This window comes from Cynocephalus volans, chromosome 10, assembly GCF_027409185.1.
Source record: "Cynocephalus volans isolate mCynVol1 chromosome 10, mCynVol1.pri, whole genome shotgun sequence".
Lineage (NCBI taxonomy): Eukaryota > Metazoa > Chordata > Mammalia > Dermoptera > Cynocephalidae > Cynocephalus > Cynocephalus volans.
The window spans coordinates 50,467,681-50,594,792 of record NC_084469.1 but is presented as its reverse complement, the minus strand read 5'-3'; the positions used below and the strand labels follow the sequence as shown (position 1 = coordinate 50,594,792).

At 41.5% G+C, this 127,112-nt stretch overlaps 2 protein-coding genes across 2 annotated transcripts; both read right to left on the bottom strand.

The window, feature by feature from the left end:
• Nucleotides 1–6,517: 6,517 nt before the first annotated feature.
• SULT2A1 (sulfotransferase family 2A member 1) lies at nucleotides 6,518–62,853 on the bottom strand. The gene is made up of 6 exons (XM_063112701.1): nucleotides 62,718–62,853; nucleotides 39,244–39,452; nucleotides 37,171–37,297; nucleotides 20,660–20,754; nucleotides 19,053–19,230; nucleotides 6,518–6,630 (listed from the first exon to the last, which is right to left on the bottom strand). The coding sequence occupies exons 1-6, from the start codon at nucleotides 62,851–62,853 to the stop codon at nucleotides 6,518–6,520; spliced, it is 858 nt and encodes a 285-aa protein (XP_062968771.1).
• Nucleotides 62,854–114,280: 51,427 nt separating this feature from the next.
• On the bottom strand, nucleotides 114,281–120,082 carry LOC134387376 (binder of sperm protein homolog 2-like). The gene is made up of 5 exons (XM_063109862.1): nucleotides 120,078–120,082; nucleotides 119,913–119,983; nucleotides 117,812–117,844; nucleotides 114,671–114,811; nucleotides 114,281–114,432 (listed from the first exon to the last, which is right to left on the bottom strand). The coding sequence occupies exons 1-5, from the start codon at nucleotides 120,080–120,082 to the stop codon at nucleotides 114,281–114,283; spliced, it is 402 nt and encodes a 133-aa protein (XP_062965932.1).
• Nucleotides 120,083–127,112: the final 7,030 nt, after the last annotated feature.

Here is a 127,112-nt window from a genome sequence, read left to right as displayed (position 1 = left end):
TAGGCAGATGCATCTGACTGGCTGAGTCTTGGTCACCAGAACTGCTGTGGCAGCAGCAAAAATGCAAATATGGTATTTTTGGGTTTGTACAGAGTGAGACAGCAGCAGCTTCACCAAGACTCATGATGAATGATGCCTAGTCAGGAGAATGGCAGTCACTGTCTTCCAGGTTGGGTGGAACTGGAAGCAGTATTTTTTTTTTTTTTTTTTTGGTGACTGGTTGGTAAGTGGATCTGAATCCTTGACCTTGGTGTCATCAGCGCCACACTCTAGCCAAGTGAATCAACTGGCCACCTGGAAGCAGATTTTTTTGGCTGAAGAGGTGTGGTTAACAATGTTTTGTTGGAACTGAGAAAAAGTTGGTAGTGGTTTTGTGGTCAGAGGGCACTTTGGCTGTATTTGGGTAACTTTTTGCAGTTGCTGGATGTGAGAACTACATTGAATTCAGAGTGGTTGGAGGCTAAAATGAAAATGGGAAAATCATTGAGAGCTGAGTAAATTTGGGGAGTGTATTAGTTTGTTAGGGCTGTGCATTTGTCAGCATTGTGACACATAAAGTTAACCATCACAGGCTGCTGCCATAACAAAGTACCACACATAGACTGGGTGGCTTAAACAACAGAAATTAATTTTCTCAAAATTCTTGAGTCTAGAAGTACAAGATGAAGGTGTTAGCATGGTTGGTTTCTTCTGTGTCCTTTGTCCTTGGCTTGTAGATGGCTGTCTTCTCCCTGTATCTTTACATGGTATTTCCTCTGAATGTGTCTGTGTTCTAATCTCCTCTTCTTATGAGGACTCCAGTCATATTGGATTAGGTTCTATCCTAATGACCTCATTTTAACTCAGTGACCTCTTTAAAGGCCCTATCTCCAAATACAGTTTCATTACAGGTACTGGAGGTTGGAACTTCAAATATGAATTGTGGGGGGACACAATTCAACCCATAACAGGTAGCCACCTCTGCTTCCACTTCATGGCAGAGTACCAGTAATATGTATGAGAAAGACCAGTGTGGGTCAGGTATGTGGGTAATGTGGGCAAATTCCTTTATCTCTTCTCTTGCTCCTGTTCTGTTGGATTTCCCATCATCACTTCTCTCCAGTGATTCTAGCAACAAATGTCAACAGATTTTCTTCCTTCCACCCTCCACCTCCAGACTGAATCACTCATAGGTTTCTGAAAATTTTTTTCCAAACATTTCTGAATGTAAGTGCTGTCCTTTATTCCCAATGTCACATTCTTAAGTAGAACCATGGCTTCCTTTCTTTGCCTATTGCAATAGCCCACACAAACTGTTCATACTGCCTCTGGTCTAGCTCTCATTTAAAATAGTCCCTAGGGCAGAGCAAGATGGCCAACTAGAAAGAGACATTGCTCTTCTCTCCCACAGGGAATGCATCAGATGTGCAGCTAAACTTGGACAAGAAAAATGAAAGGAGAGAGCAGGAACATTGAAGGAGCATGGAGATGATGGTGAGTGTGGAAACTCAGGATAGTCACAAAGAGAAAGGAAGAAAATTCTTGGCTATCACCACCCCATCCTCCAAACCAGAGCAGTGGAGATTCAGTGACTCTCAACAAATTAGGAAAGTATCTCAACACAATAAAAGCTATGCGTGACAAACCCACCTCCAATATCATCCTAAATGGGGACAAGCTGAAAGCTTTTGCTTTAAAAACAGGAACAATCAAGCATGCCCACTCTCACCACTCCTATTTAACATAGTATAAGAGGTACTAGCCAGAGCAATTAGGTAAGAGAAGGAAATAAAGGGCATCCAAATTGGAAAAGACAAAGTCGAATTGCACCTGTTTGCAGATAACATGATCCTATATAGAGAAAAACCTAAAGACTATACCAAAAAATTCTTATAGCTGATAAAGGAATTCAGTAAAGTTGGAGGATACAAAATCAATATACAAAAATCGGTAGCATTTTTATACTCCAACAAATTAGAAGAAAAAGAAATCAAGAAAGCAAGCCCATTTACAATAGTCACCCCCTCCCAAAATACTTAGGAGTAAGTTTAACCAATGAGGTGAAAGCTCTGTACATTGTGAACTAGAAATCACTGCTGAAAGAAATTAGAGAACACCAAAAGATGGAAAGACATTTCATATTCATGGACTGGAAGAATTAACATTCTGAAAATGTCCATTCTACCTAGAGTGTTTTAAAGATTCAATGCAATCCCCACTAAGATATCAATGACATTCTTCACAGAAATAGAAGAAACAACTGTAATATTCATATGGAACAACAAATGCCCCTGAATAGCCAAAGCACTCCTGGGTGGGGGCAAGCCAGAGACATTATACTACCTGACTTCAAATTATACTACAAAACTATAGTAACCAAAACAGTATGGTACTGGCATAAAAACAGACCAATGAAAGGGCCGGCCCATGGCTCACTCGGGAGAATGTGGTGCTGAGAACACCAAGGCCCCGGGTTCGGATACTATATAGGGATGGCTGGTTCGCTCACTGGGTGAGCGTGGTGCTAACAACACCAAGTCAAGGGTTAAGAACCCCTTACCGGTCATCTTTAAACAAACAAACAAACAAAGAAACAAGAAAACAGACCAATGGAAAAGAATGGAGAACCCAGAAATCAATCTACATACTTACAGCCAACTGATCTTCAACAAAGGCACCAAGAACATACATTGGGGAAAAGACTGCCTCTTCAATAAATGGTACTGAGAAAACTGGACATCCATATGTAGAGGAATAAAACTAGACCTACACATCTCGCCATATACCAAAATCAACTCAAAATGGATTAAAGACTTAAATATAAGGCCCCAAACTATAAAACTCCTAGAAGAAAACACACGAGAAACACTTCAGGATGTAGGAGTGGGCAAAGACCTTGTGAATAAGACGTGAAAAGCATGGGCAACAAAAGACGAATAAGCAAATGGTATTATATCAAATTAAAAACTGCTGAAGAGCAAAGGGAAGAATCAACAGAGCAGAAAGACAACCTACGGGATGTGAGATAATATTTGCAAACTATACATCTGACAGGGAATTAATATCCAGAATATACAAGGAAATAAAAAAATTTAATAGTAAAAAACCAAATAAAATGGATAAAGGAACTGAATAGACAGTTCTCAAAGGAAGACATACAAATGGCCAACACGTACATGAAAAAATGCTCAACCTCACTATCATCAGAGAAATGCAAATCAAAACCACATTGAGATACCATTGCACCCCAATTAGACTGGTTATTATAAAAAAGACAGAGAATAACAAATACTGGTAGGATGTGGAGAAAGGAGAACCCTTCTACACTGTTCGCAGGACTGTACATTAGTACAGTCATGATGGAAAACAGCATGGAGGTTTCTCAGACAACTACAGATAGAACTGCCATGTGATCCAAGCAATCCCACTGCTGGGTATATATCCAAAGGAATGGAAATCATCATGTTGAAGGGACACCTGCACTCCCATGTTTACTGCAGCTCTATTTACAATAGCCAAGATATGGAACCAACCTAAATGCCTGTAACAGATGACTGAACAAAGAAAATGTGGCGGATATACAGGATGGAATACTCCTCAGCCATAAAAAAGAATGAAATTCTGCCATTTGCAGCAGCATGGATGAGCTTGGGGAAAATCATGTTAAGTGAAATAAGCCAGGGACAGGAAGAGAAATACCACGTGTCCTCAGTCATAAGTGGGAGCTAAAAAAGAACCAAAGAAAGGAAGAAAGAACTCACAATCACAACAGTACACTGAACTTTCAGTAGGAGAACAGAACTGTGGTTACCAGAGGTGGGAAAAGGGGAGGGGGACAGGGGTCAGTGAGAAATTGGTAGATGGACACAAGGAATGATTACTTTTTGTAATGATGAATATGCTAATTATGCTGATTTGATCATCACACAATGTACACAGGTATTGATCTTCAACTCTGTAACCCACAAATATGTATAATCAATTATTTTTCAATAAAAAAAAGAAAAAAATAGTCCCTATACTGTGAGACAAAACTCAGATGTGCTGAGGGTTCTATTACTTACAATTCTTAAAAAATTTTATAATATTAATATTATGTTTAATTGATAAATCATAACTGTATAAGTTTATGGGGTATAATGTGGTATTTTGACAAAATTCCTCAGCTCCTTCTCACTAGCATGGCAAACAAGGTCCTTCCTCCAATCCTCCAACTCTCCAGTGCACTTGCTTTCACTCATGTATCCGTATGAGAAGATGTTAAACCCCTACATGACACATCAGAATGAAAGAAAAATCTGTGAGTTAAAGATATACACACACGAAGTAAAAATTAAATACTTATGGGAAAAAATGTAGGAGAATATCTCTATTAGTCCGTTTCTGTTGCTTATGACAAAATACCTGGGACTGGGTCATTTGTAAGTAAGTGAAATTTACTGCGTAAGTTTCAGAGGCCAGGAAGTCCAAAGTCAGGGAATACATCTAGTGAGAGTTTTCTTTGGTGGTGGCTTTACAGCCATGCAGGGGTCGCATATGGCAGAAAACGGCGGAGCAGTGTTGTGAGGCGCCTCCCGCAAGAAATGCACTTACAGGCCACTCGTGCAGAAAAGGGCAGTTTATTCCCTCCAGCTGGCCAGCGTCCATCTCCGAAGGGGCGACCAAGGAAGAGCGGCCTTGGGCTTTGGTCTTGTGGGGTTTTTAAAGACAAAAACTACATCCCGTCGGCACACGGGTTTGTCCAGGTGCACAGAGCAAGCTAGGGAGCTAGGTCACAGAGGCCAAGAAGGAGCCATTTGAGCAACCACGCATACAAGTTTTCCTTGTGTATGGTTCCTGTTCCCATGTAATAGTTCACTGTGTATGGCTCCTGTTTCTATGCAATTGTTTTTTGTTTCAATGAAAAGGTCAACGGTTTCTCATGCAGAAGGGGGGGATAGTCTGCAGGTCAGACAGAGGGCAAAATGGAGTTACTTAGATTAAGCAAGCAATTCTACAGAAGCAGACAGCGTACGTTATGAGGGTGTAGGGAGCTCTATTTCAGCAGAGAGAGAGATGGTTCCTCATGCACTCTCCTTTAAAAGCCCTCAGAACCATGCCCCTGATCACCATTATTAATCTATTCACTATGGCACGGTCCTACAATCTAATCGCCTCTTCATAGGCCCCACCTTTCAATTACTGTAATAGGACTTCCCACTCTTAGCAGTTACAGTGTGGATTAAGCCTCAGTGAGGTTGGGGGAGGGAATCCATCTACAGCAATACCTTTGAAACATGGGTATTGAGAAATTCTTCCTGATCACATAATAAAAAATATTGGATGCCAGTGACACAAACCTTTTTACTGTACTTCTAATAGAAAATATAAGTGAATGAAAAGAGAAGCAACAAAGAAAATGCATTTTCAACGCATAAAACTGATAAGGATTAATAACCAGTAATTATTAAAAATGTACTAAAAATATTAACTCGTTTTGCATATTACATAATAGCTAGATAAGAGGCTTTTGAATGTTTTTGCCGCAAAGAAATGATAAATGTGTGAGGTGATGGATATGTTAGCTACCCTGACCTGATCATTATACAACATATATGTATTAAAATTTTAGTTTGTACCTCATAATTATGTACAGTTACATGTCAATTAAAATAAATAAGTAAAAATTAAAAATGTACCAAAATTAAATGGCACAGCAGAAAAATGGGCACATATATAAATGTACAGTTGGTAGAAGAAGAATACCAAATATTTCATAAACATTTAAAAAGTTGTTGAGGCCACTAGTTATCTGGGAAATGCAAATTCGGACAAAAATGAGATATTTTATGCTCATAAAATCGCAAAATATAATCAAATGCCTGAAAATACTAATATTTGGAAGGAGTTAGAGCAAGTGAAATTATTTTGCCTTGTGGATGGGAGTATAAATTGGTATGAAACTATTCAAGAAAAATTTGGTAACTCCTAATCAAGATCAAGATGAGTGAACTATCAAGTTCACTTCTAGATGGACATCCTGGAAAAACTCCTCTTTGTTTACATCCTGTCCACCAAAGTAGTGCTTTAAATAGGGGGAAATTGGATGGGAAGAAACCCAAAGTCATTCACAGGAGAACGGGTCACTAAATTATGTCATAAGTCTCAATACTAAATACTAAACTAGTCTATGTTCATCAGCATGGGTGATACCCAGATACAAAATGCTGAGTAGAAATGTATGTCGATGAGTGCATTGCACTATATGCCATTTATACAAGTTTTAAAAGCCTCCATAAATAATGTTTATTGTCTAGTCAAACACCACAGAGAATAAAACTAGGACAAAGAATAAAACTAGGACAAAGAAATGACAAAGATTTGAGGTGATGAATACCCTGTTAATTTTTAATAAGCAAGTAGTCAAAGATGCAAAGAGTTGATTGTTCAAGGCTCCAAAATGCAATAATGGGTTATATGCAATGATCTTCCGTCATGCACATGTGCCAGGTCAGGAGAACAAATCAGTATCCATATAAGATTCAGAATTTTTTGAACATTATTCCCATGGGAACAGCTCTTGAGGAAGATCTGCCATCTTCTCCTGGAATATTTTATCAAAGGCTTCAGCTTGGGCCACTGTCAAGACATTTTTCCAGTCCCCACAGATGCCTGGAAAACATGAAATAGAGACTCAGATCAGACCTAGACACAGATCTTAAGACCTTAACAATCTCTTCCTTGGTCTATTTCTACCATCTGCCTTGATATAGACATTGTGGCTAGTATTGCAAAATGACCAATGATTCATGGGTGGGCTCTTACACGGCCTGGCAGTCATACCCATTTACACTCTTCCCTGCTTGGATACAACTTCCATCCTTCCCTTTCCCAACACATCCCATGTGCAATTCATCAACAATGATGCTGGCTCTCTCTCCTGATACACCCAGGATGTAGCCATTTCTCACCACCTGTGTCTCTACCACCTTGGCCCAAGCCGACATCATTTCTCACCTAGATTACTATAATAGACTTGAAGCTGGTCTCGCTGCTTTTTATTGCTCTTGTTTATAAGTTACTCTCAGTGTGGCTGCCATCTCGATCCCTTGAGCAGCTAAGCCAGATCAGGCCACTTCTTTGCTCAAGTTCTCCAAGAACTTTGGGTTTCACTTAGTGAAAGTGCTTATATGGTCTCCTGGCTCCAGGAATTCAGGCCCTGTCGTTTCTCTCACTCCTATGATGACCCGTTTGCTCACTCCACCCCATCACACTGGGTCTTCTGACTCAGCCTCAGACATGCCAAGCATCCCCACTACTCAGACTATCTGCATTTCATGTTTCTTCTCCCTGCAATGTCTTTCTCTCAGATATATCCATGTCTTGCCTGTTTGCCTCTTCCAGATCTTTACTCCTATGAAAACTTCTCAGTGAGGCTCTCTCTCATCAACCAATGTAGAACTGCAAACCCCCATTCTCACTGTGTTTTACTTATAACACCTATCGTGTATGACATGCCCTATATATTTCCTTTTCTGTGTATATATATGGCGTGTATCCTTTATACATTTACAAGTTTTAGAATGCCAAAGACAGTGTTTCAGAGTGACGGACATATAGTATCTACTCAGTAAATAGTCACTGAAGGAACAAATAAAAGAATGAGAAATGCACTAATATTATCTCCATTTTACTGATGAGGGGGAAAGAAAAAGGTCTGGATGGATTACACAGTTAGAAAGTGAGGAGAGAAATTTGAAGGCAAAGATTTTGACACCAGAATTTATACTCTTAATTACATAAACATATTATGTTTTACATATCACAGAAATCAATATTTACATGCTATATAAATATATTAATTAAATAGATAGATATATAGAATAATATATAATTATATATAAATTAATAATATATTATATAAATGTAAATTATATGCTCTTAACTTATATAAATATACATAATATATGAGAATGTCTAATATGTAATTGGTGCCCTGTAAACATCCGCTGTTACTCCCATGTTCATCATTATCTTCGTGACTAGAACAACTTTTATTACTGATTTCTTCTGCTCACGTACTTGCCTTTTGGTAAGCAAGACAGAGCTTGTGAGGTGCCAGAATCTCTACACATCCAGCATGGCTGTCCACTATGAAACATCAGTCCAGATGACAGAATCCAATATTTTATGCAGATGTCTAGAGTTCTAATTCCTACCTATTCAAAATTCTACAGATCTTTCAGGTGTAAATTTCTGTTTATGTTTCTCCTTGTTCCTTGTCTTTTTCTGTGTTTTTTAAAAGATGACTGGTGAGGGGATCTTAGCCCTTGACTTGGTGTTGTCAGCACCACGCTCTCCCGAGTGAGCCACGGGCCGGCCCTGTTCCTTGTCTTTTAGAAATCTCCCCAGACTCTTGCGTATCAGTTTGCTAGGGCTGCCATAACAAGGTACCATAGGCTGGGTGGCTTAAACAACAGAAATTAATTTTCTCCCAGTTCTGGAGGCTGGAAGTCTGAGATCAAGGTGTCAGCAGGCTTGTTTTCTTCTGAAGGTTGCCAGGGAAGGATCTGTTCTAGGTCTTCTTCCTGTGTCTTCACATTGTCTTCCTTCTGTGTGTCTTCAAATTTCCTCTTCTTACAAGGACACCAGTCATATTGGATTGTGGCCAGCCTTAATGACCTCATTTTAACATAACTTTACCTCTGTAAAGACCCTGTCCCCAAATACAGTCACATTCTGAGGTATTTGAATGGGGGCTAGGACTTCAACATATGAATTCTAGGGGGACACAATTCAGTCCATAACATCTTGTTTATGAAGACACCTTTAAAAAAAATCCTGTCAAACACTAATATGTTAATGATGGCTGAGAGTGAACAAAGACTTCCTTATTCTAAGTTCCTTGTTACTTCCAGATACTGAAGCCCAAATGTGCCAGTCGGGCCGGCCCGTGGCTCACTCGGGAGAGTGCGGTGCTGATGACACCAAGGCCGTGGGTTCGGATCCCATATAGGGATGGCCGGTTGCTCACTGGCTGAGCGTGGTGCTGACAACACCAAGTCAAGGGTTAAGATCCCCTTACCGGTCATCTTTAAAAAAAAAAAAAGAAAAAAAAAAAAAAAAACAAATGTGCCAGTGGCACCAAGTTTTGAGTAATGTTCATTAAGGTCACCGTCCTAGCGCAGACATCGTCAATGCTTCTGATATTCTGATCCACAATACATTTTGGTATGTTGTAATCGGATGGGGGAAGCGTCGGCATCACTTGTTAGTATACTTCAAGCCAAATTAATATGTTATATTTTTATTAATTTTTCTTTCTGTTCATTTAAAAAAAGTCATAGAATGCCTTTTCTGTGCCAGGCACTCTTCTCTAGAATAAAAATGGTCAAGGATAATAATGACCACAATCGGTTAGAAAAAAGCTATTACATTTTTTTTCTCAAGACCAGATACATCGCTGGGTGGATGATCTCAACAGACAGGCTTCCCTAAGCACAGCTGGTATGTGCAGTCTCGGAAGGGCAATAAAAGGCATTTTGTGTGTCTCCTTGGCAGAAAAGGGCCTCAAAGACCATGAAAGTAGTAGGTCAGAACAGCCCTTGGCTAAGACCAGTCAGCATTTATTTTTTTTTTTTTTTTTTTTTTTTTTTTTTTTTTTTATTTTTATTTTTTATTTATTTTTTAAATTTATTTATTTATTTTTTTTTAATTTTATTTTGTCGATATACATTGTAGCTGATTAATGCTCCCCATCACCAAAACCTCCCTCCCTTCTCCCTCCCCCCCTCCCCCCAACCATGTCCTTTCTGTTTGTTTGTTGTATCAACTTCAAATAATTGTGGTTGTTATATCTTCTTCCCCCCCCCCCCCCCCGGTTTGTGTGTGTATGTGTGTATGTGTGTGTGTGAATTTATATATTAATTTTTAGCTCCCACCAATAAGTGAGAACATGTGGTATTTCTCTTTCTGTGCCTGACTTGTTTCACTTAATATAATTCTCTCGAGGTCCATCCATGTTGTTGCAAATGGCAATATTTCATTCGTTTTTATAGCTGAGTAGTATTCCATTGTGTAGATGTACCACATTTTCCGTATCCACTCATCTGATGATGGGCATTTGGGCTGGTTCCAACTCTTGGCTATTGTAAAGAGTGCTGCGATAAACATTGGGGAACAGGTATACCTTCGACTTGATGATTTCCATTCCTCTGGGTATATTCCCAACAGTGGGATGGCTGGGTCATATGGTAGATCTATCTGCAATTGTTTAAGGAACCTCCATACCATTTTCCATAGAGGCTGCACCATTTTGCAGTCCCACCAACAATGTATGAGAGTTCCTTTTTCTCCGCAGCCTCGCCAGCATTTATCGTTCATAGTCTTTTGGATTTTAGCCATCCTAACTGGGGTTAGATGGTATCTCAATGTGGTTTTGATTTGCATTTCCCGGATGCTGAGTGATGTTGAGCATTTTTTCATATGTCTGCTGGCCATTTGGATATCTTCCTTAGAGAAATGCCTACTTAGCTCTTTTGCCCATTTTTTAATTGGGTTGCTTGTTTTCTTCTTGTAAAGTTGTTTGAGTTCCTTATATATTCTGGATATTAATCCTTTGTCAGATGTATATTTTGCAAATATTTTCTCCCACTCTGTTGGTTGTCTTTTAACTCTTTTAATTGTTTCTTTTGCTGTGCAGAAGCTTTTTAGTTTGATATAATCCCATTTGTTTATTTTTCCTTTGGTTGCCCGTGCTTTTGGGGTCGTATTCATGAAGTCTGTGCCCAGTCCTATTTCCTGAAGTGTTTCCCCTATGTTTTCTTTAAGAAGTTTTATTGTCTCAGGGTGTATATTTAAATCCTTAATCCATTTTGAGTTGATTTTAGTATACGGTGAGAGGTATGGATCTAGTTTCATTCTCCTGCATATCGATATCCAGTTATCCCAGCACCACTTGCTGAAGAGGCAGTCCCTTCCCCAGTGAATAGGCTTGGTGCCTTTGTCAAAGATCAGATGGCAGTAAGTGTGTGGGTTGATTTCTGGATTCTCTATTCTATTCCATTGGTCAGTGTGTCTGTTTTTATGCCAGTACCATACTGTTTTGGTTATTATAGCTTTGTAGTATAGCTTAAAGTCAGGTAGTGTTATGCCTCCAGCTTTATTTTTTTTGCTGAGCATTGCTTTGGCTATTCGTGGTCTTTTATTGTTCCATATAAATGTCTGGAGAGTTTTTTCCATTTCTGGGAAAAATGTCTTTGGAATTTTGATGGGGATTGCATTGAATTTGTATATCACTTTGGGTAGTATGGACATTTTCACTATGTTGATTCTTCCAATCCAAGAGCATGGAATATCTTTCCATCTTCTTGTATCCTCTCTAATTTCTCTCAGCAGTGGTTTGTAGTTCTCATTATAGAGATTTTTTACCTCCTTGGTTAACTCAATTCCTAAGTATTTTATTTTTTTGGTGGCTATTGTAAATGGGCAGGCTTTCTTGATTTCTCCTTCTGCATGTTCACTATTGGAGAAAAGAAATGCTACTGATTTTTGTGTGTTGATTTTGTATCCTGCTACTGTGCTGAAATCATTTATCAATTCCAAGAGTTTTTTTGTAGAGGTTTTAGGCTGTTCGATATATAGGATCATGTCATCTGCAAACAGGGACAGTTTGACTTCATCTTTTCCAATCTGGATGCCCTTTATTTCCTTCTCTTCTCTGATTGCTCTGGCTAGTACTTCCAACACTATGTTGAATAGGAGTGGTGAGAGTGGGCATCCTTGTCTAGTGCCTGTTCTTAAAGGAAAAGCTTTCAGCTTTTCCCCATTCAGGATGATATTGGCAGTGGGTTTGTCATATATGGCTTTAATTATGTTGAGATACTTTCCCTCTATACCTAACTTATAGAGGGTCTTTGTCATGAATGAGTGCTGAACTTTATCAAATGCTTTTTCAGCATCTATAGAGATGATCATATGGTCCTTGTGTTTGAGTTTATTAATATGGTGTATCACATTTATTGATTTGCGTATGTTGAACCAACCTTGCATCCCTGGGATGAATCCCACTTGATCGTGATGAATAATTTTTCGTATGTGTTGCTGTATTCTGTTTGCTAGTATTTTAGTGAGGATTTTTGCATCTATATTCATCAAGGATATCGGCCTGTAGTTTTCTTTTTTGGTTATATCTTTACCTGGTTTTGGTATCAGGATGATGTTTGCTTCATAGAATGAGTTTGGGAGATTTGCGTCCGTTTCAATCTTTTGGAATAGTTTGTAAAGAATCGGTGTCAATTCCTGTTTGAATGTTTGGTAAAATTCTGCTGTGAATCCATCTGGTCCTGGGCTTTTCTTTGTTGGGAGCCTTCTGATAACAGCTTCAATCTCCTTTATTGTTATTGGTCTGTTCAAATTTTCTACGTCTTCACGGTTCAGTTTTGGGAGCTTGTGTGTGTCCAGAAATTTATCCATTTCCTCCAGATTTTCAAATTTGTTGGCGTATAGTTGTTTATAGTAGTCTCGAATGATTCCTTGTATTTCAGATGAATCAGTTGTAATATCGCCTTTTTCATTTCTAATTTTTGTTATTTGAGTCTTCTCTCTTCTTTTTTTTGTTAGCCATGCTAATGGTTTGTCAATTTTATTTATCTTTTCAAAAAACCAACTTTTTGATTCGTTGATCTTATGAATTGTTTTTTGGTTTTCAATTTCATTCAGTTCTGCTCTGATCTTAATGATTTCTCTCCGTCTGCTAACTTTAGGATTGGATTGTTCTTGTTTTTCTAGTTCTTTAAGGTGAAGTGTTAGGTTGTTCACTTGCCATCTTTCCATTCTTCTGAAGTGAGCATTTAATGCAATAAATTTTCCCCTCAATACTGCTTTTGCAGTATCCCACAGGTTTTGGTATGATGTATCATTGTTTTCATTAGTTTCAATAAACTTTTTGATTTCCTGCTTGATTTCTTCTTGGACCCATATGTCATTAAGTAGAATGCTGTTTAATTTCCATGTGTTTGTATAGTTTCCTGAGTTTCGCTTGTTATTAATTTCTAGTTTTAATCCATTGTGGTCTGAGAAGATACATGGGATAATTCCAATTTTTTTGAATTTATTGAGACTTGATTTGTGACCTAATATGTGATCTATCTTGGAGAATGATCCATGTGCTGATGAGAAGAATGAATATTCTGAGGTTGTTGGGTGGAATGTTCTGTAGATATCTGCCAATTCCAATTGGTCTAGAGTCTTGTTTAGATCTTGTGTTTCTCTACTGATTCTTTGCCTAGATGATCTGTCTAATATTGACAGTGGAGTGTTCAGGTCCCCTGCTATTATGGTATTAGTGTCTATTTCCTTCTTTAGGTCTAATAGAGTTTGTTTTATAAATCTGGCTGCTCCAACATTGGGTGCGTACATATTTATGATTGTTATGTCTTCTTGATGGATCAGTCCTTTTATCATTAAGTAGTGTCCCTCATTGTCTCTTTTTATGGTTTTTAGTTTAAAGTCTATTTTGTCAGATATAAGAATAGCCACTCCAGCTCGTTTTTCTTTTCTGTTTGCATGGTAAATCTTTTTCCATCCTTTCACTCTTAGTCTGTGTGAATCTTTATGGGTGAGGTGGGTCTCTTGTAGGCAGCATATAGTTGGGTCCTGCTTTTTGATCCAGTCAGCCAGTCTGTGTCTTTTAATTGGGGAATTTAAGCCTTTAACATTAAGAGTTGTTATTGAAAGGTGTTGATTTATTCTTAGCATTTTATTGGTTGTTTGGTTGTCTTAGGTGTCTTTTGTTCCTTGCTTTCTGATTTACTGTTTGGTTTCTTTGTTTGTTGGTTCCTTAGGTTGTAGATAGTGTTTTTGTTAGCTTGTTTTCTCTTCATGAATGCCATTTTTATTGTACTAGCGGGTTTAGATTTTTCTTAGGTTTTTATGGCAGTGGTAGTTATTTTTCAGGAACCAAACCCAGTACTCCCTTGAGGATTTCTTGTAAGGGTGGTCTTGTGGTAGTGAACTCCCGCAGTTTTTGTTTGTCTGAGAAATATACTATTTGCCCCTCATTTCGGAAGGATAGCCTTGCAGGGTAGAGTATTCTTGGTTGGCAATCTTTGTCTTTTAGTATTTTGAAAATATCATCCCATTCCTTTCTAGCTTTTAGGGTTTGTGATGAAAAGTCTGATGTTAACCTGATTGGGGCTCCCTTATAGGTGATTTGACGCTTCTCTCTTGCAGCTTTTAAGATTCTCTCTTTGTCTCTGAGTTTTGCCAATTTGACTATGACATGTCTTGGAGAAGGCCTTTTTGGGTTGAATACGTTTGGAGATCGTTGAGCTTCCTGGATCTGAAGATCTGTGATTTTTCCTATACCTGGGAAGTTTTCTGCCACTATTTTGTTGAATATGTTTTCAATGGAATCTCCATTTTCCTCCCCTTCTGGAATACCCATGACTCGGATATTTGAGCGCTTGAGGTTGTCTGATATCTCTCTCAGATTTTCTTCCATGTTCTTGATTCTTTTTTCTTTCTTTTTGTCTGCTTGTGTTATTTCAAACAGCCCATCTTCAAGTTCAGAGGTTCTCTCTTCAACTTCGACAAGCCTGCTGGTTAAACTCTCCGTTGTGTTTTTTATTTCGCTGAATAACTTCTTCAGTTCAGCAAGTTCTGCTACATTTTTTTTCAGGACATTGATTTCCTTGTATATTTCCTCTTTCAGATCCTGTATACTTTTCCTCATTTCATCATGATGTCTAGCTGAGTTTTCTTGTATCTCATTCAGTTTCTTTAGAATTATCACTCGAAATTCCTTGTCAGTTATTTCAAGGGCTTCTTGTTCTATAGGATCTAGAGTATGAGATTTATTAACTTTTGGTGGTGTACTTTCTTGATTTTTTGTATTTCTGGTGTCTTTTTTTTGGTGTTTATTCATTGTGGCAGGGGGTTTCACAGTCCACCGGTTTAAGACTAATGACTAACTAGGATGTTGCTGTTGTTGCCAATTTGGTATGGCTCCCGCCGTGACTGCTCAGTTGGCCTCTAGTGTCTTGTGTGTGTGGTTGCCTCGGGTCTTGGGCTTCTCCGGGGATCCACCTTTCTGGTCAGCTTGTACTCTGCTGGGCTGGTGGATCACGTACCACAGGGTGTGTGATCTCTGTTGAGCTTTCACTTTCTGTACAGGACTTCTCCCCGTTCCGTGTGCTCTGGCCCAGGCTGTTAGATCGTGCAGTGGCGACCCCACCGGGTGTGTGGTTTCTGTCGAGTCTCCGCCTCCCTGGCCGCACGTCTCCCCCCTCTGTGCACAGTGTGCTGGGTTGGGGCGTGTCTTCTGCACCCCTCGTCTATCAGCTGGGACTTCAAGACCCTGCTCAGCACCGCCTCGCCCAGGAAGTCTACCAGGTTTCTGCTAGGCACAGACGACCGGTCTCTCTGGGTGCCTTTGTAGCACTGTGTAGATCTTTCTCGGGTCTTGTTCACCTTTGTATCCCCCCGGTATAAACCGAGTCTAGTGCCCGCCTGCAGCCTGCTCTCCGGCAGGTTCAACCGGACCTGGGAACTCTCCTACCACACTATTCCCAACCAGAAATTCGTTAGGCTTTTTTCCAAACTGGTGGTCGCAGAGATGGTATCTGCCTCCCAGTAACAGGAAGTTTACCGGGGCCGGAGTCCAGGGTGTGGTGGAGTGACAGTCGGCCCGCCCGTACTTCCTAGCCCTCCCAAAACTGGTCGGGACGCCCCACACCCCCAGCCCTGCCAGAGAACCGTGGAGGGAGTGGGAGAGGAAGCCGGCCCGCAGGGTCCGGAAAGCCCTGCGCCAGGCCAAGCAAATGGGCTCAGTGATGGCCGAGCAGGGCGGAGCTGCCCGCACCTGGGAAAATGGAGGCAGCACCGGGGCAGTGAGTGGCCTGGTGGTGCAGTCGGGGAGCCGCGTGGGCAACCACCCCCCGAACACAGCTGTGCCAGGGATCACTCACAGTGCTGTGCCAAGTCGGGCGCTCGCTCTGTCTCTGGTTTGTTGCCTTCCGTGTTCTCGGCGCTGCCGCCTCGGGCTGTTCAGTCGCGGCGCCGCTCGGGCGCTCCCAGGAGTCTTCTTTAATGCCGGCCTGAAACCTCGAATCTTGAATAGGGCAGCTGGCCGCCTTCAGTGCGGCCCCAGCCTCCGGGATCCTGGCTGCATCCACAGCAGCCCTGGCGCCGTGTTCCCTGTTTCAAGACTCACTTTTGCAGCTAAGACCAGTCAGCATTTAATACAGCATTTCAGTACTTCATGATTTATATAATCAATAATCTAATTATAATTGATATAATTAATTTTAAAGTTATTCTTGAACCTGTATGTACCTTCCAGATGAAAGAAAGGGCACAGATCTAGCCTGGGAATAGAGAGGATATTGTCCCTTTTCATATTTTTCTTTTCTATTTTAAAAATTGCAACCCGTCTATCCACTCAGTCTACTCTGTTCTAGCACATTGAAATAGGGAAGCAAACTGCCTATAAGTTTAGCCTCTAGCATCAGAGACCTGGTCTTCAAAGGGATTTGTGGCTTCTTAATTTTGTCTGGTATCACACTTTTCTGTGGAAAATAATGCCCCGTGAGATTGTTGTGATAATTTAATTACAAACTACATGTGAAGTCAGATGTAATTCCGTAATTATTAACTATCATTATTAACTATCACACTGTAATTATTAACTATCATTTCATTATTCTATCTCTTCCTCTTGGCTGTCTGTACCATATAATAAATCCCGTGAGTAACTGGATGAGGCTGAAAATCCAATGAGGTCGCCTTCTGGAGGAGTCATTCTAGACAAGAGGAAATCATGGGTGTTCTCATGGATTATGCACCAAATTCTATTGCATCCACTCTGTCTTGTTTCTGCCAAACATCAGGGTTGTTAGTTTCCATTTCCCTTCTCTTTTAAGCAAACTTACTTTGTTCTTTTAGCCATTTCACACAAGCCTTACACGTAAATATAACATTTTTATCTCTGCCAAACCCTGATGCATAAAAGGAAACCCAAGAATGGACAATTTCTCACACGAGGTGTTTTTTTTTTTTTTTTACTTCTTATTTAGTAAAGTGTCAAAGGTCAGTATTTCTTGGGGGTCTTTAAAAAGAATATAACAGCACAAATTTATTTTCTCACAGTCTGGAGGCTAGAAGCCTGAGATCAAGGTGTTGGCAGCGTTGGTTTCGTCTGGAGCCTTCTCTCCACAGTGTGTAGATGGTCACCTTTACACGGTCTTCCCTCTGCGTGTGCACATGTCTGTGCCCAAATTTACTCTTCTTATAAGGCCACCAGTCATATTGAATTAGGGTCCACCTTATAAACCTCATTTGGACTTAACTACCTTTATTTGAAAACCATATTTTCAAGTATGATTACATTCTGAGGTACTGTAGGCTAGAACTTTAATATATGAATTTTGGTGGGGACAAAATTTAGCCCACAATGCTTCACCTTCTGCACCCCAAATCCATAGTCTTTTCACATGCAAAATACATGCACCCCATCCTGACGGCCCAAAGGTCTTAACCTATTCCAGCACCAACTCTAGGTCCAAAATCTCATCTAAATATCACCTAAGTCAGGCATAGGTGAGACTCGATGTATGTTTCATCCTGAGGCAAAATTCTTCTCCAGCTGCAAACCTATGAAACCAGATAAGTTGTCTATTTCCAAAATACAATGGCGGGGCAGGAGTAGGACAGATATTCCAGTTCTAAAAGATAGAAATCAGAAAGGAGTTGAATGTTCCCAACACAAAGAGGCGACAAATGTCTGAGGTGATAGATAGGCTAAGCACCCTGATAAGATCATTGCACAGAGTATGAATGTACCCAAATATCATATTGTACTCCATAAATATATGCAATTTTCATGGGTCAATTAAGAAAAAAATAAAAGAAACAATAATAGTAAAAAAGAAATAGGAGAATAATGGTTCCTAGAGGCAGGGAAGGAGAGGGGGAGGTGCATCAGGGACAGACTGGTGGACTGGTAGGAAGTGACTAAGTTACAGTCAGATAGAAAGGATAAGTCCTGGTGCTCCAGGGTGACAATAGCTCACAAGATTGTAATGTATATGTCAAGATAGTCAAAGAAGTGGATCTTGAAAGGGGAAACCACAAAGAAATGATAAATGTTTAGGTGACAGATATGGTAACTATTCTGACTGGACCATCATACAACATATGCATGTGTTGAAACAGCAAACTGTATCCTGTAAACATGTACTATGAAAAATTAAATAAATTAAGGAGAGAAAGAAATGGGAAAGAAGAAGGGAGTCATGAGTCCCAAGCAATCCAAAACCTAGCAAGGCAAATTTCGTTAGATTTTTAAGGCTCGAGTATAATCTTAGTCTCAGTTCTCTGTCCTCCTGGCCCACTGGGGCAGCAGAGGCTCTGAGCTGCTAGAGGTCTTTTGAAGCATTTAATTTTTTTCTTCCATGGGTCACCATCCCAGATACATTTGAACAACAGAATTTTGGAAAAATGCGTTCTTTAACTCCATGCATTAGACATTTTCATTGGTCTTGAGCCCAAAAGTATAAACACGATTAATCTTTTCAACACAGGGGACCTTACAATGTCTGACAGCAAAGTCCTTCTCTCTGTTTTCTAGTTCAGCCATCCCTTTACACATTTCTTTCTTCAGGATAGTTCCCTATGCCAACTCACCAGTGGGGTTGGCCCTGAAATGACCCTCCTAAATTCTGTCCTCCTTTCTCAAGTCAATCACAGCTTGCAAGTCTGGCAGGAGTAGCTGCTTAACCTGGTTGCTGTTTGTAGATGGATACCTGTCTATCCCTGCCCCCCATGACAAATTCTGAGAGACAGTCTGAACGACCTCACAAAAGTCAGGTGACCGTTCCTGGCCTAATCAACTTCCTCCAAATGCCTGCAGCCCACGTCAGTACCATGCAAAGAGACTCCCTAGCAATGGCATGTGAGAAGTTCTCTGAGTGGTGAGCAATTAAAGTTGATAAATTCAAACACAACTTCATCTCAATTGTTAGCACCCTATGGTAAGCACAAGAATGGCCTCCACGTGTTCTGGTAGATTTGGAAACAAGAGCATTTCCTTTTACCTTTCCTCATGAGTGATGGAATGCTGACGAAAACAGAGTCACGCAGGAGAGAAAGATTGGACATATTGTTGTCTTTCATGGCCTGGAAGGTGCTATTCTTGAGGACTAAGTCCAGCTCTTCTGGTTCTAACTTCTTGCCCAGGAATTGACAGATCTTCTCTACAGTGCTTCTTGTGTCCTAAAAGAAGGAAAAACAAGAGAGAGGATATGAGAGAGACAACAGAGAAAAGGAGACGAGAAGGATGGAACTGCAGAATGAGGAGGAGGAGAGGGGAGAAGAGAACACACAGGAGCCAGAAGTGACCGAGCAGAAGGCAGCCAGGAGAAGAAAGAAAAGAGGTCGAGGAGAGAGAGCACAAAGGATGGAAAAGATTCATGGCTAAACATGGAGTTCCCACTGTGGCTTTTTAGCATATCCTAACAGTGAAAGGCAGGGCCTGGGGTTTCTAAAGAAACTTTTAGAAAAGCTTCTAGACAATGATCAGGATTAAGCAAGGAGAGGTTCAAGGAGAACTCGACAAAACTTTAAGGGTTGATTCAAATCCTGTCTGTGCTATCGAATGATAGTTTCCCATAACTAACATTTTAATAACACATACGGTATTACAATATCTTATATATTGTCAGTAATTAGTACTTGGTGCTTAATCCTGGGAGATTATAATCTGAAAATGTATTTTTATAACCAGAAAGATTTTGCTTCATCATAGACCTTTGTCTTAGAAATATAACACTTTAAAATGCTTTTTAATTTCATGAGTCCCAGTTACTAACAAGACATACAACTGGGGAAATAACTAAAATAAAAGTTCATTGTGTGATACAAAAGGAAAATTACAGGAAGCTACGGGAGCATGTACCTGAGGTAACTAAACTAGTCACAAAGGGCCTCCTGGTAAGAAATAGAATTTATGCTGAGGTCATAGATGATTGGATGGAAGTAGGCAGGGGAAGGTGATAGGAAGTGATGTTTTTCAGGCAGAAGCAAAAGCCTGTGTTTATGCTACTTTTTCTTTTCTCTAAGATGCCACTAATAGGTCAAGTTCCCTCTTCAATGGTCTGATCACCCAGACTGGGTTTGAGCCTCATTTAACAGCTTTTTCTGTCCAACACCGGCCACTTCATTACTTGGCCTCTGAGAATATTTGCACAGATTGATTTCACGCCTTCACTTCTCTCCTGTCACTCAAGCTGAGATGTCAGTCAGTCGGACATGTCTCCGGAACTGAGCTGTCTCTACCCAGCTCCATTTTCTTCCCCAGTTCCCTCCCATCGCTAGGTTATCAGCAGCGTCACATGTACACAGGGATTTTTACAACCACCAGTGTGGGCATAAGCCATTGTATTCCTCCTCAATGCATGGAAAAAACCTTTTAGATGTTGGAAGATGGAATAAAGAAAAATGTGAAGAAAGAGCATGAAACTTGGGAAGGGTCAATCAGAAGTAGAGCGATAAAGACCAAGGAGCTAACCTCACTCTTAATGACTCTCCACGGGGCTAACCTTTGGCTGAGAAGGTGGAAGAGACACAGAGGAACGGAGGAAGTTAGAGGAGATGAACATGGTGGTGAGAGGCTGTGTGCACCGACTGTAAGAACAATTGTTACCTTGCTCATTGCTTCATAACTTAGCATCAGGAAGTTTCCCTTCTCTCTCATTGGTATCCAGCCACGAACATGGTCAAACCATGATCCATATACCACTGCACAGCAGGGAGGCAGAAACAGTGACAGATTACAAACTCTTCCCACTCAGCTCGATTGAGGTATAATTGATGAATAAAACTCATGTGTATTTACAGTGTCAACATGATGCTTTGATAGATGTATTCATTGTAAAATGATGAAATCAAGCTAATTAACACATTCCTGGCCTCACATACTTATCATCTTTTTGGTGGTGAGAGCATTTAAGATCTACTCTCTTAGCAGTTTTTGGGTACATAGTACACTGTTATTGACTATAGCCACCATGCTGTACAATAGATCTCCAGAACTTATTCATCTTATCTACCAGAGACTTTGTACCCTTTGACCAATATTTCCCTATCCTGCTCTTCACCTCCTACTCCTGTCAACCTTCATTCTACTCTCTGCTTCTATGAGTTCACCTTTTTGTTATAAGAGAACTGGTATAAGTTATACTTTATGAATAAATAAAGTGAATCCAGAAGAAAGAAACAACGCCAACCTCTGCCTCCCCCCCTTAAATTCAGATTTAAGCAGGTAAATCTGAATAAGTATTGGTTAGAAGAATCAATGGTTGTGTTATATTTATTTCGAGGACATTTAAAAGCATATTTAAATAGTACACTAGGCCAGGGCTGGCACCCTACAACCTGGAAGCCAAATCCAGACTGCTGCCTATTTTTGTGAATAAGATTTTACTAGAGCACAGTCATACCTGTGTGTTTACATGGTGCCCATGGAAGCTTTCATAGCTGTAGAGTTGAGCAGTTGCAACATAAAGCCAAAAATATTTACTCTTTGGTCCTTACAGATAGTTTGCTAACTCCCGCACTAGACAATAGTAACTTATAAGATGAGAGGAGTGACTGGAATTAAAGTGTTCTAAGATAGTTTATATTTGGGAAAAGGGTAAGCAGAATAGTATCATAAATTATTGAGGCAAGTGTTCTTGTTAAAGAATTAGGTTATCCAGGAGCAAATATAAAAAATATGGTTTCCAAAAATAATACAAGAAAAGAAAATGCATAAATTTTAATCAAGAAGAAACTAGGAAAGGTAATAGAGTAGGAATGAAAAACATAGTAAAATATAGAACATAGCACAGCATAGAAAAAGTAAATCCACCTATATCAGTAATCAAAATAAATGTAAATAGACAAAACTTTTCAATTAACAACCCAAGGATTTTCTATTGGAGAAAATATCTGTCCCTATGCTAAATATGAATGACACGTGTAAATATAACTGTAGGAAAAGATTCATAAAAAAAGAATATCATTCCATATGCAGGAGAATGAAACTAGATCCATACCTCTCACTGTATACTAAAATCAACTCAAAATGGATTAAGGATTTAAATATACACCCTGAAACAATAAAACTTCTTAAAGAAAACATAGGAGAAACACTTCAGGAAATAGGACTGGACACAGACTTCATGAATACGACCCCCAAAGCACGGGCAACCAAAGGAAAAATAAACAAATGGGATTGTATCAAACTAAAAAGCTTCTGCACAGCAAAAGAAACAATTAACAGAGTTAAAAGACAACCAACAGAGTGGGAGAAAATATTTGCAAAATATACATCTGACAAAGGATTAATATCCAGAATATATAAGGAACTCAAACAACTTTACAAGAAAAAAACAAGCAACCCAATTAAAAAATGGGCAAAAGAGCTAAGTAGGCATTTCTCTAAGGAAGATATACAAATGGCCAACAGACATATGAAAAAATGCTCAACATCACTCAGCATCCGGGAAATGCAAATCAAAACTACACTGAGATACCATCTCACCCCAGTTAGGATGGCTAAAATCCAAAAGACTCTGAACGATAAATGCTGGCGAGGTTGCGGAGAAAAAGGAACTCTCATATATTGTTGGTGGGACTGCAAAATGGTGCAGCCTCTATGGAAAATGGTATGGAGGTTCCTCAAACAATTGCAGGTAGATCTACCATATGACCCAGCTATCCCACTGCTGGGAATATACCCAGAGGAATGGAAATCATCAAGTCGAAGGTATACCTGTTCCCCAATGTTCATCGCAGCACTCTTTACAATAGCCAAGAGTTGGAACCAGCCCAAATGTCCATCATCACATGAGTGGAAACGGAAAATGTGGTACATCTACACAATGGAATACTACTCAGCTATAAAAAGGAATGAAATACTGCCATTTGCAACAACATGGATGGACCTCGAGAGAATTATATTAAGTGAAACAAGTCAGGCACAGAAAGAGAAATACCACATGTTCTCACTTATTGGTGGGAGCTAAAAATTAATATATAAATTCACACACACACACACACACACACACACACAAAACCGGGGGGGGGGGGAAGAAGATATAACAACCACAATTACTTGAAGTTGATACAACAAGCAAACAGAAAGGACATTGTTGGGGGGAGGGGGGGAGGGAGAAGGGAGGGAGGTTTTGGTGATGGGGAGCAATAATCAGCCACAATGTATATCGACAAAATAAAATTAAAAAAAAAAAAAAAAAGAATATCATGGGGCTTCCAGCCAAGATGGTGGAATAGATGGTCCCCAGTGTCACCCTCTCCCACAAGTCTACCAATTTACAGCTATTAAAAAGCAATGACAGCCCAACTGGGACCATTAGAGCTCAGGGAAATAAGAAGAGAGACCTACGGTGTGCATGAAGGCAGGAGAAGCCACGATGAGAGAAAGAAAGGACCACTCCCACCATTTGGAGCCATGACTGCTTTAAGGCTGGAGCTGGTGAGCACATGAAGCAAGAGCCGGCAAAAGCCACAGCTGTGCCCTTTGTATGAAGTTGCTTTGGGGTGGCAGGGGAGAAGAGGGCCTTGGTGGCCCCCAGGCCAGCAAGACCACCAACAGGGTTCCCGTGGACCCACATAGGAGGGAGGAGCCACAGACTACTGAGAAAAGGAGCCACTAAGAGTCTGGTGAGTCATCTTAATGGACTGGTGCATGGCCTGTCCTATGGGAAGTGTTTGGAGTGCAGGTGATAGGAAGACAGGCCACCGGGGGAACACCGGGGCATAGCATGGACAGCTGATCTGCCCTCCAATCAGTGCAGGACCATTCAGTGTAGATGGTCAGTAATATAGAACTGCAGGGGGTGCAGCTTGCTAAACTCATGCCCAGACCAGAGTTTCCACATAATCCAGGTGTACCAGACCTCATGAGACCCAGAAGTGCTTATGAGGTCAACAATTAAAACCTGAGCTGCACAAAAAGCCTTCCCTAGAGAATTCGCAGCAAAGCAGCAATTCAGCTCAACCACAGGGCTCAAGTGCTGGTTCCTTTGCGAAGTTTCCCCATTTTAGAAGTAAACAAAGGACACAAATTAGTTCCAGTGCAGAGTTTAAGTGGTGGGAACAGCAAAGAATCCAACACAGAACAGAAAGAAAAAGCAAAATACCCACAGATCAGAGACAAAGTTTGATATTAACTGGTAAAGGTTCAACACCCCCAAAGAACACCTGTAAAACCTAGAAGGACTGGAAGCCCCCTGGTTCCCAAGCTGAGGAGAAAGGAGGGCTGTGGACCTTAGCCAAGCCCCTCTGACAGCTGCACCTAGCCCACCCACGACCACCAGGCTGCTGCTGGAAGTTCTCTAGGCTCCTGAGTTGGGAAGGTGGGGGGGCTAAGAGCCTTAGCCATGCCCCCCCGACATCTGCAACCAGCCCAACAATGAATACCTAGCTGCCACTAGAAATACCCTGGGCTCCCAAGCTGGGGTGGTGAGGGGCTGAGGGCTTCAGCCACACCCCCTTGACATCTGCATCCAGTCCAGCAATGACCACGCTGCTGATGGAGGCCCTCTGGTCTCCCCTACCAGAATGAGGGGAAAGCCATGGGTCTTGGCTCTGTCCTCCCTCCTTCCTCCTCCTCACACCCTATTTCCTTCCTCCTTTCTCTCCCTGCCTCCCCCCGCAACTGCTCTGCAATGTCTTAAAATGTAAAAAGTAATAATATTAATAAATAAATTAAAAGAAAGAATATGATTTATAAATATAAATATTTATATGTATGAGTATATATAAAATTAGGAAAATGATAATTCATAGGAAAGCTGGCATACCAATATTAACATCAGATATAATAAGCTTATAACAAATAAAAATAATTATTAGTGATAAAGATGATTAGAATATACATTAATAAATAAAACAAAATACCAAGAAGAAATAACAATTCTAATCATGCATGCATCTAACAACATAGTCCTAATATACAAAGCCAAAATTTACATAATTGAACAGAAAATGAATAGTCCACATTATGATAGAAAATGTTTACTCATATTTTGCAGTGATGAAGAAATCAAGAAGATGAAAATATAATAAGGACACAGATAATTTGACTAACAAAATTTAAAAGCTGAGCCTAATGACATATGTAGAACTCTGCATATAATAACTACACAACAATCAACTACAAAAATGGACCATGTAGTGTAAATATAATAAGCCTCATTAAATACCATGATTAAAAACAATACCATACATACTACATATTCTGATTAAAATGTAGTAAATTTATACACCAAAAACAATATAGCTTAAGAATTTATGGTCAGTAGGAAAAACATTTAAATAACTCATTGTTCTAGAATAAATAACAGTGGAATTTTTAAAAAGTTTAAAATTTAATAATTACGAAAAGGTTAAATATGAAAACTTGTGAAGTGTGGTTAGATCAATATAGCTGTAATTGCTTAAATTAAAAAATAATAAAGACAAAAAATTTGCGATTTAAGTATCTGACTTTAGAAGATAGAAAATCTACAAAAGCATGTAACTAACAAAGGAAGATGAGGGAAGAAAATAATGACGGAAGAGCAGAAACTAATTAAGTTGAAAACAAAGAAATGAAAAATTTTTTATTGAAACAAAATTGATTAGATATATCTGTGGGGTACAGAGTTGAATATCAATATCTGTGTACAATATGTGATCAGATCAGGATAATTAGCATACTTTTTTATTCTTATGAAAGGTAAGCATTCTTTGTGATTCTTATCCAATTTCTTGCTACTTCCCTCACCCCATTCCCACCTCTAATACCACAGTTCTGTTCACTCCTTTTGAAAGCTCCAAGTATTATTGTAATTGTTCATTTTCTTTCTTTTTTTCCTTCCTTCCTTCCTTCCTTCCTTCCTTCCTTCCTTCCTTCCTTCCTTCCTTCCTTCCTTCCTTCCTTCCTTCCTTCCTTCCTTCCTTCCTCTCTTTATTTCTTTTTAATTTATTTATTTTTCAGTTCCAACTAGTGAGGACATGAGGTATTTCTCTTTCTGTGTCTGGCTTATTTCACTTAACATAATTTTCTCCAAGCTTGTTCATGTTGTTGTGAATGGCAGAATTTCATTCTTTTTTACAGCTAAGTAGTATTCCATTATGTATCCATACCACATTTTCCTTATTCAGCCATCTGTTGGTGGACATTTAGGTTGGTTCCATATCTTGGCTATTGTAAACTGAGCTGCAGTAAACATGGGAGTGCAGGTGTCCCTTCGACATGGTGATTTCCATTCCTTTGGGAATATACCCAGTAGCGGGATTGCTGGATCATGTGGTAGTTCTATCTGTAGTTGTTTGAGAAACGTCCATACTGTTTTCCATAATGGCTGTATTAATTTACAGTCCCACCAACAGTGTAGAAGTGTTCCCCTTTCTCTGCATCTTCACCAGCGTTTGTTATTCTCTGTCTTTTTTGATAATAACCAGTCTAACTGGGGTGTGATGATATCTCAATGTGGTTTTGATATTCATTTCTCTCATGACTAGTGATATCGAGCATTTTTCATGTATGTGTTGGCCGGCCATTTGTATGTCTTCTTTGAGAAATGGCTATTCAGCTCCTTTACAGAAATGGAAAAAAAATTGCCACTAATAGACAAACTTAATTTTCTGTAAACATTGGAATTACCCAAACTGGCTCATAAATAAGAGTGGAGCATGTGTAAAGCTATAGCCATGAAGGTACTAGAACTAGTGCTTCAATATCTTCAGCCCATAACAGCCATAAAATACAATTTACATCTTTTTATATTGCATGTCCCTTACCCATTATTGTAGCTATTATTGTTTTTAGTAGTTTTGTCTTTTAACCTTCATACTAAAAATATGTGACTAATGTGCCACCGTTACAGTATGACAGTATTATGAATTTGACTGCATGTTTACTTTTTTTTTTGGTGGCTGTCAAATACAGGGATCTGAACCCATGACCACACTCTAACCAAGTGAGCTAACCAGCCAGCCCCTGCATATTTTCTTTTCCAGTGAGTTTTACACTTTTATATGTTTTTATGGTACTAATTAGCATCCTTTTCTTCAGCTTGAAAAATTCTCTTTAATATTTTTGTAAGACATGTTTGGTGGTGATAAGCTCCCTCAGTTTTTTTTTTTTTTTTTTTTTTTAAAGATGACCGGTAAGGGGATCTGAACCCTTGACTTGGTGTTGTCAGCACCACGCTCTCCCAAGTGAGCGAACCGGCCATCGCTATACAGGGATCTGAACCCGTGGCCTTGCTGCCGTGAGTCAAGGGTCGGCCCAGAATAAAGATACAATTATAGGTGGAACACCTCACTCATCCGTCCAGTTGGGCAGAAATAGCTAAGGAAAAGAGACTAGGTAAATTATTTTTCTGTTGAACCTCAATAGACTTAACGGACAAACAACTGTAAATATGGAAAGAGAGAGAGAAAGAGATCGAGAAAAACCAACTGTGGGCATAAAATTGGTACATGCAGCTGTACAGAATCAAACAGAGAAAAAGCCTATAAAGCTGTTGAAAGAATTTCACTGTCAAAGAAAACCTGTGACTAGATTCAAAGAGACTGTGGCTATCTGTGACTTACAATCACCCTTCGTACCTAACCCTTCTCAGGAAGGACTAAGAAAACTACTTATTCCTCAAGAAGGACTTTTCCTCAATGCCTCTTACAGATGTGACAAAGGATGAACTGAGTCTTCCAGAGTGCGGAGCCAGGAGTCACCAAGAACAATAGACTGGGAATCTCCTCCCAGGGAACAGAAGTGAGGCTTATTGGAGGAGCATTTCCCACCCTCAGTATAGGGGTCCTCACAATGGTGAAACTTCTTTATGTGTGCTATGCTTCTTTTCTCTTGCTGCTTTCAGGATTCTTTCTTTGTGTTTAATTTCTGGAAGTTTAATATCATATTTCTTGGTATAGTCTTGTTTGGACTGAATTTGACTAGAGACCTTTGAGCTTCCTCTACCAGAATATTTATATCTTTCTTCAGATTTGGAAAGTTTGCTATTATTTTATTAAGTTTTGTGGCCCTTTGTTTACCTCCTTTCTCATTCTTTAATTACTATATTTAGAGTATTTGCTCTTTTGATGTTGTCCCATACATCCCCTCAGCTGTATTTTTTCCTTTTTTTCTCCTCTGTCTGTATATTTTCAAATAGCCTGTCTTTGAGTTCGCATATTTTTTTCTTCTCTTTGATCAGTTATGCTACTGCATTTTTCATTCACTCATTGAATTTTTCAGCTTGAAAGTTTGCTTGTTTGTATGTTTTTAAATGATTTCAATCTCTGTTAAATATCTAGTTTTGGTAGTTTATTGTTTTCCTGTTTTTGTTGAAATTTTTTGTATTTTCTGGAAGTTCACTAAGCTTCCATAAAACAATTATTTTGAATTCTTTGCCTGGCAGTTCATACATTTCCATTTCTTTAGGGTCGGTTACTAGTGCTTTATTTTGTTCCTTTGGTGATGTCATGTTTCCCTGATTGTTCTTGATCCTTATGGCTATATGTTGGTACATATGCATTTGAAGATGTAGGGACTTGCATTGGTAATGAGAGTGTTGCAAGCTTCAGGTAAGCAAGTGGCCTTGTCACTACAGACTCCTTAGCTCATTGGGAGAGGAAATATGTTCAGAGTAGGAGATCCTCAAAGTCCTTGTTATTGTGAGTGATCCAAAGCTCTGTTCTAAGGCCCAGGATCCAGAGCAGAGACCACTGTTGCTTGGGTTTAAGGACAATATTTATGGGAACTTAAATTTCCAAGGTTTCTTCATCTACATGGGGAAAGGGATTTGGATTGACTCTCTATAGGGCTGCAGATACCTCAGGATATTTGTGGTAGTAGATAACAGTAAAGATTTTGGTGTTGGTGGTTCTTGACTGAATAATAAAGAGGCTTGTGCTTGCTTGAGTTTTAAGGCACAGATAGGCAAGAAATTGGGATAGTGGTGAGGTTTACAGGATATGTCTTCATCATCCACTACTATTGATTGGATTTTCCAAGATTCTTTGTGACACCTGAAGCACAATTCAGATTTCTTTATATGCCAAGTAGCAACATAAAATATAGAATTGAAGGGACAGCCCATGGCTCACTTGGGAGAGTGTGTTGCTGATAACACCAAGGCCATGAGTTTGGATCCCTATATATGGATGGCCAGTTAGCTCACTTGGGAGAGCGTGGTGCTGACAACACCAGGTCAAGGGTTAAGATCCCCTTACTGGTCATCTTTAAAAATAAACAGAATAGATGAAGGTAGTGTCCTCTTTGTACTTCCATTATATGGTTTCACTGTTGCCCTTTTTCTGAAAGAGTAACCTGAAGCAAGGCTGGAGATAGGGCTGAAGAGTTCAGCTAGGATACAACTGTAGGTTTTGAAGATTGGACTTTTTATTGAGGGCAAATTATACAGGGATGGTTGTAAAGAGAAAATGAACTGTTTAATATAGGACAGATGATTGCAACATAGCCTGGAAGGACTAAAAAACATGCAGGTGAGTTTATTATGTTAATTTAGGTGAGAAATAATGGTGGGTATGATTAATAAAAAGCCAATGGAGGTGATGATAAATGGATATTCATTATTTGAAAAAGGTGTATTGAATGCTTACTATGTGGCAAGAACCATTCTAGGAACTGGGGTCCAAGAATAAACAACCCAAGGAACTTAGATTTTACTGTGGATACACATACCTGTTTTTGATAAGTACTAGGGAAAAACAAAAGGTAAAGTGATAGAGATGGGGAGGGATGCTATTTTACATAGTGTTGAAAAGGAAGACTTCCCTAAATACAGCAACATTTTGGCAGAGACCAAAATGAAGATATTAACCATGGCTGTGAAACTTGATTAACAATTAGATAAAGGAAAGTGTTGAGGGGAATGGGAGAGTGGATGGGAAAAAGAGGAAGCTTGTGAAATGTCAGAATCATGCTAGCCCTTGGGAGAGGGGTCATTTATTGAGTAAGATAAATGAGCAGTATGAGCAGTTTGGGCTATGCAGGTGATGGAGTTTGGATGTGTTGTCCCCTCCAAAACTCATGTGGAAATTTCATCTCCAATGTGGCAGTGCTGGAAACTGATTGAGTCATGGGGGTGGATCCCTTATGAATGGATTAATGCACTCCCTGGTGGAGGGGGGAGTAATGAGTGAGTTCTCGCTCTATTAGTTCCCATGAGAGCTTGTTGTTTATAGGACCCTAGCAACTCCTCTCTCTCTCTCTTGCTTCCTCTCACCATGTGATCTGCTTGTACCTACTGCTGGCTGCCTGCCACTTTCTGCCATGAGTAGAAGCAGCCTGAGGCCCAGGCCTGACGCAACTGTCCCAGAATTGTAAGCCAAATAAACCTCTTTTCCTTATAAATTACCCAATCTCAGGTAATTCTGTTATAGCAACACAAAACAGACTAAAACAGAAAATTGGTACCAGGAGTGGGGTGTTGATAAACGATAACTGAAAATGTGGATGCAGCTTTGGTACTGAATAATGGGCAAAGGATGTAGGAATTTGGAGGACTTAGAAGAAGAGAAAGACAAGGGAAAGTTTGGAATGTCTTAGAGAAATATGTGGTGGCGAGCAGAATGCTGATAGAAATGTGGATAGTAAAGGCCACACAGATGATGAGGTATCAGATAGAAGTGAGGAACTTATTGGGAATTGTACAAAAGATCACACTTGGTACATGATAGCATAGCAAGGAACCTGGCTACATTGTGTCCATGCCCTTGGACTTTGTGGAAGTTGGAACTTAAGGGTTGTGAACCAGAGCATTTGCCAGAGAAATTTCTAAGCAGCAAAGTATTAAGGAAGCTGCATGGTTACTTTTAAGAGCCTACTCTGAGTTATGGTGGCAAAATCATGATGTAAAGCCAGAATTTAAAAGGGAATCAGAGCGTAAAGTTTTGGAAAATTTGCAGCCTGGCTATGCAGTAAAGAAGCAGAGAGCTGGTGAACAATGCAAGGGTGAAGCAGATAAACTGGTTGCCAAAGACATTATCTTGGCAGTGAGGCAGCCAGATGCTAATAGTGGAGAAAATGAGAGGAAAGCCCTGCAGGAATTTGACAAGCCTGGAAGGGTGCTCCACCCATCACAGACCCCGAGGCCTAGAAGGACTGAGTTATCCTGGAGGACAGACCTGGGGCACAGCTGCACTCAGCATCCTGCTCCCTGTGTCCCAGCTGCTCTGGCTGGAGCAGCCCCAAGTGTGGTTTGTGCAGCAGCCCTGGAGAGTAGAAGCCTGAAACCTCAGTGGCATCCATGTTGTGTTCAGTCTGCAGGCCGGCAGGACGCGAGAGCAGTGGAGGTGTGGCAGCCTCCACCCAGATTCCAGAGGATGTATGGAAAAGCCTGGGGGCCCAGGCAGAGACCTGCTGCAGGGGCAGAGCCATTGCTGAGGCCATCTACTAGAGCAATGCCAAGCAGGAATGTGGGGTCAGAGCCCCCACAGGGAGCCCCCACCAGGGAAATGTCTAGTAGAGCCAAGGCAGCGGGGCTGCTGCCAGGACCCCAGAACTGCAGGGCCACTGGCAATGTGCAACGCAGGCCTGGAAAAGCTGCAGGCAACAGTGCAGCTCACTGGGCTGTGCCTGGTTGAGCTGTGGAAGTGAGGCTGCCTAAAACTTTGGAGGCCCAGATGCCCAATTGTGCCCAGGATACAGCGCTTTGAGTCAAAGAAGATTATTTTGGAGCTTTAAAACATAATGTCTGCCCTGCTGGATTTTGGACTTGTTTGGGGCCTGTTTTTCCTTTCTTCTGGCCTATTCTTCCCTTTTGGAATGGGAATGTTTACCCAATGCCTGTTCCACCATTGTATCTTGGCAGTAGATAAATTTGGTTTTGACTTTTACAGGTTCACAGCTGGAAGGACTTTTGCTTTTGGTCTCAGATCAGACTTCAGACTTTTAAGGTGGTGCTGGAGCAAGCTAAGACTTTTGGGACTGTTGGGATAGAATGATTTGTATTTTGTATGTGAGAGTGGCATGAGTTTAGGGGGGCCAGGGGCAGAATGATGGAGTTTGGATGTGTTGTCTCCTCCAAAACTCATGTGGAAATTTCATCTCCAATGTGGCAGTGCTGGAAACTGATTGAGTCATGGGGGTGGATCCCTTATGAATGGATTAATGCTCTCCCTGGTGGAGGCGGGAGTAATGAGTGAGTTCTCACTCTATTAGTTCCCATGAGAGCTTGTTGTTTATAGGACCCTAGCAACTCCTCTCTCTCTCTCTTGCTTCCTCTCACCATGTGATCTGCTTGTATCTACTGCCGGCTGCCTGCCACTTTCTGCCATGAGTAGAAGCAGCCTGAGGCCCATGCCAGATGCAACTGTCCCAGAATCATAAGCCAAATAAACCTCTTTTCCTTATAAATTACCCAGTCTCAGGTAATTCTGTTATAGCAACACAAAACAGACTAAAATAGTGGGAAAGTTTGAATTTTTAACATATTGAATTTGAAGTATCCATGGCTTTCTCCAGTGAAGATGTGCATAGGCTGCTAGAGCTTGGGATGCATATCACAGCATAGAGATGGGATTTACCATATAGTTTTGATGAAAATTGCAAAAATGATAACACATGACAAAGCCCAGCAGCTCTGCATAATTAAAAGTATAGGGATCCTGGAGTCATGCAAACACTTTTTGAGACAGGAATAGAGGATTAAGGGAGTTTTGGAAGGAGGCATCTGAAAAAAATATGGTAGAAGATCAGGATTGTGTTGTCCAGGAAGCTGATGAAAAGCTGACTTTATATAATGATAAGGGGATCTATCCACCAAGAAGACATAATAATCATAAATATGTATGTTCCCAACATTTGTGTGCCCAGATACATAAAGCAAACTTTATTATACCTAAATAGAGAGAGAGAGAGAGACCTCAATATAGTAGTAGCTGGGGACCTGACTATCACTCCCTCAGCATTGGACAGATCATCTAAGCAACAAACCAATAGAGAAATGTAGGATTTAAACTACACTTTAGACCAATTGAATTTGGTAGATATATCTAGAACATTTCACCCAACAACTAGAGAATATACATTCTTCTCATCAGCACATGGAACATTCTCCAAGATAGAGCACATAGTAGGTCACAAATCAAGTCTGAAGAAATTAAAAAATTGAAACTATTTCATGCATCTTCTCAGACCACAATGGATTAAAACTAGAAATCAATAACAAATGAAACTTTGGCAACCATACAATACATGGAAATTAATGCTTCTGAGTGACATATGGGTCAAAGAAGAAATCACATAGGAAATCAAAGAATTTCTTAAAACTAATGATAATAATGACACATCATACCAAAACCTAGGAAATCCTGCAAAAGCAGTATTAAGAAGAATATTTATTGCAATAAATGCTTAATCAAAAGAATAGAAGGACTTCAAATAAACAACCTGGCACTATATCTCAAAGATTGAGAAAAACAAGAACAATCCAGTCCCAAAGTTAGTAGACAGAAAGAAATAATTAAAATCAGAGCAGAACTAAATGAAATAGAGACTAAAAACACAATACAAAAGATCAATGAAATAAAAGTTATTATTATTTTTTTTAAATAATAAACTGAACCCATGGCCTTCGTGTTATCAGCACTGCACTTTCCCAAGTGAGCCACGGGCCAGCCCTAAAAAGTTGTTTTTAGGAGAAGATAAACAAAATAGACAAACCATTAGCCAGACTAAAAAAAAGAAGACTGAGTCCCAAATAATGAAAATCAGAAATAGAAAAGGAGACATTACAACTGATACCACAGAAATACAAAGAATCATTATAGCATACTATGAACAACTATATGCTAACAAATTTGAAAATATGGAGCAAAGAGACAAATTTCTGGATGCATAGAAACTACTAAGACTAAACCAAGAAGAAATGGAAAAACTGAACAGACCAACAATGTGCAATAAGATTAAACAGTAATCAGAACTCTTCCAACAAAGAAAAGCCCAGGACTGGATGGCTTCACTGCTGAATTCTACCAAACCATTAAAGAGAAATTAATACCAATTCTTTCCAAACTATTCCAAAAAACTGAAACTGAGGCCATTCTCCTAAACTCATTCTATGAGGCCACCATCTCCCTGATACCAAAACCAGACAAAGAGACAACAAAAAAAGAAAGCTACCGGCCAATATCCTTGACAAACATAGATGCAAAAATTCTCGACAAAATACTAGCAAATAGAATACAGCAACACATCAAAAAGATTATTCATAGGGCCAGCCCATGGCTCACTCGGGAGAGTGCAGTGCTGATAGCACCAAGGCCACGGGTTCGGATCCTATATTGGGATGACTGGTTGGCTCACTGGCCGAGTGTGGTGCTGACAACATCAAGCTAGTGGTTAAGATCCCCTTACCAATCATCTTAAAAAAAAAAAAAGATTATTCATGAGGATCAAGTGGGATTCATTTTAGGGACAAAAGGATGGTTCAACATATGCAGATCAATAAATGTGATACACCACATCAACAAAATCAAGGACAAAAACTACATGATCATCTCAATAGATACAGAAAAAGCATTTGAGAAAATCCAGCATCCCTTTATGATAAAGTCTCCTGACAAATTAGGCATAGAAGGAAGGTATCTCAACACCATAAAAACCATATATGACTAACCCACTAGCAACATTATCCTGAATGGGGAAAAGCTAAAAACTTTTCCTTCAAGAACAGGAACAAGACAAGGATGCCCACTCTCACCACTCCTATTTAACATAGTATTGGATGTACTTGCCAGAGCATTTAGACAAGAGAAAGAAATAAAGGCATCCAAATAGGAAAAGATGAAGTCAAATTGTCTCTGTTTGCAGATGACATGGTTCTTTATATAGATAACCTGAGAGACTCTATTGAAAAACTCTTAGAGCTGATAAAAGAATTCAGTAAAGTTGCAGGATACAAAATCAATATACAAAAATCAGCAGCATTTTTATACTACAACAACAAACTAGTAGAAAAAGAAATCAAGAAAGCTAGCTGATTTACATTAGTCACACACACACACAAACCTGGAAATAAATTTAACCAAGGAGGTGGAAGGTCTCTACAATAAGAACTACAAGTCATTGCTGAAAGAAATTAAAGAGGACACAAAATGATGGGAAGACATTCTATGATCTTGGATTGGAAGAATCAACATAGTGAAGATGTCCATACTACCAAAAGCTATCTACAGATTCAATGCAATCCCCATCAAAATAGCAATGACATTCTTCAGAGAAACAGAACAAAACAATCCTAACACTCATATGGAACAACAAAAGACCCCAAATAGTCAAAGCAATCCTGAGTGACAAACAAACAAACAAAAAAGCCAGAGGCATCAAACTTCCTGATTTCAAACTGTATTACAAAACTATAGTAACCAAAACAGCATGGTACTGGCATAAAAACAGACATATGGCCCAATGGAACAGAATGGAGAACCCAGAATCAACCTACATATTTACAGTCAACTGATCGTCAACAAGGGCACCAAAAACATACCATGGGGAGCCTCTTCAAAAAATCGTACTGGGAAAACTGGATATCCATATGTAGAAGAACTAACCTAGATCAGTACCTCTTGCCATACACCAAAATAAACTCAAAATGGATTAAAGACTTAAATATAAGACCTGAAACTATAAAACTCCTTGAAGAAAACATAGGGAAAACACTTCAGGATGTGGGGCTGAGCAAAGACTTTATGAGTAAGACTCCAAAAGTACAGACAACAAAATAAAAAATAGCAAATGGGATTATATCAAACTAAAAAGCTTTGTACAGCAAAGGAAAGTCAACAGAGTAAAAAGACAACCTACAGAATGGGAGAAAATATTTGCAAACTACGCATCCAATGAGGGATTAATATTCAGAATATATAAGGAACTCAAACAACTTTACAGTAAAATAACAAATAATCCAATTAAAAATGGGCAAAGGAGCTGAATAGACATTTCTCAAAGGAGGACATATGAATGGCCAATAGGTACATGCAAAAATGCTCAGCATCACTAATCAGAGAAATGCAAATCAAAACCCCTTTGAGATATCATCTCACCCCAGTTAATCTGGCTATTATCAAAAAGTCAGAGAATAACAAATGCTGGTGAGGATGCAGAGAAAGGGAAACACTTGTGCACTTTTGGTGGGACTGTAAATTAGTACAGCCATTATAGAGAATAGTATGGAGTTTCCTTAAATGACTGCAGATAGAACTACCATATGATCCAGTAATCCCTCTGCTGGGTATATACCCAAAGGAATGGAAATCTTTGTGTTGAAGGGAAACAGCAGTCTCATGTTTATCACAGCTCTATTTACAATAGCCAAGCTGTGGAACCAACCTAAATGTCCATTGATGGATAACTGGATAAGGAAAATGTGGTATACATGCACAATGGAATACTACTCAGCTGTAAAAAAGAATGAAATTCTGCCATTCATAGCAACATGGATGAGCCTGGAGAAAATTATGATAAGTGAAACAAGCCAGGTACAGTAAGAGAAATACAGCATGTCCTCACTCCTAAGTGGGAGCTGAACTTGTAAATAAGAAAAAAATATGTATATGTATATATAGAGAGAACAATCACAATAATACATTGAACTCTTAGAGGGCGAGAACAGAACTGTGGTTACTAGAGGTGGAAAGAGGGAGAGGAGGCAGCGAGGGAGGGAGTTTCATAAGAAACTGGTTAACTGACACAAAGAACGATTACGTATCGTAACGATGAATAAGCCAACAATCCTGATTTGACCATCACACATTGTACACAACTATTGATAGTCAACTTCATACCACACAGACATATATAATAAATAAATAAATAAATAAATAAATAAATAAAAAGAAAAGCCGACTTTCAGAAAACCACAAATTAGGAGAGTGTGGAGGAGAATACGAATTGTCTGTGTTAGTTCTAGAGACTCTAGAGACTCAGAAAACAGTTAGGGTAGTTTATCATGGGGCAAGCTGAGGGGCTGGGTAGAGTTCTATTGCTGTGTAAGAAAGCAGGTGGACTTAGCAGATCTGGGTGTCAGTGCTGGTAAAGCCTTATACCCATGGGTTGATGAGATGGAGAGATGTAAGGTTGCAAGTCTGATGAAGGACTCTGAGCATTCCCCAGCTCCCGTATTTTACAAGACTCACCATTTCCTTGGAGGAAGCATTCAAAATATTGTGGCAGTGACTTTGGCTTCTCAATAAAAAACTTTGAATTCAAGAAAAAATAACCAGACACAAGAATATCTCTGGGATTTCTGATGAGATAAATCACCTTAAGTGGAAAAATGGGAGAATGAAAAATCAATACAGCTGTTTCCCATCCATTTTGATCTTCATAAAAGTGAGGAAAAAGTCAATCCTCTAAAATGACTGTTAAATATCAATGGATTCTTTTAATAAATTAGCTACCATATGCATTTTCAAACATAAATTTTAAAGTTCCTGTGTACAAGTCACTGTGCTAGGAATATAACAATGGAAGAGGAAAGCATTGCCCCTTCCTCTGGGATATTATAATCTGCTCACTATGGGAAGCAACTGTAAGGTTTTAAAAGATGAGTGGCATTACACTTGTGCACTATAGTTAAAAGATTGTGGTTAGGTAGGAAGAATAAGTTCTGGTGCTCTAGGGTGACAATAGCTAAGAATATTCTATTGTATGTTTCAAGATAGCCATAAAAGAGGATCTTGAGTGTTATAAGCACAAAGAAATGGTAAATGTTAGGTGAGAGATATGCTAACTATTCTGACTAGATTATTGTACAATATATGCATGTGTTGAAACAACAAACTGTACCCATAAATATGTACAATGAAGAAAAATTCAAAAAATAAGGATTACTAACAGGGGAATGGATTAACATCAAAAAATAAGGATTACTAACAGGGGAATGGATTAACAAACTATGTTTATATTCATAGATACATAGCAGTATAAGAGAGTACTTCAAAAAGTTCATAGAAAAGTGGAATTAAAAGACAGTACAAATCTTTCCATGATTCTTTTGAAGTTCCCTCTTATATCCACACATACACCCAAGACCATGGATGAATCTCACAAGCATTACATTGAGTGAAAGAAGCCAGACATCGCAGAGTTCATACCGCATGAGTTCATTAGTATGAACTTCTAGAACAAGCAAAATCAATCTATCATTATAAGTCAGGTGAGTGTTTACGTCTGTGGGTGGGCGTTAATTGGGAAGGGCTGTGAGTGAACTTTCTGGGGGAATGGAAATATTCTAAATCTGGATCTAGATGATGGTTGCCCAGTTGTGTAAATATGTAAATATTCATCAAACTAATACTTAAGATTAGTGCACATGCACACACATGCAAGATCACTTGGTATTTGAACATCTGAATTTTACTTTATATTCTGCATGAAGTGTTTTCATGACATTATTCTAGGCCTTGTCTCTTTCTAGGCCCCAGTTTCCCCTGCCAGGGATTTACCAAACACCAATAAGACACATGTAAATAGGTGCACTGTAACATCATTGTGCTGCTATGCATTGTGAAATTTCCAAGAGAGGAGAATTTTATTTTAAGTTTCTCAATTTACTTTAAGAGTAAAACATTAAAAAACTTACACAAACCAATAAACACTTTCCAGGAAGGCATGCTTCTAAAAACGGTCTGAGATATGCTAGATCCTGGATATCCTTGGTCCCTTCTAGTGATCATCTATCAGCCATATGGAGATAATCTCAACAGACAGCTATGTATGGTAAGACACAGTGGTTGGAAAAGCCAGCCATGACATCAGAGCAATCACCCTGGATTTAGGTCTCAATTTATGAATGGGATTCTTCCCATATGGGCAACTCTGTGTCTGGTGCTTCTACCTTAGTGGCAGGAGGCGTTTATTGAATTAAGATTGGCCAATTATTTTTTAGAGCAACAACAAGAGGGTTTACCTAGTACATAATACAGTTATAAATTCTGGTCGGGCTTAAAACATGGTTTTGCAAGATTCTGGCATTATCATTTCAGTTTGCCCCAGGTTATATCTGGCTAGGGTGGAATGGTCTGCAACCTTGTACCCAAGTATGGCTCATGGAGCGGACACATCAACATCACCTAATGCAGAATCTCAGTCCCCCACTCCAGACCTACTGAATGAGAAGGCATTTCAGCAAGATCTCCAGGTGATTTCTATGCACATTAAAGTTTGAAAAGCCTTGATCAAACATGTCTTAACCATTATGTACTGACCTTGGCCTTGGAACCGACGATAGACTTGGGGAAGAGATGGAAAGGGAGATGGGAGCTGAAGAGGCGCGGGTCCTCCTTATTATCTATAAGTGTACGTGCACGCACAGTCTCTATCCAGGGTGAGCGTTCCCAGCTGGGCACAGATTGGATCCACTTGGGATCCCCATTGGAGAGAATCAGGCATAGAATCTCAACCAACCAGTTTGTTCCTGAATAAAGAAGGAAAAATAATGGACAATTCTTTAAATCTGACTTTTAAAAAAATTGTGGTAAAATACACAAAACATAAAAGTACCATTTCAACAAGCTTTAAGCATACAGTCCAGTAGTGTTAAGTATATTCCCACTGTTGCTCAACAATCTCCAAAAAGGTTTCATCTCGCAAAACTGAAACTGTGTACCTGTTAAACAACTTCAATTTACTCCTCCCTCCAGCCCCTGACAACCACCTCTCTATTTTCGATATCTATGAATTTGACTACCCTAGATACCTCATATAAGTGGAATCATACAGCGTGTCCTTTTGTGACTGGCTTACTTCATTTAGCATAACGTCCTCACGGTTCATCTATGTTGTAGCATGCATCATCATTTTCTTCCTTTTTAAGTCTAAATAACATTCCACTGTATCTATTTATCTCGTTTTCTTCATCCATTCATTTGTCAATGGATATTTTGGTTGCTTCTACCTTTCAGTTACTGTGAATAATTCTGCTATGAACATGGGTGTACAAATATCTCTTTGAGACCCTGCTTTCAATTCTTTTGGCTATATGCCCAGAAGTGGAATTGCTAAATCATGTGGCAATTTGGCAATTTTATTCTTAATTTTTTGAGAAACCATCCTACTGTTTTCCATAGTGACTACACCATTTTGCATTCCTTCTAACAGCACACAAGGATTCCATTTTTTCCGCATCCTTGCCAACACTTGTTATTTTCTGTTTTTTTTTCGTAGTAGCCATTCTGATGGGTATGCGGTGATATCTCATTGTGGTTTTGATTCACATTTCCTTAATGACTAGTGATGTTGAGCATATTTTCATGTGCTTGTTGGACATTTGCATATCTTCTTTGTATAAATGTCTATTCAAGTCCTTTGCCCATACTAAAATTGAGTCATTTTATTGTTGTTGAGCTATAGGAATTCTTTACATACTATGGATATTAACCCCTTATCAGATGTATGAAAATATTTTCCCGCAGTCTGTAGGTTGCCTTTTTATTTAAAAAATTTTTTTCAGATAAATATTATATTTTATTTAAAATGCCAATGAACATTTTCATCAGAAACTAGAAAAGTGATTCTACAAACAAAGATAGAAAGTAGAAGACTAAACTCTTAAAAAACGTTTTTCTTTATTATGGGGCATGTAAGAAGACATAAGCCTAATAGTATCTCATTTAAGGCACAAAATTAATAATTTAAAGCTCTGGTATTGACAACTTATGTAACTATTTATAAATGGGTAAAAGGAGGTCATGAACCAATCATCAGTTTCTTTTTTATTATTATTTATGTAAAAAAACTCTCATACATTGTTGGTGGGACTGCAAAATGGTGCAGCCTCTATGGAAAATGGTATGGAGGTTCCTTAAACAATTGCAAATAGATCTACCATACGACCCAGCCATCCCACTGTTGGGAATATACCCAGAGGAATGGAAATCATCAAATCGAAGGTATACCTGTTCCCCAATGTTCATCGCAGCACTCTTTACAATAGCCAAGAGTTGGAACCAGCCCAAATGTCCATCATCAGATGAGTGGATACGGAAAATGTGGTACATCTACACAATGGAATACTACTCAGCTATAAAAACGAATGAAATACTGCCATTTGCAACAACATGGATGGACCTCGAGAGAATTATATTAAGTGAAACAAGTCAGGCACAGAAAGAGAAATACCACATGTTCTCACTTATTGGAGGGAGCTAAAAATTAATATATAAATTCACACACACACATACACACACACACACAAACCGGGGGTGGGGAAGAAGATATAACAACCACAATTATTTGAAGTTGATACAACAAGCAAACAGAAAGGACATTGTTGGGGGGAGGGGGGGAGGGAGAAGGGAGGGAGGTTTTGGTGATGGGGAGCAATAATCAGCTACAATGTATATCGACATAATAAAATTAAAAAAAAAAAAAAACATTGTGTACCTAGATTTTATACTATTACCCACTTTATGAAAGAAATAGTTTTGAGTTTCTGTCTAGCTCTCTCTTTTATTTTATTATATTCTAATTAATTTATATTTATTTTATTGAAAAATAATATATTAAATATATTTGTGGGGTGCTGAGTTGACTATCAATACCTGTGTACAATGTGTGATGATCAAACCAGGATAGTGAGCATGTTCATCATGATAAAATGTAATCGTTCCTTGTGTCTGGTAGCAGGTTTCTTGCTAACCCCCTCTACCTCCCCGTCCCCCGCAGGATTATTTCCGTACCTTTGGGTATACATTCAGTAGTGGGACTGCCAGATAACATGGTAGTGTTCTATCTCCATTTAAAGAAGCCTCCATCCACTTTTCCATAGTGGCTGCACTAATTTACAGTCCCACCGACCGTGTTTAAGGGAACCCCTCTCTCCACATCCTCGCCAGCATTTGTTATTCTCTGTCTTTTTGATAACAGCCAGTCTAACTGGGGTGCGATGATATCTCAAAGTGGTTTTGATTTGCACTTCCCTGATGACTGTGCTGTTGAGCAGTTTTTCATGTACCTGTTGGCCATTTGTATATCTTTTGGTGAGAACTATTGGCTTCTTTGCCCATTTTAAAAATAGGATTATTTGATTTTTTTTATTGGTTATGAACTTTCATGAAATACAAAGCTGATCGTCACCCCTTGGGCCCAAGATGTGAAGGCTGGATTCATGCTGGTAGCATACCCGTTACCACGAGTAGCATTTGTACCCTGCGCCCCTCACCAATTAGCCCCTAGCTTCCTCCCTTCCCCCTTTCCCACTCATACATGGAAACCAAAAACGAGCAGGAGTAGCTGTTCTTATATCAGACAAAATAGGCTTTAAACCGTAAAACATAAAAAGAGACAGAAAAGGCCACTATACAAGGATTATTTGATTTTTACTGTTAAATTGTTTGAGTTCCTTGTATAGTGTGACTATTAATTCCTTGTCCGATACACACTTTGCAAATGTTTTTACCCATTCTGTAGGTTGTCTTTTCACTCTGCTGATTGTTTCCTTTGCTGTACAGAAGATTTTTAGTTTGATATAATCCCATTTGTTGATTTTTCCTTTTGTTGCCTGTGCTTTTGGGGTCTTATTTATAAAGTCTGCCCAGTCCTACATCCTGAAGTGTTTCCCGTATGTTTTCTTCTAGGAGTTTTATGGTTTCAGGTCTTATGTTTAAGTCTTTAATCCATTTTGAGCTGGTTTTGGTATAGGGTGAGATGTGTGGGTTTAGTTTTATTCCTCTACACATGGATCTCCAGTTTTCTCAGCAACATTTATTGAAGAGACTGTTCTTTCCACAATGTATGTTCTTGGTGCCTTTGTCAAAGATCAGTTGGCTGTAAGTATGTGGGTTGATTTCTAGGTTCTCTATTATGTTCCATTGGTTCATGTGTCTGATTTTATGCCAGTACCATGCTGTTTCGGTTACTACAGCTTTGTGGTATAATTTGAAGTCAGGTAGTGTAGTGCCTCTGGCTTTATTTTTATCTTTTGCTCAAGATTGCTTTGGCTACTCAGGGGTTTTTGTTGTTCCATATGAATGATAGGATTGTTGTTTCTATTTCTGTGAAGAATATCATGGGTATTGTGATGGGGATTGCATTGAATCTATAGATTGCTCTGGGAAGTATGGACATATTCATAACATTATTTCTTCCAATCCATGAATGGGGAATGTCTTTCCATCTTTTGATGTCCTCTTTAATTTCTTTCAGCTGTGTTTTGTAGTTCTCATTTTAGAGATTTTTTGCCTCCTTAGTTAAATTTATTTTTAGGCATTTTATTCTTTTGGTAGCTATTGTAAATTGGCTAGCTTTCTTGATTTATTTTTTTGCTTGTTCATTGTCAGTGTATAAAAATGCTACTGATTTTGGTGTATTGATTTTGTATCCTGCAAAGTTATTGAACTTGTTTATCAGCTCTAGGAGTTTCTTTGTAGAGTTTTTAGGGTTTTCTATATATAGGATCATGTCATCTGCAAACAGGGACAATGTGAATTTGTCTTTTCCAGTTTGGATTCCCTTTATTTCTTTCTCTTGCCTGATTGCTCTAGCTAATACTTTCAAGACTATGTTGAATAGGAGTGGTGAGAGCAGGCATCCTTATCTTGTTTCTGTTCTTAAAGGAAAAGTTTTTAGCCTTTCCCCATTCAAAACGATGTTGGTAGTAGGTTTGTCATAAATGGCTTTTATAGTGTGTAGATACTTTCCTCCTATACCTAATTTGTTAAGAGTCTTTATCATGAAGGGATGTCAAATTTTGTCAAATGCCTTTTCTGTGTCTATCAAGATAATCATAGCTTTTGTCCTTGATTTTGTTGATGTGCTGTATCACATTTATTGATCTGTGCATGTTGAACCATCCTTGCATCACTGGGATGAATCCCACTTGATCATGGAATATAATATTTTTGATGTCCTCTTGTATTGTTTGATAATAACTTATTCAGGATTTTTGCATCTGTATTCATCAAGGATAATGGCCTGTAGCTTTTTGTCTGTGTCTTTGTCTCATTTTGGTATCAGGGTGATACCAGTCTCATAGAATTAGTTTGGGAGAATTGCCTCTGTTTCAATTTTTTGGAATAATTTGAAAAGGATTGGTATTACTTTTTCTTGAAAGGTTTGGTAGAATTCAGCAGTGAAGCCATCTGGTCCCAGGTTTTTCTTTGTTAGGAGACTGCTGATTACCCCTTTAATCTCATTGCTTGTTATTGGTGTTCAGGTTTTCTGTATCTTCTTGGTTCAGTCTTGGTAGTTTCTATGTGTCCAGAAATCAATCTCTTTCCTCCAGGTTTTAAAATTTGTTGGTGTAGTTGTTCATAGTAATCTCCAATGATTCTTTGTATTTCTGTGGTATACGTTGTGTCTTCTGTTTAATTTCTGTTTTTTGTTACTTGGGTCTGCTCTCTTCTTTTTTTAGTCTGGCCAATGGCTTGTCATTTTTATCTTCTCAAAAAACCAACTTTTTGTTTTGTTGATCTTTTGGATTATTCTTTTGGTCTTTATTTCATTTAGTTCTGCTCTGATCTTAATTATTTCTTTCCATCTACTAATTTCAGGATTAAGCTGTTCTTGTTTTTCTAGTTCTTTGAGGTATAATGTTAGGTTGTTTATTTGAAGTCTTTCTATTCTTTTGATGTAGGCATTTATTGCAATAAAATTCCTTCTTACTACTGTTTTTGTAGTGTCCCATACATTTTGGTAAGTTGTGCTTGTATTTTTATTTGTTTCAAGAAATTTTTTGATTTCCTGCTTTATTTCTTCTTTGACCCATTGGCTGTTCAGGAGCATGTTGTTTATTTTCCATGTATTTGTATAGTTTTGTAAGTTTTGTTTGTTGTTAATTTCTAATTTTATTCCATTGTGGTCTGAAAATATACTTGACATGATTTCAATCTTTTAAAATTTGTTGAGACTTACTTTGTAGTCTAAGATGTGGCCTATCCTGGAGAATGATCCATGTGCTGATGAGAAGAATGTATTTTCTGTTGGATGAAATGCTCAGTATATGTCTGTCAGGTCCATTTGGTTAAAAGTGCTGTTTAAATCCAATATTTCTCTGCTAAATTTTTGTCTAGATGATCTTTCCAATAGTGAGAGTGGTGTGTTAAAGTCCCCAACTATTACTGTGTTGGGGTCTATCTCTCCCTTTAGATCTAATAACAGTTATTTTTTGTATCTGGGAGTTCCAATGTTGGGTGTATATATATTTGTGATTGTTGTATCTTCTTGCTGCATTGATCATTTTATCATTATATAATGCTCTTCCTGGTTTCTTTTACAGTTCTTGGTTTGAAGTCTATTTTATCTGATATAAGTCTGGCAACTCCTGCTCATCTTTGTTTCCATTTGAATGGAATGTCTTTTTCCATCTCTTCACTATTAGTCTGCATGTGTCTCTGTTGGTGAAGTGAGTTTCTTACAGGCAGCATATAGTTGTGTCTAGTTCTTTAATCCATTCAGCCATTCTATATCTATATTCAATGCATTTACATTTAGCGTTATTATTGAAAGGTATTGCCTTGTTCCTTCCATTTTATTAATTTCTTTATGGTTGTTTAATATATATTTTATTTCTTTCTTTCCCTTTTAATGTTTATATTTGCTGTTGGTTGTTTTTTAAAGATAAGATACATTTTCCTTTTCTCATTTGCGTATCTATTCTACTAGCAGTTTTTATTCATTCTTATGTATTTATGGTGATATGTATCACTCTTTTGATTCCAGATGTAGGACTCCATAAGGATTTGTTGACGGGCTGATCTTGTGGTTGTGAGTTCCCACAGTTTTTGTTTGTCTGGGAAAAATACTATTTCTCCTTCATTTTTGAAGGAAAGCTTTGTTGGCTGTAGTATTCTTGGTTGGCAGCTTTTTTCTTTTAGCACTTTGAATATGTCATCCCACTCTCTCCTGGCCTATAGGATTTCTGTTAAGAAGTCTACTGTTACTCTGATGGGAATTCCCTTATTCGTGATTTGATGATTTTCTCTTGCTGTTTTTAGAATTTTCTCTTTGTCTTTGACTTTTGACAATTTGACATGTCTTGGGGAATCTTTTTGGGTTGAATCTATGTGGGGATCTTTGAGCCTCTTGGTTCTGTAAGACCATATCTCTCCCAGTACTTGGGGAGCTTTCAGCTATTATATCATTAAATAGGCTTTCAATGCCTTTTCTTTTCTCTTCCCCTTCCAGTACACCCATAATATGGATGTTTCTGCACTTAAGGTTATCAGAAAGATCTTGTATGTTTTCTTCATTTTTAAAAAATTGCTTTTTCTTTGTTTTAACTGTGTTAATTCAAAAAACCTGTCTTCTAGTTCCGAAGTTCTTTCTTCCACTTGTTCTAACCTGCTGCTTATGTTCTTGGTTGTAATTTTTATTTCATTGAATGAATTCTTTAGTTCCAGGATTTCTGCTTAGTTCTTTTTTACTGTTTCTGTGTCTTTGTTGGATTTCTCATACATGTTTTGGATTTTCTTTTTTATTTCATTGTGACTTCGATTTTTTCATCCATCATACAAGTTTCCTTAGTACTGCCTTTTGGGATCCCTCTTCAGGCAATCCATCAATTTCTTGTTGTTTGGGGTCTGGTGTTAGAGAATTGTAGTCTTCTTTTGGGGGAGTCATGTTTCCCTGTTTTTTCACGCTTCCTGTATCTCTGCATTGACATCCAGGCATCTGGTGGTGCAGTCACTTCTTTTAATACTAGGAGTGGTTTTTGAAGTGAGAGAACCTTTCCTGTAGAAGTTGTTCTACACTGACAGTTGGGTTGGGTATTTTAAGTGAATGTGGTAGTGCAGCCTTCTTGCAACTTCTCCAACTGTATTCAATCTTGAGGTTGTCTGTGGCTGCCTTTGTGGCTTAAGTGGTGAGGCCCTTGGCAGTTTCTTGTTGCTGTGGGTTTCTCGTTGGGGTGGATGATCTGCTGTGGGTCAGTGAGCAGGTGTATACTGGTGCGGCAGGTCCTGGTTGCTGGATCATCTTTTGAGCCTGGAGCAAGCTTGCATGGATGCTGCAGGACCCAGTGGATCTCTAGAGGCATGCTGTGGGGAGGAAAAGCTACTACCCAAACAACCGTTGGTCCAGGAGTAGATGTACACAGGTGACGCAGGGCTTGGCAGTTCTGCAGGTGGCTGTCTGATCAGCTGTTGAGCTTGGTGCAAGCCTACAAAGGTGCAGCTGAGCCCAACATCTCTGTTGAGGCCTGCCTTGCGGTGCCAAAACCCCTGCCCAGTCCACTGTTGGTCTGGGAGCAGGTATATACTGGCAAAACAGTTCGTGACAGCTCTGTAGAGGGCCACTCTCTGGCTCTGTGGAGGGCAGCAGGGGGAAGAGGGGCTACTGCTTTGCTGACCATTGGCACTGGCACCCATGGGCTCAGCAGGTCCATGGGTTGTATAGGGTGGTTAAATGTGGGCAAGGGGAATAACCACTTACTGGTGGTATCCCTTCCCACCTGGTTTACCTGCCCTTCTGGGGGGGAGGGGTGGGAGAGTTGTGTGGGCTCTGATGCCAGGGTCTTGGTCCCTCTGTCTGGCGTAGCCTCCAGGTAGCTGTGGTTGTGGTCCTGCTGGTGCCCTACTAAGGGTCACAGGTGGAGGTGTGGCTACTCCTGGACTGGCTGTGGGCCAGTGCAGGCACCTGTGGGTTCAGTGGGTCTGCAGGCTGTGCAGGGTGGGCACACGTGAATGTGGGGAACTGCCACATCTTGGCAGCTTTTCCATTCAGCTGGTCTGCCTTCTCACCTGGATGGAGGAGGGAGTGCTGCCTGGGTTCACACACTGAGGTCTTGCTCATTCTGTCTCTCCTGGGCTTCAGGCATCCTGGGCTGTGGTCCCACCGGCACCTGTGTGAATGCAGTAGAATGCAGGTGGGGCCTCCGGACAAAGGGAGTCAGTCTCACCAGGTCTGGGCAGGGCGAACTCCAGCTGTGTGTTCTGGTCCAAGACAGTGCTGCAGGAGGAGTTTTCCTCTTCTTGGGCTTCCACTAGGAGGCTGTGCAGCTACACTAACTCCCAGCTCCTCTCCAACTGGGCCTTTGTCCCCAAAAGACTGGGATACTCCCTTGTAGTGGGGACCACTGGCATTTATCGAGCTTGCCTTTTTATTGTCTTTTCGTGCACAGAAGTTATAAATTTTGATGTAATCCATTTGACCGATTTTTATTTTTGTTGCCTGTGTTCAATATGACTTTGGACCCTACTTCACTACCTTTATATGACTTGTTAAATTCAACAAAGACCTCTTTGTTACTAAATCTGATCATTTCATCTCACTCATCCTCTGGCTTCACCCGTTAGTAGTGATCAGCACAGCGATCAGAAAGAAATTCTTTCTTCTTGAAGATATGATAACAGTGTCTGCTGGTTTCCTCCTAACTCTCTGGATTTTCTTGTTCAGGGTCTTCAACTTTTTATCCCCTTCCCCACCTAATCTATCCTTTTGAGGAAAATTTGATAGTCTTGGCAATTAGCAGAGTACAGGATGAACAATCAAGTGAGGAAGCTGGTGTAGCCCCAAGTAAGCATGAAACAAAAGCAAGACAAAGTAAACACCAATGAAATAAACAAACCCCGAACACCAGGAGAGTGAATTTTACCATCTCCCAACCCACTGGTATCGAGTAGACTAACACAACCCTGATTTGGCACCATTTTGGTCTATTACACTAAATTTAAATAACAAATTTCTCAGTATCACTTGTAGCATGAGGCGGTGGTGGGATCTAATTCTGGCCAAGGAGATGTAAAAACAAGTCAGTTTGGGATCTTCCAGGGAAATTCTAAATTTCAGAGTATTCTTCTGCCTTTTAAGGCTCTGCCAGATCAACATTAAACATCATTCAAACATTATGATAGGCCTTGGCCCTTTATCTTTTTCTTATTTCCTTTAAGATGTCCAACCACATCTGAAAATCTCTTGAGAGAGGGAAGACCCGGAAGGCTACTGCTTTTACAGGAAGAGGTATGCTGACTTCTTTTATTTTTCCTCCAATGAAGAAATATTTGATAGTATCAAAGCTCCCTGGAATCTTCACAACTTCATTCAACCAGTCTCAGAGGGCAAGTACATTCCTCTTGGTACCTCAGAAACAATATTAAACAATACAAATGATAAACTAATTTAGGACAGAGGGAATCGCCAAAGGAGCATTCCAACCATTAGATGCTCTGGGTGTTGCCATTCTGAAATTTATGGCTGGTAACAGTATACTTAGAACTTTATGGAGTGATACCAATACAACGGAAAGACGTTTTCATGTGTTAAACCTATGTATTGTTTACAAATAGAGGGATTAACACTGACCTGTAGGGCAAGTGTCAACGAGTTCCTGCGATCCTGGCTGCTTGTCTACATACTGCTGAGCATGGCACCCATTAGCTCTGCCCCAAACCTTGCAACGATCATGAACTTCTCTCTTCCTCAACCTTCAATCCTGTCAATTACCAAGTTGCTTTTTCTTTTTTTTTTTCTTTCTTTCTTTTTTTGTTTTTGGTAGCTGGCTGTTACGGGGATCTGAACCCTTGACCTTGGTGTTGTTAACACTGCACTCTATTTATTATTATTTTTTAATTAATGTGTAATAATTGTTCATATGTATGGGGTACAGAGTTATATTTCAATACATGTATACAATGTGCGATGATCAGATCCATCACCACAAAAATTTATCATTTCTTTGTGATGAGAGCATTTGAGCTCCTCTCTTCTAGCCACTGGAAAACATACAATAAATTACTGTTAATTATAGGCAGCTAGCACTACTGCAGACCACTAGAACTTATTTTCTTCTCTAGCTGTAATTTTGTATCTGTTAACCAACCTCTCCCTCCTGTCCTTCCCAGATTCTAGTAACCACAGTTATACTCTATGAGATCATTTTTTTTTTGTATCATCAATTAACCAACCTCTCCCTCCTATCCTTCCAAGACTCTAGTAACCACAGTTATACTTCTATGAGATCAATTTTTTTTTTGGCTCTCACATATGAGTGAGAACCTACAGTATTTATCTTTCTGTGTCTGACTTATTTCATTTAACATAATATCTTCCAGGCTCATCCATGTTGCCACACGTGACAGGACCTCATTCTTTTTTATGGCTGAGTAGTATTCTGTTATGGACTACATTTTCTTTATCCAGTCATCTGTTTATAGACACCTAGGTTAACGTCATATCTTGGCTATTTGAATAGTGCTACAATAAATGTGGGGGTCAAGGCATCTTCATATCTTGCCTAGACTGCTGAATAGCCTCCTAACTAGCTCACTCTTACTTATCCAAAATCCCCTTAAATTTCTTTAACAATCTTACTCAACACCCCTTTAAATTTTACTTTCTTTTTTACATCATAAAATCTTGCTCAACAATCTTATAATCTTACTCAGCACCCCCTTTAAATTTTATTATTTTTAACATCTTATTTACAATCTTTTTTAGTAATTTTTTATTTCATTTTATTTTTACTATTATTATTAATTTATTTTTAACTGTCAAATAAAAATGGTATATATTGATGGTGTACAATATGATGTCTTGAAATATGTATATACTGTATTGTGGAATGGCTAAATCAAATTACTTATTCAATAATCTTACAATCTTTTTTGTTTTAATTTATTTTATTTACTGAATCAAAACAGATTATACATATTTTGGGGGTTGAACATTGAAGTATGTTGATTAAATCAATATTACTAGCATATATATTGTTACAAATTGTAATTATCCTTTACGCCCCTTGTCCAGTCTCTCCCCTTCCCCCACTCACTTCCCCCTCCCCCCTCTAATTACCCTAGATTTCTCCTCTCCTTCTGAACGAATAATGGGTACTCTTAATTTGTTGCCTAGATGATCTGTCCAATGCTGAGAGGTGTGATCGGGTCCCCCAATATTATTATAGAGCAGATGCTTCTTCTGTCACTCTGAAATGGGCTTTGTGGAGAGAGACATCCTCTTCTTTTCTTTATCTCTGCTGGTGACTCTCCTTGTGTCAATGCAGTCCAGTGGTTGGCAGACCATCTGCATGGTGGAACATGATACTTAGCTGCTTTCGTGGCAGCCGTGGTAATTGTGGTGGCTGTGGTGGGCCACCCACATGGAAGTGATGTTTTTGGCATGCTCCTTGGTGCTGGTGTTGTGCCTGGTTGTGGGGTGTGTCTGGTCCCCTTCTCCATGCCTCTGGTCGCTGGGTGGGCCCTGAGGCACTGGCATGGTTTGCCTGGATATGGGAGTGGGGTCCGGTCCCCGGCTCCAAGACTTCGGTTCCCAGGCAGGCCCCAAGGTGTTGGCAGTGTGCCTGGGCTGGAACGAAGTTTTTGTCCTTTGCTTACTTCTAACACGGGGGAACTTCCTGTGGGAATCAGTACTTTAGCTGTGTGGTTGAGTTAAATTGCTGCTTTGCTGCTGTTTCCCTAGGGAAAGCTTCTTGTGCAGCTCAGAGTTTAATGGTTAACCTTATAGGTACTTCCAGCTCTCCAGAGACTGAGTGGATCTGTGTTGTGTAGAATCTCTGATCTGGGCCTGAGTTTTTTCATCAGACTGTACCCTATGCAATTCTCCATTCCTGATCAGTCTCCTCTGAGTGGTCCTGTGCTGATTGGGGGTCAGCTTGGCTGTCCTTGCTGTGTCCCAGTGTTCCCCAGGTGGGCCTGGCTACCCCACTGCCTGTGCTCCAAACACTTCCCATGGGACGGGCCTTGGGCTGGTCCCTTGCGATGACTCACTGGCCTCTGAATGTCTCCCTTTTTTCAGTTGTTCTGGCTCCTCGCTCTTGCGTGGGTCCACGGGAACCCTATTAGTGGTATTGCTGTCCTTGGAGCGACCAAGTCCCTCTTCTCCCCTGCTGCCTCCGAGTAACTCCATCTGAAGGGCACAGCTGCGGCTTCTGCCGGCTCCTGCTCCATGTGCTCATCAGCTCAAGCTTTAAAGCAGCTGTGGGCCGAAATGCTCAGAGTAGTCTTTTCTTTCTCTCATCGTGGTTTCTCCCGCCTTCATGAACTCCATAGGTCTCTTCTCCTCTTCCCCTGAGCTCCAGCAGCCCCAGCTTGGCTGATGTTACATTTTTACAGTCATAAGTTGGTTGATTTTCGGGAGAGAGTGATGCTGGGAACCGTCTATTCCACCATCTTGACTGGGACGTAACAATCTTACAATCCTACTCTACAATCCCCTTGGATTTCTTTAACATTGAATGGCCAGAGTAAATGTTTTGGAACTAAAATTATGCTGAAGCCACTCTCTGCTTAAATCCCTTTTTAAAAAGGTTGTAGTAAAACACACATAATATAAGGTTTACCATCTTAACTTTTTAAACAATGTGTAGTTCAGTAGTGCTAAGTATATTCCTGTTATTGCTCAGCCAATCTCCAGAACTTTTTCATCTTACAGAACTGAACTCTATACCACTTAGACAGCAACTACTAGAGGAAAACATAGGGGAAAAACTATAAGAAATTGGTCTGAGCAGTGAATTTTGAGATTTGACCCCAATGGCACAAGCAACAAAGGCAACAATAGACAAATTGGATTACATCAAAGTAAAACACTGAGGTTTCTCAAACAGCTATAGATAGAGCTACCATACGATCCAGCCATCCCACTTCCGGGTATATATCCAAAGGAATGGAGATCAGTATGTTGAAGGGATACCTGCCCTCCCATGTTCATTACAGCTCTATTTACAATAGCCAAGTTATGTAACCAATATAAATGTCCATCAATGGATGACTGGATAAGGAAAACGTGGTATATATACAGAACAGAATACTAGCCAGCCATAAAAAAGAATGAAATTTTTCCATTTGCAGCAACATGGATGAGCTTGGAGAAAATTACGCTAAGTGAAATAAACCAGGCAGGGAAAGAGAAATACTGTATGTCCTCACTCATAAGTGGGAGGAAAGAAAAGAAAAGAAAAGAAAAGAAAGAAAGAAAGAAAGAAAGAAAGAAAGAAAGAAAGAAAGAAAGAAAGAAAGAAAGAAAAGAAAGAGAACCACAATAAAATGTTGAACTTTCAGAAGGACAGAACAGACCTATAGTTACTAGAGTTGAGAAAGGGGGGTTAGGGAGTAGCTGGGTAAGGGACACAAAGAATAATTATGATTTGTAATGATGAACATGCTAATAATATTGATTTGATCATCACATACTGTACACAAATACTGATAGCCAACTCTGTACACCATAAATATGTATAATCAAAAATAAACAAATAAAACAAAACAAAAAATAAATCACAAAAAAATACACTAATAGCTAGGGAAATAGATTTGTGTGAATTTTTGAGGCCACATGTATAGAGTGGCTTGATGAATATTTAATTAAAACTATACAGTGCCTCAGAATTAAGACTATATTCTAGTATGTATAATGCAAAATCAAGGCATTCATGAAAAAGAATGAAATTCTGCCATTCTCAGCAACATGGAAGAGTTTGGAGAAACTTATGTTAAGTGCAATAAGCCAGGCACAGAGGGAAAAATACTACATGTCCTCACTCATAAGTGTGAGCTAAGAGAGGAAGAAGGAAGGAAGGAAAGACCACAGTGGTGTGTTGGGCCTGTAGAGGGAGAGAGCAGACCTAGGGGTGCCAGAGGTGGGGGTGGAGAGATGCTGGGAAATAATTGGGTTCAGGGACATGAGGAATAATTGCAATTTGTGGTAATGGGCATGCTGGTAGTATTGATCTTATCACATCTTGGGCACAGGTGGTGATGGTCAGCTTTGTACCCCATGAATATACATAATCAATCAAAAAAAAAAATCATGGTATTCCTTGAAGCAGTTAATTCTGATAGAATAAAATGTCTGGTTGATAATGATGATTATATTAATGTGATAATTTTTAAACAATGCTAAGAATATTTTCTTATTTTGTTGTGGCACACATCTTTCAAATTTACTTTCCAAATTTAAATGTGCTATTTTTTTTTTGTGGTAGAGATATCGGTTTATTAGACTTACAGGTGGTGCTGATGGTGGCTGGCCAGCTAGAAATCCACGCAGCCATGGGGTACATACAACAGTTATATAGTAATCAGATCAAAATAGAGGTGTTTGCATGCTTACATGCCCCTCACCCAACTCAGAGCTTGCAGGAGATCTGACTGAGTATATAAGTTAACTTACTTGTTGCCTTCTTGGAGCCAGAGTAGTTAACATGAGTGTACTAACTCCATTTAGAGGTTTCAAGATGGCGGTGGCTGCGTCAGTTGGCGCAGAGTAGGTGAGGTAGAAAAGGCGGCCACTGGGCCTCAGGCAGCCGGGAAACTTGTGGACCTTCCTCTGGCCATCTCTTAAGGGAGGACTGCAGCTGCTGGCCGGTCGTGGGGGGTGACTGCCACTTTGCCGCCGGCAGGAGAGGCTGCCTCACTTACAGGCAACAGCTTTGAAGTGTGGAGCAGGAAAAGAACTGTTTCTTAGCTGCAAAAGCGAGTCTCGAAACAGGGAACACGGTGCCAGGGCTGCTGTGGATGCAGCCAGGATCCCGGAGGCTGGGGCCGCGCTGAAGGCAGCCAGCTGCCCTATTCAGGATTTGAGGTTTCAGGCCGGCATTAAAGAAGATTCCTGGGAGCGCCTGAGCCGCGCCACAACTGAACAGCCCAAAGCGGCAACGGCCGAGAACGGGGAAGGCGACAAACCAGAGGCAGAGAGTGAGTGCCCGACCTGGCACAGCCCTGTGAGTGACCCCTGCCCAATCCCTGTTCGGGGGGCTGATGCCCACCCAGCTCCCGCCTGCATCACCGGTTCACACACCGTCATTTTCCCAGGTGCTGGCAGCTCCGCCCGGGTCGGCTCGGCCGTCACTGAGCCTTCTCACTTGCTTAGCCCGGCGCGGGGCTTCCCGGGGCCTGCGGGCCGGCCTCCCCTCCCACTCCCTCCGCGGTTCTCTGGCGGGGCTGGTGGTGTGGGGTGTCCCAGGCCAGTGTCGGGAGGGCAAGGAAGTATGGGCGGGCCGACTGTCACTCCACCACACCCTGGACTCCGCCCCTGGTAAACTTCCTGTTACTGGGAGGCAGATAACATCTCTGCGGCCACCAGTTCGGAAAAAAGCCTAACCAATTTCTGGTTGGGAATAGTGTGGTAGGAGAGTTCCCAGGTCCACTTGAACCTGCCGGAGAGCTGGCTGCAGGTGGGTGCTAGATTCGGTCTATGCCGGGGGGATACAAAGGTGAACAAGTCCCAAGAAAGATCTACACAGTGCTACAAAGGCACTCAGAACGACTGGTCGTCTGTGCCTAGCAGAAACCTGGCAGACTTCCTGGGCGAAGCGGTGCTGAGCAGGGTCTTGAAGGCCCAGCTGATAGACAAGGGTTGCAGAAGACACGCCCCAGCCCAACACAGTGTGCACAGATTGGGGAGACATGCGGTCAGGGAGGCGGAGACTCGACAGAAACCACACACCCTGTGGGGTCGCCACTGCACTCATCCAACAGCCTGGGCCAGAGCACATGGAACAGGGAGAAGTCCTGCACAGGAAGTGAAAGCTCAACAGAGATCACACACCCTGTGGTATGTGATCCACCAGCCCAGCAGAGTCCAAGCTGACCAGAAAAGTGGCTCCCCGGAGAAGCCCAAGACCTGAGGCAACCACACACACAAGGCACTAGAGGCCAACTGAGCAGTCACAGAGGTAGCCATACAAAATTGGCAACCACAGCAACATCCTAGTTAGTCATTAGTCTCAAACCGGTGGACTGTGAAACCCCCTGCCACAATGAATAAACACCAAAAAAAAGATACCAGAAATACAAAAAATCAAGAAAGTACACCACCAAAAGTTAATAAATCTCAAACTCTAGATCCTATAGAACAAGAAGCCCTTGAAATGACTGACAAGGAATTTCGAGTGGTAATTCTAAGGAAACTGAATGAGATACAAGAAAACTCAGCTAGACATCATGCTGAAATGAGGAAAAGTATACAGGATCTGAAAGAGGAAATGTACAAGGAAATCAATGTCCTGAAAAAAAATGTAGCAGAACTTGCTGAACTGAAGAAGTTATTCAGCGGAATAAAAAACACAACGGAGAGTTTAACAAGCAGGCTTGTGGAAGTTGAAGAGAGAACCTCTGAACTTGAAGATGGGCTGTTTGAAATAACACAAGCAGACAAAAATAAAGAAAAAAGAATCAAGGACATGGAAGAAAATCTGAGAGAGATATCAGACAACCTTAAGCGCTCAAATATCCGAGTCATGGGTATTCCAGAAGGGGAGGAAAATGGAGATTCCATTGAAAACATATTCAACAAAATAGTGGCAGAAAACTTCCCAGGTATAGGAAAAATCACAGATCTTCAGATCCAGGAAGCTCAACGATCTCCAAATGTATTCAACCCAAAAAAGCCTTCTCCAAGACATGTCATAGTCAAATTGGCAAAACTCAGAGACAAAGAGAGAATCTTAAAAGCTGCAAGAGAGAAGTGTCAAATCACCTATAAGGGAGCCCCAATCAGGCTAACATCAGACTTTTCATCACAAACCCTAAAAGCTAGAAAGGAATGGGATGATATTTTCAGAATACTAAAAGACAAAGATTGCCAGCCAAGAATACTCTACCCTGCAAGGCTATCCTTCCGAAATGAAGGGCAAATAGTATATTTCTCAGACAAACAAAAACTGCGGGAGTTCACTACCACATGACCACCCTTAGAAGAAATCCTCAAGGGAGTACTGGGTTTGGTTCCTGAAAAATAACTACCACTGCCATAAAAACCCAAAAAAATCTATACCCGCTAGTATAATAAAAATGGCATTCATGAAGAGAAAACAAGCAGACAAAAACACTATCTACAACCTAAGGAACCAACAAGCACAGAAAACAAACAGTAAATCAGAAAGCAAGGAACAAAAGACACCTAAGACAGCCAAACAACAATCAAAAAAATGCTAGGAATAAATCAATACCTTTCAATAACAACTCTTAATGTAAAAGGCTTAAATTCCCCAATCAAAAGACACAGACTGGCTGACTGGATCAAAAAGGAGGACCCAACTATATGCTGCCTACAAGAGACCCACCTCACCCATAAAGACTCACATAGACTAAGAGTGAAAGGATGGAAAAAGATTTACCATGCAAACAGAAAAGAAAAACGAGCTGGAGTAGCTATTCTTATATCCGACAAAATAGACTTTAAACTAAAAACCATAAAAAGAGACAATGAGGGACACTACTTAATGATAAAAGGACTGATCCATCAAGAAGACATAACAATCATAAATATGTACGCACCCAATGTTGGAGCAGCCAGAGTTATAAAACAAACTCTATTAGAGCTAAAGAAGGAAATAGACACTAATACCATAATAGCAGGGGACCTGAACACCCCACTGTCAATATTAGACAGATCATCTAGGCAAAGAATCAGTAGAGAAACACAAGATCTAAACAAGACTCTAGACCAATTGGAATTGGCAGATATCTACAGAACATTCCACCCAACAACCTCAGAATATTCATTCTTCTCATCAGCACATGGATCATTCTCCAGGATAGATCACATATTAGGTCACAAATCAAGTCTCAATAAATTCAAAAAAATTGGAATTATCCCATGTATCTTCTCAGACCACAATGGATTAAAACTAGAAATTAATAACAAACGAAACTCTGGAAACTATACAAACACATGGAAATTAAACAGCATTCTACTTAATGACATATGGGTCCAAGAAGAAATCAAGCAGGAAATCAAAAAATTTATTGAAACTAATGAAAACAATGATACATCATACCAAAACCTGTGGGATACTGCAAAAGCAGTATTGAGGGGGAAATTTATTGCATTAAACGCTCACTTCAGAAGAATGGAAAGATGGCAAGTGAACAACCTAACACTTCACCTTCAAGAACTAGAAAAACAAGAACAATCCAAACCTAAAGTTAGCAGACGGAAAGAAATCATTAAGATCAGAGCAGAACTGAATGAAATTGAAAACCAAACAATAATTCAAAAGATCAACGAATCAAAAATTGGTTTTTTGAAAAGATAAATAAAATTGACAAACCATTAGCATGGCTAACAAAAAAAAGAAGAGAGAAGACTCAAATAACCAAAATTAGAAATGAAAAAGGCGATATTACAACTGATTCATCTGAAATACAAGGAATCATTCGAGACTACTATAAACAACTATGTGCCAACAAATTGAAAATCTGGAGGAAATGGATAAATTTCTGGACACACACAAGCTCCCAAAACTGAACCATGAAGACGCAGAAAATTTGAACAGACCAATAACAATAAAGGAGATTGAAGCTGTTATCAGAAGGCTCCCAACAAAGAAAAGCCCAGGACCAGATGGATTCACAGCAGAATTTTACCAAACATTCAAAGAGGAATTGACACCGATTCTTTACAAATTCCAAAAGATTGAAACGGACGCAAATCTCCCAAACTCATTCTATGAAGCAAACATCATCCTGATACGAAAACCAGGTAAAGATATAATCAAAAAAGAAAACTACAGGCCGATATCCTTGATGAATATAGATGCAAAAATCCTCATTAAAATACTAGCAAACAGAATACAGCAACACATATGTAAAATTATTCATCACGATCAAGTGGGATTCATCCCAGGGATGCAAGGTTGGTTCAACATACGCAAATCAATAAATGTGATACACCATATTAATAAACTCAAACACAAGGACCATATGATCATCTCTATAGATGCTGAAAAAGCATTTGATAAAGTACAGCACTCATTCATGACAAAGACCCTCTATAAGTTAGGTATAGAGGGAAAGTATCTCAACATAATTAAAGCCATATATGCCAAACCCACTGCCAATATCATCCTGAATGGGGAAAAGCTGAAAGCTTTTCCTTTAAGAACAGGAACTAGACAAGGATGCCCACTCTCACCACTCCTATTCAACATAGTGTTGGAAGTACTAGCCAGAGCAATCAGAGAAGAGAAGGAAATAAAGGGCATCCACATTGGAAAAGATGAAGTCAAACTGTCCCTGTTTGCAGATGACATGATCCTATATATCGAACAGCCTAAAACCTCTACAAAAACTCTTGGAATTGATAAATGATTTCAGCACAGTAGCAGGATACAAAATCAACACACAAAAATCAGTAGCATTTTTCTCCAATAGTGAACAGGCAGAATGAGAAATCAAGAAAGCCTGCCCATTTACAATAGCCACCAAAAAAATAAAATACTTAGGAATTGAGTTAACCAAGGAGGTGAAAAATCTCTATAATGAGAACTACAAACCACTGCTGAGAGAAATTAGAGAGGATACAAGAAGATGGAAAGATATATGCTCTTGTATTGGAAGAATCAACATAGTGAAAATGTCCATACTACCCAAAGTGATATACAAATTCAATGCAATCCCCATCAAAATTCCAAAGACATTTTTTTCAGAAATGGAAAAAACTATTCAGACATTTATATGGAACAATAAAAGACCATGCATAGCCAAAGCAATGCTGAGCAAAAAAAAATAAAGCCGGAGGCATAACACTACCTGACTTTAAGCTATACTACAAAGCTATAATAACCAAAACAGTATGGTACTGGCATAAAAACAGACACACTGACCAATGGAATAGAATAGAGAATCCAGAAATCAACCCACACACTTACTGCCATCTGATCTTTGACAAAGGCACCAAGCCTATTCACTGAGGAAGGGACTGCATCTTCAGCAAATGGTGCTGGGATAACTGGATATCCATATGCAGGAGAATGAAACTAGATCCATACCTCTCACCGTGTACTAAAATCAACTCAAAATGGATTAAGGATTTAAATATGCACCCTGAAACAATAAAACTTCTTAAAGAAAACATAGGAGAGACACTTCAGGATATAGGACTGGACACAGACTTCATGAATACGACCCCAAAAGCACGGGCAACCAAAGGAAAGATAAACAAATGGGATTATATCAAACTAAAAAGCTTCTGCACAGCAAAAGAAACAATTAAAAGAGTTAAAAGACAACCAACAGAGTGGGAGAAAATATTTGCAAAATATACATCTGACAAAGGATTAATATCCAGAATATATAAGGCACTCAAACAACTTTACAAGAAGAAAACAAGCAACCCAATTAAAAAATGGGCAAAAGAGCTAAGTAGGCATTTCTCTAAGGAAGATATACAAATGGCCAACAGACATATGAAAAAATGCTCAACATCACTCAGCATCCGGGAAATGCAAATCAAAACCACACTGGGATACCATCTCACCCCAGTTAGGATGGCTAAAATCCAAAAGACTCTGAACGATAAATGCTGGCGAGGTTGCGGAGAAAAAGGAACTCTCATATATTGTTGGTGGGACTGCAAAATGGTGCAGCCTCTATGGAAAATGGTATAGAGGTTCCTCAAACAATTGCAGATAGATGTACGATACGACCCAGCTATCCCACTGTTGGGAATATACCCAGAGGAATGGAAATCATCAAGTCGAAGGTATACCTGTTCCCCAATGTTCATCGCAGCAGTGTTTACAATAGCCAAGAGTTGGAACCAGCCCAAATGTCCATCATCAGATGAGTGGATACGGAAAATGTGGTGCATCTACACAATGGAATACTACTCAGCTATAAAAACGAATGAAATACTGCCATTTGCAACAACATGGATGGACCTCGAGAGAATTATATTAAGTGAAACAAGTCAGGCACAGAAAGAGAAATACCACATGTTCTCACTTATTGGTGGGAGCTAAAAATTAATATATAAATTCACACACACACACAGAAAACCGGGGGGTGGGGGGGGAAGAAGATATAACAACCACAATTACTTGAAGTTGATATGACAAGCAAACGGAAAGGACATTGTTGGGGGGGAGGGGGGAAGGGAGGGAGGTTTTGGTGATGGGGAGCAATAATCAGCCACAATGTATATCGACAAAATAAAATTAAAAACAAAAAACAAAAAACAAAAAAACTCCATTTACATGCTAATTAATTTACTCAGGGCTCCAGCTTCCTACAGTTCCCCATTTGTCTCATAGGAGACGTGCCTTTCCTTGGGTAAACTACCTTGGCCAGGGATAGTATCTATTTAAGGTCTAGATTATGAAATAAAAACCAGACTGCAAGTATTTCTGGAGTATTCTGATTATGTCAATGAGACTAAAAGACTACTGTAGATTCAGGTTGAAACTTTTAAATCTCCAAGGCATTTCCAGATTCATTATGTCAAATATAAACATTAAACACGTATTCATTAAATGATGGTGTTCATATCTAAATATCAGTAATAGGATAATTATAAAACAAACTACATGGTTCCTCAGATATGCTACACACTTTCCTACTTTGGTGTCTTCTCACCATATTTGTACCCAGTGTCCTCTCCCAGCTAAGCTTATCCTTCAAGGCCCACTCAATTACCAACACTTGTATTACTCTTTCTGTGATTTCCTTCCTTGGAGTTGTTTCTGTTACCCTGCTTCTGTAAAACCTCGTATTTAACCTCTCTTATGATGCATTTTACAAGGCATTATAATTTTCGTAGGTATTTGCCAAAGACTTTATATTTCTTGAAGAAAAGGTCTAATGCTGACAGATTTTTGTATCCCCAGCACAAAGCATATAACCTGACACACCTGATTACTATTAGGCGTCATGGCCGGCTTAACATCAGCACAGCCAGGTTAAGCAACTTTCCCCCTTCTCCCCCTCCTCTTTCCCTTTTCTGCTCCAGGAACTGAGATTCCTGTCCTGGGAAGGGGTAAACATTACTGTTATCATCAAGGGAGTGTCTTGTGGGTTGTGTCTAGCAGGCTTCTGGCTGGAATGCTTTGTAGTGAGATAGTGGCTAATTGGGACCCTATGACTTCACCAACTAGATGTTATCGGACCACAAGGACTATGTCACCTTGCGTACCACTGATTTCAAAATTGCCTATTCCTTGGAACCCTCCCTAAAATTCTTAAAACCCCCCTACTTTCTTTAGTTGGGGGGAATGGATCTGGCTCAGTATCCCCTCCACATTAGTGGAATAAAGCTTTTTGGCTGAAATGGCGCCTAGCTTGGGTGTCTCTCTCTTCTCCATCTCGCTGAACCTAACATTTATCTCATACGTATTTGCTGAATGAATGAGTACACCATCAGGCAAGAGAGTTGTCTCATCTCAGATTTAAGGCCAGAATGAATGATCATCCTGTGACTTAGAAAGCTGTTAAATTAAATACTGACAAGCCACATGGGATCATTTTGCTGGATGATGTTTCTCATCTGTTTGTGGATGTTTTCTATGTGAACCAATTGACCTGGACTGCAAATAAAGTTAGTAATTCTTGCTCTGTCTTTCTTATATGCATCACATTCCTGTGCTGCCTAACAAGCATAGGAAATATCAGGTCTGCCGCTTTCTCCAAACTCCTGAAGATAATTTAGTGTATAGCATCATGCATTTTAGAGTTATAAGGTCACTGATTTAAAACCCAGAATACATCCAGCCCAGCTACTACCAAGCCACCACCAGAAGCTTCCTGCCCTCACCCTGCCCCTCCTGAGCTGGAGAGGGGACCTAGGACCTGGTGGGGGTGGGACTGAGGGTCTCAGCCATGCACCCTGCCCTTCCCCACCCCCCATCCAGCCTAGCTTTGACCAACCTGTTGCAGGAAGTACCTTGGGCTCCTGAGTTGTGGTGGGCCTGGTGCCCCCACCCCACCCCCCTCCCACTGCTCTGCAACAATGTCTACTGAATGAATGAGGAACATAGTCACGGCCTTCTCAGTTCACCATCATGTCTTCTTACCTGATTTGGGGTAAGTCACTATTACTACATCTTCATCCTTCATCACAAACTCATCACGTACTTCTTTAATTCTTTCAGGTTTGTAACTCATTTTAGGGAAAGCTATCCCTTCAAACCACACATAGTCTTCTGACATGATGATGAGCTCTCTGTGCTGGTGTTAGGGTTTCAACTCTAGCCTCTGCCAGAGGTTGTGGCAACTGCTGGGGGGATCACATTTTATAGTGGAGACAAAAAAATCATTAATCTCTTATCAGTTTGTTGTGAAATTTACTGGCTCATTAACAGAGGTAGACATTGGAACTGATAATCAAAAGGTTGATGATATTGAGCAATTATGAGCTGACTCAAAGAACATTCTGGGGGTCATCATGGGAGGAAACCAGAAATCCAGTAACAAGCACAAGGACATAGAAAAATTTTATTAATAAATCTTATTTTAAAACAGTTTTAGATTTATAGAAAATTTGCAGAGAGTACAGAGAGTTTCCATAGTCCATACCTTGTTCATATTTACTTAGTTTTATACCTAAGTCCTTTTTTTTGCCCCAGGATCCCATCCAGAGTAACACATTGAGGATCACTGTAGTCTAGTACGCAGTGTGAACTCAGGCTGGAGTTGCCCCAAACTGGCAGCAAGGGATTTTCACTAAGAGAGCCCCCCAAACCTTATCGAAGTGGGGTTGGTTGGGATTCCAATGAAAGAAGCACTAAACACCAGGGTGATCAGTCCAAAGCATTTATTTTGGGAGTTTACTTGAGAGTGGGCTGCAGTGACCCTGAGATGGACAGAGATAGAAAGGGATGTTCTACCTAGGTATGTCCTCAGCAAGGAGATAGGGTATGACATTTGCATGAGGGTACAAGAAATTTGGTTCAGTGCTGGGGCCAGTTTCTTTCAGTGTTTTGAGTAACAACCCTTTGTCAATTCATGGGAATGTTCAAGGTCCTGATTTGGTTCAAGCCTGCAGGGCAAAACATGCAGTTGGCCAAGTCACAGAGATGTCAAGGCACCCTGTGTGTCTCAATCAGGACAACAGAAAAAGCAGGGGGACCTTGTGGATTCTACAATTCACCCCACTGACCAGCTCTTATAATCTCACAAGCTCACCCTTTCCACGATGTTCCCTGAGCTGACAGGAAAGGGTGGGATTGCCTACAAGGCCCTTTCCCCTAACTTTATGAAAACCCCACACGAGCAGTAACTACACGTGCATGTTATAAGACCTATAATCACAATTTCTAACAGGCTTATTATTAAAGCTTTCCACCAAGGACCCCATTCCTAAAACTATGATTTTATTGTAGACCACCAGGAGTCACCCATCATGTGGTTGACCAACTGCAATTGCTTTCATAGATGAAGGAGAGAGATTGACTAACTTTAGCTTCTTTTTCTGGAATATATACAAAACATTCAGTTTTCTAAAAGGGCACTGGTTTCCCTTGTGCAGCTGTCAGCATGTCTAGAGCAACTCAATTCAGTGGGACCTTGTTCTTCATCGTGGCCGTTTCAATATTCCAAGCCTCCAAACCATGCTCGGTGTTATTCAAATCTGTGCAGACAAATTTTTGAAGGGCTTACACTTTTTGCGTGATATTAATAGAGCTTCCAGAGGCACAAATACAGTCAAGTGATCTTGAAGTACATGAATTCCTTTTCCTTCCTTTGTTTTAACTTCTCAGCTAATACTTGCCTGTATGCAAAAAGTACCTAGAGTTGTGTTCTAAAATGCAGCTTGAGTTCTGTAGCTCTGCAGTCAGCACTCAGTCTTCCTGTGTGAGTCAAGGGACTTAGCTAAAACCACAGCCTGCCAACAGTTTCCTGTATAGGTGAGAGACTGACGTGCTTTCCAGCAGGCATTGCAGTAACCACCTTCAACCATATCCTCTGTCTCTGTAAAGCTCACTACCCAAAGTCAAACCACCTGCTAAAGACCCCCGATTTAGGGGACTCTGCCTGGATACAGGCAAAAGAGCCAATAGAAACGCTGCTTGCTTTGTTCTCCCTGCATTCAATGCCCAGATATTTGGAATGCAAGTCCACCTGGGTCTGCTGGCATAATAAATCATCTGACTTCTCCTTTTCTCTGAGTGACTGTGTCTCCTTGACGACTCCTTTCTGTAACAATCCCATCAAGAATAAATGAACCTGCTCCACTGACCTCTGCAGATGAGCTCGTTGAGGGGTACAGGGATGGTGTAGAGATTCTGGATGCACCCAAGAAAAGCCGAGAGCACACAGTTCAAGCAATCCCAGGGTAAATCGGGGCAGAAGTTCTGGCATAGGGCAGTTATAAGGAGCCCTAGATACCTGGTGTCTTTAGAGTGGTTCCTTTGTTCCCAACAGACTGTCCCAACCCAGGAGAACATCTCTGCTGTAGGGGTGAGCTACTCAAAGCCAGAATGATCCCCACTGCCAGGATGTGGTGGTCTTCAGGGCAGTTCTTGCTTTGGTGGTTGTTTTCCTGCTGAACTTGTTTAGGGAAAAAGTTACATCATGTCCAGGGTTGCCCATTGTTACAGCCCACTCACGTTTGCGCAGAGATCCAGTCTTTGCCCAGTAGTGGTTCAGTCCACCATGGAATTCCTCCTTGGCTACTCAGTGTCATAAGACTGCACACCCAGCAGTTAGATTGGCCTTGCATATGGGCTGTGCGATGGGCCCACCAGACCAGGAAGACATTTTCCGTGGATATCCATGCACTAGTGGGGATGATATAACTGCAAAGAAAAAGGCAGCTCAAACTAACAGCGGAAAGACAACAATTTATTAGGAACACATAGGAGGAGGTGTCTCCTGTCCCTCTTGTATAATAAAACTGGTATTAGACCTCTCCCCACTCCTCCACAATAATCTTGGAGTCCCTGAAAATCTTCCAGGTGGGCTATACCAGAACTTCCATCCCATGGTGGGAGGCTGTGTAGACTCCATGGTGACAGGGCTGGGTGAAATCTACTGCAGAAATGCCACCGCAGTGCCCACCAGGATGGGGGCACTGCCTGCCTATTGCCAGTGCGTCTCCTTGGCCCTTCATTGACAAGCAAGGTGAGGGTCAGGTCTGGGGTGGTGGTGGTGTCCTGCTTCAGGGGAAGAAGGACACTGGCACTTTCCATCCCAGATCCCATCTCAAACTTCCTTGTCCAGGCATTATGGGACAGGAGGAAGGCACAATCAGAACATCTCATGTGGGACTGAGTTCTAGGCTTATGGCAGTGTCTGATATTCCCTGCAGCCACATGGCTTGCACTGGGCTCTGACATCTACCAGACGTTCATAAGCAGAATTTCCTCCCATAATTGGGGTCTCATTCAAGGTAGGTACAGCTTCCATTAAAACTACAGCCTGATTTCTCAATGAGGGGAGTCCTGTCAAGAGCTTAGTTTGTTCCTTTAAGAGGCCGTTTTCTCTCTCTATAAGTCCTTTTCTCTGTGAGTTGTAGGGCAGAGAAAATTGCCATGTAATGCCTTCTCTTTTTTGCCCAATTTGTTTTGTTTTGTTTTGGTGGCTGGCTGGTATGCAGTTTTTTGCCCAATTTTGGATTAGGGGATGTGTGAACTGTGTTTCCTGCTAACAGGTAATGGTTTTTTGGTTACCAGACATAATTGCAAGCATTGCAGCCCTACAAAGGTTTGTATTTTTTTAAAAAACTGTTTGGGGCTGTTGGTACGACTGTCTTGTCAGTCACTGCCATCTGCAAAACCTAGGCCTGACCTGACCAGACCATGTCCAGGAGTTTTCCAGTGCCTCTGGTCCCTGGACTTTCTGCAGGTTGCCAGGCCATTCTCAATGGCAGATGCTCTAGGACTTCCTGGGTAGGTTTCTGCAAGAGACTTAAATCTGGGGAGGTTAGCAGAATATCATCCACATAATGTCCCCAGTAAATACTGGGCATATGACCTAAGATGGCCAGGTCTCTAGCCACCAAACCATGGCAAATAGTGGGGCTACATAAGTACCACTGGGGGAACAACTGAAAGGTCCATAGTTAGCCTTCCCAGGTGAAGGCAAACATGTCCTGAGACTTTGAATTTAAGAGTATCTGCAGAAAGCATTTGCTAAATCCAGGACCCATTTGGAACAGCAGCCATGTATGGCTAGCATCACCTTACTCAGTTCCCAGTAATCAACTGTCATCTTCCAGGGGTCATCAGACTTTCTCACCAGCCATGTGGGGCTGTTGTATGGGCTCTGTGTGGAATGCACAGTCCTCATTCTCTCCAGCTCCTGAAGAGTAACTATTACCTTTTTTATGCCCTTCTGGGAGATGGTAATGTTTGATTCACACACCCATTCTGGATGGCTGACACCACTGGCTACCATTTGGCTTTCTTTCAGAGCATGGTTTTTGTCATGCTCACCCAGAGAAAGAGTTTGCCTACAGTTGTTCTAGGGTAGTTCTTAGGAAAGTATCAATCTCCAAAATGTTTTTTGGGATTGGGGAAATGTAAACCCACCAGAGCCTAAACTCTTTGCTTATTTTAAAATTTATTTTAATTTATGCACTGTAATTCTACATACTTATGGGGTATAATCTGATATTTTGATACATATATATGTTGTATAATAGTCGGGTCAGGGTAGTTAGTGTATCAATCACCTCATAACAGTAGTTGCATTTATCCTTTCTTTGTGCTGGAAACATTCAAAAGCCTCTCCTCTAGCGATTACGTAACATACAAAACTTAACTGTTAACTGTAGTCACTCTACTGTGCGTAGAACATCAGAGTTTACTCCTCTTATCTAATCGTAATTTTGTGCCCTCTGGACAGCCTCTCCCTGTTTAATATCGACGTTTCCCCTCCTTAGATTCCACATATTAATGAGGTCATGTGGTATTTGTCTTTCTGTACCTGGCTTACTTCACTTAACATAATGTCCTCCAAGTCCATCCAAGTTGCCACAAATGACAAGATTTCATTTTTTTTAATGGCTAAATTCCATCGTGTATATATACCTCATTTTTTTGTTTTCAATCCATTCATCCATTCATCTGTTGTTGGACACCTGTTGATCCCATATCTTGGCTATTGTAAATTGTGCTGCTATAAATATGAGAGTGCAGATATCTCTTAGACATACTGACTTCATCTCCTTTTGGTATATATCCACTAGTGGGATTGCTGTATCAAATGGTAGTTCTATTTTTAATTTTGGGGGAACCTCCATACTGTTTTCTATAATGGCCATACTAGTGCACACTCCCACCAACAGTGTGCACATGTTCCCCTTTCTCCACATCCTCTCCACAACACTTATTTTCTGTTGTCTTTTTGATAATAGCCATTCTAACTGGAGTAAGGCGGTATCTCATGGTTGTTTTGATTTGTATTTCCTTGATGATTAGTGGTATTGAGCATGCTTTCATATGCCTGTCGGCCATGTGTATGTCTTCTTTTGAGAATTATCTGTTAAGATCTGTTGCCCATTTCTCAATTGGATTACTTGTTTTCTTTGCTTGTTTTGAGGGGACTAATGAATCAACATTTGTACATGGTGCCTCTAGTTCTGCTGAATGGTCCTACACTGGAGGGAACCCTGGCCTTCCTGTCATGGCAGGGGCTATGGTTCTCACCACCTTCCTGGGAGAGGAAAGAGGTAGTGCAGCCCTCTTCTCTCTAGACACTGAGCTCCGGGGCTTCTGCTGTCCCTAGCTCTTGTCCTTCAGGGGCCTTTTTCTGCCCTGCCTGGCCTGTGGTCCACACCGTGGCGGCGGCTGCTGCAGCCCCCAGCCCTGTCCTGCATGCCCTGACCAGCCAGTGCTGCTGCTGCTGGCTATCTGGAGCACCTGCGAGTTTGAGGCGAGTGCAGGGCACGGCTCACTTTTTTTCTGTTTCTTCACTGCCAGCAGGTGGACTTGAAGCAGCCACTCAGAGCTCCCCTGGTGGCAGGATTGAAGCTGTGGGACCTTTCGGTGCCTCTCGGCAGAGCCCCCACACCCCACTTTCCGCTTTAAGTGCCACATCAGTAACTAACGGAGTGGTGGTGGAGCCTCTTTCCAGCTGTAATTCCTCCTCTAACTTGTGTACCTTGCTCTTGGCCACTGGCTGAGCCTCTGTTGACAGGGGGGCTGTCCACAACAGAGAGCAGTCTATCGCTGTGGCTAAGTGCTGGGCCTTTCTTACTAGCCTTTTGTAATTTCAACCCCCCTATCAGGCTAGCCAAGCCTGCTGGTGCTTTTGGACTATCTCGGTACTCCTGCAGCAGCCCTCAAGCATCAATTGAGGGGACCACAGAGCCCCACATAGGCCCTCGTGGTCAGCCTGGGATCTCTCTGGTCAGTTCCTCTTTTCCCCAGCTCGTTTCTTTGGAATCCTGCCAATTGCGTCATCCAGGACAAACCTGAGACCATGTGGCTGAAGTTGCCACAAAAGCTGCGGTAAGGGAGTTCCCTTCTCACAAGGGAGTGCCCCAAACTGTTCCAAGCTGGGGCATGTTGGGATTCCAAAGAAAGAAGCACTAAACCCAGGGTGATCAGTCCAAAGCATTTATTAGGGAGACTCATTTACAGGGTGGGCTGCAACATCCTCATGAGGGATCGCGAGAGAGAAATGTTCCTTCCAGGTCTGTCCACAGCCAGGCAGTCGGGGCATGAAGTGTATATGAAGATGCAAGGAATTTGGCTCAGGGCTGGGCCTGGTTTCTTTTAGTGTTTTGAACAACAGCCTTGATGCCTTTAGTGGTGCATGGGAATGTTCAAGATCCTGGCTTGGCCTCAGGCCTGTAGGGGAAAACATGCAGCTGCTCAAGTCACAGAGCTGTCAAGGCACGCTGTGTTTTTCTGTCAAGATTTGGGAAAAAGCTGGGAGCCTGGAGGACCCTCCGACAGATATCCCTGGGTGAAACCTGAGTCCATGCTCTGTGCTGGATTACAGCGATCCTCCTTCTTCACTGGGGAAATTAATTTAGTGCCCGTATAAAGTTTTACAGCTAGTATTTTAACTAAAGTGTGATTTATATCCTGTTATGTAGTCATTTTTTAAAAAGCATATTTATAAAGCATATAATTTATTGTATAAAAAGGAGCAATTTTATTTTTCTCTAACTATTGTGTATGTTATTTCTGTCACCAGTTCATTTTAGTGAGCTATAGTAATGGCTGTTGTTTCTATTCAAATCAGTGAGGGTAAAATGAATTCAAACGTATTTGACCAGACCCTTATAAGTTATTTAAAATACCAGTTCTAATGTATTTAAGAAGTTGCAGTCAGGGTTATGACAGTAAGATGAAGCCCTCACCGAGCAACATTTTATAAAAATGACTATGATGATGAGAAATTGAAATGTATCTGTATTGTCAGTGGCTGAATGATATTAAAAAAATCTGACATGGAAGGTGAAGAGAAGTTTCCAGAAAATTTTCCATACATTCATTGTTCTTAATCTAAATCTTCTTCAGCAAACAGTTCTCCTTCTTGGATGATCAATTAATTGACAGCCCAGAATGTGCCACCTCGCGAGGCAGACTAGGCCTCATGAGCTCGTGTAATCTCAGGCATGTGTGAGAATAAGCCTTGAGACAATCAGCCTCACATGCAGCGTCCTGATCGTCTGATGGGAGCAGTGCAGAAACCCAATCCCCTTGTCTTTCTGTGGCCTTTCTCTAACCCTTCTCAACTGAGCTTGGAATCTATCAATGATCCCACCACGAGTTTCCAAGAGACTGAGTCCCATATCATTGTTAGGGAGCAGACTCATTCAGAATGGTCAGAGAACAGTCCTCTGGGTGATTATTTCTCAGAACAGGCTGTGTGGACCCAAGAATACCCCTGAGATATATCCCACACCAGCACAGCTTGATTCTCTCATCTTTCCTTCACATGACCCAACTCAATCTTTTCCTATTCTTTACTTGCCCTCAGTTTTCAGATGTCCCTCCATTATGGACTAAATGTTTGTGCCCCCACAAAATTCACATGTTGAAGCCCTAATTCCCAATGTGACTGTGTTTGGAGATGGGGCCTCTAAGAAAGTAATCATGGTTAAGTGAGGCCATAGGGTGGGGTCCAGTCCCAACAGGATTAATGTCCCTACAGGAAGAGACACCAGACTTTCTGTCTCTGTCTTATTCTTTCTCTCTTTTTCTCTCCCCATGTACACCCGCCAAAGAAAAGTCCATGTGAGGACACAGCAAGAAGGCAGCCAGCTACAAGCCAGGAAGAGGGCCCTCACCAGGAACCGGATTGGCTGGCATCTTGATCTTGGACTTCCCAGACTCCAGACCTGTGAGAAAATAGATGTCTGTTGTTTAAGCTACCCGGTCTGTGGTATTTTGTTATGGCAATCTGAGCTCACTAATACACCCTCAGTAGGGAGATCTTAGGTTCTATTTGTTCAGAACAGTTCTGATTTTCACTGCTGTGAATCAATATTTTAGGGCTCTTTTTTACTCTCAAAAAAATGCCCTGGGTTGATATTGAGATATTACTAGAACCCCAGTAAAAAGGCTACAATTAAAACCATTGACAGTATTAAAAGGATTATACACCATGACCAAGAGGGATCTATTTCTAGAATGTAAGGGTGATTCAACATATGAAAATTAATCTATGTCATACACCACATTACTAGAATAAAGGAAAAAACCCACATTATGATCTCAACTGATGTCTGAAAAGTATTTGACAAAATCTAACACCATTTTATGATAAAAATACTCAACACATTAAGAGTAGAAGGGAATTTCTTCAACATGAGAAAGGGCATTTATGAAAAACCCACAATTCATATCATATTTAGTGGTAAAAAGACCAGAAGCTTGCTCCTAAGGTCAGAATCAAGTCAAGGATGCCTGCATTTTCCATGTCTATTCAGCATTGTACTGGAAGGTTAGCCAGAGGAATTAGGTAAGGGAAAGAAATAAAAGACATTTAAAATGGAAAAAACAAACAAACAAAAACAAAAACCAAGTGAAACTATCTCTATTTACAGATGACATAATATTATATATAGAAAATCCTAAAGACTCCACATACACAAACAACTATTAGAGCTAATAAAAAAATTCAATGAAGTTGTCGGATACAAGATAAACACATAAAAGCATTCATTCCCTAGCAATAATATCTGAAAAAGAAATAACCCCCTCCCTCATTTTCAACAGCATTGAAAAGAATAAAATGCATATGAATAAATTCAATCAAAGAGATACAAGACTTGTGAACTGAAAATTATAAAACATTGTTGAAGGAAATTGAAGGTCTAAATAAATGGAAAGACAGCCAGTGTGCATGGACTGGAAAACAATTTTGTTAAAATGGCAATATTTCCCAAAGCAGATTACAGATTTAGTGCAATACTATAAAAATCCCAACAGCTTTTTTTTTTTTTTTTTTTTTTTTTTCCCGGTAATGGAAAAGTCAACCCTGAAACTGGTGTGGAATTGCAAGGGACTTTAAATAGCCAACACAACCTTGGGAAAAAAAGAATAAAGTTGGAGGTCTCACACTTTCCAATTTCAAAACTTAATACAAATCTACAGCAATCAAAATAACATGGTACTGGCATAATGATAGATATATAGATCAGTGGAGTGAAATCGAGAGTCCAGAAATAAATCCATAAATCTATGGCCAATTAATTTTCGACAAGGATGCCAAGACCAATGGGGGAAAAACATTCTCTTCTGCAAATGGAGCTGTAACAGCTGGATATCCATATGCAGAACAGTGGTGTTGGACACTTGTCTCACAACATATATAAAAATTAGTTAAAAATGGACCAAATACCTAAATCTAAGAGCTAAAATTATAAAACTCTTAGGATGAAACATATAGGTAAATCTCTATGACCTTGAATCTGGCAATTTCTTTGATATGATGCCAAAAGTACAAGACACAAAGGAAAAAAAATTAGATAAATTGGACTTGTTGAAATTAAAAACTTTTGTGCATAAAAGGGACACCACACTGTTGCAGTGAGCAGAACTGAAGCCATGTTGGGACCTAAAACCACCTGGGCTGCAGCAGGGAGGAGGGAGATTTAAAAAAGGACAGTTTTTTATCTCCACTCTTTCTTTCCACCTCGTGACGTTCTTATCTTGCTTGCTAAATAGGAAACCAAGGCTGAGAAGCTAATCAGTACTCTGCAAAGCGAACAGTTCTTCCTTTGAGGCTTGTAGAGTTTTGAGAAGTGATCAAGGACAGATGACTGGAAACTGACTGTGAGGAAAATGGAGTCAGTACAGTCAGGCCCCCTCACCTCCTGTCTGGCTGGGCGTGATTCAGCACACGCATTGTAAGCAAGTTAGAAAAGAGTTGGCATGCGCACCCATATGCTTCTTGGCTCATTGCCACTACTGTGTATTTTTGGTAAAAAAAGGCAGCGGCTCTGAACCGCTGGCAGGCAGAGCTCATGTCTGAATAAAGCATGTCTATTCTGTTTTCGGCCACCAGAATCTTTTTTCAACTACGTGACTCATGACCTGCACAGGACAGGGCAGGGGGGTCTGTGATCCAGCACGACACTGACCTTGGGCACTAGTCAAGTACACGGGAGCTCTGAGAAGTGAAACTACACGAAAGACTTGAGTTGATTCTACTCTGGAGCAAATCAAAATCTTGCAGGGTTCTGAGATAACAGTGAAGATGAGAACAGAAACCAGACAAGGCCTTGGCGAGACCTTGTGCCTGAATCATAGACACGGACCCCTTGTAGCTCACGTGCCCTCCCTCCTACTTTTTATTTCCTGTGTTCTATTCCCTCATCCCCCTCTCGAAACGCCCCCAGTAAACCTGAGTCTTTGCAATGGCTTTATCCTGGCCATTCTCCATCAGGTTTACTGGAGAGATGGGTGAGCCTCACATCTCTCCTCAGCTCACTGGTATTCCTGAGTAAAAGCTGACTTCCATTTTCACCAAGATTTGACTTTTTGCTTTTGTCTGGGGACAGGCAGCTGGACCAGTAAGTTTGATATCAGTTTTGGGGAGCCTCAGCCAGGAGCTGAATGTGCCCTGCAACAATTTTGGTGAGCCAAGCCAGGAGTATTCCCTATAACAATGGAACCGAGCCCTGGTTATTTAATTTATTGGGCCTTTTAAAGACACGAATGATTGTCCTAAACACTACCCATAGTTTGGCTCAATGAGAACTCAGATTCTTTACATAGAAGTCCTTAAAAAAGTAGTAACTGTTATTTGCGGCAGTCCAAACCTTCATTTTCTATCACAGGGATCTGGGATAATTTGGTTTTCTCATTATCACTCAGCAATTGGAAGCTGAGCTTTCAATCGAAGAATCAAACACGTCTTCTTTTATCACTCCCTGGGAGGCTTTGGCAGGCACAGTGTTATGACGCCAGTACATTTGTCAGGAGTATTCAGACTTTGACTATCTGCCCGTGGGATTCAGCAAATTTGGTTAAGATTCACATATGTCTTCATCCCTCATCTTCCCTATCCTCGGTCAGTGAAAAATGTGTGACTTGAGGTCTATGTATTTAACAACCATTTTGAAGTTAGAGCTGCTCTATCCAATAGGCTGGCTATTAGCCTCGTTTATCTTTAAATTAAATAAAATTTAACATTCAGTTCCTTAGCCACTGGTCACATGTGGCTATTTATTTATTTTATTTATTTTATTTTTAAAAAGGTGACTGCTAAGGGGATCTTAACCCTTGACTTGGTGTTGTCAGCACCACGCTCTCCCAAGTGAGCCATGGGCTGGCCCTCACATGTGGTTATTTAAATGTAAACAAATTAAAGTAAAATAAAATAGGAAATTCAATGCCTCTGTCACACTAACCATATTCCAAGTGCTCTATAGGCACATGTGGCCATTGGCTACCAAGTTAGGCAGCACTCACAGAGAACATTACCATCATTACACAAAAGTAATGGACAATGCTAAGAGCATATGACATCCTATAACAGAATGCCACAGACTGGGTAATTCTTAAAGAAAAGCAGTTTATTTGGCTAATGGTTCTGAAGGCTGGCAAGTCTGAAAGCATGGCACTGGCTTCTGGTGAGGGTCAACCCATGGTAGAAGGTGAGAGGCAGAAGCGAGTGTGAGAGACAGAGAGAGTAATAGGACTGAACTTATTCTTTGATCTGGAGCTGACTCTTGTGATAACTAACCTTCTTCTGTGATGAAGGAAGAGCCCTCGTGACCCAGTCACCTCTTAAAGGTCCCACCTCTTAATACTGCTACAATGGCAATTAAATCTGAACGTGAGTTTTGGTGGGAACATTCAAACCATAGCAACCAGATAAAGGGTATTGAGCAACTAAATGCTAATCAATGTGCTGCTGAGACAGAGATCTAAAGACAGACCCAGTCTCTGATCTCCCTGAGCTTCTGGGGGAGACAGATGAGAATGAGCACTATTTTAAAGTAGTGGATGAGAGCCTCGAAGGACCTGAGGAAGCCTGAGGAGGAGCCCTACGCAAGCTTAGGAGAGAGGTGTGAGTCCTAGCCCAAGTCTTAGACCTCACCCTCAGCCCTGTGGATACTTGGGGCCAGATGATTCTTTCTTGTGGGGGGGCCGTCGTGTGCATTGAACGATGTTTAGCAGCATTCCTGGCCTCTAACCACTAGATGCCAATAGCACAACCACCTCTAGTTGAGTTGTGACAACCAAAAATGTTCAAAACCACCCCTGGTTGAGAACCACTGTCTTAGATGATGGGATGTTGAAGCTGATGGTCTCAAGGGTGAGCACAAGTTATCAGGCAAGGAAGGTGAACACCATGTGATCCAGGCAGACAGAAGGGTAGACCCCATTGCCTGAGGGCACATGTAGAGTGGATATTATCTTCCACACAGGTACATTTTCCATCACATCACATTAATTTTTTTCTAAATGAACCATAGGTTGATTATACAATGCTGAAATCAATTGTATATTATAAGCAATCATGTATTATAATGACAATGGTCATAATACAAACAACAACAATAATAGCAGATACATTTCTCATCTTATAAGCTGTTCTAAGCACTTTCAAATATTATATTTGTTAATCTTCACAATAAAGATAGGAAGCATAGGCAATTATTTTACTTTATTTTATAGATGAGGAAGCTGAGACACACAGATGTTAAGTGATGTTTTTGAGCTTTCAATGTCAGTATTTCTTCATCAATAAACACTTATATATAGCTTATTTTCACCAGTACTTTTCAAAATGTTTATTTGAATGTTCCTAAGAATGCTGTGAAGTAGTTACTATTATTATCCCCATTTTACAGATGAGGGAACTGAGCCACGGAGACATTAAGTTGCTTTGTCACGGGCACACAGCAAGCAAGTTCCCAGCCCAGATTTGAAATCAGGTGAGTCAACTATGGCATTCATGTCATTACCACTCTACCCCTCAGTAAGTGAAGGAGATGTGTTTACACATTGGTTCTTCGAATCCAGAATGCATGCTCTTAGTCATGACATTGTAATTATCACTTTTCTCCAGCAGGATAAAAAGACTAATTAACCCATCCCTGCTCAAAGAGTTAGAAAATGGCCAAACTGTGATTCAAACTCTGGTGAGTTTAAATCCCTGTGCTGAGCCATTGCTCTGCTAATAGAATCAGAACACATCAGAGAACATGTGATCTGTCAAAGATCATGTTAGCAAAGGAATACGTGGTCCTGGAAATATTTCACAATGGTCTGTTCAATTGTGAAATTCAGTTTGTGAAATAATCAATATTTTGCTTAACTCCTGGTGCATAACAAACCACCCTCAAACTCAGTTTAAAATAAAGGTTGGAAAACTTTTTCTGAGAAGGGCCAGAGAGTAAATATTCTCAGCTTTGAGGGCCATAAAGTCTCTGTTTCTACTACTCTGCCATTGTAGCAGGAAAGCACCATAGATAATACATAAATGAATGAGTGTGGCCGTGTTCCAATAAAGCTTTACTTACAAACATGGGTGGTGGGCCAGATTTGATCTGCAGACTGTAGTTTGCTGACCCATGGCTTGAAACACAGTCCTGTGGTTCTCCTGATGTATTGTGCTCAGCTGAGTGGTTCTCACTTGGTCTGTGAAGACGCTGCAGCCAGATGACATCTGGGCTCCACCTGTCTGAAGACTTCTTCACTCACACGCCTAGCTCAGGTGGTTGGAATAACTTGGGGCAGGCTGGGCATCTGTATCTCAAAGATGCCTTTCCACATGGCTAGGCTGGGCTTCTTCATGGCATGGCAGTCTCATGGCTTCTTCATGGCTAGGCGGTCAGATTTCTTACAGCATGACGGGCTTCACCCAGTGAGGCTGTTCCTCTTGGATGCAGGAGGAACTTCCAGTGCTTCTTATGATCTGACCTCAGCAGTCCCAAGCATCACTTCTGCCTTATTCTACTGCTTCAAACCTGGTCACAGGTCCAGTCCAGATTCCAGGGGCAGAGACCACACAAACGAATAGATAATGTTTGGGAAGGCTCTTTGGCCTCCGTCTTTGGCAACGAGCTACCAGTTTGCTTTTTCAGAGAACTTGCTGACTTCCAGATGCTGATATTCTCACAGGCCAACAAAAATCACACAAACCCAAGTAACATGGCCATGATGGAAATAAATAACTTTATGTGATACTTGCTCATAGCAGAAGGTTTTATATCTTCCTTGAGGAAAATATTTTATTCCAGAAATCTGAATAGAATGTTACCGACAAAAGTTCACTTTGATTGTAAGAATAATTGTTATTTGATATGTTTGTGTATGTTGAATATTGAAACTCACACAGAGGGGAGAGTTGATATATGTTGAGAAATAAGCATTTGTTCTGGATAATGTGTGTGCGACACAGGAGTGTGTGTTAAGCCCTGGTCGGGCCTCCTGGATTTAGACAACTCACGGGTCAGCTTCAGGCCCCGAGGGAAGGACTTTCACCCCACACTCCATCTGAATTCTACCATCATCTACATTTGTGGTTCGAGCTCCACAGGTGGGCATGTGCACGTATAGTAGGGAGATGCACATTTGGTATTTTAGTAAATATGCTTATTTCTACTTACCACAAACCGATAAGGACCTGGGATCAGAGCTTTATGCCGTATCATTCTCTTCCTGCGTGCCTTTGACCCTTTCTGCTCCCACATAAATAGCACACCTGGGCAGGACACCTGTACCTACCTCTAGAAGCCAAGCCTGGACATTGGTCTCACTTTTTTTTTCTGCTCTAGGGATTCCATGTGGGTTTGCAGGAGGAGAGAACAGAAGTTTCACGTAGATTCCAGGCCAAAGCCTTGAGCTCTGGTATCATTTGACAGAGGAGTCCTGCACTTGCAGGATATTATGGAATGGCTGTGGTGGCAGTAAGTGGCATGTTTTTCATTTTCCTTCTGACTCTTATGCACATAACTCCTTCGTGGTAGAAAACAGATTAAATGGTAGGAGTTAGGAACCAAATCTCTGACATTAAATGTACTGCCTGGTATTTAGTAACTGCTCAATAATGAGGAGTTGTTCTTACTGTGGACTTCTATTTTAGTCCCCCACTCCCAGGAAGCACAATCCCTTTAACTGCCTGGAGAGCTCCCACCCTTTCTGTGGCTCCAGGGAGGGGACCATCTGCTCTGTTTCAGTCCAAGGTTCCTAACTTATGAGATTTATTGCAAGAAGCTATAGCAGTGCAGACCAGATGAAACAACAGAATATCTATGGCTTGTTTACCTGACTCTGACCAGCCAGCAAGTAAAGTCAAACATCAGGTTTCCCAGAAACTCCACTCCATCTTCTGCACACACAATGTCTATTCAGTCTCAAGTTTTCCTGTTGGACTAACTTAAGTCCTTTAATTTCTCCCAGTTGACTCTGATGTTTGTGATGGTTAGTCTTATGTGTCAGCTTTGCAAAGCTACAATACCTAGTTATTTAATCAAACACTAATATTATATAGGTTTATATATAGGTTTATTATATAGGTTTATTTATAGCTAATATCATATAGGCTATAATATATATAGGTGTTGCTGTGAAGGTATTTTGTGCATGTGGTTAACATCTATAATCAGTTGACTTTAAGGAGATGACCCTTAATAGTTTGGGTGTGCATGATCTAATCAGTTGAAGGCCTTAATAGCAAAACCAGGTTTCATAAAGAAGGAATTCTGCCTCAAGACTGCAGCATCTAATCCTCCCTGAGTTTCTAACTTCCAGCCTGCCCTACAGATAATGGACTTGCCATAATTGCGTGAGCCAATTAAAATCAATTAATCTATCAATTAATCAATACATTTCCTTTTGGTCTGTTATTCTGAAGAGCCCTGACTGATACATTGTGCATTTTGAGTAAGAGAAAAGTAAGTTGGAATCCCAGTTATGGAATCCTAAGTATGCCTGGTGGAAGGCGATTTGAGGACGTTTGCTCAATTCTTTTTTTTTTAATTGAAACATAATTGATAATACATATTTGTGGGGTATAGGATTGAATATCAATACCTGTGTGCAATGTGTGACGATCAAGTCAGGATAATTAGCACATTCATCATAACGAAACATAATCATTTCTTTGTGTTGAGGACCTTCGATCTCCTCTCTTCTATTCATCCGATAACGTGCAGTAAATCAATGTTAATTCTAAGTGCCTAGCTTTGTTATGGAACGGAGCTGACAGAGAAGTGGTTGGCACTCAGGGTTGGAGAGTCGGGTATTTTATTACACCAGCGGGCAGGCCCAGAGGAGCTGGTGCTCCCAGATCTGAGTCCTGAGTTTAGGTCTTATAGGGTTTATATAGGTGGACTCCTCCAGGTTCTTTTAAGTTTTGTTTTCTCAGCATTCATGTAGCTAGTGCAGTAGCCATTGTGATAAGCAAGCACATTTACAGAAGCAGGAGTGCGAGCAGTTGATTATCAGTAAAACTGATACAATAAGCCGGTTCTGTTTTAAAGGCAAAACAAGCTACTGAAAGAATTAATTTTGAATTTTCCCAACATTTCCTCCCTTTGATGCTCTCTCTAAACATTGGAGTGAGCATCACCTTCAGAGTTTCTGTTGTTTAGGGGCATTTAAACACATTCTTGTGATGACAAGGCCATCTGTAATTTGATTGACTTTAAATGAGTTGAAACGAACCTGATATGGCAATTTAAAACACATGGGCTGAACAAGAGAGCCAAGAATAACACAAACAGTAGACCAGCTAGAGGCAGAAGCCAGGATAGCCAGCTGTGTGTCTGTCCATGAGAACCGAGATGTTTTAAATTCCTGCCTCCTTTTGGCCAGGTGCTCTCTTAGCTGATGAACCATGTTTCTCATTATTCTTGATTTGTTGCATAAAAGCAGCATTTTTTATTAAGGAAGAGGCAGAGCCCCCCTTTCTCTGCAGTAAGTCTAATCTTCACCTGTTCTAGAGGACCACTTTTGCCAAGGAGTCTACCTGGCTTTGTAATGTTGCCAGAGAGGTGGCTACTTGTTCCATGTCACTGGAGAAATCTTCAAATAATTTGTGATAGAAAGTCATGGAGGAGGCTATTCCTTTGACCCCTGTGCCTCTCCCAGCAGATATTCCCAGGCCGATTAACAAAGGAATGACTTGGATTGCCCTTTTTGTTCTGCTGTGTGCCCCTAGGGGTACCATAAGGGATTGATTCCCAGGGCCAGTATCTGCCTGAGGGGTGACAGAGGCCGGTGTGCAGACTCCTGCCCAGTCAGCAGGGAGGCATTGGTAGGCATGATTCCTGCACACGAGCAAGAAGCCTACCTGGGGTCTACACCAAGGTACAGTTGCCAAGGAAAAGTCAAAATTTTGGATATTGATGATAATGGCACATTGTTCCTTTGTTAGGTCACCCAACTGAACTGTTTTCCATGGCTTTGAATGCACCATTGGGCCTTGAGTGGCATGTCAACATCTGTCAACCTAGGCTCCCGGGCTGGGTCAAATTGACTCTGGTTTCCCTGAGTGTTATTAAAGCCATTTGCTGGGATGGTGATATGCCAGGGTTTCTCGGGGAAACAGAGCCAACAATCCCTTGTTAGAGCAGGGTTATTGATATTTAGGGGGTGGTGGATGGCGTTTAGCATCCAGCTGAGGTCTGAGTGTTAGTCTGGGGGCCTAGGCTGAGGCCTTCATCCCCTAAGTCTAGGTAATGAGGGTGGAGGCGGAAGCACGTGTAAGAGTCCTGGACCTTCTTGGAGACCGTCTTGTTGAAAGGGCCGAGGTTGAAGGTAACAGGTAACTCCCCAGCTTCTGCATGTTTCTGTCCAGTAAGTGTAAGTTTTGTCCCCCTTAGTGTATGTTTTCCCAGGCCCAGAGCAAGGGGCAGTATGTGGGCCAGAGCTGGTAAGCTGTGTGTATGTGTATGTGGCCATGGAAGTGGTTAGCTTTAGGAGGCACATGGCGACCACGAGATGGCTGAAAAACATCCTGTTGACAGGAAATAGAGGAGTATTAGCAAAAGCTTTTCTATATTATTTTAATCTTCTGGGGTTACTGTTGTCAATCCTATAGCAAAAAGTAAAACAAGCAACACAACGAAAACTAAAGGCAAGGGGTGACATATGTTTATCATTTCACAAAAATAAATCAGTGGACTAGTTATGTCCCACAGCAGCAAGATCCTCAGGCTTTAGCTGTGTTTGGATCAGCCAGCCCATGGAGTGGCTGAGGCAGGGATTGTCGATTCCTCAGGCTTCAGCTGTATGTGGACTGGTCAGCTTCTGCTGCGACCAGAGCAGGGCAGTGATGATTAGTGGGACAGAGATGGAACCAGATCTTGAGTGGGTTAGAGGGGTTAGCCTTCACGCACCACGACGTGGCATCACCTGGTGGAGCCACCTGTTTTATCAGCATATGATGGATCCAGGGAATTAAACCTGCAACCTTAACTGCAGTAGGGGTAGTTAGTACAATTATGTGTGGCCGCACCCAAGTTGGCTTTCAGGGAGACTTTTTCCATTCTTTTACTTATATTGTGTCACTGAGTTGGAACTGGTGTGCCAAATTTCCTGAAGGAATGGGAGCTCATTCCAAAACTGTGCTGGTTATCTATTGGAAGGTCCTGGCCAGTGACCACAAGTACTGTGATATTTGCATCTCCCCCAACTGGTGGGGATCCACCTGCAGTCTAGCTATAAGTGGGGGTGGTCTCCCATACATGATTTCAAAAAGGGAATATCCTGTTGGCCCTGACATATCCCAGACCTGTAACAAAGCTAAGGGAAGCATATCTATCCAGGGTAGCCCTGTCTCCTGGCAAAGCTTGGATAAAGTGGTCTTTAGGGTCTGGTTCATGCATTCTACTTTCCCTGAGCTCTGGCCGCTATGCTGTGTGGAGCTTCAGTCATATCCTCAGCATTTTGGCCAGTCTTTGAATGACCTGTGCAACAAATGTCGGCCCATTGTCTGATCCTATAGTTAGAGGTAGTCTGTATCTTGGGACGATTTCCCTTAAAAGGGCCTTCGTGACCTCCCGGCCTTGCTCGGAATGCATGGGCAGTGCCTCTGTCCATCCAGTGAATGAAAGTATCATTACTTGCAAACATTTGTAACCCTTGCAGGACTTTACTTCAGTGAAGTCCACTACCAGGTCTTCAAAGGGTGATGTCCTGACTGGCTGGACTCAGGGGGCCGGCTGGGGCCCTTTCTTGGAATTGTTTTGGATGCAGGTCAGGCATCGGGAGCTGACCTGGGCACAGAGGGAAGCCAATCTTGGAATGAAATAGTAGTGACTCAGCATGGTCCCCAGGGCCATTTTCTCCTAGTGAGTCAGTTTGTGATACTCCAGGACTAGTTGGTGGGCCAGTCATTGAGGAATCATTAGTCTGTGGTATGGGAGCTTCCATTATCCTTCAGGGGTTTTAATTCCACATTTTTTCCTGTCCATTGTGTCTCTTCCTTTGTGTACTTTAGTTGTTGTGCCATTTCTGGCACCAGCATGATTTTGGCAGTCTCATTCTGGTCTGCAGCAGGCTGTTTGGGAAGCCACTTTCTTGGCTGTCTGGTTAGCCAGCTGGTTTTTTCCAATGATCCTGTCAGTCCCCTTTTGGTGTCCTCTGCAGTGTATAACAGCCACTTGGGTGGGCGCCCATATTGTTTCAAGGAGCTGGAGAATTTTTTCCTTATTTTTGATTGTCTTTCCTCCTACCATCTGCAGGTCCCTTTCTTTGTATAAGGCCTCACGGATGTGTAAGGCTTCAAAGGCATATTTAGAGTCAGTGTAAATGTTGACCCATTTTTCTTTCAAGAGTCTGAGCACTTGGATTAGTGCCCATAGCTCCGCTTGCTGTGCTGACCAACCTTGTGGCAAGGATTTTGCCTCTAGAACTTCTTTATGAGTTGTTACTGTATATCTGGCTCTTTGTTGTCCTTCCTGAATGTAATTGCTCCCGTCTGTAAATGGTTCCATGTTTGGGTCAGTCAAGGGCAAGTCCATCAAATAAAGCCTGCTGTAGTATATTTTACCCATTAGTTCTTCATGGTCATGGTCAGGGGAGCTGAACTCAACAGGTAGGAGCATGGCTGGGTTCAGAGACCACACTGTTTCCAGGTGTACCTGGGGGTTTTCACAGAGGAGTCCTTGATAGTGAGTCATCCTGGAGTTGGTCAGCCATTTGTACACCTGACTGTTCATTAGGGTGGTCACCACATGTGGGACCTTTACATTGAGATTTTGTCCCAAAGTGAGTTTGTCCACCTCTCAGATTAGGGCAATGGTGGCTGCCAGGGCCCACAGGCAGGGTGGCCAGGTGGGTGCCACATTATCCAGTTGCTTGGATAGGTGTGCCATCAGCCTTTGCCAGGGTCCTATGGTCTGGATGAGGACCCCCGAAGCCACATGATCTCTCTTGTGTACAAAGAGGTTGAAGTCCCAAGTTATATCTGGAATTCCTAGGTCAGAAGCCTGGGTTAACAGAGTTTTGATTTCTGAGAAGGCATGTTCTTGCTTTGGAACCCACACTAGGGGTCCCTTTTTAGTTCCTTTGATTGTCTCATACAAGGGTTTAGCCTTTTCTGAATATCCCAGTATCCAGATACAACAGAAGCCAGCAGCCCTGAGGAATTTTTGGACTTGGCTCCCGGTGTCTGGTCGGGGTATAGCACAAATGGCGTGTTTTCTCTCTAATCCCAGCAAGCAGTGTCCTTCAGAGATGTGGTACCCTAGTTATCTGACCTTTTGTTGAAATATTTGAGCTTTTTCCCAGGATGTTTTGTATCCTAAGTCAGAGAGCAGGCTCAGTAGGGCTCTCGCTCCTTCCCAGCAGTTTCCTGTGTGGGACTGGCCAGGAGGATGTCACCAACCTATTGAAGCAGGGGGGATTCAACCTGTCTCCTGGGAAGGCAGCTGGGTCTGAGGCTAGCGCTTCTCCAAAGAGTGTTGGTGAAGTTTTCAACCCTTGTGGCAGTCTTGTCCAGGTCAATTGAGCCTTCTTCCTGTGTGGGGTTTTTCCCACCCAAAGGCAAATAGTGGCTGACTTTTAGGTGCCAGTCAGAGGCAAAAGAAGGTGTCTTTGAGGTCGAGACAGGAGAACCATTGAGCCTGTAAAGGGAGTAGACTCAGGAGTGTGTAAGGATTTTGCACCATGGGGTGGAGGGTAACAGCAGCTGCGTTGTTCATCTCACAGATCCTGGACTGGATGGTGCCCTTTCCTGTTGGGCTTTTTGACTGGCAGGAGTGGCATGTTCCAAGGCGATTGGCATTTCATCAGGATCCCTGCTTCTTGTAACTGGTGGATGTGTTCTTGGATTCCCAGTCGAGCCTCCCTGGGTACAAAACAAGCTGGGTATTATTTTACCCTGACTGGTTTGGCCCCTGGTTTCAGTTTTATAATTATAGGGGTATGGTTCTTTGCCATATCCAGGGGTCCTATTTCCACCGAGATGGAGGTAAAATCTCTAAAGAAGCAGTCTCTTAAGAGGTCCAATGGTCCTAGGTTTGAGTCTTTTTTGGCCTTGGTGTATAGGTGCCATTCCTGTTGCCTGGGCACTGTTACAAGTCATCACTAAGGTCTTCTGGTTATTTAAGGTTAAACGGGTTGCCTCCCCAGGTGCAAAGGTTATTTGTGCCCTTAGTTTTCTCAGAAAATCTCTTCCTAGTAGGGGTACTGGACAGTCAAGCAAATATGGGAATTCATGAGTCACCTTGTGATCCCTGAGGTGACAAGTCTGGGCCCTACAGAATGGCTGGTCTGCTTGTGTCCCTGTGGCACCAATAATGGTGGCTTTTTGGCCTGAAAACAGGCCACTGGGCTTGTGACTGCAGAGTGTTCTGCCCTGCTGTACACTGTGAAAATCATAGGTTGGCCCCCTACCATCATTTTGACTATGGGCTTCTGGGGGCCCAGGAACAGGGAGCCCAATTTCCCCTAATCTGAGTCCATCCCTGCAAAGCTAGTGAGGTCCTGGAACTCTTGGCTCAATGGTTCAGGCTCATATTTTCTTCCCTCAGAGTGTGTCTTGCCTTGGGATTTCCCCCTCCCTTTAAAAAAATTTTATTTTATTTATTGAATCAAAATTGATTATACATATTTTGGGGTTGAACATTGAAATATATTGATCAAATCAATATTACTAGCACATATGTTGTTACAAATTGTAATTATTCTTTATGCCCCTTGTCCAATCTCTCCCCATCCCCCTTTAATTACCCTAGAGTTCTTCTCTCCTTCTGAAAGAGTAATGGTAACTCTGTTGATTTGTTACCTAGATGATCTGTCCAATGCTGAGAGGTGTGATCAGGCCCTCCAACATTATCACAGAGCAGATGCTTCTTCTGTCACTCTGAAATGGGCTTTGTGGAGAGAGATATCCTCTTCTTTTCTTTATCTCTGCTGGTGACTCTCCTTGTGTCAATGCAGTCCAGTGGTTGGCAGACCATCTGCGTGGTAGATATAGAGCCTACTGCTTTCATGGTGGCCGTGGTTATTGTGGTGGCTGTGGTGGGCCACCCACATGGAAGTGATGTTTTTGGCATGCTCCTTGGGGCTGGCATGTTGTGCCTGATTGTGGGAGGGAGTTCTGGCCCCCTTCTCCATCCCTCGAGTCCCCAGGTGGACCCTGAGGCACTGGCATAGTGTGCCTGGTTGTGGGAGGGGGGGTCTGGTCCCCTTCTCCATGACTTGGGTAACCAAGTGGGCCCCAAGGCACTGGAGTGGTGTGGCTGGTTGTGGGAGGGTGTCCTGTCCCCTTCTCCATGCCTTGGGTCCCTGGGTGGGCCCCAAGATGCTGGTGCAGTGTCCCTGGTTGTGGGAGGGGGGTCTGGTCCCCTGATTCATGCCTCGGGTCCCTGGGTGGGCCCTGAGGCACTGGCACAGTGTACCTGGATATGGGAGTGGGGTATGGTCCCCAGCTCCAAGCCTCCAGTTCCCAGGCAGGCCCCAAGGGCCAGAACTAATATTTTGTCCTTTACTTACTTCTAAAATGGGGGAGCTTCCTGTAGGAACCAGTACTTCAGCTGTGTGGTTGAGCTAAATTGCTGCTTTGCTGCTGTTTCCCTAGGGAAGGCTTTTTGTGCCACTCAGGGTTTAATGGCTGACTTATAGGTACTTCCAGCTCTCCAGAGACCCTGTGGGTCTGGGTTGTTTAAAAACTCTGATCTGGGCCTGCATTTTTCCATCAAACTGCACCTCATGCAATTCTGCATTCCTCACCAGTCTCCTCTGAGTGGTCCTGTGCTGATTGGGGGGCAGATTGGCCATCCTTGCTGTGTCCCAGTGTTCTCCCAGTGGGCCTGTCTCCCCCACTGCCCATGCTCCAAACAATTCCTGTGGGACGGGCCCTGTGATGACTCTCCAGCCTCTGAGTGGCTCCCTTTTTCCAGTTGTTCTGGCTCCTTGCTCCTGCATGGGTCCATGGGAACCCTACTAGTGGTCCTGCTGTCTTGGGGGCTGCCAAGGCCCTCTTCTCTCCTGCCACCTCCAAGCAACTCCATCTGAAGGGCACAGTGGCAGCTTCTGCCAGCTCCTGCTCCATGCGCTCAGCAGCTTGAGCCTTAAAGCGGCCGTGGCCTGAAATGCTCAGAGCAGTTTTTTCTTTCTCTCGTCATGGTTTCTCCCACCTTCAAGAACTCTGTAGGTCTCTCCTCCTCTTCCCCTGAGCTTCAGAAGCCCCAGCTTGGCTGATGTTACATTTTTGTAGTTGTAAATTGATTGATTTGTGGGAGAGAGTGATGCTGGGGACCATCTATTCTGCCATCTTGACTGGAACTTGTTTCCTCCCTTTTTGGGCATTCATTTTTTCTGGTGGCTAAGCTCCCTACAGTAAGCACACTGGGCAGATTGTGGGGGTATTTGTCCTTGTCACCAGGGTTTCTTTTCTTAGATGCAGAGTTTTGGTCTGGGTTGTGTGCTGTTGTCAAGAGTGTCTCTTTTGTCTTAGACATCTATCTGCCTCCTTTTGGGCCTCCTGGTCCTGATTGACAAATACTTTGGCCACCTTCAGGAGCTGTGTGGCATTCATGTCAGCAAAACCTTCCAGCTTTTGAAGTTTGTGATAGATGTCAGCACAGGAATGGGCCATAAAGGCTGCACTGACTATCTGTGGATTCTTGGCTGTCTAGGGATCGAATCGTGTGTAGACCCAGAAGGCCTCACATAGCCTTTCGTAGAATTCTTCAGGTGGCTCATCTGGTTTCTGGGTCATGACAGCTGTTGTGGACATGTTAGTGGGTTTCTGGCCCCTGCTTTCAGCCCTTGGAGGAGGGCCTCTCTATGTTGGTGGAGTCAATTTCTCCCTTCTTCTATACTGAAGTCCCAGTTCAGTGTGGCATCTGGTATTGTGTCTCTTGCCCAGGTCTCAGGATCCAGGGCAGCTGTGGGCACCTGGTCTTGCAACCATTTCCTGGCTCTTGCCAGGAAATGTCATTGTTCCCCAGTGTTGAAGAGGGTAAGGAGTAGCTGATGATAGTTTTCCCAGGTGGGCTTATGGGTGAGGAAAACTGACTCCAAGAAACTGATGAGAGCCTGGGTTTTTTCTGAATATGACAGAATACGGTGTTTCTGATTCAGGAGTTCCATAGTTGTAGAGGGCTGGTAGTAGAAGAGGGGCACCCTGGCTGTATGCTGCCATCTGGTTCAATCTGCTGTGGGACTTGGGTCTCCTACAGGTGCATCTGGAGGACTGGGACCTGTTGGGTGGAGTGGAGTTGCGCTCCCATTGGTCCAGGACTGTCTGGTGGTGATGACAGTGGGGCCGATGGTATTGAGGCTGGAAGGATATCTGGCAGGGGGCGCCTGGGGCCAGGCATCTCTGAAGGAGCAGGTTATGGTGGGGGCTGGGGTTCTTCACCTGGATCTCCTTGATATATAGGCCTTTTTGTTTTTTGTTGGCTGTGTTCTGACATTTGAACTGCCTTACATTTTCCCTTATGAACATAGAACCAGATCCAGGGAGGCAGGTCAAAGCTATTCCCAATGAGGAGTCTATGTACAGAAATCTGGGTGTCCTGGTTCCCCTGTTATGACCTCATAAACTGCCCCAATCTTCGGGAGGTCTAGGCTCCCTTCTGAAGGCCATCTGATGCCAAAGGTGGGCCATTGCAATTCACATAGTGTCCGGAGTTCCCTGGGGGTCATTTTAATTCCATACTTCCCAGAGTAGCCCTTCCAAAAGTTCTTTAGCATACATTCAAGGATGGTAGGTTTTGAAGCACTTCTCCCCGTATTTAACTTTAGCCTCTTGCACCTGCCTTAGGCATTTATGTCCCAGATCACATTGGTATTGCCGCTGAACAAAGGTCTGGAGCTCCCAAATGGCTCTCTCATAAACTGGTGTAAGAAGCCCATGGGTGGCTAGGGACTGCAATGAGGGGACAGTCCCAATTTTATGCACCAGATAGCAAGGTTTCTGGGTATAAGGGAAATGGCAGCCTGAGTCTTTTATCATCTGGCAGGCCAGGTGGATTGGTAGGGTGTGCACTGAGACCAACAGCCCATAGACTAGGGTCTCCTTGCCATAGGCAAATGACCAAATTCCAGGGGAATAAAGGTGAAGGGGGAAAGTTGGATGGTGACAGAAAAGATGTACTAGGATATGGCTCTTGCTTCCTCTGTCTTGCTTCCTGTCACCATGTGATCTGCTTGCACCCGCTGGCTGCCTGCCACTTTCTGCCATGAGTAGAAGCAGCCTGAGGCTCATGCCAGATGCAGCTGTCCCAGAATCATAAGCCAAATAAACCTCTTTCCTTTATAAATTACCCAGTCTCAGGTATTTCTGTTATAGCAACACAAAATGGACTAAAACAGAAAATTGGTACCGAGGAGTGGGGTGTTGCTATGCAGATCCCTGAAAATGTGGATGCAGCTTTGGAACTGGGTAATGGGCAAAGGTTGGAGGAGTTTGGAGGATTTAGATGAAGACAAAAAGATGAGGGAAAGTTTGGAATGCCTTAGACTTATGTAGTGGTAAGCAGAATGCTGATAGAAATGTGGACAGTAAAGGCCATGCGGATGATGAGGTCTCAGATAGAAATGAGGAACTTATTGGGAATTGCACAAAAGATCACTCTTGCTGCACCATAGCAAGGAATTTGGCTGCATTGTGTCCATGTCCTTGGATTTTGTGGAAGGTGGGACTTAAGAGTTGTGAACCAGAGCATTTGACCAAAGAAATTTCTAAGCAGCAAAGCATTCAGGACGCTGCATGGCTACTTCTAACAGCCAACTCTGAGTTATGGTGGCAAAGGCATGATGTAAAGCCAGAATTTAAAATGGAAGCAAAGCATAAAGATTTGGAAACTTTGCAGCCTGGCCATGTGGTAAAGAAGCAGAGAGCTGGAGAACAATGCAAGGGTGAAGCAGATAAACTGGTTACTAAAGGCATTACCTTGCTGGTGAGGCAGCCAGATGCTAATAACCAGGACAATGGAAAAAATGCCCTATAGGCATTTGAGAAGTCTGGAAGGGTGCCCCACCCATCACAGGCCCTGAGGCCTAGAAGGACTGAGTTATCCTGGAGGAGAGACCCCCTGCTCCCTGCATCCCAGCTGCTCTGGCTGGAGAAGCCCCAAGTGTGGTTCATGCAGCAGCCCTGGAGAGTAGAGGCCTGAAACCTCGATAGCCTCCACATTGTGCTAAGTCTGCAGGCCGGCAGGACGCGAAAGCAGTGGAAGCGTGGCAGCCTCCACCCAGATTCCAGAGGATGTATGGAAAAGCCTGGAAGCCCAGGCAGAGACCTGCCGCAGGGGTGGAGCCACCACAGAGGCCATCTACTAGAGCAATGCCGGGCAGAAAAGTGGGGTCAGAGCACCCACAGAGAGCCCCCACAAGGGAAATGTCTAATACAGTCAATGCAGCAGGGCTGCCACCAGGATTCCAGAACTTTGGGGCCACTGGTAACGTGCAACATAGGCCTGGAAAAGCCACAGGCACCAGTGTGGCCTGCTGGGCTGTGCCTGGCAGAGCTGTGAGAATAAGATTGCCTGATGCTTTTGGGGGCCCAGATGCCCAATTGTGCCCAGGATGCAGGATTTGGAGTCAAAGAAGATTATTTTGGAGCTTTAAAACATAATGTCTGCATTGCTGGGTTTTGGACTTGTTTGGGGCGTGTTTTTCCTTTCTTCTGGCCTATTCCTCCCTTTTGGAATGGGAATGTTTACCCAATGCCTGTTCCACCTATTACGTTTATGGACTTTTCCCCTTTTGAAATTACTTGTTTGTCCACCCTCCTTTGGGGTTTCATAATGGGTATTTATGTACCTTCCTCCCCTTGCCCCCCCCACAATGCCCAGTTCAGCAGGAAGTAGCTCGATGACTTCAACGTCCCCTTTCCTAAAACAAGAAAAAGGGAGGAATGTAAGAACCCAAATGCCCCAAGGGATCACACCGAGGAATGTAAGAACCCAAATGCCCCAAGGGATCACACCCTGATCACATAAGTCCTTCTCCGCCACACCCCATCATGGCGCTGGTTGCCCTTCTCTTCTGTACTCTCCTTCCCGCCGGCGCGAATCGCACACCAATCAGCTCACCCCTCAAGCACCATGCGGTATGCTAAGTAGGGATTGTATTTTAAGCCAATCAGCCTTCCCTTAAAGCCCTATATATATGTGTGTGTTCCGCCTAATAAACAAGCTCTCTCCGGTGGATCGTCAACTGGTGTCCACTCGTCCTTTCATTTGGTGCCAAAACCCGGGACGGAGCTTCTCTCAAGCGGTGACACTTTTCGGATCGCAGCGGCAACACCTTCCAAGTCTCCCCTCAGGGCTCCCTCGAACTGTAACACTTTTCGAATCGCAGCGGCAGCACTTTCCAAGTCGCCCCTTGGGAACTCCGTCCCGCCAGGACCGGCCTCCCTTACACCGCTCACCATTGACGGTCCACCCTCGTCCATTCTTTTCGGCGAGGGCTCCTTCCACTCACCACCGGCTCATCATTAGGTAAGCCCCCTTTCCTAAAGGGCACCAGCCCTTTTCAGGCTACCACAGGGAGTCTAGATCGTCTGGTAGCCCCTAACGCCCATACCCACCCCACCACGTTCTTCACGACCACCATAAATTCCCAAACTATAACAGGTTCCAAAGCCCCGGTAAACTTTTACTTTCATTTTTGGAGGTTAAAAGCCCCATTCTGTTCTCTCCTTCACCCTCCTGTCCACCACTCTCTTCTCTCCACTTCCCGGGTCCGGGACCCGACCAGAAATTCCTAGCGCTAGGTTTCCTTCAGGAACCGGGCTTTTGCCCTAGAGAAGTGGAGGTCTGAGTGACGACCCACACCTCCCTTCTCTCCTCCTGGTTCGTACCTGAACCTGCCGGGACTGATGTGACCTACTGGGGACGCCCTCTAGGATCCCGCCTTTCCCAACAGGCCGAAGGATCTGTCTTATCACTAATCTCTGTCCGATTTCTGTCTAAAATTCCCATTAAGAGACCAGAATGGGCACTTCCTCCTCCTCCCTAGGGGACTCTCCACTTCAATGCCTTCTGAAAAACCTCACCAACCTTTCCCTCAGGCCGGATATTGAGCCCAAACTCCTCACCAAATTCTGTACACAAGATTGGCCTTATTATCCTTTAGATAATCAAAACACATGGCCCCCTGAGGGCACACTAGATCCTAACATTCTACAAGACCTCTTTAACTACTGCCAGCGCCTAAAAATATGGAAGGAGATCCCCTACATTGAGGCTTTTCACCTCTTGGCTCAGAACCCCGCCCTCTGCTCCTCCTGTGCTCCCTCTCAAGTCCTTTTAGCCTGTAAACCCTCTTCACAGTCACCCCTCAATCCTTCCACCTTCGACCCTGCTGATGAACCCCCACCCTACTGACCTCCTCCTCCCCCAGTGCCTCCGGCATCTGCTCCTCCTCCCCCGTCATCCGCGTCACCTTCTGCACCTCCAGTGCCATCCACTCCCCCGTCTTTACCCTCACCTACCCCTGACCCACTAAGCCCCCCTTTCACCCGTTCCCGAGGACCTCCCCCGCCCCTTTAACAATCGCCCCACTATGTGAGGTAGCTGGGGCTGAAGGAGTAGTTAGGGTCCATGTTTCCTTTTCCCTAGCTGACCTTACAGAATTAGAAAAAAGACTAGGCTCTTTCTCTACCGACCCTACCACCTACATTAAAGAATTCCAATGGATCCTGCAGGCCTACAGCCTCACACATCATGACATCTTCATGCTCCTAGCCAATACCTTCCTCCCTGAGGAACGCCACAGGGTCTGGGATGCAGCCCAAACCCATGCCACTGACACCCATCGTACCAATCCGGATCACCCGCCAGGCCCCCAAGCAGTCCCAGAACAGGAACCTAATTGGGATTATAACACAGCCCAGGGAATCCAGGCTCGAGACCGTTTTGCCTCTTGCTTAATAATTGGCCTCAAAAAATCGGCTCGCAAGGTCGTCAATTTCCAAAAATTCAAGAAATTGTCCAAAAAAAGGAGGAAACTCCCTCCGAGTTCCTCAATAGATTAACCCAGGCCTTTCAACAATACACTAGCTTAGACCCCAACTCAGAAGATGGCCGGCATGTCCTTATGACCTATTTCCTGGCCCAATCCTACCCCAACATTAAAACTAAAATTAAAAAATTAGAGCAGGGTCCTGCAACCCCTCAGACTGAAATCCTGTCAGTGGCCTTCAAGGTTTTTCATAATCGGGAGGAGGAAAAGGAACGTCAAAAAAAAAAGGCCGACCACGCCAACTTCCAGATGTTGGCCCGGCTTATCAAAGCCCCCGGGCGCCCTCCCACAGCCTCCACCTCTAAGCCTCCCCCTGGAGCCTGCTTTAAATGTGGAAAGGAAGGGCATTGGGCAAAGGCTTGCCCCACCCCCAGGCCACCCACCACTCCTTGTCCAAAATGCAAAAAGAAGGGACATTGGGGATCTGATTGCCCCCTTGCCCGAAGGGGTGAGGGACCAACTGCCCCACAGTCCCCCGAACCGTGGACACCACCTATGGTGGGCCTCGCTGAGGAGGACTGAAGGAGCCTTGGGCCCTTCCCGACCATCTCTATAACAAAGCAGGAGCCCAGGGTATCCATGGTTGTGGACGGCCACCCAATATCTTTCCTCCTGGACACTGGAGCCACCTTTTCGGTCTTAAGGGAATATAAAGGCCCCACCACCTCCAGCAGCTCTCCTATAGTCGGGGTAGGAGGTAAACAAATCTTTCCCCAAAAATCCCCTCTTTTAACCTGCTGCCTTCAAGGCACTCAATCCGTTTTCTCCCATTCCTTTCTAGTCATGCCACAATGCCCCGTCCCCTTGTTGGGTCGGGACATTCTATCACGGCTTCAAGTCTCCATTACTTTGCCCCTGTCCTCTTCCTCTTCCCCCGTTTCCTTCCTCCTAGCGCTAGTTCAAGCCCAAGATCCTACTAATTCCACCCCTCCAAAGAAGTCCTTACCCATCTTAACGCACCCTGTTAACCCCACAGTTTGGGACACTGCCAGCCCTGCTCTGGCCCAGTGTTCCCCTGTACACATAAAACTAAAAGATCCCTCCAAATATATTTGTCAGGCTCAGTATCCATTAACCACAGCAGCCCTCCTCGGGTTAAGCCCCATCATTCAGGACCTATTAAAAAAGGGGTATCTCCGTCCCACTTGCTCCCCTTTCAATACTCCCGTACTCGCTGTAAAAAAACCTAATGGCGCCTTTCGTCTCATCCAAGATCTCCACCTTGTTAACGCCACTGTCATTCCCATTCACCCCCTTGTACCTATCAAAACAGTTGGACCCCACTGTACGAGGCTGGGCACCCTGTCTAAGAGCCCTAGCAGCGGGGCAGTTACTGCATAAGGAGGCATCCAAATTATCATTTGGGGCACCTCTCACCATTCTCTCACCACATCACCTCAAAGACCTCCTTACCTATAAGGCTCTCCACTCCCTCCCACCTTCCAGAATCCTAACCCTCCTATCCTCGTTTCTGGAAAATCCTGCCCTATCCTTCAATACCTGCCCACCCCTAAACCCGGCTACTCTACTGCCTATACCAGATTCCCCCAACACGCCTTTGCACAGCTGCATAGAAAGCCTTCAGAATTTCATACCTTACCGCTCTTCCATCCCTGAGGTGCCCCTGTCTCACGCTGATCTCGCATGGTTCACGGATGGATCCTCATTCAAGGAAGGAAACACTCATTATGCAGGTTATGCCATAGTCTCCCTTGACTCGGTTATAGAAGCCCAACCTTTACCCAAGGGTACTACCAACCAGCAGGCCGAACTTATCGCCGCCACGCGAGCCTGCGTTCTAGCTGAAGGAAGAACTCTTAACTTATACACTGACTCCAAATATGTCTTTCATATACTTCTCTCTCATGCCGCCATATGGAAAGAACGCGGTCTGCTTAACACCAAGGGTAACACAATCACCAACTCAGCTTTAATCTCCACATTAATTGAGGCATCCCATTTACCTTGTAAATTAGGAGTCATTCATTGCAGATCCCACCAGAGGGACGATTCCCCAATCACTCGCGGGAATTGTAAGGCTGACCTCGCCGCACGCACTGCGGCACGGCACCCACAGACACAAAACCAACTTCCCATTCTTCCATACGGCTCCCAAGGTTCACAGACACCCTCTCAGCCTCAACCGCCTAATGATGATAAGTCTTCTCTCTTTCGCTTGCTATCTGTTTCACTCTATCCCCCAAGCTTTATCCCAGTTTTTCAGTCACCCCATCTGACAAAGCCCTCTTACAAAAAATTTCCTCCTCATGCACAATCTGCCAGCTTACCAATCCTAACACCCCTCTCAAACCTGGGCCATACCCCTCCCACTAGGCCAGAGGTCTTACACCTGCGGCCGACTGGCAAGTTGATTTTACACACATGCCTTCTGACCGGCGCCTCAAATACCTCTTGGTGTTTGTTGATACCTTTTCAGGATGGATAGAGGCATTCCCATCATCCAATAAAAAGGCCTCCACCGTAGCCCAGACTCTCCTTTCCCAAATCATCCCACAATTTGGGATGCCCCCTTCCATTCAATCTGACAATGGACCTGAATTTACCGCCCAGGTAATACAGAAACTCTCCCAGTCACTCTCTCTCCCCTGGCACCTACATTGCCCTTACCGACCTCAGGCATCCGGAAAGGTAGAGAGAACCAACAGAACCTTAAAGGACATACTAACTAAATTGTCTCTGGAATTACACCTTGATTGGGTCTGTCTTCTACCTCTCGCTCTCCTCAAGACCAGGGCTCTCCCAAAAAGGCCCTCCAATCTTTCCCCTTTTGAAGTCATGTGTGGTAGGTCCCTCCTATCCCCGGGGATCACAGCGACTGAAGGACCCATACCACCAACCATGGCCTTTCCCTTGCTCTCCCACCTTTGCACCGAGCTATGGAAGTACCAGGACTGGCTACTTCCAGATCCGTCACTTTCCAAAAATAACCTTTCACTCAGCCCAGGCCAATTAGTATTCTACACTTCCCCAGAACCTAAAACCCCCCTAACCCCTAAGTGGGAAGGCCCATGTCTTTTGCACTCCAACTGCTGCTAAACTTGCCCTGCCAGGTTAAGTGTATCCCTCATCCTACCAACCCTCTCAAACTCCGCCTATCCCGGACCTCAGCCTTACCCCCAATTCCAGAGACATGAACCTTCTCCTTGGCCTTCTCCTGTTCCTTTCACTTCACCCAGGGAGCCTTCAGACCCCTTCCTATATATGGCTCAACCACACCTCACCGGCTCTCTCTCCCGGAAATTGTTTTCTTTGCGCCTCTCTCATGCGACCGCTCCTGGCGGCCATCCCCTTAAATGCTTCCCTTCCTCTTGATGTTACCTCCTCCCCACCATCAGAACCCCTTAACCTTCTGGACGTCCCTCTCTGGGAGCCCGACAACAAACACAATAACACTTTGTTGCCCTGTCACTGTTTCATTGGAAACTCTTCCTCCCTAACTTTTCCTCCGTCTTATTGTAATCCTAACACAACCATTCATACCCACACCGTCGCCCCACCAGGCACTTTCTTCTGGTGCAATGAAACCCTCTCTACCTCTATCCTGCCTAATCTTACTGCCCCATGCCTTCTTGTCACCATCGTCCTTCAACTCACTCTGTACACCAGTTCAGAACTGTTCCATCTTCTTCATCCCCCCTCAGGGCAAAAAAGGGCCTCCTTCCTCCTGATCATGGTTGGTATTTCCCTAACAACATCAGCAGTCGGAGCTGGCCTGTTGGGAGGAGCCTTAGGACACAGTTTATGGGCGGTCGAAGACATAAATGCTAAACTTGAAGGGGCTCTGACCTCCACTGCTGAATCTCTTTCCTCTCTACAGAGACAGATCACCTCTTTAGCTCAGGTCACCCTCCAAAACCGTAGAGCAGTAGACCTCCTCACCACAGAAAAAGGAGGTACTTGCATCTTCCTTGGGGAAGAATGCTGTTATTATATCAATGACTCTGGTCTAGTAGAAACAAACATCATCAAACTCACCGACTTAGCTTCCAGCCTACGAACCACATCCAGTTCTAACCCCTTTTCTTCTTTTATCTTAAACCCTATCCTAACTTGGATTTGGCCCATTTTGGGACCTCTAATCATTATCCTCATAACCTGCCTTTTCTTGCCCTGCATCATTAGGTTTCTTCAAACCCAAGTGGGAAAAATCTCTAATCAGGCCTTTAACCAGCTTTTGCTTAGAAACTACCAGCTTCTAAGTACCGATGAACCCCCCCGCCTCATCTCGTGAGTGCCTCAGCCGATGCTGAAGAGACACCACCTTACAGAGGAAACGCATTCCTACACACCCTCGCCACCGACGCCTGGCTGCTCCCTCCAGTCTCCAACTACGAACAATGTAACCAGTGCATATTCGACTTGTGGCTACAAGGAACGTTTATGGACTTTTCCCCTTTTGAAATTACTTGTTTCTCCACCCTCCTTTGGGGTTTCATAATGGGTATTTATGTACCTTCCTCCCTTTGCCCCCCCACAATGCCCAGTTCAGCAGGAAGTAGCTCGATGACTTCAACGTCCCCTTTCCTAAAACAAGAAAAAGGGAGGAATGTAAGAACCCAAATGCCCCAAGGGATCACACCCTGATCACATAAGTCCTTCTCCGCCACACCCCATCATGGCGCTGGTTGCCCTTCTCTTCTGTACTCTCCTTCCCGCCGGCGCGAATCGCACACCAATCAGCTCACCCCTCAAGCACCATGCGGTATGCTAAGTAGGGATTGTATTTTAAGCCAATCAGCCTCCCCTAAAAGCTCTCTATATATGTGTGTGTGTGCCACCTAATAAACGAGCTCTCTCCGGTGGATCGTCAACTGGTGTTGACTCGTCCTTTCACCACCATTGTATCTTGGTAGTAGATAAATTTGGTTTTGTTTTTCAGGTTCACAGCTGGAAGGACTTTAGCTTTTGGTCTCAGATGAGACTTTGGACTTTTAAGTTGGTGCTGGAGCAAGCTAAGACTTTTGGGACTGTTAGGATAGAATGATTGTATTTTGTATGTGAGAGTGACATGAGTTTTGGGGGGCTACGGGCAGAATGATGGAGTTTGGATGTGTTGTCCCCTCCAAAACTCATGTGGAAATTTGATCTCCAATGTGGCAGTGTTGAAAACTGATTGAGTCATGGGGGTGGATCCCTCATGAATGGATTAATGCTCTCCCTGGGGGAGGGGGGAGTAATGAGTGAGTTCTTGCTCTATTAGTTCCCGCGAGAGCTCATTGCTTAAAAAGACCCTTGCATCTTTTCTGTCTCTCTTTCTTCCTCTCGCCATGTGATCTGCTTGTATCCTTTGGCTCCCTGCCACTTTCCGCCGTGAGTAGAAGCAGCCTGAAGCCCATGCCAGATGCAGCTGTCCCAGAATCGTAAGCCAAATAAACCTCTTTCCTTTATAAATTACCCAGTCTCAGGTAATTCTGTCATAGCAACACAAAACGGACTAAAACATTAGGTTCCTTGTTTTTTTGTTGTAAAGTTGTTTCAATTCCTTGTATATTCTGGATATTAATCCTTTGTCAGATGTATATTTTGAAAATGTTTTCTCCCACTCTGTTGGTTGTCTTTTAACACTGTTAATTGTTTCTTTTGCTGTGCAGAAGCTTTTTAGTTTGATATAATCCCATTTGTTTATTTTTCCTTTGGTTGCCTGTGCTTTTGGGGTCATATTCATGAAGTTTGTGCCCAGTCCTACTTCCTGAAGTGTCTCTCCTATGTTTTCTTTAAGAAGTTTTATTGTTTCAGGGTGTATATTTAATTCTTTAATCCATTTTGAGTTGACTTTAGTGTGTGGTGAAAGGTACTGGTCTACTTTCATTCTCCGGCATATTGATATCCAGTTCTCCCAGCACCATTTGCTAAAGAGGCAGTCTCTTCCCCAGTGTATAGGCTGGGTGCCTTTGTCAAAGATCAGATGGCTGTAGGTGTGTGGGTTGATTTCTGGATTCTCTATTCTATTCCATTGATCAGTGTGTCTGTTGTTATGCCAGTACCATATTGTTTTGGTTATTATAGCTCTGTAGTATAGTTTAAAGTCAGGTAGTGTTATGCCTCCAGCTTTATTTTTTTTGCTCAGCATTGCTTTGGCTATGCGTGGTCTTTTGTTATTCCATATAAATGTCTGGATAGTTCTTTCCATTTCTGAGAAAAATGTCATTGGAATTTTGATGGGGATCGCATTGAATTTGTATATCACTTTGGGTAGTATGGACATTTTCACTATGTTGATTCTTCCAATCTGAGAGCATGGGATATCTTTCCATCTTCTTGTATCCTCTCTAATTTCTCTCAGCAGTGGTCTGTAGTTCTCGTTATAGAGATTTTTCACCTCCTTGGTTAACTCAATTCCTAAGTATTTTATTTTTCTGGTGGCTATTGTAAATGGGCAGGCTTTCTTGATTTCTCTTTCTGCATGTTCACTATTGGAGAAAAGAAATGCTACTGATTTTTGTATGTTGATTTTGTATCCTGCTACTGTGCTGAAATTATTTATCACCTCCAAGAGTTTTTTTGTAGAGGCTTTAGGCTGTTCGATATATAAGATCATGTCATCTGCAAACAGGGACAGTTTGATTTCATCTTTTCCAATCTGGATGCCCTTTATTTCCTTCTCTTCTCTGATTGCTCTGGCTAGTACTTCCAACACTATGTTGAATAGGAGTGGTGAGAGTGGCCATCCTTGCCTAGTTCCTGTTCTTAAGGATATCATTCATGATGATATTGGCAGTGGGCTTATCATATATGGCTTTAATTATGTTGAGATGCTTTCCATCTATACCTAACTTACAGAGAGTCTATCACGAATGAATGTTGAATTTTATCAAATGCCTTTTCAGCATTCATAGAGATGATCATATGGTCCTTGTGTTTGATTTTATTGATATCGTGCATCACATTTATTGATTTGCATATGTTGAACCAACCTTGCATCTCTGGGATGAGTCCCACTTGATCATTGTGTATAATTTTGTGTATGTGTTGCTATATTCTGTTAGCTAGTATTTTATTGAGGATTTTTGCATCTATATTTATCAATGATATTCGCCTGTAGTTTTCTTTTTTAGTGGTATCTTTACCTGGTTTTGGTATCAGGATGATGTTTGCTTCATATAATGAGTTTGGGAGAGTTGCCTCTGTTTCAATCTTTTGGAATAGTTTGTAGAGAACTGGTGTCAATTCCTCTTTCAATGTTTGGTAGAATTCTGCTGTGAATCCATCTGGTCCTGGGCTTTTCTTTGTTGGGAGCCTTCTGATAACAGCTTTAATCTCTTTTATTGTTATTGGTCTGTTCAGATTTTCTACATCATCTTCCCTAAGTTTTGGTAGTTTGTGTGTGTCTGGAAATTTATCCATTTCCTCCAGATTTTCAAATTTGTTGGCATATAGTTATTTATAGTAGTCTCTAATGATTCCTTGTATTTCAGAGGTATCCGTTGTAAATCACCTTTTTCATTTCTAATTTTTGTTATTTGGCTCTTTTCTCTTCTTTTTTTAGTTAGCAATGCTAATGGTTTGTCAATTTTATTTATCTTTTCAAAAAGCCAACTTTTTGATTCATTGATCTTTTGTATTGTTTTGTGGGTTTCAATTTCATTAAGTTCTGCTCTGATCTTAATGATTTCCTTCTATCTGCTAACTTTGGGTTTGGATTGTTCTTGTTCTTCTAGTTCTTTAAGGTGAAATATTAGGTTGTTCACTTGCCATCTTTCCATTCTTCTGAGGTGAGCATTAAATGTGATAAATTTCCCCCTTAGTACTGCTTTTGCAGTATCCCACAGGTTTTGGTATGATGTATCATTGTTTTCATTAGTTTCTATAAATTTTTGATTTCCTGTTTGATTTCTTCTTGGACCTATATGTCCTGTTTAATTTCCATGTGTATGTATAGTTTCCAGAATTTTGTTTGTTAATGATTTGTAATTTTAATTCATTGTGTTCTGAAAAAATACATGGGATAATTCCAATTTTTTTTAAATTTGTTGAGACTTGATTTGTGACCTGACATGTGATCTATCCTGGAGAATGTCCCTTGTGCTGATGAGAAGATTGAATATTTTGAGGTTGTTGGATAGAATGTTCTATAGATATCTGCCAAGTCCAATTGGTCTAGAGTATTGTTTAGATCTTGTGTTTCTCTACTGATTCTTTGCCTAGATGATCTGTCCAATATTGACAGTGGGGTGTTCAGGTCCCCTGCTATTATGGTATTAGTGTCTATTTGCTTCTTTAGGTCTAATAGAGTTTGCTTTATAAATCTGGCTGCTCTGACATTGGGTGCATATATATTTATGATTGTTATGTCTTCTTGATGGATCAATCCTTTTATCATTATGTAGTGGCCCTCATTATCTCTTTTTAAGGTTTTTAAAGTCTATTTTATCAGATATAAGAAAAGCTACTCCAGCTTGTTTTTCTTTTCTGTTTGCATGATAAATCTTTTTCCCTCCTTTCACTCTTAGTCTATGTGAGTCTTTATGGGTGAGGTGGTCTCTTGAAGGCAGCATATAGTCGGGTCTTCCTTTTTAATCCAGTCAGCCAGTCTGTGTCTTTTGATTGGGGAATTTAATCCTTTTACATTAAGAGTTGTTATTGAAAAGTGTTGATTTATTCCTAGCATTTTATTGATTTTTGTTTGGATGTCTTAAGTGTCTTTTTTTCCTTTTCTTCTGATTTACTGTTTGTCTTCTGTATTTGTTGGTTCCTTAGGTCGTAGATAAAGTTTATTTTTTTATCTTCATTGTTGGCATTTTTATTTTACTAGTGGGTTTTGCTTTTTCTTGAATTTTTATGGCAGTGGTAGTTATTTTTCAGGAACCAAACCCAGTACTCCGTTGAGAATTTCTTGTAAGGGTGGTCGTGTGGTGGTGAACTCACACAGTTTTTGTCTGAGAAATATACTATTTGCCCTTCATTTCAGAAGGATAGCCTTGCGGGGTAGAGTATTCTTGGCTGGCAATCTCTGTTTTTTAGTATTTTGAATATATTGCCCCATTCTTTTCTGGCTTTTAGGGTTTGTGATGAAAAGTCTGATGTTAGTCTGATTGGGGCTCCCTTATATGTGATTTGACACTTCTCTCTTGCAGCTTTCAAGATTCTCTCTTTGTCTTTGAGTTTTACCAATTTGACTATCCCATGTCTTGGAAAAGACCTTTTTGGGTTGAATTCATTTGGGGATCTTTGAGCTTCCTGAATCTGAAGATCTGTGTCTTTTCCAATACCTGGGAAGTTTTCTGCCACTATTTTGTTGAATATTGTTTCAATGCATTCTCCGTTTTTCTCCCCTTCTGGAATACCCATGACTCGGATATTTGAGCACTTAAGGTTGTCTGATATCTCTCTTAGATTTTCTTCAATGTTTTCAATTCTTTTTTCTTTTTTTTTTTCTGCCTGTGTTATTTCAGACAGCCCATCTTCAAGGTCAGAAGTTCTCTCTTCTGCTTCTGCAAGCCTGCTGGTTAAACTCTCTGTTGTGTTTTTTATTTTGTTGATTTGTTAATTCTTCAGCTCAGCAAGCTCTGCTACATTGTTTTTCAGGGCATTGATTTCCTTTTACATTTCTTCTTTCAGGTCCTATATACTTTCCTCATTTCATCATGTTGTCTAGCTGAGTTTTCTTGTATCTCATTTAGTTTCCTTAGAATTATCACTCAAAATTCCTTGTCAGACATTTCAAGGGCTTCTTTTTCTATAGGATCTAGAGCTTGAGAGTTATTATCCTTTGGTGGTGTACTTTCTTGATTTTTCATATTTCTGGTATCTTTCCTTTGATGTTTAGTCATTGTGGCAAGGAATTTCACAGTCCACTGGTTTACACTATTGTCTGGCTAGGATGCTGCTGGGGCTGCCAATTTGGCATGGCTAATTCAGTGTCTGCTTGGTTGCCCACTGGTGCCTTTGGTGCATGGTTGCCTTGGGTCTTGGGCCTCTCCATGGAGGTGCCTCTCTGATCAGCATACACTTGGCTGGGCTGGGGATGGAGTTGAGCAGCAGCAGTGAGGCCTACCTGCTGGATTGCACAGTGGCCTGAAAGAATTAATTTTGAATTTTCCCAACAGCTTGACTGTACATCAATAGACTTATTTTTCCTAACTAGCTGTTTTGTGTCCACTAACCCATTTATGCTATATCCTTTCCCTCCCCCTTTCCCAGCTCTAGTAACTACAGTTCTGTTCTCTCCTCTGAAAGTTCAACTTATTATTGTGGTTCTTTCTTTCTTTCTTTCTTTCTTTCTTTCTTTCTTTCTTTCTTTCTTTCTTTCTTTCTTTCTTTCTTTCTTTCTTTCTTTCTTTCTTTCTTTCTTTCTTTCTTTCTTCCTTCCCTCCCTCCCTCCCTCCCTCCCTCCCTCCCTCCCTCCCTCCCTCCCTCCCTCCCTCCCTCCCTCCCATGTATGAATGAGGACATGTGGTATTTCTCTTTCTGTGACTGGCTTATTCCACTTAACATATTTTCCTCCAAGATCATCCATGTTGCTGTGAATGGCAAAATTTCATTCTTTTTTTATGGCCGAATAGTATGCCATTGTGTATACATACCACATTTTCCCGATCCAGTCATCTGTTCATGGACGTTTAGGTTGGACCCAACTCTTGGCTTTTGTAAGTAGAACTGAGATAAACTTCGGAGTGCAGGTATCCCTTTTACATGATGATTTCCATTCCTTTGGCTATATACCCAGAGTGGGATTGCTGGGTCATATGGCAGATCTATCTGTGATTGTTTGAGAAACCCCCATATTGTTTTCCATAATGGCTGCACTAATTTACAGTCCCACCAATAGCATATAAGAGTTCCCCTTTCTCTGCATCCTCACCAGCATTTGTTATTCTCTGTCTTTTTGATAATAGCCCATCTAACTGGGGTCTGATGATACCTCAGTGTGGTTTTGATTTCTATTTCCCTGATGATTAGTGATGTTGAGCATTTCTTCATGTGCATGTTGGCCATTTGTAGGCCTTCTTTTGAGAAATGTCTATTCAGTTCCTTTGCCCATTTTTTAATCACTTTTTTTTTTTTTTACTATTAAGTTGTTTGAGTTCCTTGTGTATTCTGGATATTAATTCCTTATCAGATACATAGAGCTGATAAATGAATTCACTAAAATTGCAGGATGCAAAATCAACATGAAAACACAGTAGTGTTTTTATACACCAACAATGAATTAGCAGAAGAAGAAATCGAGAAAGCAAGTCCATTCCCAATAGCTACCAAAAAAAATAAAATACTAAGAATTAATTTAACAAAGGAAGTGAAAGATCTCTACAATGAGAACTACAAAACACTGACAAAAGAATTTAAGAGAACACAAAAAGATGGAAAGACATTCTTTGCTCACGGATTAGAAGAATTAACATTCTGAAAATGTCCATACCACCCAAAGTGATCCACTGATTCAACACAATCCCCATCAAAACACCAATCACATTCTTCACAGAAATAGAAAAACAATTTTAATGTTCATATGAAACAACAAAAGACCCCGAACAGCCTGAGTGCCAAAGCACTCCTGAGTAAAAAAAATAAAGCCTGTGACATAACACTACCTGGCTTCAAATTATACTACGAAACTTTAGTAACCCAAACAGCTTGGTACTGGCATAAAAACAGATATGAGGACCAATGAAACAGAATAGAGAACCCAGAAATCAATCCATGTACTTGCAGCCAACTGATCTTCAATGAACGCACCAAGAATATACACTGGGGAAAGTACAGCCTCTTTAGTAAATGGTGCTGGGAAAACAGGATATTCATGTGTAGAGGAAGAAAACTAACCTGTACCTCTCACCATATACCAAAATCAACTCAAAATGGATTAAAGACTTAAACATAAGATCTTAAAGATAAATATAAACTATAAAACTCCTCGAAGAAAACACAGGGAAATCACTTCAGGATGTGGGACTGGGCAAAGACTTTATGAACAAGATCTCAAAAACACAGACAACAAAAGAAAAACAAAACAAAACAAATGTGATTATATCAAACTAAAAATCTTCTGCACACCAAAGGAAACAATCAACAGAGTGAAGATACAACCCACAGAATGGGAGAAAATATTTGCAAACTATGCTCAATTCTGCAGTGAGTGTAGAAAGGCCAGAGCAGGAGAAAAATGTCTTTACTAAAGAACAACCAGAAATCTCAATGGACCATGTCTGAGAAATAAATTCAAGAATGAACCAAAATCAAATGTATAAAGTCAGGTATGAGTTAGGGAAAAAAAAAAAAAGCTAATTCTTGCTATTTTGTAAATGCATTCATACATACTAAGGAATTATTATCTCTATTTTAGAGTTCAAATAATGGGCATTCAGAGGTTAAGTGTTTTACTAAGTCCTGTAGCTGCTAAGTGGCAGAGCTGGGATTTGAACACAGGCAGTGTCCTTTTAGAGTCTGTACTTGTAGTGGGTGATCAAAAAGATACTTCATAGAATGAGTTTGGGAGATTTGCGTCCGTTTCAATCTTTTGGAATAGTTTGTAAAGAATCGGTCTCAATTCCTCTTTGAATGTTTGGTAAAATTCTGCTGTGAATCCATCTGGTCCTGGGCTTTTCTCTGTTGGGAGCCTTCTGATAACAGCTTCAATCTCCTTTATTGTTATTGGTCTGTTCAAATTTTCTACGTCTTCATGGTTCAGTTTTGGGAGCTTGTGTGTGTCCAGAAATTTATCCATTTCCTCCAGATTTTCAAATTTATTGGCGTATAGTTGTTTATAGTAGTCTCGAATGATTCCTTGTATTTCAGATGAATCAGTTGTAATATCGCCTTTTTCATTTCTAATTTTGGTTATTTGAGTCTTCTCTCTTCTTTTTTTTGTTAGCCATGCTAATGGTTTGTCAATTTTATTTATCTTTTCAAAAAACCAACTTTTTGATTCGTTGATCTTTTGAATTGTTTTTTTGGTTTTCAATTTCATTCAGTTCTGCTCTGATCTTAATGATTTCTTTCCGTCTGCTAACTTTAGGATATACAAATGGCCAACAGACATATGAAAAAATGCTCAACATCACTCAGCATCCGGGAAATGCAAATCAAAACCACATTGAGATACCATCTAACCCCAGTTAGGATGGCTAAAATCCAAAAGACTCTGAACGATAAATGCTGGCGAGGTTGCGGAGAAAAAGGACCTCTCATACATTGTTGGTGGGACTGCAAAATGGTGCAGCCTCTATGGAGGTTCCTCAAACAATTGCAGATAGATCTACCATACGACCCAGCTATCCCACTGCTGGGAATATACCCAGAGGAATGGAAATCATCAAGTCGAAGGTATACCTGTTCTCCAATGTTCATCGCAGCACTCTTTACAATAGCCAAGAGTTGGAACCAGCCCAAATGTCCATCATCAGATGAGTGGATATGGAAAATGTGGTGCATCTACACAATGGAATACTACTCAGCTATAAAAACGAATGAAATACTGCCATTTGCAACAACATGGATGGACCTTGAGAGAATTATATTAAGTGAAACAAGTCAGGCACAGAAAGAGAAATACCACATGTTCTCACTTATTGGTGGGAGCTAAAAATTAATATATAAATTCACACACACACACACACACACACACACACACACACACACACACACACACACACACACACACACACACACACACACACACAAAAGAACAAACCGGGGGGGGGAGAAGATATAACAACCAGAACTACTTGAAGTTGATATGACAAGCAAACAGAAAGGACATTGTTGGGGGAGGGGGGAGGGAGAAGGGAGGGAGGGAGGTTTTGGTGATGGGGAGCAATAATCAGCCACAATGTATATCGACAAAATAAAATTAAAAAAAAAAAAAGATACTTCCAGGGCCGGCCCCGTGGCACACTCGGCAGAGTGCAGCGCTTGGGAGCGCCGCGGCCGCACCAAGGGTTGCGATCCCCTTACCGGTCACAAAAAGACAAAAAAAAAAATAAATAAATAATAATAAAAAAAAAATATATATATATATTTCCACATCCTAATCTCTGGAACCTACAAATGTGACCTTATTTGGGAAAAGATTCTTTGCAGATGTTATCAAGTTCAAAATCTCACAATGACATTATGGTGAAGGGCCCTAAATCCAATAAGTATCCTTATGAGGGACGAAAGAGGAGAAGACATAGACACACAGAGGAGAAGGCCACATAAGAGCGGTGCAGCCACATAAGTCAAGGAATGACCGCAGCCCCTAGAGCTGGGGAAGGGCCTGTCAACACCTGGGTTTTGGACTTCTGATCTCCACAACTTTCAGAGAACCAATTTCTGCTGTTTTAAGCCACCAAGTTTGTGGTCATTTGTTATGGCAGCCACAGAAAAATTATACAGTGCTCTTTTTTTTAAAAAAATTTTTATTGTACATATTTATAAGGTACAGTGTAATATTTCAATACATGTAAACAATGCATGATGTTTACATCAAGGTAATTAGCATATTCACCATCACGAACATTTATTATTTCTTTGTATTGAGAACATTTGAACTCCTTTATTCTAGCCATTTGAAAATACACATTGAATTTTTCTTTTAGACACCTAGCACTACTATGGAGCACCAGGATGTGTCCTTACTACCGAGCTGTAGATTTGTGTCCATAACCAGCCTCTCCCTATGCCCTCCTCCCAACTACCCTTCCCAGCCTCTAGTGACCACCGTTCTACTCTCTATTTTTATAAGCCTGAGGTTTTTTTTTTTTTTAGCTCCCATGTATGAGTGAGAACTCATGGGGTATTTACCTTTCTGTGCCTGACTTATTTCACTTAACATAATACCTTCCAGGCTAGTCCATGTTGCCATGAATGACAGGATTTCATTCTTTTTTATGGCTATGGAGTATTCCACTGTGCATATGGTATAGTGCTCTTTAATTCCATGTTACACAGCTTCCTCCAGAACTACGTGAGTCTTCCCCATTAGCTGATGTCCACCGATTCCATTGCACAAAACTGAGGCTGTCTGGTACTACTCATCTCACACGTCCCAGGGGATATCCAGAGTTCTAGGCTGCTTAAGGTGCCAGGAGGGGAGGGCACACTCAGAAATATCAAGTTCTCAGCACAAAACTCAGAACTTCTCTCCTATTCTATATGATCCTCCAGCCACAAATAGAAAAATTAACACACAAAACAGTTGCATCTGAAAGAAATCCGGAGACTTTTCTATTGTTTTTCATGTCACCAACCTTGCCCCGAAATCTGCAGAATATGCAGATATTCCTACTGGAGAAGCAGCAATGAGTGCACACATTTCAGCCGGAGTGGGAGAAAGGGAGAGGAGGCCTGAGGCTGTCCTTTGACCAATGACCAATGCTCCGTTTAATGGCACTTACAGATCAAATCCTATCTCTGCTTTGAACAGAATGTTCAAGAACCTGAGAGATGGAACAAAGTACCAAACTCTGCTCCTCACCTAATTAATCTTAAAGATATTCATACAACTCCCATCAATACACAGAGTACTGTAAATTTTTGAGATCCAAAAGTACATTGTATTATTATCTTACCAAATTTATAGGGGTCCTGCCTGCAGCATTGGGTAGCAGCTATGTGAATCTTTCAGGGATAAAGGATCTCTGCTTTCTCACAAGGATTTTACCACAATTCTTTGCTGGCTACCACAACCACAGCTTGTGCCACCCTTCCCCCCAATCCCTGCATCTTTTTAGTGTGCTTCTTGCAAGCAACATCTAATGCAATTTTGTAATCATTTAAAAACGAATCATTTTTAAATCATTTAAAGTTTTGTCTTGTCAGTCATTCAACTCATTGTTATCACTGATACATTTGAACCCGTAGTCTTTCAACTTTGGTTTTTCTTTTCTTATTCCTTCTTGTCTTATATTCTTTTTTTATTTGCTTTGTTATGTTCCTTTGTTTCTTCTCTATTAAAAAAAAAGTGTTTGTGCTGTTTGAATTATAGTGTTGCTAAAGGGAGATATAACTGTTAGGAGTCTCCTTTTTTATGATGAACTAAAATCCATCTTTTATAAGTAATTGCTCATTGTACTTATTTCTGCCTTCTTTTGCTGCTCAAATTAAATCTACTTCTTTGCATAGCAGAACAAGTATTTAAAGAAAGCATGCTTCTCCAAAAAGCTATTAACTTATTCAATGTTTAATAAGCCAACATGTGTTGCTTTATGTTGCTTTACCTCCCACGGATTTGTCACCCCTCCTCCCCTGGGTGATGGAGATGCAAAGGATTACTCAAAGCCCATCTCTTCTGAGCAGTGAGAGGCCCCGAAGTGGTTAACTTCCCTTGGGAATGCTCCAGCGAGAGGCAACCCTTCCTTGCGAAATTAACCCTGAATTGGGGTTGTCTTCCTGCATTTATTTTCCAGACCAGGAAGTTACAGGAAGAGACATAGGTGGGGTTATAGTTTAACACTATAGGCTGGTAACTTTCAGTGAAACAAGCCAGATGACATTCTAGTAGACAATTAAGTGGTCCTAACTACAAAAGCTCGATCTTAGCAAACATTCCTTCTCCTTCTAGCAGTTTTCCAGTATCTTTACATAACAATCAGTAACTAGTCTGTCCTTGACCCAGCAACCTTGCTGTGCCACAAATCTTTATCTTATACCAGAGACTTTACAGCCTGAGGAAAATTTCTCTGCAAGGTCAATATTTGAAACTGCAAGGCTTTGGAAAACCAGGCCCTGTGAAGTACATTTGCTTTAAGAATCCTCTACAAACATGTTTACCTATAATTCTAATTTAAGGTTTATACTTCTCGAAGTTCTCACACTGTTTTTTGAAAATATATCTCTAGTTATAATATGGCCTCTGTCAAATTTCTAATTTTTTTATTCTATTTTACTTATATCAAAATTGAAAAGTAGACATGATGCCCATTTTACTGTTGAGAAAACTGAGGCTCACACAGGTTAAAGCAACTTCCCAGAACCACTAAACTTGTAAATACAGGAGCTGGGGAATATTAGTCAGAAAGTTTAGAAAGAAAATGTTGCCTACTGGATAAGAGTTAAGGCACTGGAAACTTTATACTTAGGTTATAAACCTAGATCTACTAATTACTGGCTATGTGATCATCGGCAAGTGATAGAATTTTTTGTGCCTTGTTTTTCTTTTTTTGGACAATGGGAATCATAATAGTACTTATTACATAAGGTTCTTGAAAGGATTAAATGAGTTAATACATATAAAGTGCTTTGAATATCACCTGCCATGTAGAAACACAGGTGTTAGTTGTTATTCAGACTAAGCATCTTTTATTGGATATAGTTTCTGGGTTTCCTCCTGATGATAACAATCCATATACAAGTACTAGTAGTTTTCAAGGTGTGGTCTAGGAGTCTGTGGAGAGACCCTTTCATGAGGTCTATGAGGTCAGAACTATTTTCATAATAATATTAAGCATTATTTTCCCTTTTACTCTTTCATGAGCGTACAGTGGAGTTTTCCACAGGCTATGTAATGTGTGACGACATCATCACTCAGAAGGCCGACAAGATAGATGCTTGTGTAGTCCAGTGTTTTAAGTATTTCTTAGTTTTAATTTCTAATATAGTAAATATTGATATAACCTACATAAGTGAAAGGGCTTTGGATACTATATTAGTAAGGGTTCTCCAGATAGACAGACCCAATGGGACAGACATATATAGATAGATATATAGTTATAGATGTATGAGAGAGGGATTGGCTCATGTGATTATGGAGGCTGAGAAGTGTCACCCTAAGGCATCTGCAAGCTGAAGAATTAGAGAAGCTGGTAGTATGGCTCAGTCCAAGTCTGAAGGCCACAGAAGCAGGGAAGCCAATGGCGTAACTCTTGGTCTAAAGCCAACGGCCTGAAAATCTGGAGCACGCTGCTGCAAGTCCCAGAGTCCAAAGACTGGAGAACCCGGAGTTCTTATGTCCAAGGACAGGTCAAGAAGGGTGTCCCAGCTCCAAAAGAGAAGTGAATTCACTTTGTTCTGCCTTTTTGTTCTGTCTGAGCCCTCAGCAGTTTGGATGGTGCCACACTAAGGGTGGTTCTTCTTTATGCAGTCCACTGGCTCAAATGCCAATCTCTTCTGTAAACACCCTCACAGATATATCCAGAAGTAAGCATTACTTGCTATCTGTGTGTGCCTTAACCCAGTAAAGTTGACACCTAAAATTAACCATCACAGGGACATCATAATTTTTAAGAGTGTAAAGGTGTCTTGAGGTCAGATGTTTGAGAACTGTTGCACTAGATTAATGCTATTTTGGTCCTCTAAAATGAGATCTTCTGATTTGAGCACATTATTGCATACATTGTCTTACCAGTACAGAATGCAAGGCAACTATTGTTAAGAAAAAAAAAAAACCAAAAAAAACTCCTGTATTACATAAGAGTAAAAATGTTTTTGTGAGGGACACTAAATATATAGAAGTCAAAACAAAAGCTTGGCAAGTAACCAGGTCAGTATTTTACACCAAGTTTTCCACTTTGGGTGGAAAGTTTTCCAGTTGGGGTGGCCAAGGGAAGTCACCCTTTCTGAGTTCAGTTTCCTCACTGTCTTAGTCTACTTGGCTGCTATAACAAAATACCATAAACTGCATAGCTCATAAACAACAGTAATTTATTTCTCACAGTTCCGAAGTCCAGGAAGTCCACGGTCAAGGCAGGTTTGGTGTGTGGTGAGGGCCTGCTTTCTGACTTATAGATGGTGACTTCTTGCTGTGTTCTCACATGGTGGAATAGGTGAGGGGTCTGTCTGGGGTCTCTGGGGTCCATTCATGAAGGCTCTACCCTCATGACCTAATCATCTTCCAAAGGCCCTGCCTCCTAGTGCCATCACCTTGGGGGGTAGGATTTCAACATACAAATTTGGGGGGGAGACACAAACATTCATACCATAGCATGCACATATTTCAGGTATCAAGATGCCAAATTTGAGGCTGTGGATTTAGTAAGATTTTGTGTGTACCATTGATCTTCAGAGGGTACTCAATGGAAATGAGTTGAATCCCCATAAGAAATGTGGCGTCAGGTAAGGATGTGTTCTCTTGCAGTCTCTTTCTTCCCCATTCATGGACACTTGCCTCCTGATATCAGCACCGCACTCTACCGAGTGAGCCACGGGCCGGCCTATTGCCTCCTGATATGAAGTGTCATTTAGGTGGAAGAATCTGAGAGGGCCGGGAATGGGAATTCTTGGATGTAACTCATAGAATTAACTTAAGCAACAATGGAGACTTATTGGTTCAAGTAATCAAACCAAGGGAAAGGCGGATGTAGAATTTTAGATAACCAGATTAAAATCTGGTTATCTTTCTTCTCTCCCACTGCATATGGGCTTTTACGTCATGGTTGAGAACAAGGTTTAAGCATCTCCATTTGACCTTGTAATAGTTCAGCTAACAGCAAGAAAAGTCTTCCCTCACTTCCACTACCAGTCAGAAGAACAAGACTCTGATTGGGTCATGAGTTACGCCCAAGGGGACAGGTTAATATGCCAAATCTGGAGTCTTCTTGATTCAGTTCCACGGTCTGAGGGTATATCAGTAACTACCAAAGTTGAACCTACTTATGTTCTTTGACTCAGCATTTCTTATCTTAGTTTATACATTAACAAAAGACATGTGAAGACATGTGATAGAATTTTCATAGCAATGCTGCTCATAGTTTTCCTAAATGAAGACCACCCTGATGCCCATGAAGGGTTATACAGATGAATAATTCATGGTGCAGTCACACAGTGGAAAATTACACATCAATGAAAATGAAGGGTCTATCTCCACGCAATATGGATGAATCTCATACACATAATATTGAATGAAAGAAGCCAGACACAAGACTATGATTCAATTTATATAAAATACAAAAAGAGACAAAGCCAATCTGTGCTGTTAGAAACCAAGATAGTGGTTACCCTTGGTGGGTAGTGCCTGGAAGGAGGCAGGAAGCAGGACTGGATGTGATGTTTCTTAGTATTGTTGTCCATTACATGGAGTGTTTAGTTTATGAAAATTAAACTGGCTCTAGACAAGTGACATATGCACTTTAACTACATGGATAAACAACATTGGTATATCCGTACAATGGAATATTACTCAGCCATAAAGAGGAAGGTACTGATACACGCTACAGTGTGGATGAATCTTGAAAACATGATGCTGAACGAAAGGAACCAGGCACAAAAGATCACACATACTGTCTGATTCAATTTATATGAAATATTCCGAATAGAAAAATTCATTGGGACAGAAAGCAGGTTAATGGTTGCCAGGGGCTGGAGGGAGGAGAGGATGGGGAGTGATTGCTTAATGGGTACAGGGTTTCCTTTTGGGGAGATAAAAGTGATTTGGAACTAGACAGAGGTAATGGTTGCACAACATCGTGACTGTACTAAATGTCACTGAATTTCTCACTTTAAAATGGTTAATGTATGTCATGTGAATTTCACCTCAAAAACTTAAAATATGTATATTTACTTTATTATTTATTTTTTTAAAGCTCTCAATTGGCTTTATCGTGATTCTAGGATCAGGCAACACTTCATTCCACAAAATAGAATAAGCGTTCCTTATTTACTTTAATTAAAACATTTTTGAATTGTATGAGAGGAAGCTTGAAGCTCTCTGAGAATTTGATTAACTTTCCAAAGATTATATGGTTAGCAATTCATCAGGATCTTTTTTTCTAATGATAAGTATGGAAGGTGATAGATTTGTTACTTAGCCTGATTTAATGATTCCACACTGTAAACATATATCAAAACATCACATTGTACCCCCTAAATTTATATAATTATTCTTTGTCCTCCGGATCTTGATTTGAATGCAAATTCTTCCTCCAAAATGCTTACCGGTTTTTCAGCACATCATGGTCAGCATTGTATTGATCACCCTTGAGTTTTGGCTCTAACTTTTTCCAAGAAAAGGAGTCGTCCAGGTGGAAAAGATATCAGATCTTTCTTGACCAGAGTGATCGGGATTGGAAAAGATAGGATTCTATTTTGAGAGGCAGCTGATGATTGTATAACTTCTGTCTCTTACAGAAGACCAAGACTTATCTAAGTACTGTGGAGGAAAAAGGTTAGAATTGGTGTCGCGGTCTGTCACTGTCCCTGGTGGATAATCTTTTCTTCTCCCTGATGACAGAACTGGTCTACTCCCAAGAACTGAATAGCGTGAGTATACGGAACAGGAGAAGGATAGAGGAGCATTAGCGATCAGCGACCTAGGAGGGGTGTTAAGTCTTCCCTCTCTCCTTACCCGTGTGGCAATACGTTCCAAGACCCTCAGTGGGTGCCTGAAACCGTGGCTCATACCGAGCCCTGTACGTGAGCATACTGTTTTGTCCTATACATACATACCTGTGATAAAGTTTAATTTGTAAATTAGGTACAGTAAGAGATTAGCAACAATAACTAATAATAAATAGAACAATTATAACAATATATAGTAATAAAAAATATGCTAACGTGGTTGATCTGATAGCCAATATGGCTACTGAGTGACTCATGAATGGGTATTGCAGACAGCGTGGATGTGCTGGACAAAGGAATGATTCACTTTGCTTGCAGGACAGAGCAGGGCAGCATGAGATTTCATCATGCTACAGATCAGATAAGGGGGACTACTTTATTTGTGACAGAGACCATATGGTCCACGAAGTCTAAAATATTTACTATTGAGCTCTTGCAGGAAGTGTTTGTCGACCCCTGATTTAAACCATCACCGGCTATTCTAGACCTCAAGCTTCCCCTTCCATTAATCCAGAGGCTTCTCCACTTTAAAATATCGATAAGATCCCCTTTCTATTCTCCCCCCAACCATCTTACTCCTTAGGAGAACATCGTTTCCATTTTCCATCTTTGTTGTAATTTTTTGTCAGTGAACACCAACTTCGATTCAAAATATAGCCTTCCTTGGTGCATCCATAAACGAATTTTTTTCCATAGAGGAAGGGAAAGACACATTGGGGGGGATCTGCAAAGAAAGAAGAAAAACTGTGGACACAGAAAGTCTTACGATTAATCATTGTGGAACTAACAGCACATCATGCTTTTTCTTCCACACAGTGAACTGTTTTCAAAGTGATTAAAATTATGTAGAAAAATCAGGATTTGAACTCAGGTCTATCTGACACTCAAAATCATATAGCCAGCTGCTATCAACTGCTTCTTGGGTCCCGGGCATCCAAGGTAGTTCGTCACATGATACTCACCCATCCCGGTGCAGTAGCGCCACCTGCCTTGGAATTTACTGTCAAGAGAACACCAGTCAAAGTCACTGTGCATGGTGATGCAACTGTAGTGGACTGCGTTGCCATAGGTAAATGGAAAGACACAGGGAATGGAAGGAATATCTGGAAAAGAGAATACATGCCAAATGTAGGGTATGCTTATAAAGGGAATTGACTTTCAAATGCCCATCTCGGTTACCCACACCACACTTACTCACTCACCCTTTCTCTCCTTTGTCCCCATAACCAAGTAGAGCTGGTCTCAGTCACTGCTTTTCCAGTGTGGGCAGAAAATAGAAATGAATATCAAAGGAAGCGTGATTTCAATCCAGCGCTGGAAGCAGACTGGAGCTGCTGGCTTCCTTCTTATGCAAGTTCTCTAGCCACTGTACACCTGGTTTTCCTAAGCCAAAACTCTGGAGTCTTTCTTATAGTCTCTTTTCTCCCTCTCCCCTAGAAAAATAAATCTCTTAGCCAGCCACAGTTAGTGCCTAAGTATATCTCAAAGCTATCTCCTTCCCAATATATACTTTGCCACCACCCAGCATCTTGCCTTGCCTTGACTACAGCAGTAACTTATTTTTCACAACCTATTTGTCCCACCTGTTTTTCACACTGCAGGGAGAATGATCATTCTTAAATACTAGCCTGACCCTGCCTCTAACCTCTTGCTATCCCATTGCTCGTAGGGTAGTCTATAGCATTGAAATGGCTTATAATATCCTACTTGATCTGGTCCTCAAATACAACTCCAGGCTCACATTGGGCCACCGTTCCTGTGCTCTCTGTGCTCAGTTTGTCAGGTATTCCCAGTGTGCTACCATTTTTCTTGCCTTGGAGATTTACAGACATGATCTTCTCTGCTTGTCAGGAATTCCACACCCCCTCTGCTTGTTTACCCTCCTCTTACATTCAGCTTAAACATGAATCTCCATGGAACTTTCTTGAACATCCAAATGAGGCTAGGTCCCCTTGGATTGAACTTTCTTACAAGTTCTCCTTTTTTACATTTAAAAAATTTCTGATGACTTGTTCAGAATCTTTCTTGTTTGTCAGAAATGACCACATATATCCCATTCACAGGTAGACATGCATTATCAACTGCTAGAGATGGGCGCATAATTGAAACTTAATAAATATTTGTTGGTTCTCCATGAACCTGAAATTATTTTGACACAAGATTCATTTGTTTTTATTATTCAATTATTATTTAACAATGACATACATTATTTCTATTTATTATTTAATAATGTTTAACACTTACTTTAATATTTTTATTGCTCAAGTATATTATTTGCTATAATATTTATCTATTTTAAATTATTTAATAATTTTACTTAACATTATTTGTTAATAGTACTTATTTATACAATAAGTGATAATATAGCTTACTCTGTGCACATGTTGTGGACATGTTGTGCACAATTTACAAACATTAACACATTTAATGATATCCTTACACCAGCTGAACGAACTGGGTACTATCATTAGGTTGCTGATAGATTTAGAAGACTTAAGCACGGAGAAGCTGAGAAATTTGCTGTGATTCAAAGCAGGTTGTCAGGATTCAGAGTGGGTGCTCCTTGTTGCTAGACTTGGCCACAAAGCAGATGTGCAATTGCTGTTGGGGTCGGGACCTGACCATTGCCGCTTGTCCTGCCTTCTCACAGGGCTGAGGGAAGCCACAGTTCCTGCTGATTCTGCCCCACCCTAAGGCCATCTTGGGTCTCAGCGCACGATCCCCATACACAGAGAAACCCTACTGTCCACTGCTTTGGAAACATTTTCCTTCTGGCCTCAAAACAAAGAGGGCTGATGGGCTACATTTTTTTCACCATATAGTGACTCCAGGCTATGTTGGCTCAATCCCAAACTAGTAATTGAAATATTTAAAAACCAATCCACATTTCTGTAACCAAATTTCTCTTTCACTCTCTTAACCATCCCCACAAAGTATTCCCACATCTGTATTTCTCTTGAAACTCTCAGCTTCTTGAGAGTTATAGATTAAAATCCAGTACTTATCGTCTACCTGTGCATATAGTTAAATTCTTCCAAGAACTGAGACATTGAGACAAAGTTGTCTACGATGAGCACATATTGCTCTCATAATGACCTTTTTAACTTGAAAACAGAAGCGAAAGATTGTATGGACAATTCCATTTATATGAAATACTCAGAAAATACCAATCTACAGAGACAGAAGGTAGATCGGTGGTTGCTTAGGGCTCAGGGTGGGGATGGGGACTTAATGCAAATGGTTGTGATGGATATTTTTGGGGTGATGGAAATATTCTAAAATTGGCTTGTGGTGATATTTGCACAACTATGTAAATTTACTGAAAATCATTGAGTAGTACACTTAAAATGGGTAAATTTTATAGTATGTAGATTATGCCTTAAGAAGGCTGTTAAAATTAACAGACAAGCAAACAACAAAAAACACAAGTGCTTTTTTTAGAAGTTGAACTCATAGAAATAGAGAGTTAGAATGATGGTTACCAGAGGCTGTGGAGCAGGGTTGGGGGTGACTGGAGGATGGAGAGTGAGGACATGTTGATCAAAGGGTACAAAGTCTCGGTTAGGCAGAAAGAATAAGTTTTAGAGATCTGTTGGAGAGCATGGTGACACTAGTTAATGACAATGCACTGTATATTTCAAAGTTGCTTATAGAGTAGATTTTAAATGTTCTCACCACAAAGAAGATAAGCATGTGATGAATGGATATGTTAATTAGCTTGATTTAATCATTCCACGGTGTAAACATATATCAAAACATCACATTCTACCCCATACACATATACAATTATTATTTGTCGATTAAAAATAAAATAAAAAATGAATGAACAAACAAAAACACCCCAAACAAATGCTGATGTTAGCTCCAACGAAGAGGAGAGCACTTTTCTGGAGGGGCAGGAGAGGAAATCTCGGATAGCTAACTAAACCGTATCTTGAAGTTTATGATTTGGCTCAGGACCAGGGAGATCCTTTCATGCTGCAAGAATAGCAAAGGAAAGGGTAAAATGGCAGAAAAGTGCAAGGAACCTTCAGGAGAAGAATATTGCTCTAGGGGTGGGGCAACATTTGAGCTGCTAACAAGTAAAGGGATGGTCTACCTACCTTGATCTGGAAGGTGAAAATGGGAAATCAACTCTGAAAGAGGAAAACACATAGGAAAAATTTAGACCACCTCCTAGAATACTCCATTCCCAGAATAACGGTGGTTAAAAAAGTACCTCGATGTTCATGTAGGCAATTATTCTCCTGTTGTAGAAACATCTACAATAACACATCTTCGATGACTTCTGAACACTTCCGATTGGGGGATCACGTATCTACCCCAGAAAGCCCATTTATTCAGAGATGAGCTCTGACTAGTCCAAAAGGTCTTTCTTTGAGTGAGTTAAAGTAATTCCGCCCCATCCAAAGATCACCCAACTTCTACCCATTTGTTGAAATCCCGTCATTCTGAAGGCCAGAGAGAATATTCTAGCTTTTACCCACGTCAACATTTCAGGAAAACAGTGCCAGAGGATGAATGTTTCCAGCAGCCTCAATGATTTTCTCCCCCATAGAAAATTTTGCTCTTTTATTGTCCCTGAGCCATTTTAGGGAGTGTCTCTGTTACACCAACACCATACACAGAACAGCTATCTAATAATATTAGCTAGTGTTTAATTTGCAATTGCCAAGTTCCAGTCATTGCCTTCATTAGATCTTCACAGCATCCTTAGGAGGGAGAGATTATAACTTATAACACTTTCTCCCTCCCAACTTCAACCCTCCGAGTTTTACAGGTTTGAAAATAAGGCACAAAGAGGCAACTGGCCAGAAGTCATTTGACTGTCTGCCGGTGGGAATTAGGTTTAAACACACGAAGTCTGACTTCACAGACTGTGTTCTGAGCCACCAGGCTATGCTTTCCCAGGGCGTTATTGCAGGTGCCCAATGAAGGATAGACACAATATTAATATTACCTTGAAATTGCCACTTGCCGGTGCAAGGGAATTAACCCCTCTGTGCTTGACTTTCTTTATCTTTGACATAAAGATGCTAATTCATAGGTTGCTGATATTAGAGACTACATTTATACATATTATAATAATCTATATTATTTCTCTGTAATCATGATCTCCGTTTTGTAGATACAGTTATGGGAGCTTTGAGAGGGAAATCGCTTGTTCCAAGCCACAGAACTAAGAAGTAGTTCAGGTGTTCTGGCTCCAGAAACCGAGTCTCTACAACAATTCTGCCTCGTGGGGGCGTCGCCACAAGCTGAGCCTCGAGTGCATTGGTAAGTGACAGTCATTTTTTGGTTAAAACCGGGGGTACTAATATTTTGTAATAAATGCCAGGATAAGAGCTGCTGCTGGGTGAGTTTTCTGCTTTGTCTAGTCACGGAGCTCTTGGGGACTAATCTTTATTATCTTTTATTTCTACTGTCTTTAGTCTCTATAGTCTTCTCCTGACATGCTGATGTGTCTTTTGTCCACACAGCTAAAAATAGGTGCAGCTTGGACTATTGGACACAAAGAACCTCACAGAATAATAACCTCAAACAACATTACTCTGAGATCATGTTCCAATGAGATAAGCCGAGAGTATTTCAGAGTTTTGCGTAAGCACTGGCAACTGTGCCACAACAAATTACCCAACCCCTGTCCACTCCTGGCTAAAATGAGAGAATGCTGTTTTTTTCTGATTGAACTTTCTTCTTGTTACAGTCTGCCTTCCCTTCCCTATAGATAAAATCTATTGAGATACCCAGTCATGGAATTGCTCCCCTGTTTCTAACAGCATTGAATCTTGAGGAAATCTTCACTTTCTTAAACCCCTCTCACCTCCCAAATCACCCAACCAAAGCCCAAATCCTATGTTTAATTTGTACCTTGCTTCCTTAATAACAGACCTTGGAGAATTTTCCAAAACAATAGACAATAAACCTCCTCTTTCTTAAATATCATTATTACTGTTATATAGATGAGAAGGCTGAGGCTCAGAGAGAGACCAAGTTACCTGCCCCACAATCATCCAACCAAAAAGAGGAAGAACCAGGAGTTGAACCCAGAACTCTCCATATGCTCTATTCTGCATCAACCATTATGCTGTTTTTAGCTGTTTTTAAAGATATCATGGACAATTGGTAGAATCTGTTTCCTGCCTGTCTCAACCCCTTCTTGCTCTCTCCTCTTCCCACCCCCCACCCACCTTGCCACCTCACCTGCACGCAGCCCATATAAACAGACAGCCAGCGGCACCCAGCCTGCCAGATTTCTCATCACCTCCAATTGCCTGCAGATGGCATGCACTGTCGCAAATGTTACCTCATTTTATATTCTCCCACTCCTTCCTGCCCCTCCTACCCAGGCTGTGCTCACAGACTTACTCCATAGCATTTTCTCCCCTGCCCTAAATCTCAGGGTGCTTAGAAAAATTAGAAACATCCATCTTAGAATGTTCTATAGCAGCATTCTCAAAGTGTGATCCCTGGACCAGCACCATCACCCACACCTGGGAACTTGTTAGAAATGCAAATCCCTGGGCCCTACCCCAGACCTGCCGAAACTCTGGGGGTGGGGCAGCCACCCAGGTTGTAATAAGCTCTTCAGGTAAGTCTGATGTTGGCTAAAGTTTGAGAAACACGCTCTATAGTGTGCTAAAACTTTCATATTCTTTCCATATCATTGGCTTCCTCGATTATTATATTTTTGAAAATGAAATTCCAGTCAGGCTTAGAGTGCAGCCTCATAACACCAATATCATGGTTTGGAACCCCATACTAGTCAGCTGCCAAAAAAAGGGCAAAGCTAGGTTTTTAAAAAAATTTTTATTTTTTTAAAGTTTATTTATTTACTTTTTACATTTTAAGGTGCTGTTGCGGAGCAGTTGGAGGGGAGTGGGAGAAAAGAAGGGGGAAGGAAATAGGGTGGGAGAAGGAGGAAGGTGGGATGTGGTTGAGGCCATTGACACCCCCCTCATTCCTGCAGGGGAGACCTGGGGGCTTCCAGCAGTGGCTTGGTCATTGCTGGGCTGGGTGCAGATGTCAGGGGTGTGTGGCTGAAGCCCTTGGTCCCCCACTGCCCCATCTTGGGAGACCAGCAGGCTTCCAGTGGTGGCTTGGTTATTGCTGGGCTGGGTGCGGGTGTCTGGGGGTATGTGGCTGAGGCCCTCAGCCCCCCACCGCCCCAGCTTGGGAGCCCAGGGCCAAAGCCAGTTTTAACCCCCTGGATAGGTACGTCTCAGAGAGGTGAAGCATCCTGCCTGCAGTCAGCCAGCAAGTGGAAAGACAGATCTTAATCCCAGTTTTTATGTGTGTGCTTAGTCCACTTTAGAATTCTTTTCTTATGTTACCATTTCTAAATGGATCTGGAGGGCAGAAGAGGCAAGAGCATTAGAGAGAGAGAGAGAGAGAGAGGGTTAGAAGAATGAACACCCATACAGAGGCGAGTGTCCCCAGTGCAACTGGCTTGGTGGATCTCAGGGCAATCCAAGATGAGGGACAGATGGTCTTGGAGACCACACATCATGACAGCATCCAGAAGGAAAAGGGTTAAAATTCATTGTCCAGCATCTGTTTGTGCTGAGATCTTTTCAGTCATTATTTCAGTTATGCCCCATATACAACCCCATGGGAGCCAGATACTGGTTAGAAACACATTTGCTTTCTCCAAACAGAGATGAGAAAGCAGAATGTGAGAGAAGTGGAGAAACTTTGATAAAGGTGTGCAGCCTGGAAAAGCTGAGCTTCTCCTGACCCATAGGCTTTTGCTGTTTTGCTTGCTGAACTGGTTCTAAAGCCTCCAGCGTAACAGGGATGCCTGTCAATCGTGAGTGATGGACACAGGTAGTCGTCAGTGCTGCACACACACGAGCTCCGACGTGTCTCAGGACAACTTCACAATGTGGGAATCGTATCCCTCTGCGGCAAACGAGGCTCAAAGAGGCAAAATCATCTGTCAAGGTTATGTGGCTCATGTGGAAGTGGAAGAACGCAGATTCCACCCAGGCAGTGTGACTCCCTTCTCTGCTCATTTAGTGAGGTCTTACAGGTTAAGGGTCCTCATAGGAAGCCAGGTTTCTACAGAGCCCAGGTTCCACTCTTACTCTCAGGAATAGATGTTCATTCATTTGACAAACATTGACTTAGTGCCAAATATGCACCAAATCAGTACATGTGTAAAATATAAAAGAATACCAATCCCAGAGATACAACTCACTGTGTTTCTGACATCTGCTAGTGGAGAGACTTTGGAGAGTTCTTTCGTTTTCTTAGCCTCCATGCCAGATCTCTGAAATATCCGGGCTAGATGCATCCAGTTTGAGAGCACAGTGGATACTCTTTTTTTGCTTTTTTGAGTTCATTCCAGTTAATTATTTTTCATCGTACCATAGTCTTGAATCCATAACTATCACTATCCAGGTACACAAAAAACAACATCAGCGGGAAAGTGAGACCTGTGTTCCATGTCTCTTATTTAATAGGCTAATATTTGCAGCAAGTGTTTGAGCTCTTTTTATTTAATAGGGGAAATAGTGCATCTTTTACTTTGATTTATTTCCTTCCTTCTTTTTCTCTTTCTTGTAAAATGCTCTTTTAATGCTCTTAATTCTAGTTGTAACTTCTCCCAAAGATAGTAGCAGTTATATCCCTGAACATACATGGGGTGATGGAGGGCATGGTAAATGGGAGCGTACTTTGAAATGTTCATGGGAAAATAGAATTGAAAGATAATAGGAATCTTCCCATGAACTTTTTGAGATAGTCTCACATGTGCAAAGCTGGTGAGGAACCTTTCAGAGATTCAACCCACACCGCACACTACAGGCATGTCCAGGACACTCTGAGCAGGAGCCAGAACACTTTACCCTCTAGAAGGTCTGAAGTGGACATCAGAGAGAACCCATTATTCCTTTCTCGCTTAACTGAATAGTCATTATGTCCCAAGGCACTTCAGCAACCATGATAAAATATTTTTCAGAACCAAAGTTGGTTTCTAGCCAACGGTACTGGGTGGGCAGGAATAGGGATGAAAGAAAAAAAGTCTTACCCGAGTTCATAAACCTACCAGTTGCCAGAGCTGACCTTGGATTCTAGAGCTCCCACATGAATAGCACTAATCACAGGGGAATAGAAATTATCAATGATTCTAACAGAGAGGGGATTGTACAGGGGCTCGGTTTTTATTACAGGTAGAAACGAAGAGATGGCACTGGGTTTGGATTCAGAATGTCTACTTGCAATGCCAGCTCTGGAACCAGTGGAAAATGTGTAAGCGTTAGCATCAGATAGACTAATGTTCAAATCCTGATTTTTCCACTGATTACTTGGAGACATTAGCTAAATAGCTTAACTTCTATCTGTGACAAGGGTTGTTTAATTCCTATGTTTCATAGATGCACAGCACAAGACAAACAGCAGGCAGTCAAACATCATGAATATTTGTTGCTTTTAAAAGTTGAATAATCGTAGACAAGACACAAATTTTCCTGAAACCCAGAGTATTTATTAGCCTACTAGGGCTGCCATCACAAAATACTACAGACTGGTGGCTTAAACAGCAGACATGTATTTTCTCGCTGTTCTGGAGGCTGGAAGTCTATGATCAAGGTGTTGGCAATTCAGTTTCTATGAGGACTCTCTTCCTGGCGTGTAGAGGGCTACACTCTTGCTGTGTCCTCACATGGCATTTTCTCTGATGGGGGCAACGAGAGAGAGAGAGAGAGAGAGAGAGAGAGAGAGAGAGAGAGAGAGAGAGAGAGAGAGAGAGAGAGACAGAGAGAGAGAGAGAGAGAATCTGGTGTCTCTGTCTCTTCTTATAAGGACAACAGCGCTAGTGGATTAAGGCCCTACCTTTATGACCTCACTTACACAAACACAGTCACCTTGGGGGTTAGGGCTTTTACATATGAATTTTGGGGGTACACAGTTCAGTCCATGACACTCTCCTGATTTATCTCTGCAAAATGAGATTGCTGGCTTCAGCCTTGTTTACACAATTGGAAAATCTGAGATCAAGGACATGAGTCAACATAAAAAGCCAACATAAAAGGCCGGCCTGTGGCTCACTCGGTAGAGTGCGGTGCTGATAACACCAAGGCCACGGGTTCGGATCCTATATACGGATGGCCGGTTTGCTCACTGGCTGAGCGTGGTGCTGACAACACCAAGCCAAGGGTTGAGATCCCCTTACCGGTCATCTTTAAAAAAAAAAAAAAAAAAAAAAAAGCCAACATAAAAAGTAAAGAGGAAATATAAAAAATAGTCACCATAAATGGTAGAGATGTCTCAGTTCTTGGAAGAGTTGAATCATATTTCCGTGTAGACAACTACTTAATTTTAATCTCTAGCTCTCATGGACTTAAGAGTTTCAGGGGAGAAATTGAGATGGGGAACTCATTGGCACATGGGGAAGTTGTGAAGAGAAAGCAGATGGGAATTTTGTTAAGGGTCAGAAACACTGGGGTTTGAATTGAATGTCCACCTCTTTGTAGCTGTGAGACTTTGGGTGACTGGCTTAACCTCTTTCAGTCTTGTTTTTCTCCTCCATAAAATGGGAATCACCAAAGTATTCTTTATTTTCACCACCACACATGCTCATCCTGCTGTCTTCTCTCAGTAAATGACCCGAACGCTCGCCCGGATGCGTGGATCACACTGCAGCTGTCCTCACCTGTCCTCTTCTCCACTGGGTATTCAGCACACCCTGCATTCAACGTTCTACGCACTTCACTGTTGAGACAGATCCTGCACCCAGCTGCTTCCTACTGCTTCAGTGCTGTATCTCTAACCCAGCTCTCTTCTAGCCCACCTGGTGTCTCCCTGCTTTTTACCTTCGCCTCGTCTTCACTCTCTCCACACAGTAGCTAGGGTGAGATCCTGTCACTGCTGTGATGAGAATCTCTGATAGCCTTCCGTGACACTTATAAAACCTCCAAAGCCTGTATTTGATCTGTCCTCTGACAGCCTCCAGGACCTTGCTGTTTTCTCCTGTCCATGTTTGTCATCCCTCTCTCAAACCAGGCAGCCTCCTTGCTACTCCTCAAACATCCCAAGTACAACCCTATTCCAGGGCATTTACATTTGTGGCTCTGTCTGCCAGAAACTCTATTCCTTAAAGACATCTGGCAGACTCCCCCCTTCCCTTCCTTCAGATCTCAGTGCATTCATGTCAGCTGTTAAGAAAGGCCTTTTAAAACCCATGCTCTCTAAAATACTGACTCCATATCTCTGTATCTCTCCCTCTTACCCCGATTTAATAGTTTCGTCAGTGATTATCTCTGCTTGACACAATACGCTACCTTTATATCCTTATCTGTATCCATGAAAGTGTGTATTTATCTATCTTTTTCCTTCAGTACATTGCAAATTCTATGAAGGCAGGGATTTTGTCCCATTCAACACTTTATCCCCAGTGAAATAAAATAGTGCCTGACAGAAAGCACATGCTCATTTGTTGAATGAACAGACCATGCCTTTCTCATAGGTTTGGTGAGAGGGTTTGATGCGATAATGGGGGTAAAGCAATTAGGTCAAAACATGGCACCTGTTAAGCAACCATGAAGGATGGCCATTGTTGTCAATGAGCCTACTGACTATGACTTGCTTTATAGTCACCAGTAAGTCATTCCTGATGTTCATGCCTGCCAGAGGATAGAGAGGAATGATTTTCTAAGTCATTTCCATTGCTAGTCTTAGTAGCTATGTGTTTTTATGAGAAACTAATACTTCTGATTCTAAAGATCTGAGATCCAATTTTAGGCGTTGTCGACAGCTAACCTCTCTGGTACATTGCTAAAGGCAGGGATGCCTTTTGCGTGGGCTGAATGGCATATTTTTAACATGCCTTAATGTTCTCAGGTTCACAGCATGTGTGGGAACACTACCAATTGTTCAATAAATAAAAATATACAAGATACACTTAGTTTTGGATAGTGTCTCTTTAGTTTGATGGGAAACACTATGAATCCTCAAGTCAGATAAATCTTAATTTGATTCTCACTTCTGCCACTGAGAAAAATCATCATTGTAAGTAATTACTAATGTTAAGAACAGCGTCTCTGTTGTCAAACTGCCTGGATTCAACTCCTGGCTCTTCCATTTACTCTGTGACCTAGACTGCTTTGTGCCTCACTTTCCTGACATGTGAAATGGAGATAATGATAGGACCTAATTCATAAAATTGTTGTATTATAAAGATTAGTATGTGCAAAGCCATTTAAACTATCTCTAGCACATACTAAGTGCTACATAAGTGTTTTCTTTAATCATTCTGCTATTACTACTACTATTACAACCAATAATAATACAATTATTATTTAAAAGTGATTATTTTATTATACAATAAAAATACTCTGTAAGGTAAGCAATAGTATGAATCCAATTTGTGGATGGAGAAACCAAGGCCTAAAAAAGTTAAGCAACTTGTCCAAAGTCTTGAAACTGATAAAATGTGGGGTGGGGATTCAGATCCCATAATGTCCAATTCCAATGTTCTGTAAGCCGCTATGCTACAGCACCTCTTTGGACAGGGCCTAGTAAGTTCATGAATTCATGCTGTACTTCGAGCATGTGAACCATGCGGTCCAGGGAGGTCCACTTTTATTTATTTTATACCTGGAGAGTGAAAGGTGCTGGGCTCAAGGTTGACCTCTAGTGGATTGTTTCAAGAAAAGCATGTGAGAGCAACATTCACAGCGTTCTTCAATGTTCACAATTCTGTCTGTAACCATTATGACTGACTGACACCTTGGCTGAATGTAAAATTATCGGCTCCCATATTTTTACAGGAGTAATATTATACCGATTGCTCCACTGTTTACTGATACTGAATGTTGCTGTTAAGATGTGAGAAGCTAATCTGATACATTCCCTTTATAGATAAATTTGTCTTTTGTTGGGATATTTGAGGGCAAAGAAATGGCAAGTGTTTGAGGTGATGGATATGCTAATTAGCATGATTCGATCATTACACGATGTATATATGTATCAAAACATCACAGTGTACTCCATAAATATGTGCAATTATTATGTGTCAATTAAAAACAAAACAAAACAAAAGAATCTGGATGTTTCAAGTCACGTAGTTTTACTTGTGTATGAATTGGCACTGACCGTTTGGACTCAATTTCCTAGTTACATGGTATATGCTATAAATATGTAGATTTAAGACTCTCCCATTTTGGGAAAGTTTTCTTGAATTATAGCATTGGGCTTCTTCCCTAGAAGCTGCAACTATCTGTATGTTCAATCTCCATTGCCTATCTCCTAGGTTTAATCCTTTCTGAAGTTATTTTTTTCTTTTTAACATTGTTGTTTCATTTTTTTTCCCAGTATGTTTTCATTCTTCTATTTGGTTACCGCGATTTCTGCAGTATTCTCTCTTGTGTTCCTTTGAGTTTAATCATTGTTTATGATCATTTA

Excerpts from the sequence above, each read along its gene's own strand:
- SULT2A1 (XM_063112701.1), bottom strand. The coding sequence starts at position 62,853 with ATGTCAGAAGACTATGTGTGGTTTGAAGGGATAGCTTTCCCTAAAATG. Across the intron at positions 39,453-62,717 it reads AGTGACTTACCCCAAATCAG|GAACAAACTGGTTGGTTGAG; the intron begins GTAAGAAGACAT and ends TTCTTTATTCAG. Across the intron at positions 37,298-39,243 it reads TCGTCGGTTCCAAGGCCAAG|GTGATTTATCTCATCAGAAA; the intron begins GTCAGTACATAA and ends TTTCCACTTAAG.
- LOC134387376 (XM_063109862.1), bottom strand. Across the intron at positions 114,812-117,811 it reads TTTTCACCTTCCAGATCAAG|ATATTCCTTCCATTCCCTGT; the intron begins GTAGGTAGACCA and ends TCTCTTTTCCAG. Across the intron at positions 114,433-114,670 it reads GCGCTACTGCACCGGGATGG|ATCCCCCCCAATGTGTCTTT; the intron begins GTGAGTATCATG and ends CTTTCTTTGCAG.